This window comes from Marmota flaviventris, chromosome 17, assembly GCF_047511675.1.
Source record: "Marmota flaviventris isolate mMarFla1 chromosome 17, mMarFla1.hap1, whole genome shotgun sequence".
In the NCBI taxonomy this organism is placed as follows: Eukaryota; Metazoa; Chordata; class Mammalia; order Rodentia; family Sciuridae; genus Marmota; species Marmota flaviventris.
Genome location: NC_092514.1, coordinates 53,444,515 through 53,588,693, shown reverse-complemented (window position 1 = coordinate 53,588,693; position 144,179 = coordinate 53,444,515). Strand labels below are relative to the sequence as shown.

General features: G+C 42.7%; 3 protein-coding genes and 1 non-coding gene across 5 annotated transcripts; 2 read left to right on the top strand and 2 right to left on the bottom strand.

Annotated features, from left to right (window-relative positions):
• Window positions 1-18,768: 18,768 nt before the first annotated feature.
• Window positions 18,769-20,530, bottom strand: Hoxb13 (homeobox B13). The gene is made up of 2 exons (XM_027924809.2): window positions 19,930-20,530; window positions 18,769-19,022 (listed from the first exon to the last, which is right to left on the bottom strand). Exons 1-2 carry the CDS (start codon window positions 20,528-20,530, stop codon window positions 18,769-18,771), a joined length of 855 nt encoding a protein of 284 aa, XP_027780610.1.
• Window positions 20,531-22,614: 2,084 nt separating this feature from the next.
• LOC114083495 (U6 spliceosomal RNA) lies at window positions 22,615-22,721 on the top strand. The gene has a single exon (XR_003581154.2). It is a non-coding gene; the product is annotated as a U6 spliceosomal RNA (small nuclear RNA).
• Window positions 22,722-52,999: 30,278 nt separating this feature from the next.
• Ttll6 (tubulin tyrosine ligase like 6) lies at window positions 53,000-83,242 on the bottom strand. Its single transcript, XM_027924800.2, has 12 exons — window positions 83,207-83,242; window positions 82,847-82,977; window positions 81,202-81,358; window positions 80,257-80,400; window positions 79,551-79,636; window positions 75,112-75,337; window positions 73,640-73,815; window positions 71,364-71,552; window positions 70,304-70,481; window positions 69,076-69,354; window positions 54,055-54,424; window positions 53,000-53,268 (listed from the first exon to the last, which is right to left on the bottom strand). The coding sequence occupies exons 1-12, from the start codon at window positions 83,225-83,227 to the stop codon at window positions 53,000-53,002; spliced, it is 2,226 nt and encodes a 741-aa protein (XP_027780601.2). The 5' UTR covers window positions 83,228-83,242.
• Window positions 83,243-101,491: 18,249 nt separating this feature from the next.
• Calcoco2 (calcium binding and coiled-coil domain 2) lies at window positions 101,492-132,068 on the top strand. Of its 2 annotated transcripts, none has more exons than XM_027924745.2 (13): window positions 101,492-101,576; window positions 109,836-110,025; window positions 114,846-114,948; window positions 115,092-115,225; window positions 117,297-117,422; window positions 119,638-119,726; window positions 119,953-120,022; window positions 121,204-121,326; window positions 121,606-121,692; window positions 125,215-125,310; window positions 127,413-127,548; window positions 129,442-129,470; window positions 130,389-132,068. In XM_027924745.2, exons 2-13 carry the CDS (start codon window positions 109,846-109,848, stop codon window positions 130,563-130,565), a joined length of 1,350 nt encoding a protein of 449 aa, XP_027780546.2. In that variant the 5' UTR covers window positions 101,492-101,576; window positions 109,836-109,845; the 3' UTR covers window positions 130,566-132,068. The 2 variants fall into 2 exon arrangements, with proteins under 2 accessions (XP_027780546.2, XP_027780547.2); XM_027924746.2 differs by lacking the exon at window positions 101,492-101,576 and adding an exon at window positions 101,583-101,706.
• Window positions 132,069-144,179: the final 12,111 nt, after the last annotated feature.

The window sequence follows — 144,179 nt, the reverse complement described above, 5'->3', positions numbered from 1 at the left end:
CCTCTGACGCTGCACATTTCAGGATACCAAGGACAGTTGTCATTGGGAATTTGTCTCCTGGAGGTCAGTGGGCATTTGGGCCTCAGAAAATCCAAAAAAGGCAGAGGACCACTCTCTTCTCTGAAGCTTCCTGTTATAGAGTTGGTACTGAGGAGGGGTGCCCACACTTGAAGGGCCAGCTAACACCAAATCATTATGATCTTTGTTCTAGGAATGAGGAGCTTCCTCATCTCAGTCTAGCAGGTCCCTGGTAGGATGGGCTTGTCCCATCTGGGATGTGAGCCTTTTGGGGAGAGGCCTGACTTTGAGTTTCCCTCTGAGGCTTTCCTAGGCATCTGCTTCTCCCTCTCATTCTGTTTCCTTTTTTGTCTTTTTCAGTCTGCTGTCCTTCTCTTTCCTCTCTTGTCTTCTCCATCTGTTTTCCTGTCTCTCTTCTCCTTGTTTCTCCCCATCTTTCATTTATTCTCTCACCCCTTTCTCCCTCCCCTCTCTGCTGCTGCCTGGCCCTCCATATATCAAGTGGAGTTTACAACCATCTTCAGAGGCAGCCCTGCCACCTGCCATAGGGCTGATGGGATGATGACAGTTCATGGATGTTGTCATTTCATAAATGGAGGGACAGCATCAGGGACAGTCCCTGATGACTAAACCACTTCTGTTACTTTTTTTTTTTTTTTTTAAGAAATACATTCTCGGGCTAGGATTGTGGCTCAGTGGGAGAGCACTCACCTAGCACGGGCGGGACCCGGGTTTGATTCTCAGCACCACAGAAAAATAAAGGCATTGTGTTGTGTCCACCTACAGAAAAAAAGATTAATTCTCTCTCTCTCTCTCTCTCTCTTAAAAAAAAAACCTGTAAAAATGCGGCTGAGAATGTATCTCAGTGGTACAGCACTTGCCTGGATGTGCAAGGCTCTGGGTTCAATCCCCAATACCACAAAGAAAGGAAAAAAGGACTGTAAAAATGTATAAAGTAAACAATCTCCTCCCAAACTGTCTTCATCTCTCCCATTTTCACTATTGTCCCATCCCCTTAAGGGGAAACCAGTGTGATTAGTTTCTTATATACCCTTCCAATGTGCCTTTATGTAAATGGAATTTATTGTGATAACATATTCTTATATTAAGATAGATGATCGTAATCCCACTATATATCTTTTTTTCCTCTTAATGAAATCATGATTTCATTTACAGGTGTTTATTGAGCAATTACCATGTGCCAGACACCAAGCTGGGCACTCTGGAACATATGCAAATGAATAAGAAATGATCCATGGATTAAGGATCTGACAATCCAGTGACAGAGCCTGACAAGCTCATCCACCACGAGTAATCACAGTACACAGGGCCAAATGCTTTAAAATTAGTAAAGTCATGGAACAATGAGATCACAGAAGAGGGAAGAGATCAGGACTCAAGGCAGAAGTGGTGTTTGAGCTAGACTTTGAAAAAATGGATGGGATTTTTTTTTTCTTTTTTTGCAGGGAAGGTACTAAGAATTGAACCAGGGGCACTCTACCACTGACTACATCCTCAGCCCTTTTTATTTTTATTTATTTATTTATTTTTATTTTGAGACAGAGTCTCACTAAGTTGCCCAGGCTGGCCTCAAACTTGTGATCTTCCTGCTTCAGCCTTCCAAGTCACTGGGATTACAGTCTTGTTCCACTTCACCTGGTAGGAACAAATGCAATTCCAAGCACACAGAGTTGGGGAAGTGGGGTTTCATATGGTCATAAACTTAGAGGTAAGAAAGGAGCTCTGGCACATGCAAGGAAGTGAAAGGGCTTAGGAGAGGAGATAACTGGAGAGGCAGTGTGTGTGCAGTAGGAAACAGAGAACTAGGGTTAGCATCTGGATTCAAGTCCTGGTTCTGCCTCCTATTGCTGGTAGGTTCCTTATCTGCACAATGGGGGTGAAAATTATCTCCCACATTATTAGAAGGATTAAATGAAACAACATTAGTAAAAACACTGTAAACAGACTTTGTAGTGTGGATTGTTAAAGCTAAAAATGTAGATAGGAACTTGAACACTGAAGAGTTTTGGATAAAAACAAAAGTGATTTCTATGACTAGGGCCAGAAGGAACAAGGCAGCACCATAGCATTTTACAAAGTGCCAAAAGGTATTACTAAAATCTTATCTCATGATTATCAAAAGTAACACAAATAAACTTTTACTTTATTATAAAAATGATTTATAGTCTTTGATGGTGTCTTTGAATCTATTAATTTATTTACTTCTGTTTATTCTTTTAGCCAACATTTATCCAGTACCTATGGAGTTAACTCACTTTTGTTGGACTTATGACCTTGAAGTGAAATTATTAAACTCCATAATACAAAGGTCCAGTGCATTCCATAACCTCTCTGTTGTACCCCAGTGCTTCTCTAGAACATTATGAGAAGCTGGGCACGGTGGTGCATGCCTGTAATCCTAGTGATCTGAGAGAATGAGATGGGAGGATTGCAAGTTCAAGGCCAGTCTCAACAACTTATTGAGGCATTAAGCAACTTAGTGAGACCCTGTCTCAAAATAAATAAATAAAATTAAAAGGGGCTGGGGAATGTGACAGTGGGGAAAAGTACCCCTGGTTCAATTCCCAGTACAGAAGGAGGAGGAAGAGGAGGAGATCATGACAACACATTCAGTAATCCTTCTCTCACTCCCAGCTCCCTGCAGTCAAAGGAGTCAACCCTGGCAGGGCCAAGGGTGATAGGAGAGTCAGATGGGGAGGTTAAAGTTATGATGTCAACAGCGTGGATTGTAACAGTAGCCAAAGACTGGGGGTGTAACTCAGTGGTAGAGCATGTGCTTTGCATGCAGAAGGCCCTGAGTTCAATCCCCAGGATCAGAGGAAGAAAGGAAGCAAGGGAGGGAGGGAAAAGAAGGAAAGAAGAGAGAAAAAAAAGATCAAGGCAGAAAACTCTCAGTTGGAACTGAGAACTGAAGATATGTCATTACTGCGTTTAGTTCTCCCTTTAAGACTGGCTGTCAACGCCTCATTCCCACTTACCTTTCTCCCTAGATTCTCCTGTAGCCTGATAGTTTCCTGCTCATAGAAAATAAGGGGTATGGATGGAGATATAGCATGAGCTGAGAGGCAAACCTCAACCTTGTTAGTGAACTGAGGCAGTGGAAAAGGCGCACAGCCCAGCCTCTGGAAGACTCCTGCCAAGTGGGAGGCAGACATCTCAGCCCAGAGTCACACTTTCACCCAACAGCTGTGCCCAAAATGATTCCAGGCCATGGAAACATTCAGAATAAAAATAGTATGTGGGGCATATTGAGATGCTTCCAAGAAAACCTTCTCAGGGACAAATAAAATATTTTTATGGGGAGAGGACTTGCATCCATCCTTCAAGTCAGCTCTAAAATGAAACAATGTCTCTGGTTACTCACACCTAGGATGAAGGATCTTCTTCTCTGGGGAAACCCTTGTTGCTTATGTATGAATGAGGAAACCTTTCTGTTGGAACCATGGCTTACTGTCCAGGGAAGAGGCATTGGGAAAGGCAATGCTAATTCAAAGGTCTGAGGCTCAGAAAGTCATTCTGTGAGAAAGCCAAGGGAGCCCTACCTTGGGCCAAGCTGGGAAGGAAAAAAACACTGGTTGGGGTTTTGTTTTTGTTTTCATTTGGGGTACGGGAGATTGAATGCAGGGGTGCTTTACCACTGAGCCACATTTCCAGCCCTTTTTTTTTTTTTTTTTTTTTTGTGAGACAGGGTCTGAACAAGTTGCTTACAGCCTCTCTAAATTGCTGAGGTTGGCCTTGAACTTCTGATTCTACTGCCTCAGCCTCCCAAGCCACTGGGATTATAGGCATGCACCACCATGCCTGGCTACAACACTGGCTTTAATTGTCACCTGTACATACATTCCACAAGGGCCCCTGACACAAAGTTTTTGGTTCCCCCAAGCCTTAGACCACATGGCACCGAACATTAAAATGGAATATTCAATTAGGGGCTGGAGGTGTAGCTTAGACATAAAGACCCTGGGTTGGATCCCTGGTGTCACTACACGCGTGCACACACACACACACACACACGCAAAAGTTTAAAGAGAAAAATTCAATTAGGCACATAGGCACTATACTTCTTGCAAACCACTGAGATAATTTAAACAATTGGCAATTTGGATGAGTTTGTACTGCTTATCCAAATATTTTATAAAAAGGAAAGAAGACAGAAGGAAATAACCTTGAATATTTAGGCAGAGTGTCAAGGTAAGAAAGGACAATAGCATGTGCCCCCCGAATCCCTAGAGGATCAAAATTTTCTTGGTCAGAGGCTAAGGGTGTGGTTCAGTACTACTTACCTGGTATGTGCAAGGCCCTGGGTTCAATCTCTAGCATTGAAAAAGAAAAGGAAAAAAAAAAACATTCTAGGGCAGTTTTATGTAAATGATACAAACTGTCAAAGTACATTAAGTCAGCCACACCATATTGCAAAATGTCTGACATTCCATGGTGACTATATAAAAGGTATGTTGTTCATTAAGATACAAACCAAAATCTGAAATTTATGGACATTTTGCTATGATACAGCTGTATATAACCTCTGACCTCACCTCTTAGGAAGATTCCCAACACTATCATCATCTAAGTAACAGCTTCTCTAATTCCCATGTGCCCACCTTCATTTTTATTATTTATTTATGTATGTATTTATTTATTTTTGTGTGTTTCAGATTAAACCCAGAGCCTAGGCAAGTGCTCTACTACTGAATCACACCTCCTGTCCCCACTCCAAGCATTTTAGATGAGCTATCTACCAACTAGCTGGACAGTACACACTGCAAAATATACCTGGTTTACTCATGTGTCTAATTCTTGACCTGGCCATTCAGATTACTTCCTTATATGTCTCTTTTACTTGACATGATACACCCAGACTTGTGTGACACAAAAAATTAATTGATAATTTGCATAATTCAGCCAGAAAGTTCTCCTTGGGAGACCTGAAGATGATGGAGAAGCTCTGTGGAGGCATCAAATCTGGCTCATCCCTAAAAGAGCTCCATAAACTGTCTCCCCCATTTCTCCTCCTCCTCTAACCCAGACTTCTCAGAACTACTCTCAAATCTTCACAGGAAAGAGCTGAAGACCAAAGTCAGTGAGTGGAGGCTTCTCTCACCTCCAAAAGGACAAGAAACTGCCTCCAAGGTATTACATAAAATGGGAAGATTCTTTTCCTCCTGTTGTACCTCGCCGTACCACATGATATAAAAGACACGAGTGTAGGCAGAGATGTTGAAAACACTTGGAAAATTAAGAAGCACTATACAAACATAAGAGTACCTCCAACATGAAGGAAATACAGAGCTCATTCTATTCTACCACAGTTACTAAGCAATGAGGCAACCTCTGTCTTGGGCCAGGACAGGGCTAGCCTAAGGGAAGAGCCAGTGAGCTGTGTTATCCTGTTGGATCCAGCAGGGAGTGTGACTGGAAAAAATGAAAGCAGATCCCGATGTTCCCTGGGCTCTGGGTGTAGCTGTAGAAACAGCCCTGCATTTCTTTTCTCCTAAATATTAAAATACCTCCTAATGCTCTCTATGTCCTAGATTACGATATGAAACTGGAAATTAGTATTCTGTTCCAATACACTGTAGCACTTTGCTTTGGGGGTTGAAATGATGGTTTTTAATAAGCTGGCTCCAAGCATCTGTCACCAGTAATGGAAATTCTGCCGGGGAAGATAGATCGATTCTTGTTAAAGGATCAGGAGGTAATAAATTTCACAAGACATAACTCAGCTTCCAAATCAGGACTCGGGAGAATCACTTCCATCTCAGGCACTAATCCTTGGGCATGTGGTCCCTGCTGACCCTGACCATTGCCTCAGTCAGTCAGTCCTATACCAGTGCACCTGCATTTAGGGGAGTTTGGGGAGATCCACACAGGCATAACTGGCAAATGTAAAGTGCCCAGGGGAGGGAAACTACAGGAAGGACCAGAACCATGAATCTTGATGCTCTGCCATCAGCAACCCCAAATCTCCACTGTCCCATGGACAATAAGGTTATCAAGTCTTCAAAATAAATTCATTATAGATATCCAAACTAATATAATCATATCCTTTGATGTATTGTGTTTTTTATTTTTCTTAAGTCTGATCATTTGCACCCATTGTTGTGTGGAGTGGAGACTGACACATAATTTGATGCTTAAAACACCATATTACTAATAAAGCTAAACATATGCCTACTCCATAATCTATAAATTATATAGTAAATGAGTCAATTTGTTCACCAAAACACATGTTCAAGAATAATCATAGTAGCTTTATTCATAATAGCCCCAAATGGAAACAACTCAAATGTTCACTAACAAGTAGAATGGATAAACTAATTGTTTAAAAGCAGTTAAAAGAATTAAAAACTGAGTTGGGCTAAGTGGCACATGCCTGTAATCCCATTGGCTCTGGAGACTGAGGCAGGAGGATCATAAGTTCAAAGCCAGCCTTAGCAATGGTGAGACACTAAGCAACTCAGTGAGACCCTGTCTCTAATAAAATATGAAATAGGGCTAGGGATATGGCTCAGTAGTTGAGTGCCCCTGAGTTCAATCCCTGGTACTCACCCACCCCCCCACCCCCCCCCCGCAAAAAAAAAAAATTTAAAATTGATGCACACAACAACATGGATGAACCTATGAATCTGACAGACTTTTTGTTGAATGGAAAAAAACAGACCCCAAAGAGTACACACTATATATATTTTTTCTTTCTTCTTTTCTTCCTGTTTCCCCAACCCCACCTTAGTACTGGTGATTTGAAACCAGGTGTGTTCTACCACTGAACTGCATTCCCAGCTCCCTTTATTTCATATTTTAAAACAGGGTCTTACTAAGTTGACAAGGCTGGCCTCAAACTTATGATCCTTCTTCCTCAGCCTCCTGAGTCACTGGGATTACAGGCTTGTGCCATTGCACCTGGCTTGCGCTATATAATTCTATTAAGCAGGCCAAACAAATCAATATTAATGAAAATCAGAATCACCAAAAATCTAATTTCAAAAATCTGAAAATCTGGAATATTATGCTGAAATGTATAGGGAGTGTGAAGGAATATTCTATTTCTTATTCTGAATTATGGTTACATGGGTAAATATTCATCAAGTTGCACTCTTAAGATTAATGCACAGGGGGCTGTGGCTGTAGCTCAGTGGTAGAGCACTTGCCTAGCATGTGTGAGGCACTGGGTTCGATCCTTAGCACCACATAAAATAAATAAATAAAATAAAGGTATTGTGTTCATCTACAACTAAAATAAAAAGAAAAGATTAATGCATAGTGCTGAATATATGTTACACTTTAGAAAAAGGGGTAACGCTTTTTTATAAAATACCTATTACATAGTTTTCAACATGGAAAGATGGCTCTGATGTCTTTCTTCATAAGATATCACAAATCTCCTGGGTATGGCAGTGCATGCCTGAAATCCTAGTGACTTAGGAAGCTGAGGCAGGATGATTGCAAGTTTGAAGCCAGCCTTAGCAACTTAGCAAGTCCCTAAGTAACTTAGTAAGACCCTGGTTCAAAAATAAATACAAAAAGGACTGGAGATATAACTCAGTGGTAGAGCACCCTGGGGTTCAATCCCCAATACAAAAAAAAAAAAAAATTTAAAAATCCAACTTTGTCTTGATTCTAAACCAAAAGAAAGAAAGAAAGAAAGAAATCATCCAGGAGAGGTGGGACACACTTGCAATTCCAGTTACTTGGGAGGCTGAAGCAGGCAGATCTGTTGAAAGTTCCAGGTCAGCCTTTAGAAAAAACCCTGCCTCAAAATAAAAAATTTAAAAAAGGTCTGGGGAGGAATGGGGATGTAGCTCAGTTGGTAGAGTGCTTGCCTTGCATGCACAGGGCCCTGGGTTCAATCCCTAGCACCACAAAAAAAAAAAAAAAAAAAAAAGGTTTGAGATGTGGCTCAGTAGTAGATCACCCTGGGTTCAATCCTCAGTACCAAAAGAGAGAGGAAAAAGGAGAGAAGAAGAGAAATAACCCCTAAATATGAATGGGTAAAATCTCCTATCCAAAGCACAATCAGGGTGTGAAATCACTAGAAGTGTTTTTTCCTCTCTATATATCCCAGGATTAAGTATGTGTCAGCAAGCAGCCTCAAAAGCCAGTGCCAACACAAGTAGGCTCAGATGCCAGGGCCAGGCTCTGCTCCACTCCTTCTAAGCCCTTGTTTTAATTCTGGAGAACAATTGATCCTTCAGTTTCCAACTTGTGCCTGATATATTTTTAAAGGAAAGTAAATTACAAAATAAATCTACAAGGGTTTTATTTTGTGTGTGTGTGTGTATGTGTGTGTGTTTTTTGTTTTGTTTGTTGCAGTGCTGGGGATCAAACACAGGGCCTCAGGCATCCTAAGCAAGCACTCTACCATTGAGCTAATTCCCCAGCCCAAACCTACAGCATATCTGAATTAAAAAATACACACACACACACACAGTTCTCTTTAGCCTGACAATATTACACTAGTCAACTACTTGTCTGTTAATTTTAATTCTCTTTTTTAAAAATATTTATTCTTAGTTGTAGGTGGACACAATGCCTTTTTTATGTGGTGCTGGGGATCAAACTCAGTGCCTCACGAATGCTAGGCAAGTGCTTTTCCTCTGTGCTACAACCCCAGCCCCTTAATTCTCTTTTTAAAACTCTTCTACCCTATTTTTATTCCTCTTCAACTCACTTTGGAATTCAAAGCACAGGAGTGCAACTATAATAGGAAAACCTCTAACTAACAAGGGTTAGCACTGAAGTGGGGAAGAAAGGACAAGTGCTCCAGTTTGTGCTTGCTCTCTCCCCTCACCCCATCACAAACTGTCAAATGTTTGCTTTTGGTAAATATTTTGGTCTCTATGAACCAAAGATAATACCCTAGCAAGGGGCGAACTGATCCAGTTTGGGTTGGTCTCCACCCACTTCTTCACTTCCTCCACCTATTTCCTGCATGGCCCTCTTTCTGTGTAAACAAATACAGGCTTTGGAGGGAGAGGGAGCAGTGTTCAAAACTAAAAACTAAAGCACACACATTTTAAATGTTCAGGTAAATGAATTTTTACCATACGCACATAGGTAACCACCTCCTTAACCAAAACATGGAATATTTTAAGCACTCTAAAAGCCTCCCTTTTGTTCTCTCCCAACAAATATTGAATAGGGAAATTTTTAACTTAATAACTTTTCAGTGTTCTATGCCAGGGGTATTCAGCTCTCATCTTTCTACTAAACACACTTAGGGAGCATAACAATTTCTCTGGTATGAATTATTTAAAAAAGTAAACATGGAAACCGTCTAAATGACCAATAATTTAAAAAATGCTTTTGATGGTGCATCTGGTGGATTGAATATTATATAATCATTAGGCATGCTTTTTAAGAATACTTAATGACATTGGGAAATGTTCATAATTTGATATTGAAATAAAAAGCAAGATGCAAAAAAAAATGTTCATACAGAATCTTGCTTTTGAAATTACACACATTCAAGGAAAAAGAACTGATGAAAATATAACAAAAGATAAATTTTGGTAAATTTTGGTGGTAAGATATGGGGTGGTTTATTTTCTTCTTTATAGTTTTTAATATTTTAAAAAAATCTTAAAAATAAAAATGTGCTACATTTCCAATCAGGAAAAAAAATGTTTTATTTTTAAGTGTTGGGGCAACCTAAATAACCCACGCTAGGAAAATGCTTTTCTAAATGCCTGACAACTCCTTTCATTGTATAATATGCAATTTTAAAAAGGCATTTAGAAAACTATAATAACTTGAGGAATTGCTTATTACCTAATAATTATATACCATTTTGAAACAAGTTAGAATGTATATAACTATGAATTAGGACCCAGAAAGGGGAAAAAAGTAGACAGTGGTTGCTAATTGTAAAACATAGGCATTGAAAAACGAATAGAAATTTTTTTTCAAACAAGATTATTTTTAAAAGTTTTCATAGTATCTGTGTGTTTAAGCTCATTTTTTGATCTGTATTTTGCTTTTCTTTTTTATATTTTGAGCTTTTATTTTTTTTAAGAGGCAGGAATGCTAGGGGAATTTATTTCAATGCGTAGAATCTGAAACTTGGTGGGAAGCAGTGTAGATGTGGCCTCTTTTGCTCTCAATCAGATTCCGCAGAAACCTTTGTGTGTAATGCTGTAAATCCTTAACTTTGATTAACGCTGGTACTGAACTACCGCAAAATCACTCAAGTGCCCAAGACAGGACATTTCTGGGAATTTCATTACATGAGACCTTCGCATTTATTTTTCCAAATGAAGGCTTCGTTTCGCATGGAATTGTTTCTCTTCTCCAGAGCTGGGGACGGGGAGAAGCGAATGTGCGAATCGAATTGCAGATTAAAATTGAAAAGTGGCTTTCCTGTTTGCCCCACAATGTCACCATTGCTTAGGACTCTCCTAATCCGATGAGACTAGTGGCCTCCCTTGCCTTAAAAGATGCAGGACAGGTCTGTGAATTTGACCCTGGCGACGCCCAAGCCTCTCTTCCCCAAAGGTCAGACAAAGGGAGAAGGCTTGGCTGGATTTTTTCCAGGGCCGGGAAGGCCTAAGAATCCATGGCTGAGGAGGAGGAGGACAAAACAACAAATCCTCTTGGTCCAAAGAAGTCTGTGGCGGGTAAAAGCCAAATTGGGGGGGCGGGGGGGAGGACACGGTCAGCGTTAGTGGGATGACTCCCTCAGGTCTCTTACGACTTGCCTGTGAGGACCTGCCTCGTTGCATTTTCTCTAGCCCCAAAAGAGAAGGCTGGGAGCTTTTCGTAGGTTCCCCAGGCTTTGGGGTCTTAGCGGATCGCTGCGGCCCCGGGGGCTCTGGGAAGGCGCGGAGCCAGGCCGCGTAAGACACAGACGACCCCGCTTCTCCCCGACCTCCCAGAGCGCCAGCTCTTCCTCTGCTGAATAATACTGGGCCTGGAAAAGACTCCGGCATGGACCTTTGACTCTTCCTTTGCTGCAAGATCCCGAATTCTTAAAACAACAGAACAAAATAACTGATACCGTCTCCGCAGGCCGCTCTGAGGCCTCCGCACTCAGCCGATCGCTGGAAAGATCTGCAAGTTTCCCGGGTCCCGCGGTTGCCCCGGCTGGGGCTTCCTCGACCACGGATTCAGGGAGACCAAGTTAAAAGTTTCCAGATCCTGGGAAAGAGACCGAGAACTGCATTGGGGAGGGATGGGGGGCTCGGCAACCGCTCTGGTGGCAGCCTGGAACTCGCAGCGCCCGACGTTACAGCGCACCAGGAGGGGCTCTTTCAAACCGCGGCTGCTGCCTGCGGCTTCCTGCGAACGTTCTCTAATAATGCATCGGCCTTAGCTGTCATCCGATTATTATTACTTATGTATTTTTTTATCTTGATTGTTAAAAGAAATGAAGAGATTTAGTGCCTAATTTAAGGTAAGATAGCATGAATTACGGGTGAAGGAAAACGTTACAATGTTTTGATCCTACCATTGGTCTCAAGGCTATGTAGCCTCAATAATAGAGGGAGTTCTTTGTTTTGTTATTTCGGGTGTTTTTCTTTGTTCGGTTTTGGGTTTTTGTTGTTGTTGTTGTTTGTTTGTTTTTCTGGCGGTGCTGGGATGGAACCTTGTTCGTGCTAGACAAGCGCTTGCACACAAAGCTACATGCCCAGCCACAATAACCGGGTTTTTAAATGTAGCCCAGAGAGTCTTCCCGGGAGGCAAGGATCAGAAAGGCTTTGAAAAAGCAATACCGGCTTGAGTGGAAGAGGCCTGGTCTTTCGCATTCTGGCTCCTTCTATAGGCCCCTCTGCCTTCTTTCCCCCCACAGGCTTGGAGTCCCCGTCTGGCTCACAGAGAGGTGAAGGAATGTTTATAGCCAGACTCAAGTTCAATGACAAAACCTTGCCTGGAGGGGGAGGGGCACTGAACTTCAACCGTGGTCGGACAAAGGCTAGGCGCAGGTCTACCGCGGGGTTGACTGGCTCGGTCCACCTAGGGTCAGAGAGCTGGGAATCCAAGGGATGGGTGCGGACCCTGCTGTTAGAGAGCTGCCTCTCTCTGCCCCTTGCCTGGAGCTTGTGGAATGAGGCCCCTAGCGACCGCGCTCGCTGGCCTCGGTGGAGTTGGACGGTTCTGAGTATAAATTGTTAGATGGTGTCTGATTAGGGCCCAGACTTTTCCTTGGCATCCAGGACCGTGTGAGATGCTCCTAGTGTCTTCCTAACCAGCTCTCTCATCCGGAGCCAGAGCCAGAGCCGAGCCGGGATCCACACAGTTTTCCCATTGTGATCTGCCTTTCCCCTTTTTCTCCCCACCCCCACCCCGAGTTTTCCTCACATTTTTCCTGAGGGTTTGATATTCTGAGCATCTTTCGGAATCCTTCTATACTGATTGCATCTTCTTGGTAGCCTCCAGATGCCACGGGTGTGTGCATAAATCTTTCTTACTCCTTGTTCCCCATTTGTTCTGATTTGTAATCATTTACAAAGGTGTCTTCCCACCTCACAGTGACAGAGCTCATAGAATATAGTCCTCATGCTTCAGGGCTGCAGGCCTAAGATCTTCAAGACCTTAGGAAGAGAGATTCTATTTCCAAGGCATTTCCTGCTGCCTTCCACCCTCCATCGAAGATTTTGTGTACAGCAGGCATTCAGTACATTCAGTAAATGAGTAGCTGGTTGAACTAAATTTCTGCATGTGTTTAATCGCCTGTGTTTACACTTAGATAAAGATGTCTCCTCACAAGCTGGAGCTGGGTCTAGGGGTTTGAGTAAACTAGTATGGCCTCAGCTGGGCAGCCTCAGATGGGAACAGGTGTTTGTCAGTGTCTGTGTAGAGAGGTTTGTTGAAGTGGGAGAGAGGCTGGTCATCCCATTCTGTCAGTTGGTGGAGACCTGGAGCTTAGAGATTAAAAGGATTTTAAAATGCTTTGGGGCCCAGGTTTTGTGACATCCTTCAGGTAACTGACTCTCTTATTCTCAATTTATTTATTTTGTAAAGTATTCACTCAGTTCTAGAAGACAAGGATCAGATACTCTGATAAAGCAATACAAGCTTAGGTAGAAGAGGCCTGGTCTTCTGAGAGGGGCAGTGGCAGGGGAGGAGCACGATGGAGGGTGGGGAGTTAGGTGAGTCTTGGTTGTGTTTGTTGATTCATGTGTCCATTCTAAGACCAAGTTAGTAGTGGCAGTGGCTGGGGATGTGGGCATGTGGCCCATGTCTCTGTGCTAGTCTCAGTTCCCCTGCACCTGCAAGAACCTGGGATGAGTCCCTTCCAGTTGCTCCTCAGATCCCAGCACTCACCAAGCCAAGGAACTTCTGACGGGCACAGGTTTCGGGGAAGGAAAGCAGGGGCCCAGAGGTTAAAGTACACTTTTGTTTTTTAAAGGACTACAGCTTTTCCCTTAAGGGGGATTTAATAAATTGTTATCAAAGTTAAATTTTGTCCAGTTTTTGAAAGTTATTTTATAAAATACTATAGTTTTAAATTAAAATAATACTAATAATATTATCTTTTTTCTGTTCCAGGACTCCATCTCTTCAAACTTAGTTGAGGGCTTACTTGTTGTGCTGGCTCCCACCAGCAAGCCTCTCCCAAGCCAAGGCTGTGCACGTCTGGGTGCTTCGAGGAAGCATTTTCTTTGTCCCTTTTTGTCCCAAGTGATTGCTGGTCTTTCCAGAAACCAGCAGGAGGTGTCCCTGCCCTGATGTCTCTGTGAGAGTCTGCTCCAGGTCCTTCTCTTACTTACAAAGACTTCAAAATCCCCCAAATTCTTAGAAGACCCCCTTCCAGAGCCTCCTGAAGCAAATTCCAGACTGGAAAATCAGTAATGCCCTTGGCCCAGGCATTAGCTAGTTTACCTATTAGAGAGAAACCCTTGGAGATAATAAAAACCGGACCGGTCCTTGGTTTGAAAAAACGGGCGCTTAACATTTCTCCTCATTCTGCCAAGGACTAGACCAGAATCCAGCTTGCTTCTAGGCCAGAGCTCAGCAGGAATCGGCTTGAAGATTTCAGCCTCCCAGTGGTCTAAGGCTCCACCTTAGGGGTGCACCTAAGCTTAGGAGAGGAATTTCCAGAGAGCAGCCCTAACTGCCGGCTCCCTACAGAGTCTGGGGCGGGGCTCAACAAGACTGCCCACACCCGGTGGTTCCCCACTTATAGCTGCAAGTCTGGAGGCGAGGAGCCTGGAGCGAAGACTGGAATGCCGCCCCAGGCTCCTCGCCTCCTCTCCCAAAGCGGCATCTCCCAGCGGGTCTCCCGGTAGCTCTTGCCCTTCCCAGTCCCCCCGCCGTTTGGCTTCCCCGCTCCTTCGGGAAGCCAGAGAAGTCCCCTCTCCCCCTCACCTTCCTCTTTCTTGCCGTAGAGCGTTTAGGAGTGGGGGGGGGGGGCGGGGTGGAGACCACCAGCCTAGATCCTCAAGTTCAATGGCAAAGTCCCTCCCCCTTCCCCCCAGACTGGGTTCCAGCAGTTGCTGCTTTTTTCCCTTCTCATCATGCTAGGGGCGACTGAATTCTTTTGCTACCCCTCTGTCCCCCTCCTATTTCGGAGGCAATTTATACAAAGGGAGGGGGGCAACCATGGCATTCTTTCAAGTCTCCTTTTACCGCTCCAACCCCCCCCCCCCAAACACACACACTTCTACACACTGGAATCGGAGATAGAAAGAAAAGTTGGCATCGATTCTCCTTTGGATGTTTTAAATCTCTCCAGGCCCAGACCAGCGTCTGAAGAGAGGTACCCGGTGTCCTGCCCTTGGGCAGGAGGCCGAGGGTCGATCCAGTAATTTCTCCCCTCGTGAAAACAGAGAGCAACTGTTCAGGTGGGTGAAAATATCATATAAATTTCTTTCAAAAACGACGAAACCTCCTCCTTTCACCCCTTCCACAGCAGTCGCCTCCATGCTTTATGGCACGTTTACGGGAACGAGTTCATTTATTTAATTCGCGATTGTAGCTCTGGGGTTTCTGTTCGACAGGACGGAGGTGGGGCACAGAGCTTTCCCTGAAGGAACCCTAATTAAAGTGCAGCACTTAGGATCTTGAATAAAACTTTAATGAAAGGGAGGAGGGGAGCTGGGGACAGAAAGGGTTGCTCTGGATTGGGGGAGGGGAGCCGGCGTCGCTCCCCAGAACTAAGGGACTCAATTTTTTTTAAAATTTCTTGCTGCTAGGGCAGATTTCCAGCCCAGAACAACACCCAGTAGTGGTACCGGTGGAGGGGATTCAGGGCCGATTCCCGGCCCGCTGTGGCCCCGCTGGGTGGTGGACGGCGGGAAGCGTTTCTCTGCAGCGGAGAGAAAGGCCCTAACCATGGAGCCTCGGAATCGTTCTCCGCTTTGCCGTGGTCGAAATCTAGATTTAAAAAGAGCTCCCGGAGGTCGCGACCACACATTTCACCACCACCGCTATTTATCGTCCTCTGTGAGGGCTAATAAAATCTACCTGATTTGGAATTAGAAATGATTTTGGTCTCGGAGCCCAGGTAGACGCGGTGTTTCGTTCCTTGCTGAAAGTCTCTCCTGGAGGAGCACCGCTGACTCAGAAGGAGGGGAAGAGTGTGGAGCGGCGCTCAAAAGGAATTATGCCTTGTTGGTGAAAAGGCGAATTTTCCAGAGTTCAGGTGTGTGCCTCTGCGTCTACTTGTCCGTGAGAACGTCTGAAGTTACCTATTTTTGAATGCTGTGCTCACGCGTTTGTCTAAGTAATTTAAATAAAACCACGATTGTAGCTTAAATAGTACTTATTTAAAGGAAATAGCTGCAGGCGAGTGATTGAGTAGATTTTGTTGTGATTTATGTAGCTTTTGCGTTGTGTGTGTATGGGGCGGGGTGTTAAATTCAAGGCCTCGTTCATGCTAGGCAAGCAAGCGCTCTGCCACTGAGCCCTGATGTGATTTGGACACAATAAGAGTTTCACCAGTTGGTGGTGGGTGGATATAATTCACTTTGGGAATAAAGTGGGTGTTTGGAAAATGATTCCATAAAAAGGTTTAATAAAAAACGAAATTGATATATTTTTTTTTTGCACAGGTTCTATACAAATCAATCAGAAAAAAAAGGGGGGTCACCGTGAATTACTATGGGAGGAAGGTGAATATATTATTCCCCTGGAAGGAAGACATGGACCAAAGGCAGATGGCGCCGCCGCCTTATTCTGAGTTCTGACCACCCTGTTCTTTTATTCGAATTGCTCCGTGCTGGCTCTCCTTGTTCTCCTCCTGGGCCTCTCAGAGACTGACTTTATACATGAACCGACAGATCTGCGGATTGATTGACTAAATTGCAGGCAACTCCTGGTCCTGGAGCTCTTTACACGCAACCCAGGACCCTCCAACCCTGCAGGCTGGAAGCTACCGCGCGACTGTAAGCCTGTAAGACTGTAAGCTCAGCTGGGCGGCCGGTGGGTTCCCTTGAAATTTCGAACATCTGCCGGAAGGGGGCGCCCTTGTCTTCTTCATAGTCTAAACACACGGGTTAGCAGAATAAATCTCTTAAACCCTCAAATCTTTTGTTTGCTCTGAAATTACTGTGATAAAAAAAAATAGGGCCCCGAAAATTCAAGTCCCTGGCAGAAGAATGGAGGAGTTAGGGTCCTGGAAGTCTAGAAGCCCCTCATCGCCCACAGGCCTCTACCTGGGTCATCTCCATCAACTAAGGAAGCAGTCCATCTTGTGGCCTTTACCCCTCCCCATGTGAGGAGCATTCGCCATGATGTCCCCCTCATTGATCTTACACCCTTTCCTCGTGCCCATCGGCGCTGAAGTCTCGCCACTTCTGAAGTTAGCAAGGGAGAGATTTGCTAGCATTTGGTCTCTTTGGTCAGGTTTGGGTTTATAGTGACAGAAATAAGAACCTGTAACATGAAAAGCTGCCCACACGTTGCTTCACTTGAAGGAGAATGTGGAAGGCAAAAAGTGATCTCCTCTGACCAGGGTGTGTAACCAAGGAGCTTAGACTAGACCACAGAGCTTGGAAGGAATTTTTCAGTCAGGAAGAGGAGGTCTCATTCTCCTCCTATCCACCCCCCTGCACACAAAATCTGAGACCCAGGGAGGGAGGCTGACCTCCAGCCTTCTGCCTTTTCCCTCATTCCTGGCTTTTCTGGTAAATTAATGTAGAAGAATCAGTGCTACTTCCCTTCTCATTCTTTTCCCAGGAGACAAGCCAGGGCTGGGATCCTACCCAACCACGGCCAGACACTTTTGAATCCCTTGGCTGGGGCAGCCACCCTGGAGTTTCCTCAGGAACTGTGAGCCCGCTTGGAAAGAGAAAGCCCCTGAAATGGTGGCTTCTGCCAGCCACTGCTCACCATCCACCCACCCACCATTGGAAATTTAGGTCCAGAGGGCTCTCCCTACTTTAGGGTCTGTGCACTGTATCCAGGGACCCCCACCAAACCAGAACTCAGGAAGGCCCAGGTTGGCGGTCCCGTCAGCCACTGGGCTCATGTACAAGACATCAGGGAACCATTACAGAGGTGGAAACCAATGTCTCTCTCAAGGTGCTGGCTCTGCAAAAAAAGAAAAAAGTCTACTCCAAGTTTCCAGAATTTTGCACTATGTATCCCAACCTGGAAAACAAGGTTGAGATACATAGTGCAAACTTTGGTGCCACTCTGCCTTCCACCCACCCAGGATTCAAAGTATGTGGACTGAGCTAGTGAAAAGGAAAGGAAGTCTGAGGCCAGTGGGATATTGGCCACCTGGAGTTCCTCCACCCTGAGTCCTGGTCTTTACACCTCTACAGTCAGTAGTTCTTTCACCCACATCTTCCCAGCCTGAGGCTCCTAAGTTCCTCTGGGTGTCTCAGAAAGACAAAGGAGAAAATGGGTGGTTTCCGCTCCTGCTGAGCTATCCCAGCATGCTTGGGACTGGCCTATGGGTAGCATAGATTACTACTCTCTCTTCCATAACTACTGTGTCTGATAAGCGCGCTCTACAATGCCACAAATATCTACTTCATGTGGCTCCTAAATGCCCAATAAACTATGGCCAACTTGGGTCGGAACCACCAAGGACTTTGAGGGCAGACTTGGTGAATTTGGGGGAGGAAGTGAGAAGCTTTGAATTACCCAGGCACTTCCTCAAACTCTGTTTCTCTGGAAGAAGGACAGACTAGAGCAGCCTGTGGCTTCATTTTCATGCAACTGAAAAACTGAAGCGTTAGAAATGGAGCTTCCCGATGGGCACGACCTAGAGAGTAGGTAGGGACATCCTGCCCAGCTGTCATCTTAGGAAAATTCTGGATGAGCATCACTTCCACAGAGGAATCTGCCTTTTTCCCTCTCCCCTGCTTTCCTGATGTCACTGGAATATGGGGGAGGGGTGGAATGAAAATAGAAGTGGGTCTGAGAGGAAGCTGCCCTGCAAAAGGATCGCTTTCCAAGTTTATTCATAATCAGTTCAACTCATGAAAGCAGTTTCTAAAGTGCTCTACAGAGCTCTAGATAGAAAATATGAGACTAATTATCATGGCAACTAGTACTGGTTATCATGATTATCACCACTGTTAGAATGAATGATTATGACTGGGATGGATTCTTTAGGAACCCTGGCAGAGAGAACTGTAACTCTAAACCTCACTCTCCTGGCACATACATACAGGATGCCCAGGCTGCACCTGAGGAATAGTCCAGGAGCCAGTGGCCTGCAAAGAATGTCATCTCTGGGGGCCCCTCACGGAGTCCTTTGCCCAGTCAGGCTCTGGCAAGTCTTCTGGTCTCCTCAGGACACCCCACCTTCCCCTTCCCCCACTCAGCCAGGAAAATCCCTCACGGGGTAGCGCTGGTCTTGACCTTGGCGAGAACCTTCTTTTCCTTGACCCTGCGGTTCTGAAACCAGATGGTAATCTGGCGCTCGGATAGACTGGTGGCTGCTGAGATCTTGCGCCTCTTGTCCTTGGTGATGAACTTGTTAGCCGCATACTCGCGCTCCAGCTCTCGCAATTGCCCCTTGCTATAGGGGATGCGTTTCTTGCGGCCGCGGCGGAAGGCACAGCCTTCGGAAGGGTGCTGCGCGCTGGAGTCTGTGTGTCAGGAAAGGGAGGGAGGAAAAGCACTCTCAGACCCCCACCTAGCGCCAACCTAACCGCAGACCCTGGCCCCGAAAGCTCCGAGGCTACGTCATCTTGCAGGCGCATCCAGATCATCCCACTGGCGCATGTGCGCTCATACTCCCCCAAAGCACGCTGGGGCACTCCCTGGATTATGGCTGGGTCTCTGATCACTTCTCAGCCTCTCCTCCCGCAGGCCACCCTCACCCATCACTGCCCTCCCACCCAGGAGTCTACAAACACACCCACCACACACAATCAGGCCTTTTACCCACGATCACATCCATCCACCCCCACAAGAATTTTCACTCTCCGTCACTTAAAGATTCTACAAGCAAATTCTGTACAGGAGTAAACACGTTTCTACACACACACACACACACACACACACACCTTAGGTGGCAGGAAAAGTAAATTTTCTTTTGGAAATTGAAAACTTGCCCAAGAGAAAGTGAGGGTAATATTCTCTAAAGAATACTCAATGCCTCCTTTTCTCCCCTACAACCCTCACACTCACTGAATTGTTAGTCTTTGTGTAGAATTAGGCTGGGATTGTGTTGGGTAGGAAACCATGGCCCTAACTCACAGCAAAGGATTCCAAGGCTCTCTGACATTGAAGAGCTAGTTCCAGGGCTTCCTGGGGGAAGCGAGGGAGGCTGGCTGACCTCAGGCTTCAGATAACATCCAGCTCAGGTCCCTCACATTGACCCTCTGGAGCCTCCATCCAGGCCCTCCAACAGGACCCTCCTTTAGAATCCTAATAAGCAACGAAGCTCCTCCTCATCAGCCCCAAGTATCCCTCCTCTCCTTCCTCCTCCCAGGCAAGTGCCAGCGTAGCCCACTCTCAAGAGCCAAGGGGACACAGGGTAGTGAAAGTTACCTGCAAATGCCGCCTTCCAAAAGGGACCCGGTGGGTTCTGTTCACCCTGGCAACACATCTGGCTGTTCCAGCCACTGGCCAGGGCCCAAGGCTGATAACTGTCCACAGGCAGCAGGGAGTCATGTCGAGGTTCCCCAGGGGCACCGAGGGTCTGCACCACTGACACATCCAGGTAACTGGCCATAGGCTGGTAGGGTCCCGGATACCCCGGATAGAAGGCAAACTCGGTGGGGCGACTAGGGTACTCCTCTCCAGCTGCAGGAGTCTCCGTGGGGTAGGCAGCCAGAGTGGCCGCCTGGGCACAAGGTTTCAGCGAGCTCCGGGACACCCGGCAGGAGTAGTACCCGCCTCCAAAGTAGCCATAAGGCACTGGCGCTGGGGATGCCCCCTGGGGCACCCCAGGACACGGGTGGCATTGCTTTGGTGGCTCTGCAGAGCCTGGCAGATCCAGAGGGCCATAGTTGACAGCGGGCATTAGTGTAGGAGCCGCTGGATGGCTGGGCAGTGGGGAGTGGGCGACTAGATTCCGACCCCCTCCTGCTCCCAGCAAGCCTTCGATATCCTTGGCCCCGTCCAAGGTGGCATAATTGCCAGGCTCCATGGGGCCGAGGGTCCGCTCATGGGGCGCTGGGGGTGGGGGATGTAGAGGGTACTCAGCTCGCTCTCCCCACCCAGGCCCGGGGAATCCAAAGCGTTTTAAACCGCTCCCAGCTCGAACGGCGCCTGCATTCGCCCTGTCCGGCCGTCTTGACGCAGGAGACGCAGGGGCCCAGGCACGCGCGTTGATTGGCTGCGGCTTGGGGGAGAGAAGCTCATAAAATCTTCCCGGCAGAAATTGCTGAGAGAGAGGGGACGAGGAGCAGAGCCCCACCTCCGTCTACTCCTCTCTCTCCCTGGCTCCCTGTCTCCTGCGCTTTGGCAGGTTTAACGAGAGAACAAAAAGCTCTCCCAATAAAGTGTCCATCTCCTGGGGGGGGGCGGGAAGGGGAGTCGGGGGTGGGGCTGGGAGGCCGCTCCCGGCCTCAAAGGAGAACCCGGGAATGCGCCTAAGAGGAAGCTGGGAAATGAGGGTACTTCGGAAGCCCTTTGCTTTGGGGCCTGGGTACCATTCCAGTTCACTCCAGATGCCCCTCCCGACCTGGATGCTCTGAAATGAGCTCCTCTGATGCCCAGAGAAGTGCCTGGGACACCCCTTCCCCAGGGACCCTAACTCCTGCCCAGAAGGCTCTGGTGGCCCCAATCCCGGGTGAGGCGGAGCAAGGGGGCAGGAGACACGAACTCAACGTAGAAAACGTGCGGTCTGGAGCCCAAGACACGCAGCGTCCAGGCCTGAAGGGGAAATGGGGCCTCTACATGTTGCCTGTGAAAGGGGGTCTGGATTTCCGTTTAAGGGTGGAGAGAGACAGACTCACAAGATAATGACAGGAGGGAGGAAAGATGGGGGGAGAGGGAGGGAGGGAGAAGGAGAAAGAGTGAGAGAGAGAGAAAGAGACATTCAGGGATTGCAGCATGAAGGGTGCTATCTTATAAAATCCTGAAGTGCCAGTTGGAAAAGAGAATCTTTTCTCACCCTCCTTCCCCTTTGCTTCTGGGGAAGCAAAGCTTGGCTAACTGGTCATGAACCAAGTTTGGGGATCCTGGATCCCGAGAATTCAAGAGGCTGTCTTGACTGTGTGGAATTGCCAGCCCAGCCGCTCTGCCCCGCGGTCCTCTCCCTGTGATTCAGGAGGGCCAGCAAATTGTCCCTAGTGCCAGCACACTTCCACTTTAGCTGAGTGCCCAAAAAGTCCAGCACCACATCTGCTTTCTCTAGACTTTAAACTTCCTTAGAAGAAGAAGAGGAGCTCCAACCGCTGGCAGTATTGCTTGAGGCCCCTCTCTTGGGGCCTATTGAGCAGTTCATTCCAAAAGATTCAGTTTCATTTACAAATCTGTCTTTAGAGGTTTTATGTTTTCCTTCACTGTCCCTCCCAAATCAAATCCTCTTATCTGCTTTTTCTAGAGCCCCCTTCATCCCCCCAGTTTTTCTGAAGAAAAACAGGAACTTTTCTAGTCTACACTAGGGTCTTGGCAGTTACTACCCTGAGTTCTGATTGAGTTCAGCCACAACCTCTCACCAACCTGAACTTGAACTTGAGCTACCTGGTGGGAAAGGGCCCGTGCAAGATGGAGTTACTTGGGAGTTGTAGGGCTGCAGTGTAATGTAGTTTGCTTTCAATGAATATTACTAATAATTGAGGATTCCAAACATGGAATCCTAGCAAGATTTTACCACATTTGAATTCAACAGGAAAGGAGGGAAATGTCTCCTCAATGATTTTCAATTTCTCATCAAAGAATTTTACTTGTCTATAAAAGACAAAAAATACCAGGATTTTCTCCTAAAGACTGATAAATTTCTAATGATTTTTATTTGATAGTTTAGGGATACATAGGAGGATTCCACAATTTCAGCATCCAGTAAGTAAGCAAACATATATACATGTACATACGTGTACGTGGAGGATAAACATACGTGTACGTGGAGGATAAAGCTTCCGTGTGTAAATTTATTCATGGCTATACTACAGTACAGGCATAAATAGATTCCTAAATTTAAATCATATTTGCACTCTAAAACCCAAACTTCCTGGGCATAAATCCAACAAAAACCGAAAATTATTATCTATCAGAAGGCATGTTTTAGTGCCTGCTTCTGCAGCACATGTGCTAAAATTGGAATGATACAGAGAAAATTAGGATGGTCCCTGTGCAAGGATAACATGCAAATTTGTGAAATGTTTCATATTTAAAAAAGGAAAAGATGAAGGAGGAGGAGAAAGAGTAAGACAAAACAGCAGAGGTGGTGTATATTAGAAGGTACATGAAACTAGAAACAACCCAAATGTCCATCAACAGTAGGATAGGTAAAGAAATCAAGCTGGAATTAAACAATAGAGTATTATACAGGAATTTAAAAACAGAACAAACCACAGCCATACACAGCATGAATGCATTTCATAGATATGTGGGATAAAGAAGCCAGCCACACACAAAAAAATAATTTTTGTATGATTTCATTTTTACACAGTTCAAGAACAACCAGAAAGCCAACCTCAGTGACACATTCCCATAATCCCAGCTACTTTAGAGGCTGAGGCATGAGGATGGGAAAAGTTCAAGGTCATCCTGGGCAACTTAGTGAGTTCTTGTTAAAAACTAAAAAATGAAAAGGGCTGGAAATACAGCTTGGTGGTAAAGTGTGAGAGGCCCTGGATTCAATCCCCTATAGAAGTGGGAGTAAGGAGAGCATGTGAAGGACCAACAAAATTAGTGTGTGATACCAGAGGTCACAATAAAAATTATCCTAGGGGGATTGCTAACATAAAGGGGACACAAACAAGTCTGTGGGGTGCTGGAAATGTTCTCCATCTCAATCTGCATGTGCTAGAGTTACATGGGTATGTCCGTTTTGTGAAAATTGCACAATTTTTATAAAAATTGAAAATTGTATGCTCGGAATTTTAACACTTATGTATATCAGTTTTACCTCATTTTTAAAAGAAAAAATAATTAGAACAAAAAATTTAAAATTCATAGTAGCAGGGTTAGGGTGTAGTTCAGTGGTAAAGCACATGCCTAGTATGTATAAGACCCTGAGTTAGAGCACAAGCACTGAAAAAAAATTATAGAAGAATTGTCTGCAACTAAGCTATTTTGGAGATACGATGCATATACCCATGTCCATGGAAATAGCATTAAAGTGCATATAACTCTGAATTGTTGTGGGAGGAAGACAAACTTTGTCGCAGAGACACTCACCAGCTGTGCTAGAGACTCACACAAACAGATACATTTCAATACAAATAATACTATGGGTTTTGTCTTGGTTATAATTCATTTAGCATCTACTATAGATTTGGGGGAGCAGTTCTGGATCTCATATTTATTAGCACCTGGTTATGTGCTCCTATTTCCTGCGCTTGTCTATAGAGATATGTGCATCTATCCTATTGTATATGTCAGTTGGAGTCAGATAAGGTAGGATTATGCCTCCTTATCTGTAAAAATTGTGATAATAATTCCCACTTCACAGGAATGTTGTGACAATTTAATGAGATTTTTCACCTGAAAGCATTTCATACACTGAATAAACATGACTTCTGCTTGTATTCCTATATATTTTTCTAACGAAGCCACCTGCTTTTATTTAAAACGGACAGTTGTCCTAGAGAATACCAGTCACTTGTCACTTACTGCTATGTAAGCCTGAATTTTCACATAGAGAAGCTAAGGCTCAGCCCCTCCAAGCCCTCTCTGAGACTACATGAGTTCAGCACCCAAATCCCTGCACAAATCAGGCGTCCTGATCACCCAACCTGCCTGGGCAGAGCCTGCCCTTCCCCCATCCCCAGAGAGGCCTTTGTGTCCTGCTGGGAGCCTTAAGGCAGACCCTCCGGGAGGAACCCAGAACCTCTCAGCCACGTTTACTGACCCATCCAAATGCGCTGAAAGCCTCAGCATGCTCCTTTACATACCCGCCAGACACTTCCAGGAAGGTCAAGGCCAAGTTGAAAGTTAAGAGTCTGTTTACCTCCGGGAGCCCATTCAACGCAGCCGGGCAGACCGCCTGTGAACTTTACAGCCCGGCCTTTGAGCGTGGCCGCCGCGCCCCCAGGGGTTCCGGCCACGGGGACTTGGCACCTCCGTGTCAGCTCCCTCCCCCCGCCCGGGTTTGAGACCCGCCAAGGAGAGGGAGGGGTCGAGAGTCGCCCACCCTCTCCGCTTAGGGGCATTTGTTAAATTATGTTTTATGTTTTGTGAAGTGAGCGCCCGGTGCCTTCCTTCTAACTGGAGCAATGTATGTGGTGGCGACTATGGCGGCCCTCAGGTCGGTCACGATGAATAACGAGGGCTTATTTGCATCGGGGGCGCTTTCTCCTCTGGAAAGAGCCGGGCTCCACTGTCCCGCCAGCCTGAGCGGGCCTGGCCGAACAGCTTGGGGTCGCTTAGCTTCTCCCGCTTTTATGAAAATCATCTAACTGGGGTGCGCGCTTTCCTTTCTTTTCTCTTTGGTCCTTACCTTCCTTCTGTTTTTTAGTATCTTTATTTTCCTTTTGTAATTGTGTTTTTCAGCCTTCAGTATCAGAAATCTTATTTTTGCATGTTCTTTCATGATTTCTTTCTTTTTCTCTTTATCCCTTACTTTCTGGCGCCCCTGTCCCTTGCCTTATTTTTATTTTTTTTTCCTTTGTTTCCTTTCTGGCTGTTGTCACGTATACTCTTTTTCTCTATTTGCTTCTCTTTCTCCCGTTTTTTTTCCCCCTTTATTCGTTTTCTCTTTTTTCCCTTCGTGCCATTTGGATCTTCCTTTCTCATCTGTTTCTTTTTCTTTCTTTCTTTCTTTTTTCTTCTGTTGACTCTGTTTTACTTTACCCCAACACACATGTTTTTCCTTTTCTCGCCTTCTTGCATAATTTCCCATTGTTCTTCTCCAAATTCTGGAAAGGACCTGCTGGGCGATAACCCTCGGAGGCTGGGAGCCTGCACTACCCAGGGGGCAATCTGGTAGGGAAGACTGGAGCAGGGTCGCTGTCGCAGGCCTGCAGAGCTGAGTTAGGCTAGATTGTCAGCGCCTGGCTGGAGATGAGGAAAATCTTTTGGACAATTTGATGGAAGGGTTTGAGAGCCCGGAGAGCCCAGAAGGTGGAAACATGGCGGGTAAGGGAGGAAGCCACTGTAATCTGCACCATTCCCTCCCCAACCTGGGCATCCCTGAAATGTCCACGGTATTAGGACCCTCTCAGGACAGCCCATAAGTGCTTCTGAGGCCAGGGTTGAGGAACCCAGCTATGAAATTAAAGCCAATGATGGCCTCAAAACATGGAATAAGTGGATCTGAGGAGAAATCAACGCATGGGCTGCTGAGGGAAGAGGCTATGGTTGGAATCACACAGCAGCTGCTGCTGCTGAGCACTCTGATGGCGCCTGAAAACAGAGGAGCGCTTAGCCAAGCCTGGGAACGGTGAGTGGGGTTCCCAGCAGGTGGAGGGAGGAAGGGAGACACAAAACTGAGGTCCCCTGAAAAGAGACCAAGAGACTCCTGTTTTCCCGTCCTGTAGCTCCAACCTAACAATCAGCGTTCTTTGCCTGTCACACTGGCTCACTAGAATCCCCAGTCCCCTTCTTCAACCCTGAGCTTTATTGGGGGTCAGACCAGTCACCTATCCTTGATCCCCAAAATAGAGAAATCCAGCCTGGACCTGGATCAAACCATTAGAAATTCTGGGCCTAGGTGGTTTCACCACAGACTGAAAGTCTCATGCAGGGTTGGATTCTAACTAGTATGGACACTTGCATGAAGGATAGGAGGTCATTTCCCCTCCCTGTGCCTCAGTTTTCCTATCTGAACTCTGTAAAAAGAAATGGGCAGGACTCATTTCCCTTTGAGTTCCCAACAGGGTTTACTTTGGGCCCTACAGCAGACACAGGCAAGAGAGAAGGTGGCTTTTCTGGAGGGAGAGGACATCTATGTGGAGGAAAACTGCAGAGGGAGCCATTAAAAAGCCACTGATTTTTCCACGAGGGTTTAGGGAAGGACCCAGTTATTTGGGGCCTTAATGGAAGCCAGCTCTGTCATCTAGCCCTTGTGGAGCAACCATCTTGGGCTGACTCAGTTGGAACAATGAGTCCCAGGGTGTAAATTCTGCAATAGTTCATGAAATGTCACCAAATTGGCAGGGAAAATCTCCTCCATGCTTATCCTAATTCCCTGAAAAGTCCTCCAGCCCAGAGACAGATGGAAGTGGAGTAACAGGAAAATGAGCCACAAATGGGGTTCACGATCAGTGTCTTCAGGGTTTGCTAGAACTTTCAGGGGCCTGGGAGATTGGAATTCCTTTGTTTCAATTCCTGGGATTCCAGATGGAACTCAAGGATGAAGAATATTATCAAAAAACTTGCCTGTAGAACAAAACAAACAAACAAAAAAGCCTACCTGCAAATTCAAGAAAACAATTTGAGTTGCTTACAACCCACCACCCACCATTTTCACCTTGTTTTTCCCTTCAGGGAATGTGGGTATGAGTGATAATTTCTAGGAAAGCGCTGGCTATCTTTACTCCTTAAATCAAGAGGAATGGCCAAATCACAAGCCTTGGCCCTTGAAGTCCTAAGCCCACTCATGTAACCTGAGGTGGAGCTGTAGATTTGAGGTTTAAGAGAAAGTACAATTTGAAAGATTCTATTTGTTGCTCTGATTTGCATGTTTCCTTTGCAGAGAGTCCTGGTACCTTTGCAAATGCCCAGAATTTGACCATTTGTGGCTCACCTCCCTCCTCTTGGTCCCCATCCCATAGCAAAATCTTATCCCTTCTCTTCTCTTAGAATAGTTACCTGTTTAAAGAAACGAAGTTGGACTGGGGTTGTGGCTCAGTGGTAGAGTGCTCGCGGAGCATGCTTGAGGCACTGAGTTCGATCCTCAGCATCACATAAGTGTAAAAATAAAGATAATGTGTTCACTTAAAACTAAAAAATAAATATTTTTAAAAAAAGAAAGTTGAGAAAGGAGAAAGCTGGGCATTTTTTTCTCTCTCACACACACATACACAGTGGAAGAAAGAAAAATGACCCATAAGCCATCCCTATTAAGGTCTGTTCTGTACATGGTACTACTCATGGATCCCTGCCCTTGAGTTCTGAAAAGGACTAACTCCATGGGCTTCAATAAAGACTTGAAAATAAACACCTGCCTCCAATAGTCTGTGTGAATATGAAATACTCCCCACCCCCACTTGCATTTCTGAATTTCAGCCTTAGCTTGAGATGAACATTGGGTAGTTCCTGGTTACTGCCCTGCAGACTCTGACCTGGGAGAAAGTCCATCTTAAATAGGTCCCTAAGGTTCTGAGCCAACCATTTATCCTACACCCTGACCTTCTGAAACCGGAGACAGGCTGATTGTACCCTGTGTGCACTGACCGTACTAGTTCAAAGCTGATCTTAGGCCATACACATGGGATCCTTTCATCAAAATGGAATTTAGGGTTGGATCAGAACTCTTATTCTGCTTTGTCTCTGGATCACATGGGTTTAAACCAGTCCTTCTTCCCCTATACCTCCTGCAGGTGGTTTCAGGAGTTCCAAGAGGGCAGGTAAAATGCTTTTCACTTTAAATTGTAAAATCACATTTTTTTTCTATTTGGTCCTGAATGGTCTCTAGCTTTGTCCATGATTAGAGAGGATTATAGCCACTATGGACCCCTGACTCTAGGAATCTTTCTAAAGAAACCTGCAGATCTTTACTGTCTTTTTGAGTTGCTTATATGACCAATCTTGGGAGCTACTATGCAGAAACTAACACCAGAGGCTAAGGATATAGAAACATAGACGTTTCTTTTAGGAAATCATTATTTAGGGTTATCTCTGACAGTGGAGCTCCCCCTCTTTCCCTTCTTAAAGAAGAGAAAGTTCCAAATTCCTTAGATACCCCAAAGTAGTCAGTTAATATTTGGGGCTGGGAGAATCTTTATGGATTATTCAGTTCTATCCAGCTATTTGCTCCACTGGCTGGATAGCAAATACCTAGAGAAGGAAGCTGCTTTTCCCCATATCAGAGAGAACTGACCTCAGAAACTAGTGACCAACCCTGGTGCAGTGGTGCATGCCTGAGATCCCAGCTACTTGGGAGGCTGAACACAGGAGGCTCACAAGTTCAAGACCAATCTGGATCACTTATGAAGACCCTGTCTCAAAACAAAAATGACCAAGGGCAGGGCTGGGGATGTAACTCAGTGGTAGAGTGTCCCTGAGTTCAATTCCTAATACTGAAAAAAAGAAGAGAAAAAAAATAGTGGCCAGTTCTGTAGTTCCTGGAAGCTCTGAGCTGCCACACTAGGAATAAGAGAAAGAATGAGGAACACAACAGACAAAGGCAGACAGCTCTTGCAACTGGATTCAATTTTTGGAGCTTCCAGTGATGCCCTGGCTGTGTTCCAGGCCTGCCCTAGGGAAGTCCAAAGAGTCAGGAAAAATGGTAGGTGATTATGTAGAAACCCACATGTTTGGGATCACTTTCTGGTCCCAGCTCTATGTCCACCAGGTCCTAAGGAGCCAAAGGTTGGTCACAAGGAGACCTCTTCCCAGGTTGAGAACTGTTGTTCTGTACAGTTCAGCTGTATTAGGAAAAGTCAGGTCTCTTGGTTTCTTACTCTGACATCATCCTGGACACTTTCCAGAGAAACTGGCATAATCGTGAGGGGTGGGTATGGGCAAGAACAATGGGAAGCAGACCTCTATTTCTCCATCCTCAGCATCCACTCAATAACCCCTGGATGGTACAGGGCCAACCCGGATCTTTACCTGCTTGTGTGTGCATATGGGGAGAGCAAATGCAGTTAGACATTGGGGTGCTCTCTGTCCTTGAATTGGAATCCCCCACATCAGCCTACCTGAAGTTTCTGACTTCTTTGTCCTCCATCCTCAGGAATTGCCTGCTTCAGGAGTGCAGGCCAAGCCCTGGACCTGGGAAGACACAGATAAACTGTAGATCAGTCATCCTGGGTCCTGCTTTGTCCAATATCCATGAATGTCAGATGGGCAAGGTGGCTCATTTGCAGGTTGGAGAATTCATAGGAATCAAGGGGAACACTGCTACCTCTCCATCAATACTAGGGGTCAGCCTTAGGATTTGTTCCCCTTTTGAAAACAGATTTGCCTTCCCTCCATGTATGTAAAAACCTGGTCTTAGAGATTTATTTGTTTGTTTATTTATTTATTTATTGTGTGTGTGTGTGTGTGTGTGTGTGTGTGTGTGGTGCTGGGGATTGAACCCAGGGCTAGTGCATGTGAGGCAAGCACTCTACCAACTGAGCTATATCCCCAGCCCCTGGTCTTGGAGACTTTTTAGTAATGAAACTAAAGTCAAGGCATCAGCAGATTTACTCACCTGATCTTGGATGGCAAAGCAGCCTGTTGGCTGGTAAACTCTCTAAACTGAGAAAGCACAGCTGGGAGACAGGAGCCTTCACCCAGTTCCTTCCCTCTACCCACTGAGACATCTTCTCTATGTGGGCAGGTGCACCTGCTCTCTGTGGATCACTCATTCTGATGCCAGTGGTCTACCTTAAGACACTGCCGAGCAAAACCCGTTTAGAGCGTTGAAGCGCTGCACATTGCTGCCTGCCTGACCCAAGATTAAGACACTGCACTCCCTGACACTTTGACCAGCACTTCAAACCCACAGAACTTTACATCCCAAACCCACAGAATTTTATGTCCCTGTCCCACTGCCCTCCTTGGGACAGTCTCTTCAGAATCCTCATCATTGTCACATGCCCTTGTGTCAGTGGGGTGCCTTAAATGCCCGGTAAGTATCTTTCATTTAATCCTCATAACAATAGATGTGGGATGGGTGTTACTCCTGTTTTTCGTAAACAAGAAAACTGAGGTTTAGGAAATTAATTCATCCAATTTCTAGAGGATAAATACCGATGAAGACTGGAATCCAAACAGAGTTTTTATGGCACCAATTCCCGACTGGCAATTTCACTTCTCTCTATTCTTCTAATCATCTATCTATCTTTTCTTCCTTTCCTTTTCTTTCCCCACCCCTCTTTTTTCTTTTCTTTTTTTCTTTTTTTTAAGACAGAGTTCCTATGTTACCTGTATTCAAATTATCCTCCTACCCAGCTTCCCCAGGATCTGGGATTATAAATGCATATCACAGCACTTGGCTTCTTCCCTATTCAAATGCCAAGTCCTTGGCCATTTTAAAAAAGGAAAAAAAAACACCTCATTTGTATCTTGAAATGATACAAAAAATAGACCTAAGTTATATGGGGAAATTACTAAAGGAAAAGGGAAAAAGGGATTTGTAGAATACCAAAACATTGACTCCAAAATAAAGGAACCCCTTCGGTAATTTTTGCCCAGTGATCCTCAGGACTTCTAAAACCACAAAGGTAAGTGATAAATTCTGCTCTCTTATCCCAACCTATTTTCCTGCCATCCTTCAGAAGCTTTCACTTCAGAAACTCAGTCTACATGAGCAACTAATGAACTCTGCCTGGAAATTTTCACCTCTAGTTGAATTGTGGGATACCCAAATTCCAATGGCCCTGTTGCCCATGCCTGCAGTACCACAGAGAAGAAAAGCTTGGTTGGGTCAACCTGGTGCCAAAACAACTTTTAATTTTGTCCTTTCAATTGGGGCAAAAAGACATTTGGTAGGCACCAAGGATTTGAACTTGATTCCACAGATGCTCTCAAAGGTCCACCCCTTGAAACTGAGAAAGAAAGTTAGTATGCTTATGTGGTTTTCCGGGATATGGGTACACTGCTTTAGTGTTGTTTCCTAATGCCAAATTTCATATTTACAAAACAGTACACAGCAAAGTATAATGAAATCTCTTGTATCCAGTGTCCTGCTTCAACAATGATCAACTCATAACCAACTTGAATTTTTTTCCAAACGTGTTTTAAAGCAAATACTAAGATATCATTTCACTTTCAAAATACTTCATTTTGAATCTTTGACAGATAAGGAATTCTTTCTCCTCCTCCTCTTCCACCTTTCATTCTCTTGCTCTTTCTTTTTGCATAGCCTCCATGTAATTATCACACAAAACAAAACAAACAGTACTTCCTTAATAATATTCATGATAGAATTTCCTCAATTGCCCCCAAATGTCTTTTCATTGGTTTGTTCAATCAGAATCTAAACAAGTTCCACATATTACATTTGTTTGATCTCTCTCTCTCTCTCTCTCTCTCTCTCTCTCTGTGTGTGTGTGTGTGTGTGTGTATGTGTATGACAGAGAGAGAGAGAGATAGATAGATATGTGCTGGGGATCCAACCAGGGAAGCCTCCAAAGAACTTTTTCTTACAAGTTTCTGCCCTGCTTGTCCCTGAAAGTGGTGCTGGGCCAGGCAATGTCCTATCCAGCCCATGAAGCTGCTAGCTGACTCCCTCTTGATCTTGTTTTAGATTGGGGGGAACTTCTCTCTCTCCCAGCCAAAAATGGGATCCTTTGATAAGTCTTTGGGTTATGTAGGTTTCAAGGAGTGTTGAAAACTGGAATAACTTCTATGTCTGCTCTGGCTTGGTTGCCAGCTGTGTGTCCTTGAGCTGGTCATCTCTTGTCTCTGACACTCAGTCTTCTCATCTATAAAATGGAAGTGATCATCTCCATCTACCCTTTCTCACAGGGTTGTTTGGAGACAAACAAGATGAGGGAAGTGAAGACTGCAAAGCCTATAAAGGATTGTTTCTCTCATAGTTGATGTTGAGAAGAAAGTATAGATTTCTGCAAGAGGAACCAGCTTACAGAAAATCTTGTTCTAATCACATGTCTATGGAGAAGCCTCACCCCCACACTACCTCTGCTTAATAGTGCCCAGCCTGTGTGACCTGCTAGCTTGGAGAAGACTGCCAAGATGCCCACTCCTCTTTCTCAGGATCTGCTAAGCAGCCTACATCTCAAGGCTGAGAAATCCCCCACTGCCCTTTTCTTCTTTCCAGCTATCTCAGCTTTGGGACATAAGCCACCCTGAAACCCCAACTTCTGTTTCAAAAAACACTGGCTGGCACAATTACAGAGCCGAATGAAGTCCAACTCATTGCAGTAAATTTATTCTACCTTTTGAAGCCAAAATCTCTCCTTACCCCAACTTTGCTCTCCAGGAACTGGTGGGGAGGGTTCCCTGGAGTGCAGAATGCAAAGCAGACATAAGGAGGATCCTTACATTTTTCATTTCCAAACTACACCTCGCTCATAAAAAGCCAGTGAATATAATAAAGTCTCCCCTGCAGGACATGGTTTTAATTAATTATTGAGTTGTTCAAGGTGACTCATGTGTGAAACACAATTTGCAGTCGTAAACCGAATCTCACATAATCCATTCTGAGTAACCGGCTGTTTGCTATCCTCTCTGGAGACTTACACAAAATTTATATTCACCCTTTGAGGGTCTTGGGGTGAAATATAAATGAGATTTTAGCCTGAGGAAAGCTCACTCGGCCAGTTCAGGGTACTAAGAGATTGGGTCTTATTTTTTTAACTCCTGAATTAACAAATTTTCTTTCTTAGAAAATCTGGTTGTGTGTGCGCGCACACACACACACACACATATTCACTTTGTTTCCTAGTATCTGCAAAGGACATGTGGAACCATCTGATTGCAGAATAGAACTTTATGCTGAGTTTTGCTTTAGCTGGTCCAATAGTTGCAGCTCCTCTTACTGTTGAGGCCTCCGAAATTCAGTCTTTATCACCCAAGATCCACATTTACAGCACATCTGGAGGTCTCTACTGTGCAGTGTGCAATTGCTTTGTCTGATATTTTACTCCTTTCTGTCTAACTTTAAAAGTCCTTTACTCCAGGATCCCATCTACAAATCTGGTTGCTGCCAGAATGGGTGTGGAATTCCCTGTAGGGCCGTTAGCACTGTGGGGCCTTGTAGTCCCCAACATTCAGGAATCTACATTTTAATTTAAAAACTCTTGGGGATGGTAGGGTTGGAAAGTTGAAGCTGTTCACTTAAACAGAATCTGGAAATAAAGAGGTAGGTTGCCTATTCTGAGCAGTGCCATCTGTTTGCCAGCTCCACTGGACCAAACAATGCCAAGTGAGTGGGGGTGAGGTGGGGTGGGAGGGTTGGAAAAGGGAAAGGTCCAAGGAAAACTTTGAATTCTCCACCCAGAGTTCAACCAAAGGAGTGGGGGACTCCAGCATTGAACCTGGGGTCTGGCCCCAGAGAAGATGGTTGGTTGTTGGTGGGGGTGGGGGAAGAAAAAGAAGAAGAAATTAAAGGAAAAACAGCAGAATGACTTATTTTCTCTTAGCCTTTGTCTGATTCCTGAGCTGGGGCCCTGAACGGAGCCAATTCTGAGCTGAGGAAAGTTCCATCAACTTTTTCTTGATTTTCTTTTCCCTTTTGCCTCCTTTAATTTCTTTTCTTGACCAGGAGGCCAGATTTTTTTTTTTCTGATGTAAAAAATAGAGGCTGTACCCTGGGTTCTATCTGCAGCATCACAAAAAAAGGGGAGGGCTGAGTTCCAAACACCCCACCGTTCCCTCTAGACCCCAGAACTCTGACCTGGCTGATCTCAGAAGTTCCCGCAGGAATTTCCAAAGATTGGGTAAAGTCTGTGTCTAGCTGAAGTCTTGACTTGGAAATTTTTTCTCCCCACTCACAGCCAGGCCAAGGAGATTCCAAACTGAAACAAAATAAAATCCTCTTTCTCTCTCTAGATTATTTGAATTTTCAGCTTGAGGAAATAAATTTGATGTAGTTTCAAAGGGTGCAGCAATTTAGAAAATACAGTGCAGATGGTGGACTGTCTCCTTCCCCAGGAAGACAAATTTGTCTGTTCTGCAAGGCATCCCCAACAGTGGCAATAAGCACAGGCCTTTCAAAGGACAGACTGATGGAACACGGCACACCTGCTGTGTCCTCACCTGCAGAAGATCTGACCCAGGCTTTGAATAAGCCAATTAACCAGTAACAGTCAATCCCTTCACCAAACCTGGCAACCACAAAACCAGACCGAAGGTACTGAAGAAGTTCCCTAGGGAAATGGATGTTGTCTGTGACACACAGACAGTGAGAGGAACCAAAGGGAGCATGCAGAGAAGAGTGACAGAAAAACTGGAGTTAAAAAGATCAGGGAATTTGCCAAGTGTGGCGATGCACCACCCATAATTCCTGTTACTTGGGAGGCAGGCTGAAGCAGGAGGATGGAAATTCAAAGGGGAGGCCAACCTGGGCAACTTAAGGAGACCCTGCCTTAAAATAAAAAGGATTGGGGATACAGCACCTTAGTATTAAGCAAGCCAAATACTTGCGCAGCATTGCAAGGTCCTGCAAGTAATCCCCAGGACTAAGAGAGAAATACAGAGCATAGAGTGGAGGAAAAGTCTTGAGGAGCTGGACAGAAGGACAGTGGGGGAGTAAGACTGTCCAAAACTCATCTGAGGCAGATATAAACCCACGCAGCTCAGCACCCACTATGTTGGCCAAAAAACCAGTCAGCAGGCCAGTTCCTGAAGAAATCAGCCAAAACCTTTCTGGCTTTTCTTCAACTTGAAAATAGTTGCCTGGAATTTTTACCTTTCCTACGTTGTTAGCTCCAGTGGGAGCTGCTCAGGGGCCCATGCCCTTATCTAGGATAGATTCCCACCTAGCTCTTCTCTCTATCCAAGCAAAAACCTTCCTGTGAAGGTGGAGGGGGGCTGTTCTCTTTCATTTCAAATTGGGTTTTCAAGGGAAAGTGTTGTAACTTATTGCTATAAACAAAACAACCTAGAGTAATACCCAAGGTTTATCAACTCTGATCTTATCTCCTTTCCTTGAGAGAAACCCAGAAAAGGGGAAGGGTGAGTCCCATTGGGGATGAAACTCTGGGCTTCACATATACTAGGCAAGTGTTCTACCCCTCGCCCACAATTTTAAAGTCCTAAAAAGCTAAAAAGTTCTTATTTTTATTATTAGTCTTATTCTTAGTCTTCTCTATCTTGAACAGAGCCCTAGGTTCACTTACGACAAAACTGGAGGATTTGGGCAAATACTTAGATTCCAAGCCCCCTCCTTCACCTTCATTTAGCCACATCAGTCAAATGGGGCCACGGAGTAGGGTGAAGAGAGAAACAGATTCCGAGAGTCCTGACCGGAGCTGACTCTGATTTTCCTTCATTTAGCAGTTTCTTTGGAGGGGACTGACAACAACGGGGAGCAGAATCCACAGAAAGGGAGTGGAGGAGGTAGAGAAGTGCTATTGGAGGAAAGGAGAAAGAAGCAAAGAGTGGAAGCTGCTGGTTTGGGAGAGAATTCGAATGGCCAATCTATAATTCCTGAACTGTTGGATCATTTTAGTTTCAGTGGGGCTGCTTCTTAAGGAGACATCAGGAACCTGGGAGGTTGGCTGGCTGGTTCTCAAGTCACAGTCCCTATTCCCAGGGCTCCTCCTGGCTCTGGGAGGGCGGGATCCCACGTCCAACATGCAGATGCCCTCCTGGCCCTGATGCCCACTCTTCCTAATCGGTATATCATTACCTGTCTGTTTCCCTTCCCAGAATTCATCTTTCAGGATTGCAGAGGATCCTGGTGACCACAAAAGCATCCCCAATGTGCCTTTCTTAATGGATTTCAGCATATCTTTTGAATCTTGCTATGCTTCAGTTTCCCTTTATTTTTAGTGGGGGGGGGGGTGTCAGGAGGCAGCAGAAACAATTGCCTAGGTAGGAAAGGGGAGGATTTGGGCAAAAGTGGGGAGAAGATTAGATCCCACACCCACGTTTCTCCTGCACGGGATGGAATGGTTTCTGGTGGCTCCTGGGAGAACAAGCTCTAAGAGTCGCCTTCCCCAAGCTGGACCCACAGATGCTCCAGCCCTCCCTACTCTCATGCAACATTTTCCCCGGACTCCCAGCTAGGGCAAGGAGCTTGAGAATCTCCCGCTGGCCGCCTGGCTTCCTCACCAAATTCTCCGATAGCAGCCCTTTGTGCCGCCTGCGGTCTTTTGAATAATGAATAGGAGCCAGTCCAACTGGGTGAAATGACCCGAAGCTGGGCCCCCCCGGATCCAGGCGGGTGGAGAGAGCAGGGGCTCCGGGTTTCCTCTCTCTGGCTGCTTGGTTCCGGGAATCGCAGAGAGGAGCTGAGGGAGGCATTGCTCTCAAGGAGTGTTTCTTCCCATCAGGGGTATGCATATAGGATGAGCTCCATATCCGCCCATTCTCCGGCAGCCCCAGATTCCCTGGGTTGACTCCCACACCAAGTTGCCTTCTACTCAAAATAGTATCTCCTTGAGTGGGCTCCAGGGTTCCTGGGTGAAAAACTGAATATCTACACAGCCAAGATGACCTGGAGTACTGGGGAAGCCCAGAAATAACAAACAGATTTAAGCTTGAAAACAAACTGTTAGAATCTGCCTTTTTTTTTTTTTTTTTAATCTTAATGGTACAAATATTTCTTCCCTTCTTTAGTTAGAGGTCTGAGCTGTACAGACCTGGCCTGGGAGGTAAAAAGGAATTAGTATCTACTCCCCTGCACCCAAATAAAATTATTTTACCCAAACTACCAGTTTAAGCATTCTTCTTATTGAAGCAAAGTTGTCTCAGAAAAAAGTTTTGCTTTTATTTTTTTAAAACGAATTATCAAGTAAACGGCCTGATTTTTGTTAGTTCTAATTCTATGACAAAAGTCTACGTTTTCATTGTTATAAGGATTGTGTAGATCAGAACTTTATAAACAGAAATGTAATTAATTATAATTTTTCTATATTTTATAAGTTGTCCATAATATTTTCTATTATGGACATAAACATTAAAAATAAATACTACTAATATAGTAATTTCTTGATTTTAGTTTATCTTTTAAAAATGGGCAATGAATGTATGCTAAAGAAAAAAATTCAAAAGTTACAATGGTTCATACATTTAAAAGGAAAGTAAGCTAGGCAAGGCGGCACTCACCCGTAATCCCAGCAACTCAAGAGGCTAAGGTCGGAGCAGAAGTTCCAGATCAGCCTCAGCAATTTATTAAGACCCTGTTTCCAAAAAAAAAAAAAAAGAAAGAAAGAAAGAAAATAAAAGAAAAAAAAAAGAAACGCTGGGGACATAGTAATAGAGCAGCACTGGGTTCAATCCCCAGTACTGGGTGGGGGCAGGGAATATATCTTCCTCCCATCTCGCCTGTCAGTTCCCCTTCCAAATCATCACCACAGAGGTGTGTGTAAATGTAGCGTTTTAACATGAATGGCAGCATATCATATTTAAAGCTTTATGTTTTTACTTTTACTCCCACCACCACCACCACAATCCTGAGGATTGAACCCAGGGCTGCATCCCTAGCCATTCTTTTTTTTTTTTTTAAGATGTTGATGGACTTTTATTTTATTCATTTTATTTGTATGTGGTGCTGAGAGTCAAACCCAGTGCTTCTCACAAGCTAGGCAAGCACTCCACCACTGAGCCACAACTCCAGCTGCTAACCATTCTTATTCTTATTTATTTTGAGACAAGATCTCTGTTTCCCAAATTGGCCTCCTGCTCCAATTTGTAATCTTCCTGCCCCAGCCTCCTGAGTTTCTGGGATTACCGGGGTGCGGGACCACAACCGGCTTGACTTTTATTATTATTACTGGAGACTGAACCCAGAGGCACTTTGCCACTAAGTTGCTAACCTTGAATTTGCAATCCTCCTGCCTCAGAACTTTTATTTTAAAACTTCACGTGCTTAAAACTTAATTCCTCTTTTTTAATGGCTCCAGTTTATTGTATAGATGTGCCGTTATTTAATTAGATGAGAGATATTTAATTATTGAGAGATGTTTAAATTATTTCCAATTTTCCTTTCCTCTTTTTTTTCTGCTGATGCACACCAAATACATTATTCTGTGTATATGTACACCTCTCTATGATGTATTCTTATTAAATGAGCAAATTTAAAAATTGTGTTTTTGTTTGTTTGTTTGTTGGCAGTACTGGGGATTGAGCCCAGGGCCTCCTGCAGATTAGCCAAGTGCTCTAGCACTGTACCACTGAGCTACCTCCCCAGTCCTTTGTAAAAGAATAATCAAAAACTGTCCAGGCTGACCTCAAACTTTCAGTCCTTCTGCCTCGGCTTCCTGGTAGGTAGGGTTATAGGCATGTCCACTGATCCCAGCTAAGGTTGTACATTTCTAATTTTCATAAAAGTTGAACACATAGTATTTTCATAGTGTTAAAATAAATTTGTGGGCTGGGGATGTAGATCAGTGGTTAGAATGCTTGCCTTGCTGTGTGAGGTCCCGGATTCAAAACCCATTGTGTGTGGGGGGGGAGGTTGTATGTCCTTTTTTGGAGAGCTATTTATGTTCTCCTATTTAAAAAAAAAAAAAATTTTACATTCAAATTGTTACTAATTTGTTTTATGATATTTTGCTAAAATGTGAAATTGTGGTTTGGTTACTAAAGATCCTACTTGCTGTAGATGTAAAATTTTCTCCATGTTACATGTATTGGAGTTTTCCCGACAATTGCTCCAGAGAGGTTAAGGACAGAATGAAAGGAATAGACGACTGCCCGCTTGGATTCTCTTCCTTAGGAGAGGTTTGTTTTTCGTTAACAGTTCTCCTCTTCTCTCTCTTTAAATGAAAAGACACAGAAAAGTCCCACATTGAACTGTGAATGAAAAAGACTTTGTACAGAATCCAGTCTTTAGCTCCCTCACCCACCCCCAGCACCTGTGCTCTAAACCTCCTCATCCCAGGGCAAACTCCCCCCGGCAGGTCTCTAAATTCTCGCCCAGTAGCCTCAGGTTAACCCGCTGGAAGGAAATGAGGATAAGGTCTAAGATATGGCCCCTCAGGAACCAGGCAGAGGGGCTTTTCCAGATTCCACTTCCAGCAGGGGAAGGGGGACGTCTATTGCCTTGGCCTCTAGGTACCAGTGAACTGAAAGCAGCCTGCCTCCCCTCGCCGAACCAGGACCTAGAGATCATCACCAGCCTATTTACATTCTCCAAGGACAGCAAGGACTGGGTCTGGGGGATCTGCGGGGCTGGAGATGCCTGTGAGGTAGGAAATTGAAAGGTCGGAGGGATGCCATCCCAGGGATCCCAGAGGCTCTGCCAGCTTCTGGGACCCGGTGTTCAGCGAACTGTCCCCAGAATTCCAGGAGAGAGATCCGTGTTCCCAGGGTCCACCGCAAAGTCAGGCTTTTTCAAAGGCACCGGATTTTCCACTAACAAGGAGTTGTTCCAGAACTTTTCGGGGGTTTATGCCTCAATCCCGCATTCCCACCACTTTCAGAAATTCTTTGGAAGACAAAATGCTTTGTGTCGTTTATTCTACCCACCTGGCCAACATGAGAAACAGGGCAAACACACACGAAGGCAAGTTTTTAGAAGGCAGGTCAAGGGAGAATTGCAGCCTTACAGTGTTCCGTGGTTCAAAGAGGGTTTCTCCAGGTGAGGAGAGGAGAGGAAGTTGCTTACATTTTCTGAGCAGGTAGAGCAACTTGCTAACACTTTACATCAAATATCTCCTCAACAGTGCTTGAAGTTTGAAACACATTTATACTTTCCCCCAAGATTTTGTTAAATTTTACCCCTTAGAATTGTTGGAAGTGAAATGTGGATCTATTTTTTAATACCTTTATTTTATTTATTTATTTTATGTTGTGCTGAGAATCGAACCCAGTGCCTCAGATGTGCTAGGCAAGCACTTTACCACTGAGCCACAACCTGGAAATGTGGATTTAGTAAATTAAATTCTAAAGTTTTTGTTTAAAAATTATTCAGATGATAATCATCATCGTTATTATTGCCAGAAGACATCTACCAGAAATGGCCTGAAGGGCTAATTTCTGAAAAATGACATTTAATTTTTTTGGTCCTGTTATCAAGTCACTGCAAGTGAGAAAATGTTCCAACCTATCTAAACAATTGTTTGAATTCATATAAACTGCATGGTCTAAAGGCATCTGCTCTTGTCTAGAAAGGGAAGTGGAAGGAGAAGGTCTGCAGGCCCACTCTGGGGACCATTTTTCTCTTCCCTGTGGGTGCCACTGTCCTTGGGTATGCCGTGGATGCCCCTTCCCCATGCGCCTGCCCTGACCCTGGGCAGAGTCTGTCTTCCAGAGAGTCTCTCCAGGACCCTTCCCTTAACCCATCCCTGAAGTATGGGGCCAACGGAGGGTAAGTGGAAAAAGAATCTGCCTGAGAGTAGAACCAGTGAGTGTTACAGGGGTGACAGAGTGGGGACCCCTGAAGCGAGCAGCTGTAGTGAAAGACCAGATTTCTAATGACAGTTCCCTCCACGCTGGACAGATAATCTTAGAACCTGGGACCTTGACCTACACAGGCACTGTCTACATTTCATGATGCCAGGGAAAAACCATGATTATCTTGCTGTTGCCTAGCAACAGTTGCTTCAAGTGTAGACTCTCTCTCTCATCAGTCAGATCCTCATTTGATTGTGAACAAAACCTGAAGAAGCAAAGAAAAATGATTTGAGAACATCATTTGGCTCTTCAGTCTCAATGGGCAGTTCAATCCCCCCCCCCACACACACACACACACATAGTCAGGGTTGGATTGAGAGGGATTTTAAGCTTCAGTTTCTGAAACCTTTGTTGACATTCTCTGACATCAATTTCCCCTTTCTGTCTCTTAGTTTTTACTGTTTCCTCGGGAGACAGTGTCCACATGGGCAAGGTGAGTTATGGTGGAGTAGATGGTGAGGGGGCCCTATTTTAGCACAATTAGGTGACACAGAAATTTGGTTCCCGGGGCAGAAACTGAAGGGGGGGTAAAGTGGAGAGCAGGGGGCCAAAGGCAGAACGTTGTATTGGCGAATGAGAGCACTATAGTATACTGGAGTCCAGCGGCCTAGGAAAGTACAGAGACACCCCAGGCGACCCTCGGCCTAGGGGTCGGGGAAGGGACAAGCAGAGAAGTCTAGAAAGGCAAAGAAGTTAACGATGTTTGGTCGTCTGGGGGCTTATCAGTGCGCCCGGGGTCAGACTGGGGCCGAGCTGACGCGATGCAACAGGCGTAGGCCAGGGTTGGGGTGGTGCGGGCAGGGAGGGGCTGCCCAATCCGCTCAACTGACTCCACCTGGGACCTCAGAGCATCTGGGCTCCGAGTCTCAGGTGGAAGAAAAGGGAAGCGGGTAGCTGTTGAATTATTAATCCTTTCGTGGTTCTGAGGGTGGGGGGGGGACCCTCGCTACAAAATACGGATGGAAAGAGGGGGAAACTGAACTTCCCTTTCTTCCATGCTCACTTCCAAGCCCCTTGAACCCCAACTCCTGGCTGGTGGGACACAGCTTGTACCTTGGTTTTCTCTGTCTCCTGCTTCTTCCTCCTCAAGAGTGGGGTAAAGGGGGCCTGCGGGGGCAGGGAATGCTCCAGAACGGGCTCCTACAAGCCTTATTATGCAAACCACCTTCCCCTCCCCAGCCCTGAAACTCGATCCCGGACAGATGGTGGCGGGGTTGGGTGCCGGAACACCCAGTGTCCCCTCGGAGGAGTTCTACTTGGAGGGGAGCCTTTGGGAGAGAGAGCGCGGTCGCAGTAGGGATGCCTGGGAGGCGGGGGCATTTCTTGGCAGGGCAGGGTAGGGTTTCTGAGCCTCGGTCTCCACCCTCCGCAGAGCTTGGGCCGCTGGGAGCCGGGCTCGGGTGTCTCCCGGTAGTGAATCAGGCTTCTGACCTCAGCGCCATCCCGGCCTCTCTCCGCAGGGTAAACATCCTCCGCACTTTGGAAACTGGTGGGACGGGAAAGTCCAGGGGGTGGCAAAGAGAGGGAGGGAGTAAAGGCGGGATTCTGGAAGGAGGGGAAGTCCCGAAATCCAATCCCTCCACCCCATCCCCCTGGAAACCAGCAGTGGCCTTCCATTAGGCTGCCTTGCTGCCCACTTGAGGCGGAAAAAGGAACATCCCACGGGATGTTGTTTGTGGAAGTCTTACAATGGAAATGGTGAGTAAGTATGAAAGGAGGAGGGGAGCGAAAAGGGCAGGTTCCCATTTTTTAAAGAATCATGTAAAAAAACATTTATCTGAAGGGAGACCAGGCATATTTGGAGGGTTAAGGGTAGGAGCAGTGAGTTTCCCCCAGGACAAGAGTGGAAATCTGCACTCTTTAAGAAGGGGCCTAAACACATGCCTATAATCCCAGAGGCTCACTCAGGAGGCTGAAGCAGGAGGATGGGAAGTTCAAAGTCAGCCTTAGTAATTTAGCAAAACCCAGTCTCAAAATAATAAAAAGGGCTGGGGATGTGGCTTAGTGGTAAAATGTCCCTGGATTCAATCCCCAGTAAATCCACCCCCCACAAATAAGAAACTTAGTTACTAAATTTTAAGAGAATGGCTGCTGCCCCTATCCTCTTGATGTGAAGACATCGTGAGGAACCTGTTTTGACTCCCATTTCCAAACTGTTTTTTGGGTCACTGGCCAGCAGAGCAGACAGAAGGAGCTATGAGGTTGGGTAAACTGAATATAGACCCCTCTGATCCCACATCCTGCCAGTTTCAGGCTCCAGCAAGTGTCTTTATCTCCCTGAGAATAGTATCCCCATGAATATAATAACAACTACGGAGTTGATGCCAGATTCCAATCAATGCAGTGGCATGCCTACCACAACACAGCCTAGCACTTAGTGGAAAAAAAAGTTCTGCCTGCCTCAGCTTCTTCTTAGATCTTGCTAAGACTAAACTGTCTGTTACCCAGAAAAACCATGGTCATTTGACTCGTGCCCAGTCCTAGCCAAGGGACTAGAGTCTGAGAAGTTCATTAAAGGAAAGAATCACACCCAACCAGCTCTTCTCCACAAACCCCTGAGGGGGAAGAATGGGGGTAGGTAGGAGGAAGCAAGGGAGGGAGGGAAGGCGGGAGAAACGGAGAGAGCTCAGTGCCCTTTTCCAGCAAATAGCTCTCCACACGAGGAGATTGAACAGCTCTGAGTAGAGGTAGATCGGAGTGAAGCCTCCTTGTGTGGGCCGCCATGCTCCTAACAACAGCCCATTTCAACATTGCATTTCCTCTGCAGATGGAATTTCAGAGGAAGAGCAGCCTGGCAGAAAACTCAGATGTCCCTGGATTTGCGACTCAGAAGTTGCAAATCTTTGGAGCTGTCTTCTGTATTAGCTATGAGCTGGATTTCACTGAGCCACAGTTTCCTATACTGAAAAGTGATCACTGGAAGTCCTAATGGGAGCAGCGACAGAATGGGGATGACCACGCTGGAATGTGCAGCTCTGCTCCCCTGCATGGCTACACTGATCTACATATTAGAAATGAATTCTGTGTCTTCAGGTTAACTTCAAACAACTGTGGTCAGGGAAGGGCGGGTGGCGAAATCTTAAGAGTCACTGCCGTGTTCCCTCCCGCTTCAAACACATTCTGGCTTACACCATCTCTTGGGGGCAGTTTTTTTCATCTGTAAATGGGGCTGGTGTATCCCTTATAAGGTGTTTGGAGGATAACAAGACTCCCTGAAGCGCTTTGCTCCAGTGCTTAGCACATAATACGCGCCACGTAAGCAGCAGGGGCGCGGGTTCCTAAGCCCATTTTATGCCCTTTGCGGCTTTGGGCATTCCAGTGCGATAATTCTTGGGGACGAGTGGTCAGAGGGAAGCTTCGCTTGCTAACCCATTGTCTGACCCTTCCCTGAGCATTTCTACTGGGACTACTGTCCTACTTCTTCCAGTCTGGCCGACCCGGCTGGGGCAAAAGCGGAGCTCCCTGGGGACTCCCTTTGGCCCCGCGCGATGCCTGCAGCCACCTTACGGTGCCAGACAGTAGGTTTTGGCTGGAAAACTCCAGTAGACGGCCGCCGGGACCCTGCCTGAACGGGACCCTCTGCCAGCAAGGCACAGCGTCCTGTACGTTCTCAGAAAGTAGCTGCCCACGCGGAGTCTTTCTGTAACAGGAGCGCGGAGGCACAGCATCCCGGGTCAGCCGTATTCCTTCAAGTAGCTTGGAACAGCAATGTGGACGCGGGGAGATGTACCCCACTAACCCCTCCATGAAGCCTTTTTTTCCTCTGTGCGTCCTGATCTCCAATTCCGAAAAAATAGTCAGGCTGAGTTTTTCGGAAGCATGCCTTCTCTAACAGAACCTCTGAGGCAACCCCACATAGACCTCTGAGCTGTTTTTTGGGAAGCTCCGACCCACAAATCACCTAAGTCCGCCCCATCTACATTTTCCCACTACTAAGGAATGGCATTTTCCCTAGAAGCAGAGCAAATGAAAACCCTGGGGACGGGGAGGGACTAATTAATTGACACTGAATCCAGTGAATGATTTTTCTTTCCTGTTCTTCAATCTGAATCTCAAATAATCATCTTCGCTTAGCAGGAGCCCAGGCCTTCCACTAGATGTGAATATAGCTACTGTGCATCTCCTCATTAAAGTTCCTAACCAGGTGGCAAGGAGACTTTTCATAGGCTCATTGCACCCTAGAGACAGCGAGGGGCTGCAGGTCATAAAGCGGGCCTGTTCAAGCTATGTCAAAACAGTCAAGTTATGACATGAAAACTGGAGGTATTGATTCAGATCTTTCATGTTTAAATAAACAGGGAGACATACTATTGAAATATCCAAAGAATTTTTTTTAATTGTAAACATTCTTCTCTCTGGGGCTCTATTTGTATTGGAGGTGTGGTAGACAAAATTAGGGATCTCAACTAGCTGTTTCCTGGTTTAAAAACAAAAATAACTGCCCCTCCTTAAGTTTCTGCTTCTCAGCTATGAAATAGAAAAAAAGAACTCAAGTCCCACTCAGACTGGAGGACCTCTGCCTGTGAAGGGACTGTGGGAATTGACAGAGTTTGGGGTGGAGAGGTGAAAGGGTGGAGGGTTGAGAAACGGAGCAGACACTGAGTTAGAGGCCCAAGATCAAGGTCTGCCTCTGTATCCTTATGTTCCCAAGCCTCAGTTTCTGCTTCTGTAAAATGGGATAATATTGATCTCATAGAGCTGCTTGGAAGAATAAATAAAATAACATGTGGAAATGGTTTATCATTATTAGCTTTTCTTTCGCATGGGCCAAACTGAAAGGAGACCTCAGCAAGGAGGGCAGGGGTCCAGCTTGGGCTCCAGCCCTACAATGGGTATGAGAATCCCCATGGCCACTGGATTTCTTGACGTGTGAGTTTAGCTGGCTCATTCTAACTCTTGGCAACATCCAAGGGGAAGTGAGAGTCCACCGCAGCAGGGCTGTCTCAGTCCCTGTTAGCTTTGGCCACATTGTGATGGCCTTGCTGGTCTTGCTGGCTTTGCAAACAGGATTTTGGTGTTTGCTCTCCCGCTTGGCATGACTGCTGAGGCAGCTGGCATTCTGCTCCTGATTACCAGGATTCTGGTCCTGATTACTAGAACCAGAACACCAGGCTGGCTCCAAGCTGGTGTTGCTCCAGGCAAGAAGAACATCTCAGTGCTGCCTGCTTCCTCCAACATCCTGCTACTTCTGCCCCTTTCTCAGATGAACAGGTCCCATTTCATTATCGTAATGACTCCTAGGCTTGTGTAAGTAGGGCAGAGGAGGGGTACCTCAGTCTTTCCTTGTTTTTTTTTTTTTTTTTTTGTTTGTTTGTTTGTTTTCTGCAGTATTAGAAATTGAACCCAGGGCCTCATGCATGCCAGGCAAATATTCTACCACTGAGCTACATCCCCAACTCCAGCCTTTCCCCCTTAAAAATGGCTGCCCAAGGAGTACAGAACCAAGCACTAAGAGGAATCAGGAAGTAAGCCAAGAAAAGAAATGAAATAGAGAATCCAGGCACTGATCCGTGATCTTAAAAGGATTTGCTTTGCTTTCCCACATTTCTTTTCTCATGTTTTCTAGGGTCAATGATAGATATGGGAGCAAAGGGGAAGGGAGGTTCTTACTGAAGTTCACCTCAGACCAGTCAGAATTCTCATGGGGAAGAGCTGTGGTGGGAGCATGATTGGCAGGAAGAACATGTGCTGAGATCATCCCCTCCCACCCTGAGGCAACTCCTGGAGCCACTAGTCCCTCCCCAGCACACAGTGTGCATCCAAGAGACGTGAAATACCCTCCACATGACACATTGCCTGTTTGGCTTTCCCAGGCTGCTAGTTAATAACTTAGAATCATGGCTGGAGAGAGCGAAATAATTGAAAGTAATGCTTAGTCAATTGCAGTTTCAAGGTCTTCATTGCCTTCCTAACAATTTGCAAAACCCATTTTATTGCATTTTTAGATTCCTCAAGTTGAAATACCACTGTGTGCTGTAATTAAGCTAAGTGACATGCCAGCTGTAAAGACAAGGGCTGTGAATGATTACATTTAGCTCATGTAATCATCCAGTATGGGTGGGGGAGGACATTTGGAACAGCTGCCAATCTGCCAGACTTATACTCCCTGCCAGGGTAGAAGGAAAACTGGAATCTGCAATCACCCTTTTAAGGCTAACAGAAGTTACCCGGCCTGTTTGAAGTGGGTTGGGGTTATCCAGTGTGGGGTGAGCCATGCATCAGTATCCCCTAGGGAAGATTTATTTATATTTATTTAGGTGTTGTGGATTGAACCAAAGGACCCACTCAAGCTAAGCACCTCTCTATACTCCCAGTCCAAGTAACTTCCTCTCCTCCAAATTGGTTCATCTGATCTAGGGAGAACCACATGTCTTGAGAGTTGCCCAGCTAGTTCTGAGTCTAGAGATCAGGAAAATCTGTCCAGTCCAAAATAGATAGTTTTAACAACCTGGTCTTCAGGAACATCACTTTTATTCTTGGAAACTTTTCCATCAGTGGTGCTCTTTTAAATCCATCTGGGGATTGGAACTCGTTCAACTGCTTTATGAAACAAATAACCCTGATCTCTATTCCTCAAAAGTTCCTTCTCCCAAAGTTCTTGTTTTCTTTCAGGGGGCTCCATTCTTTTGGAGCCCTTCCTTTCCCTCCACCCTTCCACTCAGCTGCCATGTCCCAGCTCTCTGATGTTTTTGTCATCTGCTTCTTTGTCATTTTCTTTTTATTCTTCTGATTTATTGGGCTGAGGATATAGCTCAGTTGGTAGAGTGCTTGCCTCACATGCACAAGGCCCTGGGTTCAATCCCCAGCACCACCAAAAAAAAAAAAAAGTTGATTTATTGAAACACTTCTGCCTTCTTTCCTTTCTAGTCAGTCATCCTGTTTGGTGCTGCAAGCGCTCAAAGGCAGGATCACCTTATGAACCTCCCAACAGCTCTCTGACCCTGGATCTCTTCCCCTTGCCAATCAGCCATTCCTCCATCTATACAGACTCATCTTCTTAACACAAAATAAAGTCTCTCCATTCAAAATCATTCAGTGGTTTCCTATTTCCTACTGAATTAGGCAGTCACTTCCCAGGGTAACATTTTAGATCTCCACAATATTAACTCATGCAGCAACCATTTACTGAATAATGTCCTAGTTACTGGGTTAAGAGGAATAAAACATATAAAAACATGATGCATTCTAGTAGAGAGAGACACACACACAAACAAGTAATTATCATATGGAGCAGTAATGGTGATTGAAAGAGAGGGTCCCTGGGTCTCTTAAACCATCTTTCCATCTTCATCTCCCAATTTTCCTTTCTAATTTGGCTAAGTTGGACTAGATCTTAGGTCTTTATCACATTGATGGCAGTTTTTATTTTATTTTAGGTCCATATACCAGTCCACACTTCATATCCACTTTTTAAAATCCCCTGCTACCTTGAAGATCACCTCCTCAATGAAGTGAACTTCAGTCATCAGCTGCGTAGGACAGTGTTTCCTTCTCCTGTACTGACACTCTGTTAGTGCCACTTAGCTTAAGCTAGTTATATAAGGACCTGTACATTCCACAGAAGCAAGAACTGCTGCAAGCAGCCTTTGTCTTCCATCAGGAAAAACAGACAGTTGCTCTACATAGCCCTTTGGGTCAGCAGACAGCAGGTAGGTAGGGCTAGGAAGGTAGCCAGACATTTTGCCTTCTCATTGGGTAATCAGAGCTGTTAAGAATCTCCAGGTAGGACCTGCTACATAACTTGGCAGGCCCAGGGAAAAATGAAAGTGCAGAACTTCTTGTTCATAAATTATTCAGAATTTCAAGAATTAAATAGAACATTAAACCAAGTACAAGACTCTTTTATGTGTGAGCCCCTAAGTGACTGCACAGATTGCCTGTCCATGAAACTGGCCCTGTCTCTAGGAGCAAAGATACTGGCACCAAAATGTCCCTTAGAAAACCAAAAAAAATTGTGATTTTACCTTATTAAGTGAGTTCCTTTTCATCAGTTCAGGATGCCTGGCTGGCTAAAACTAGTGATGAGGGAAGAAAGGGGAGAGATGTAGTACTTCCTGCAAGTCTTATATCATTTGTTTAGGCTAAGCTGTGCTCTATGACAACTTTATAGTATCAAATACCTTGGATAATTAAGGTCTTTTGCTTGAGGGGTTCAGTGGAGTTCAAGTATCCCAGACTTTCCCAACATCCTTGATACCAGACATTCATTTCATTGGGAATCCATAGGCAAACCTGGATCACCACTGTGAAGCAAGTGCTGGTCTTCAGATCTCACTTCTACTCTCCCCATATTCCCCCTGCAAAGCTGTCATGTGGGATCAACTCAGAAAGAGCAATGAGGCAAAAATCTTGAATCATACTCCTGGAGAGTCAGAAAGTTAACTGTCAGGTAAGGTGAGATATTATACCTATGCCCTTCTGATGATTAATCTGGATTGTCAACTTTAGTGGGTTTAGAGATGCCTAGGAAACACCTAAGATTAAGAGACTTCCACCTGTATCTGTGAGGGTGTTTCCAAAGATGACTGACATGAGGAACAGCAAATTGAAAGGGCAGACCCACCCTGAATGTAGGAAGCATTGTCAAATAGGCTGGGTACCCGGATGGAACAACAACAACAACAAAACTAGAAAGAAGAATCTGCAGCAGATGCAAGCTTAATTCTTCTTGAGAAGCCCAATTGTTCTTGGGTGGGTGTCTATTGCTGCTACCATCACCTGTAGACATCAGACTATATCTCCTTCAGTCTTCCAACATAGATTCTCACCAGCAACTCTCCAGGGAACTTCCAGGTCTTCATCCTCAAAATAGGGCTCCATTGTTGGTCCCTTTTGCTCTGAGGCTTCTAGCTTCTTGGGCCGAACAGCTACTGGTTTCTCTGGCTCTCCAGCCTGCAGATGGGCCACTGTGGGACTGTCCAGCTTCTGAATGTGTAAGTCAAGCTAATAAATACCATATTATAACTATATATATATATATATATATACACACACACACACACACACACACACACACACACACACACATCTTGTTGGTTCTGTCCCTCTAGTGAATCCTAACTAATATATCTGGACAGAGATGGAGGTGCCATTGTACTCCAAAGTAGGCTGTCTTGGGCTCTGAGCTCCCAGTCCAAGAATTTCTCAGACTCCTGACATATTTTCAATAGATTTGGAGCTTCCTTAGTAAGGAGTGATCAGAAGAACTATCTTCCCACTTCCCATTCCCATCCTCTCTCTGGATCAGGCTCTTTGTGCTGGCATTGAACACAACAATTTATTTTATTAATGTATACATGAGGGGAAGGCATATAATTTCTGCAAGTCAGTGGAAGAAACATCTACGGGCACTTTCACCTCACCTCTGTCTTTGCCAGCAAGATTGAACTGGGTTGGAATGGGAAGTAGCAAGATGATGTCTGGGCACTGAGGTGGTGGGGATTTGGGCTGGCTGGAGTGAGAGGAGGTCTGATCTTTCACTGGTAGCAGCTGCTCCAGTTCTGCCACATGTTCAGTCCTATTCCTGATTTTTATCTTTAGAGATGAAGACCAACTGGCACAGGCCTGTTGGAGGACTGAGGGCTTTGGACTCCTGGAAATCATGAGCCCTCTAAAACACTCCTCCCCCAAGTTGCTCTGCTTGGGGGAAGTGTTCTGGATGAGAATGCAGAGGAGTGCCACTGCTGAGGCAATTGGGATGTGAACTGGGGCAGCACCAATGACATCTAGAAGTCATGGTCCTGTATTTTGGGAGGACACAAAATACAAGGCTATTGGCCTTGGTGGTGCTAATGGGAGGTATTTATCAGACCAGGATTTCTATATGAGGAAATGAAACTTTGGGTTAGTTTTGTGACATTATATACATTGTGGGAAGGACAAATAATTTCCTGGTAGTAAGAGGTGGGAAAGGAAAAAAATGGTAGAGAGATCCAATCTGATTCTGGAAGGAAAAAAAGAAGATGTCTCTTAGATTTTCTTTTATAATGGCCTCCATAATGTTAAAATTAATTAACTCATCATCACCATTCCTACCTAGTGGGTCAGGAGGTGCTTAGATGATTCACATCCACAATCACCAGACATTCCTTTTACCTGTATAACATTCGTCTTCCTTCAGCCTTACCAACCCATATATTTGATATGGATCATTTAAGAGCAGCCAAGATGGCTGGCTGGAGACAGTATGGGATAGTGGTTAAAAAGCTGTGTGCAGTAGGGCACAGGAGTGTAGGCCTGGAATCCCAGCAGCTTGGGAGGCTGAGGTGGGAGGGTTGCAAGTTCAAAGCCAGCCTCAGCAACTGAGCGAAGACCCTAAATAACTTAGCAAGACCCTGTCTCAAAATAAAATAAAAAATAAAAATAAAAAGGGCTGGGGATGTGGCTCCGTGGTTAAGCACCCCTGGGTTCAATTAAAAAAAAAAAGAAAAAAGAAAAAGAAGCTATGTGTGTGCCCTTGGCTAAATTACTTAACCTCTCTAAGTTTTGCTTTCCCTTATTTGAAAAAAAGGGAATAAAAATGCCTTGAGGACTGAAATAATTGTGCAAAGCTTTTAGGACACCAAAAGTAAGTGTGTCTTGGTTCAATCCATGCAAGGCTCAGCAGCAGCAGCAACACAATATCATCATCATCATCATTGTCACCACTACCATCATTAAAGCTACCCTCTCTACCAAGACTTAGTTATCCTCAAAATCTTACAAAATTGGTTATTTAAGCCCTAGAGTTCAACTCTTGTACAGATCTGCATCCTGAGCTCAGTGACCAACCCATTGTAAAAGTGCATCCAAAGGAAGGATAATGAGATTATAGTGACTTCAGCAGAACAATGGAAGAATTTTTCAGGACTCTATTCCTTACATGAGTCAGGACAGACTTTAAGTTTGTGGGAGGGTGATAAAGAGGAGGAAACACTGGGCGATTTGTTCAGAGTCTGTCACACACATGAGGTTGGGCAAATCATGTAATATTCTCAAACTTGAATTTCTTTTTTTTTAATCTTTATTTATTTTTATGTGATGCTGAGGATCAAACCCAGTATCTCTCACTTGCGAGGCAAGTGCTCTGCCACTGAGCCACAACCCCAGCCCAACCTTGATTTTCTTCATCTGCAAATTGGGGATCAGGTAACAACTTCTGCTTTGTCAACCTCATATCACTGAACAGAGGATTCCTGAGCTGTGGTATGTAAACTTGTTACGTGGAAGGCGTTTTTACTACACTCAAGAAAACCCCTAATCCACCACATGGACTCTCTACCGCCCTTTCCTTCTTTCATTCAACCATCATTTATTATGCAATAGCCCCTTTCTCAAGCTTCATCCTGATCCATTTATAAATCAATGCAAACCCAAGATACCTGTTCAAAGGACAAATTCCTAAGGTCATGTTCCAGACCTCTGGTCAGAATTTTCAGGGGTCTGGCTTGGAAACTCTAGGTATAACAAAGTTCCCCACATGATTCTGGTCCTGTGGGATGTTTGGAAAAGAACAGACCCAGTTCTTTTGGCATGGTAAAAGGATTATCAGAGGAGCTTCATTCAAATACAGATTCCTGGGCCTGTTACTTAGGACCTACATATTCAGAATTTCGAGGTAGGCCCAGTGTTATGCAATTTTACAAATACTGAAGGTGATGCCTGTGGGCTACTATTTACTCACAGGCTCCCCCTGCAGTGTGAGCTACTGGTCACCAGGGGGCCAAGTCGGTGTTTGGTGACATGGTGCTTTAGGCTACAGAGGGAGGTGACTCAAATGCATGGCCTTCTTCCATAGACAGCCAAAAGCAGCGCATCCCTCTTCTCCAGGCAACACTATTTAATAGAGTTCTCCTGTGTATGTAGGACCTGCCTTCAGAATCCCTAAAGTTCTGACAAGGAGCCTCTTACTACCTCCTCAGTCTTTTTACACAATGGTATCAAGCCGGTTCCATGGGCCTGTTTTTCTGTCTCCTGCCATTACAAGGTTAGCTTTTCGAGCAAGTGATTTAGGCTGGAGCCAGACTGGCACAGTCTCGAAGGATGTGAAAATCAAGTCCTCAAAGTCAGTCTGATTCTTTCTCTTTCTGGGACCTGAGTTTATGACTTTCTCAATGTTAGCCATAAGTGAAAGGCAAAACAAAGTGCACTTTGTAGTGAGGCAGTTCAGTCTTAACAGAAATACATGACACAAGGGGCTCACATTTTGATAGAGGCAAGTCTTGATGGTTTATTTGCCTGTATGTCTGTATCAATCCATCTACCCTCCTATATACTCAACATTTCAGAAAGAGTGAGAATATACCTGCTAAGATACCAACATATTCTGGGAATATGAATAGCCTACCTAGTTCCTTTCACATCCTTTTTGGCCAGAGATCAGGCAGTGGCTGTATGCTTCTTGCTCCTGTATATGGGGGTTCCTCATAGCACCTGTATGGCTCCTGCAAGGCCTTGGATCCAGTCGGGCTGGAGTGGCAACCACCAGAAGGTCCTTCAGAGAATAGTCAGAGCTGTGAGGGTTCTGCAAGAGGAGGAGGGAGGGCACATCCATCTGCGTCTTCTCACCAGGGCTGTGGCTAAAGGAGAAGCCCTTCCTTGGCAGGAAGGATTTTTCTGGAAAGGCAAAGTCATTGGCATCATCAGTCTGTGCTGCTGGATTTGGCACTAATTCCTGGCAAAATGCACCTCCAACTAGGGTCTTGTGGCCCCAAACTGACTGAACCAGAATCACTTGTTGCTCCTCTCCTCCAAATTGTTCCTCTTCCCTATAATTGGTACAAACTCATCTGAACAAGAATCAGGAAGTGTCAGAGAGGGTCCTCAGATTCAACATTCTATTCGATCCTTTGTCTTCTTAAGCGAGAGATTCCCTAAGAGTACCAACGGATGGATTTCCCTGAGGGCAGAGTCTAAGAACCCTTCTCATGGCTGGGGATCCCCAAAAGTTAGACTTGGTTTCGTTTGTTTCTCTCTCCCCTGAGGCTACAGTTTGGATATTGAGCGTCCCCCAAAGGCCCATGTGTTAAAGTCTTGGTCCCCAGGGTGCTGCTATTGGGAGGTGGTAGAGTCTTTAGGAAGTAGGGCCTAGTGGAAGAGCCTTAGGTCACTGAGAGTATGCCCTTGAAGGGAACTGTACAACTTTAGCCCCTTCTTCTTCCTCTTTTTGCATTCTAGCCACAAGGTGGCCAGTTTTGCTCCACCACATGCCCCCCACCATTGTCATCCAATGCCCATACCCAGAGGTCTAAAAGCAATGTGTCCCCCGATCATGGACTGGAACCTTTAAAAATAAAACTTTTCTCTTTATAAGTCAGTGATTTCAGGTATTTTGTTATAGTAAAGGAAAGCTGATTAACACGCCTAAGCTCCTGACACACCCCTGCATACATTGGCACTCACGTGACATGTCACTCAGCACCTGCTTCGGGCTGCAGTAAGCTGGGAACAAGGAGAGCCTCCCTCTTAACCGAAGCTTTGCCAATAGCTCTGACACCAGATGCTTCTCCTTCGTGTCATTCTTTAGCAAAGCCCAGCTTGGGTTCAAATTGTGCGAGAAGCTCCAGGATTTTGTAGGCACAGAAGGTTTTGATATGTTCTCCTGGATGAGCTTCTGGGGAATCTGCTGCTGCTTATATTTAAAGGATACTATCCTGACAATTTCTGGGCTGCTGCATTCAGAGCTGGTGGTCAGTGTCAGGCTTGGTAGCAACTCTGGAGAGGTTGAGTCCCAGGTGGTAGATTCAGGGGTAGTTTCTACTGAAGTTAAGGGCTGAAAGAGAAAACAGTCTAAATTGAAATTGTAGAAAGCAAAGGCCTCCTTCTTCTGCTATTCTTGAATGAAACAAACAGTAATGATTAAAATAGTAAATTAAGAGTGGGATTCAGCCTCAACAAGAAAGATTTAGGTTAGAAGAGTTTCCTAGCCACAATTGGTTAAACACTAGGGCAAAAGATAAGACGATGGGGAAAATATACAGCTTCCTGTAGAGGTCTTTAAACATGAGAAATTGTAAATACTAGAGATTGCAGATCAGAAAAAATAGGTGTTGTTTTACAGCTATCAGACTTGCAAAAATTAGAAAGCCAAATAATACCACTATTGGTGGGTATGGTGAATGCACAGGAACCCTCTGCTGCTAAGAATATAGACTGATAAGGTCATTTCATACCATTTAGAAATAATTGACATAGTGAGATACAAATATCCTGTTACCTAGCAATTTTGCTGCTAGGCTTATACACTAAATAAGTTATTAGATAACTCTTTAAAAATTATGTACACAATGGGGCTGAGGCTATAGCTCAGTGGTAAAGTGTTTGCCTTGTATGTGTGAGGCACTGGATTCAATCCTCAGCACCACATAAAAATAAATAAAGATATTGTATATTCATCTACAACTAAATAAACATTTTTAAAAATATGTGCACCAATATTCCCAACAGCATTTTCCACCAAAAGGTGGAAACAGTTCAAATGTCTACCAACAAGTGAGCACGTAAATAAAACATATACATAGAATAAAATCTTATTCAGTCTTAAAGAGAATTCTGATGTATGCCACAATCTCAATGAACCTTGAAAAGATCATGGAAAGTGAAATAATTTAGACATAAAAGTACAGATATCATATGATTCCACTTATGTAAGGTAGCTAGAGTAGTCATATTCGTGGAGACAGAAAATAAAGTAGAGGTTATCAGGAGCTGGGGGGAAGGAAAGAATGGAGAGTTATATTTACTGGGGACAGAATTTCTGTTTAGGGTGATGAAAAAGTTCTAGAAATGGACAGTAGTGACAGTTGCACAAATTAATGACTAACCTTAATGTCTTGGAACTATACATTTATAGTGCTTAAAATGGTAATTTGGTTTTGTTTTGTTTAGGGGATGCTAGGGATTGAACCCAGGGGAACTTTATCACTGAGGTATAACACCAGCTCTTATTATGTTTTATTTTAAGACAGGGTCTCACTAAGTTGCTAAGACTGGCCTCAAACTTTTGATCCTCCTGCTTCTGTCTCCCAAGGAGCTGAATTATAAGCATACACCACTGTACCTGGCTTAAAGTAGTAAATTTTATGTTATATATATTTTATCAGAATTTTAAAAACAGAAGGATATTCACTTTAGTATTATTTGTAGTGGGACAGAACTGAAGGCAACCTCCATGTCCTTACTTTGGAAAATTGATATGATGAAATGGATGGTTGGAAATTATTCTTGGGGGGAACAAAGGAACTGCACTTATTTGCAGCTTTGCAGCCTTTTATCCAGGGACACCCTTAATCCACATGGCTTGGGCAACAGAAAGCCACAGCCTTACAATATAGAGAAGCTAGAGAAATGGGGTAAATTGTGAAAAGGGGAAATATTTCATGTGCAATATGACTGTCTAATAAACTACACATACCGAAAGCAGGGGGGCGGGTGATGAAGAGGAAAGGCCTCCAGGGGACTCAACAAATGAGCAGCACCGGAGACTGAACTAATTAAAGAGATTTCAGTTGCTGCTGATCACAGTAGATTCAGAATTGGGATTAATGTACTATCCAAATAAAAATCACTCTTTAGAGGAACAAATAGAATCCAGAGACTCTACAATGAGTCACAGCATCACATATAATTTATAATGTCCAGCATCCAAATGAAACTGCTAGAAATGCAGAGAAACAGAAAAATATAATCCACACTCAACAGAAAAAGTAGTTAATAGAAATTGACTGTGAAATGACCTAAATTCGGTGGTTCATTAATATATAAAGACTTGAAAGGAGGCATTATAAATATTGTCAAGGAGTTAAAGGAACATATGCATGATATTTTTTTTTTAAAAATTGTGAATCTAAGCATAGAAACCAAAACTATAAAAATTATTTGCATTATGTATAATTATAATGTACCAATTAAAAAAATAATTTAGAGTGGTGGTGGACATTTGTAATCTCAGTTACTTGGGAGACTGGGGCAGGATAATCACAAGTTCAAGACCAGCTTGGACAATTTAGGGAGACCCTATCTAAAATTAAAAAGGACTGGGTGTATAGCTCTATGTATCCCTGGGTTTAAATCCTCAGTACTGAGGGGGAAATATATATATATATATATATATATATATATATATATAATCTCCAATCTGAAGAAATAAATAGAAGCAAGACTGAAGAAAAAATAAATAGAACCTAAGAAGTCTATGAGAGAATATTATATGATTTAATATACATGTTCTTTTTTAAAATATACATGTTCTTTTTTAAAATATACATGTTCCTAAAGGAGAAAAGAAACAAAATAAGGTAGAAAAAATGTTTGAATAATAACCATAAACTTTTCAAATTTGGTAAAATACCTGAACTTACAAAACCAACAAGCTCAAGAATCCCAAATAGAATAGCTACAAATAAAAAACATGCCTAGACACATCAAAGACAAATTGTTAAAATTCACAGATAATGACATATTATATACAAAGCATTGCTATGAATACAGTTGATTTCTCATTTCATTTTATGTTTATTTTAATGTTTTTGCTACTGAGGACTGAACCCAGGTATATTTTACCACTGAGCTACATCCCCACCCCACTTTTTAAAAAATATATATTTTATTAGTTGTTGTTGGACCTTTATTTATTTTTATGTGGTGCTGAGAATCAAACCCAGTGCCTCACACATGCTAGGCAAGCGCTCTACCACTGAGCCACAACCCCAGGCTCATCCCCAACCCTTTTCATTTTTAATTTTGAGACAGGGGTCTTGCCCAGGCTGATCTTGAACTTGCCACCAGGTCCAGCTGAGTTCTCATGTTTAAATAAACCAGAAGATAATGAAACAACATCTTTCGAGTGCTGAAAGGAAAAAAAAATGAATCTAGAATTCAATTCTAGGTCCCCCCACCCCACAAATCCTTCAAAATGAAGTCCAAATAAAGACATTTTCAGATAAACAGAAATAGAAAACTTTACCAGCAGGTAAATGTGCACCATAATAAATAATAAAGAGAGATTTTGCAGGCTAAAAAATAACTTTAAAATATACATCCTTTTTAATATTACAACCTTTTAAAGCAAGAATTTTAACACTGTATTGTGTGATTTATAATGTATGATAACAAAATATAGTTTTCTATATTTAAAATTAAGTACAACATTAGATACACATTTTTTTATAATTTCTTTTAAAGAGAGAGAGAATTTTAATATTTATTTTTTAGTTTTCGGCCGACACAACATCTTTGTTTGTATGTGGTGCTGAGGATCGAACCTGGGCCGCAGGCATGCCAGGCGAGTGTGCTACCGCTTGAGCCACATCCCTAGCCCCATTAGATACACATTTTGATAAGCCAAAGATGCTTATTGAAATCCCTAGAACAACCACTGAAAAAAGGCAAAAAGTTATAGCTAAAAGGGCAATCTAGAGTTGAGATTTACAAATATCTAATTTCAATTTAACCCAAAAGAAGACATGAAAGAAAGGATGCAGGGGAAAAACAACAACAAAAAAAAATTAATAAAAAAAAAAAACCCAATAACAAAATTTCAGCCCTAACCATAATCATATTAATGATATTAAATGAAAATGGAATTAAAATTCTAATTAAAAGGCAGAGGGCTGGGGATGTGGCTCAAGTGGTAGCGCGCTCGCCTGGCATGCGTGCGGCCCGGGTTCGATCCTCAGCACCACATACAAACAAAGATGTTGTGTCCGCCGATAACTAAAAAATAAATATTAAAATTTCTCTCTCTCTCTCTCTCTCTCCCTCTCCCTTCCCCCCTCTCATTCTCTCATTCTCTCTTTAAAAAAAAAAAAAAAAGGCAGAGCATGGGATTGGAGTTGTGGCTCAGCGGTAGAGCATTCACCCAGCATGAGCAAAGCCCTGGGTTTGATCCCCAGCACCACATAAGAAAAATAAATAAATAAAATAAAGGTATAAGAATAAAAGACAGAGCTTGTTACACAGAAAGCAAGACTTACTTACACCTGTCTAAAGAGAGAGCCTTTAAATACTCAGTAACTGCAGAATACACTTTTTTTTTTTTTTAGTGCACATAAAACATTCACTAAAACAAATTGGTGGACCATAAATCAAGGCTTTTGTGTGTGTGTGTGTGTGTGTGTGTGTGTGTGTGTATGAAATGCTAGGGATAAAACTCAGGCCTCACATATGCTAAGCGAGTGCTCTACTACTGAGCTACACTCTTAGCCCTATATTTTTCTTTCCAAAATCTGGGCTTGGGATGTAGTTCAGTGGTACTGTGCTTGCCTACCATGTCTGAGGCCCTGGGTTCAATCCAGCACCACATTAAAAACAAAAAACAAAACAAAAACACCACCGGAGGGGTTCCAAGATGGCCAGCAAGAGGGAGGCTGCATTCTGTGTCACTCTGTGACCTGGGATTCGAGTAGTGGGAATATTGTTTCTCTGTGAGTTATTAGAGAAACCCCAACAGCTGCTCCCATGCAGGAATCACGGCTGCCATGCCTGCACAGGAACTCCGGCCACTGCTCTCATGTGGACTCCCATCTACCAAAGTGGAGCTTCCCTCAGTTGCCTCCATCTTGGGACACTACAACCACCACCATAGTCCTCTACACACTGTAGCCTGCACCTGGGGACAACACACAGGGTCTGGAGACAACCACCAGCCACAACATTGCATGCCACAGAGCTACATCTCTGAACATGCCGCCCACTGCCACCACCTAGCCCCACCCAACCCAACACCCCAAAGCTAAAAGCAGCTGCCTCCATTCTGGGACACCTTAGTCACCATCTTTAGTTGGGGCAACCCCCAGCTTGGAACACCAGCTGGGGCTTAGAAGCAATATCAAGGAGAGATAATAGAACCCTGCAGGGACACTACAATAGAGGGTAAAAACTATAATGCCCCGAATCCACAGTGCTAGAAGGGAAGACATATGAACAACATGAAAAAAACAAGGGAAAAACGTGCCCCAAACAAACCAAGATACAATGTTATTAGAATCCATGGCCAGCACAACAGAAGAAATGGCAAAGAAGAAGCTCAGGATGTACATCATTAAAATTCTCTGTGAATTAAAGGATGATATAAGAGAGTAAATACAGGCAGCAAAATATCATTTTGATAAAGAGCTACATACAAATACAGCAAGAAAAAGATTACTTCAATAAGGAGATAGAGGTTCTGAAAAACACAAACAGAAATCCTTTAAATGAAAGAAACAATAAACCAAATTAAAAACTCACTGAAAATCATCACTAACAGATTAGATCACTTGGAAGACAGGACCTCAGACAATGAAGACAAAAATATAAAATCTTGAAAAGAATGTTAACCACACAGTAAAGATGGTAAGAAACCATGAGCAGAACATTCAAGAATTATGAAATAACATAAAAAGACCAAATTTAAGAATTATTGGAATAGAGGAAAGCATATAGTTCCAAACCTATCAGAAAATTTCCAAACATGAAGAATGAATTGGAAAATCAAATACAAGAGGCTTATAGGACACCAAATGTTCAAAATCACAACAGATCCACACCAAGGCATATTATAATGAAAATATCTAGCATACAGAATAAGGAGAGAATTTTAAAAGCCACAGGAGAAACGAATCAGATTACATATAGGGTGATACCAATTAGGATATCTGCAGATTTTTTCAACCCATATCCTGAAAGCTAGAAGATCCTGGTACAACATATGCCAAGCTCTGAAAGAAAATGGATGCCAACGAAGAATCTCATATCCAGCAAAATTAAGCTTTAGATTTGATGACAAAATTAAAACCTTCTATGATAAACAAAAGTTGAAAGAATTTTCAACTAGGAAGCCTGCACTACAGAACATCCTCAGCAAAATATTCCATGAGGAGGAAATGAAAAACAACAATGAAAATCAGCAAAGGGAGGTATTACACCAAAGGGAAAAACAATCAAAGGAGAAATCAAATAAGTTAAATACCAAAAATAAACAAAAATGACTGGGAAAACAAATCATGTCTCAATTATAACCCTGAATGTTAATGGCCTAAATGTGCCAATCAAAAGACAGACTGGTAGATTGGATTAAAACAAAGACCTGCCAGGCAGAGTAGCTCTCACACCTGTAAGCCCAGTGGCTTGGGAGGCTGAGACAGAAGGATCACGAGTTCAAAGCTAGCCTCCACAAAAGTGAGGTGCTAAGTAAAAGCAAGGTGCTAAGTAGCTCCGTGAGACCCTGTATTTAAATAAAATATGTAAAAAATGGCTGGGGCTGGGGCTCAGGGGTCCAGTGTCTCTGAGTTCAGTCCCTGGTGCCAAAACAAAAACAAAAAAACCAAAACAAAACAAAAAAGCCAACAATATGCTGCCTTCAAGAGACTCATCTCATAGGAAAAGACATCCACAGACTGAAGGTAAACGGTTGGGAAAAAACATACTACTCACATGGACTGTGGAAACAAGCAGGGGTTTCCATTCTCATATCAAATAAAGTAGAATTTAAGCCAAAGTTAATCAAAAGGGATAAAGAAGAACATTTTGTACTGCTTAAGTAAACCATACATCAACAAGACATAACATTTATAAATATATATGCCCCAAACAATGGAGCATTACGTTCATCAAACAAACTCTTCTCAAGTTCAAGAATCAAATAGACCACAACACAATAATCCTGGGTGACTTTAACACACCTCTTTCACCACTGGATAGATCTTCTAAACAAAAGCTAAGCAAAGAAACCATAAAACTCAATAATACAATCAATAACTTAGACTTAACAGACATATATAGAATATTTCATCCATCAATGAGTGAATACACTTTCTTCTCAGCAGCACATGGATCCTTCTCTAAAACAGACCATATATTGTACCACAAAATAACTCTTAGCAAATACAAAAAAGTAGAGATACTGCCCTGCATTCTATCAGATCATAATGGAATGAAATTAGAAATCAATGATAAAATAAAAAATAGAAGCTATTCTAACAACTAGAGACTAAATAATATGCTATTAAATGAACAATGAGTTACAAAAGACATCAAAAAGGATATTTAAAAATTCTTAGAGGTAAATGTGAACACTGATACAACATATCAAAATCTCTGAGACACTATGAAGGCAGTACTAAGCCAAAAGTTTATTGCATGGAATTCATTCCTTCAAAGAAGAAAAAGTGAACAAATAAATGACCAAACATTATATCTCAAAGCCCTAGAAAAAGAAGATCAAATCAATACGAAAAGCAGTAGAAAACAGGAAATAATTAAAATCAGAGCTGAAATCAATGAAATTGAAACAAAAGAAACAATTGAAAAAGTTGACAAAACAAAAGGTTGGTTCTTTGAAAAAAATACATAAAATTGATAAACCCATTAGCCATGCTAACGAAGAGAGGGAGAGAGAAAACTCAAATTACTAACATCATAATGAAAAAAGAAATATTATGATGGACACTACAGAAATGCATAAGATAATTAGAAATTATTATGAAAATTTGTACTTCAATAAAATAGAAAATATTGAAGGCATCAACAAATTTCTAGAGTCATATGATTTGCCCAAACTGAATCAGGATGATATACATAAGTTAAACAGATCAATTTCAAGCAATAGAAAGATGCCATCAGTAGCCTACCAACCAAGAAAAGCCCAGGATCAGATGGATACACAGCTGAGTTCTACAAGACCTTCAAAGAAGAACTAATACCAATATTCCTCAAATTATTTCATGAAATAGACAAATAGAAAACTTCCAAACTCATTCTATGAGGCTCATATCACCCTGATTCCAAAACCAGAAAAATACACATCAAAGAAAGAAAACTTCAGACCAATATCTCTAATGAACATAGATACAAAAAATCTCAATAAAATTCTGGCAAACTGAATACAAAAATATATCAAAAAGATAGTGTACCATGACCAAGTGGGGTTCATCCCAGGGATGCAAGGTTGGTTCAACATATGAAAATCAATAAATGTAATTCATCATATCATAGACTTAAAAATCATATGATCATCTCAATAGATGCAGAAAAAGCATTTGACAAAATACAGCACCACTTCATGTTCAAAATACTAGAAAAACTAGGGATAACAGGAACATATCTCAACATTGTAAAAGTTATCTATGTTGAGCCCCAGGCCAACATCATTCTAAATGGAGAAAAATTGAAAGCATTCTGCCTAAAAACTAGAACAAGACAGGGATGCCCTCTTTCATCACTTTTATTTAATATAGTTCTTGAAACTCTAACAACAGCAATTAGACAAAAGAAATTAAAGGGATAAGAATAGGAAAAGAAGAACTCAAAGTATCACTATTTGCCAACAACAATATGATTCTATACCTAGAAAATCCAAAAAAATTCCACCAGAAAAACTTCTAAAACTAATAAATGAATTCAGAAAAGTAGCAGGATATAAAATCAACACCCATAAATCAAAGGTATTTCTGTACTTCAGTGACAAATCCTCTGAAAGAGAAACTAGGAAAACTACCCCAATTACAATAGCCTCAAAAAAATAAAATACTTTCTCAAGATCTCTACAGTGAAAACTACAACACACTAAAGAAAGAAATTAAAGACCTTAGAAGATGGAAAGATCTCCCTTGTTCTTGGATAGGCAGAATTAATATTGTCAAAATGACCATACTACCAAAAGCACTATACAGATTTAATGAAATTCCAATCAAAATCCCAATGACATTCCTCATAGAAATAGAAAAAGCCGTCATGAAATTCATCTGGAAAAATAAGAGACCCAGAATAGCTTAAGCAATCCTTAGCAAGAAGAGTGAAGCAGGTGGCATCATTATACAAGACCTTAAACTATACTACAGAGCAATAGTAACAAAACCAACATGGTATTGGCACCAAAACAGACTTGTAAACCAATGGTACAGAATAGAGGACACAAAGACAAACCCACATAAATACAGTTATCTCATATCAGACAAAAGTGCCAAAAATATATATTGGAGAAAAGATAGCCTCTGCAACAAATTGTGCTGGGAAAACTGGAAATCCATATGCAGCAAAATAAAATTAAGCCCCTATCTCTCAACATACACAAAACTCAACACAAAGTGAATCAAGGACCTAGGAATTAAACCAAAGACCCTGTGTCTAATAGAAGAAAAAGTAGGCCCAAATCTTCGTCATGTCAGATTAGGCCCTGACTTCCTTAATAAGACTCCTGTACCACAAGAAATAAAATCAAGAATCAATAAATGGATGGACTCAAACTAAAAAGCTTCTTCTCAGCAAAATAAACAACCTGGGCTGGAGATATAGCTCAGTTGATAGAGTGATTGCTTTGCATGCACAAGGCCCTGGGTTCAATCACCAGCACCACCAAAAACTAAAATAAGATAAACAACCAGTGAGGTGAATAGAGAGCCTACAGAATGGGAGCAAATTTTTACCACACGCACAGAGCACTAATCTCTAGGATATATAAAGAACTCAAAAATCTTAACACCAAAAACACAAATAATCCAATAAATAAATGGGCCAAGGAACTGAACAGACACTTCTCAGAAGATGATATACAATCAATCAACAAGCATATGAAAAAATGCTCAACATCTCTAGCAATTAGAGAAATACAAATCAAAACTACTCTAAGGGACTGGCTCAGCAGTAGAGCGCTCGCCTCGCACATGCAAGGCCCTGGGAGCACCACATAAACATAAATAAATAAATAAATGGATAAATAAATAAATAAACAAAATAAAGGTATCGTGTCCAACTACAATTACAAAAAAATAAATATTAAAAAAAACTACTCTAAAATTTCATCTCACTCCAAGTCAGAATGGCAGCTATCAAGAATACAAATGACAATAAGTGTTGGCGAGGATGTGGGGGAAAGACACACATTACTGGTGGGACTGCAAATTGGTGCAGCCAATCTAAAAATGGAGATTCCTTGGAAAACTTGGAATGGAACCACCATTTGACCCAGCTATCTCACTCCTCGGTCTATACCCAAAGGACTTAAAATCAGCATACTACAGTGACGCAGCCACAGCAATGTTTATAGCAGCAAAATTCACAATAGCTAAATTGTGGAGCCAACCTAGATGCCCTTTGGTAGATGAATGGATAAAGAAAATGTGGAATACTACTCCGCATTAAAAGAGAATAAAATCATGGCATTTGCAGGTAAATGGATGGAGTTGGAGAATATGCTTAGTGAAGTAAGCCAATCCCAAAAAAACAAATGCCAAATGTTTTCTCTGATATGCAGATGCTGATCCATAATGGGGATGGTGGAGCAAGCATGGAAGAAACAGAGGAAATTTGGATAGGGCAAAGGGGAGTGAGGGAAAGAGAGAGAGCATGGGGGGAAGAGAGGGGGCATGGGGGTGAGAAAGATGGTGGAATGAGATGGACATCATTATCCTAAGTACATGTATGAAGACATGAATGGTATGACTTTACTTTGTGTACAACCAGAGACGTGAAAAATTGTGCTCTATATGTGTACTACGAATTGAAATGTATTCTGCTGTCACATATAACAAATTAGAATGAATAATTTTTTTAAAACACCACCAAAGAACTAGACTCCTCTTTTTTATTTTATAGTGACCAGCTTAACAAACATATATGAAGTGATAAAGAGATATTTTGTGGGTTTGATATGCATTTCCCTGATGATTAGCGATGTTGAATATGTTTTCATATGTTTATTGGCCATCTTCTTTACAGAAATGTTCATTCAAGCCCTTTGCTTTTTTTAGGGGTGGGGGTTCTGGGGATAGAACCCAGAGCCTAGCACATGCTCGTCAAGCGCTCTACCACTGACTTGCACACCTAGCTCATGTCCATTTTTCAATTCAGCTGTTTTTTGTTGTTGAGTTTTATCATCTGACTGTATGCATATCCCCAAATTCATATCAGAGCCTTCATGAGCCTTATAAATAAGGCCAAGAGAATTAGCTAGCTCTTTCAACCACAGAAGGACACAATGGAAACATGCCTTCTGTTAAAAAGGGGGGGGGGGGCATTGAAAGACATCAAATCTGCCTGCACCTTGAGTTTTGGGTTTCTCAGTTTCCAGAACTCTGAGAAATAAATTTCTTTGTTTATAAGCTACTCAGTCTGATGCGTTTTGTTCCAGCAGCCCAAACAGACTAAGACAAACTCCTTATCAGATATGTGGTTTGCAAATATTTTCTCCCATTTAATAGGCTACCTTTTCTTTCTGTTGATTGTTGCCTTTGCTGTGCAGAAGGTTTAAGTTTGATGTAGTCTTGTCTAATTTTGCTTTTGTTTCTTTGGGCTTTTGTTGTTGTTCCCAAGAAATCATTGCCAAATTCAGTGTTGTAATGCTCCAAAGCATATTCTCTTAAACATGCTTTTCAAACTATGGGTTATAAACCAATTTGTAGATCATGAAATTAATTTAGTGAATTACAATTGGTATGTTTTAAAAGAATAGAATACAACAGAATAGAAAATATCTAATGTGTTACACCATATGTAGTATGGCTAAACATTGTTTTGGAAAGTTTTTTTTCCCCCAGTGTGTGTATATGTGATGGGTTGTAAAATAAAATAGATTTCTTACTGTGGGTTATGGTTTAAAATTTTGAAAAATATTGAACTACTTTCTACAGCACTTGGACCAAACAAAGTCCCAACACTGCTATCTGTCTATATTCTAATAGTTACAGTCAAGCCATTACATGGCCCTCAGTGGGCCTCAGTGTAATAAATACAAAGGGACCTGTACTAGAGTGGCAGGGACCACATCATGTGGCAACTTTGTTTCTGCAAAACTAGAAAAGCAACTGCTACATTAAATTAATATTTTTTAAAGCGAGCGAGCGAGAGAGAGAGAGAGAGGAGAGAGAGAATTTTTTTTAATATTTATTTTTCAGTTTTCGGTGGACACAACATCTTTATTTTATTTTATGTGGTGCTGAGGATTGAACCCAGCGCCCCGCGCATGCCAGGGGAGTGTGTTACCGCTTGAGCCATATCCCCAGCCCTTAAATTAATATTTTTATTTGAATTATACTGATGCTATTATTTCAGCTTCCTTCTGTTATTGCAGAAGATCTGTAAGTGCACTCATCCTTTCTAATCCTAGAAGAATTGGTTCTAGGACCCCCTATGGATACCAAAATCCACGTATGCTTAAGTCTCTTACATAAAATGAAATAGTTGGGCACAGTAGCACATGCCTGTAGCCCCAGCTACTCAGAAGGCTGAGGAAGGAGGATTGCAAGTTTGAGACGAGCCTGGAAAACTTAGTGAGAACTTGTCTCAAAATAAAATAAAAAAGGGCTGGGGATGTAGCCCAATGGTAAAGTGCCCTTGAGTTTAATCCCCAGTACTGCAAATAAATACATAAATAGAGTCAGGATGTAGCTCAGTAGTAGAGTGCCCCTGGGTTCAGTCCCAGAATAGCAATAAATAAATAGAAGTTGAATTTGTATATAACTTACATGCATCCTCCCATATACTTTAAATCATCTCGAGATTACTTATAATACCTAATACAATGAAAATGCTACATAAATAGTTATTACACTGTACTGTTTAAGAAATAATGACAAGGGGCTAGGGTTGTGGTTCAGCCCCTGGGTTCGAGCCTCAGCACCACACAAAAATAAATAAATAAAATAAAGGTATCGTGTCCAACAACAAATAAAAAATAAATATTAAAAAAAGAAATAATGACAAGAAAAAATATGCATGTTGAGTACAGATGCAATTAAATTTTTTTCTTTTGATTTGCAGTTGGTTCAATCTATGGAAGCAAAACATGTGAATACAGAAAGATGATTGTATAAAAATTTTATTCATAGTTTTTTGCTTGCCTATGTTTATAGAAATAACTTTTTTTGGATGGATCAAGCTGATCCTGAACTCCTGGGCCCAAGCAATCCTCTTGCCTTAACCTCCTGAGTAGCTAGGACTATAGGTGCATGCCATGCCTCATGTGTAAAAATAATTTAAGACTACAATGGGGTATAAGAGTATTTATTTTTTTCAAAAGGTCCATGTAGCCAGGTATGGTGGTGAATATCCGTAATCCCAGTGACTTGGAAGTTTGAGGCAAGAGGATTGCAAGTTTGAGGCCAGCTTGAGCAATTCAGTGAGACCCTGTCCTAAAAAATAAAAGGACTAGAGATGTAGCTCATCAGCACCACACACACACACAAGTGTCCATACATTGATGGAATTTGAGAAACACTGTTTAGGTGGTATACTAAATTGAAAAGTGTCCACCAAACTTCATTTCACCTAGAGCCTCAGAATGTGATCTTATTTGAAAACAGAATCGTTATAGATATAGTTAAGTTAAAATGAGGTCATACTGGATTAGGGGAGCCCTAAATCCAGTGACTGGTGTCCTTAAAGAAAATCAAGTACAGCCAGGTATGGTGACGCATCCCTGTAATCCCAGAGACTAAGGAGGCTGAGGCAGGAGAATTCCAAGTTTGAGGCCAGCCTCAGCAACTTGGCGAGACCCTGTTTCTAAAAACTAGAAAGGGCTGGGGATGTAGTTCAGTTGTAAAGCATGCCTGGGTTCAATTCCCAGTACAAACGAAAAAAAAAAATAAAGAGGGCCATGTTTAGATATATAGGAAAAAGACATGTGACAACAGCATAGAGTTATGCTACCACAAACCAACAATTTCCAGCAAGTAGCTAGGACTATAGGTGCATGCCACACCTCACGTGTAAAAATAATTTAAGCCTACAATGGGAGTATAAGAGTATTTATTTTTTTCAAAAGGTCCATGTATGATGGTGAATGCCCATAATCCCAATGACTTGGAAGTTTGAGGCAACTTAGTATACCAACAGAATCTAACAAAGAAGCAACCTCTCTCTTGAGCCTTCAGATGGAACCTATCCTTCAGACACCTTGGTTTCTGCAGGAATAGAGAGAGGTTATTCTGGGCTGGGGATGTGGCTCAAGCGGTAGCGTGCTCGCTTGGCATGCGTGCGGCCCGGGTTCGATCCTCAGCACCACATACAAACAATGATGTTGTGTCCGCAAAAACTGAAAAATAAATATTAAAATTCTCTCTCTCTCTCAAAAAAAAAAAAAAAAAAAGACTCTCAGAGTCATTTCCTTACTTTAAAAAAAAAAGAGAGAGAGGTTATTCTTCTATGAGAAGAAATCATGCAGTTTTAAGCCACCAGGTTTGTAGCAATTTGCCACAGCACCCAAGAAAACTAGTACAGGTGGTAACCTGCTAAGAACAGGAGTACACAGAGTGACCCTCCTTAAAAGCCATCCCAGGCCCATCCTCCCAGCAAGTGTGCCATGCCACAATATGGTCTTCACAAGTTGGGAAAACTGAGGCCCAGAGAGAGCTAATGGCTTACTCAAAGGGCCATAACATGTCAGGGGAAAGAAAGGACCAGAAAGCAAAACTTTAAGAGTTTCCTCCTAGAACTTGGCCCTCTACTTACCATGGTACTAGAAAATATGTTCACTTCATTGACTGACTTGGCCATCTTGATTCTGGAATTGGTTTCACAGCACTGTAACCCAGAGGAATTGAGTCTTAACCGCCTCATGTCAGGTACAGATCTGCAGTGTCTTGCAGAGATAGGCTTGCAGGGAGCAGAATCAGTCTTCTTCTTTGCGGCCTCCTGGTCAAGGCTACTGCCTGTTTCATTCTTCTTTACATCTTTGACACTTAAGAGCAACTCAGGTGTGCAGGACACTAATGCCAATGGCCGGAAGTACTGGGAAGGAGGAAACCAAACACACAGCCAGTGGGAACTCAGCTCTGGCCACTTCCAGATTTGTCTGCACCCAAGGGTAGGTGCAAAGGAGATAAGGAGAAGGAAAAGCGGTTGGTATCAAAGTCTCTCTAATATGAGGATCTTAGACCTGGGGTTCTGGGACTCCTTAGAGGGCCCATGGATGACTTTAGGGTATCTTTGAGCCACTTGAAACCAGTTTTAAAATAGTGCATTGTATATTTTACCACAAGAGATTCCAGAGCTTTTATCAGATTCTCAACAGGTCTGGAACCTTAAAGTTTAAAAAAAAAAAAAAAAAAACTGCTCTAATTCTGTCCTTCCAAGTAAGTCTTTAAGATGAAGCAGATGGGCTGACAGTCAACTGAGGTGGACTGAAAAGTCATCTATCCAGTGAGCTAGAAGAAAGCACTAGGCAGAGAAACCAGAAGCCAGAAACTTAGATCACAGGACAAGAGGGCAGCTACCAACAAGCCTGGAGGTTGGGCCAACCCATGCAGACAGCAGGAAGGACCCCACCATGACCAGTCATCCCTGTTAATGTTCTGAGGATTCTGCCTTCCAGAAGCTCTCCCAGTGGCCCACTGAATTAGGGCATTCCCACCCCAGCTGGAGTTGAGGATGTGGGTCCTGGAAATTGCTCTCTATATGATATCATGCCCAGTCTCCCAGCACAGCCTGCCTGCTCTTATTTCTAAGAAGATAAAAAGGACAGATGAGTGAGAATCCTCTGCTGCCTGAATGAAGTGATGCTCTGATGGACACTCAGCTCTGTGTGGCTGCCACAGTTCCCTTCCTGTGGCCCAGCCCTCCAAGTAGCCTGTCAGTATGTCTGGGCTCGGAGTAGTAGTCTCCGTGGCAACCCCTGAGAGACTGGCCCCAGCCTGGGAAGGGTGCCAGGTATGCACATTCCCCTCCCATCTGGGTTTACTTGTTTGGGGCTGTGGGCGGTGGTCTTGTGTTTCTGTTGTTTTTTCTGCTGGTTCTTGGTGCTCTTGCCCCTTGCTTTCTCGCCGGCTATCTCTGACTCTCCCTGCATCTCCACCTTCTTCTCTTTCATTTGGAAGGATTGCTTCTCCTGTTTCAGTCTCAGCTCCTGGATCAGTTGCCTGCCCAATGAGGAACAAGTGATTGTCATGGAGGTTAGGGACAGGTGGTGAAGGTGGGCATCCTCCTTGGGCGATAGACAAGTTAAAATGGAGAGGCAGAGTGCCCCCACTTCCCTCCCCCAGTGTGTCCAGTCTGCACAAGTGATTGAAGGTCAGAAATCAAGGTGGTAAGAAAGAAGTCATCCCTTTAATCATCCAGGGAATGGCATCATTTCAAATAGAAATGTGCAGTAAAAAGAGCTATGTTCTATTCCATCGCAACCCCATCTCCTCCCTACTTCCCAGTAGACCATCTGCATCCATGGCAGGTGCTGGAAGAGGATCTGGGTGGGAGACTACAGCCAGGGGCTCCCAGTGGGACCATTTCATATGATGAGCTCTTTGGCCAATAGATCAGGAGAGTGCTCTTAAGGTGACACAATATAGTGGAAATAATATGGTCTCGTGAGTCAGGTGACTGGGAGTTCTAATCCCTCTCCTGATATTATCTTGTTATATAATATCCTCTCTGATCCAATTTCCCCTTCCGTAAAATGAGATAGTTGGTGGGGACTAGATTTAATGGGACAATTCCCTTACAGCCCTTAGATTTTATACCTGCGTGAATCTGAGGAGGTGTGCATCCTGGAATGAGGTGAGGGCGTCTGTCTCTATGGTCAGTTTCTCTATGGTCAGTCACCTATCTACTTATCTACTTAATATCCCACACTAGGAAATCTTCCAATTTATGGCCCTTGTGAGACCACAGCAAATGTTCCCCAAGCAACTTCAAGGTTGGGAATTGAAGCTCAGGGACTTTCCCTGCCACCCCAGGACAGCTACCCAGCAGGTCAAGCACAATCCCCAGAACACACCGCCACCTCACCCTGGGAGCCTTCCTACCGGGCATACAACTCCCGAGCCCTGGAAGCAGCAGTATTCTGGAAGAGGGAGCAATTGTGCTGGAAAAACTTGTCATACTTCTCCAAATTCAGAGTGGGATAAATCAGCCGGAACCCGCCACAATTTTCCTTCTCATATTTCTCTGTTTTCTGTAACTGCACTGCTTGGAAACCCTTGGCTTCCTCAATCCTGTTGGGATTCAGAACACAGGGATACAGTTTTTTTGGAAGGGACATGCCCAAGCTGGATGTCATCTAGGGCCAGAGGGAGGCCTTTCACATAATAGTGGTTAAACAGTATTTGTTAAATAAAAGCAAAAATGTTTCCTGGAAAGGAGATTCTAGCCCTCCTGGGACAACCAGTGTCACAATTCACTAAGAGCTGGTTGGAAGAGCCTTTCTGACAGCTCACCAAATTCTCTCCCCTTACGAGTAAAACCCATTTCCCCCTTGGCTTAGTCTGACCAGGCAGACTGTCGCCACCTTCCCATTCATTACCCTTATTACTCTTCTCTGGAGAATGGCAGCTTGTGTTCTGCTAAATTTGAGGGCTTCTTGGATGAGCTTAATGAGCTTTATGAGCTGTAATGATCTCATTCTTCCTCATAGCCCCTTGGGGAAATGGAGGTCAGGTAGGGAGGCATGATAAGCCCCCTCTACAGAAGGGGAACCAAGAGACACTGAGAGATCCAGGACAAAGTAATGAAGGGAGACATATGCAGAGGAGACCCTCGGTGTGATGGGTGTGATGGGGTGATGTGGTCTCCTCCTCAAAGAGTTGAGACAGCAGTACAGTGGAAAGGTATCCTCGCACCCAAGCTGGCACACCCACTGGGCTCTGGGTCCAGAGCTGTCACCAGTAAGGTGATCTCATGAAAGTCAGTTCCCCTTCTGGAGTCTTGGTTTCCTCTGCTTCAAGAACAGCACCACACCACACTGCATTCTACCTTCCTCCCTGCAGGGGAGACAGTACACATGAAAGTGCCAGAGAAACACAGTGCCATCTGGACACTAGTACAACACATTGCCCCTGTTCCAGAAGCTTGGTCCCAAAGGATTTGATTGGCTCTGTTTCTGGAAAGGAAAATAGGCAGAGGTGGGGGAGGGTCCTTAGTGGGATCTGAAAAGCAACCAGGGCACCTCCTTGACCAGGCCCAGAGTCTTAAGATACTAGAACCACTATGCAGAATGAAGGCCCCAGTGACAATGCAAATGACGCCCTTCAGACATTAGCTCCTGCCAACATAGTAACATGGGAAAGGACTGACGAACTTTTCATTTTAGTAAAAATAAAATATTGATTTTATTTTTTTATATTGGTAATTCTTAAATCTTCACATATTAATCAATTCATATCCGTTATATATATAGTTACATGTGTATAACTTAATCTCCTATTTCTAAGAACAAAAATTATCCATAATCCAACTGTTTGAATTACTATATTCTGCAACTAAAAACTCACATTCCAGCCAGGCATGGTGGTGCACACCTGTAATTCCAACAGCACAGGAGGCTGAGGCAGGAAGATCACAAGTTCAAAGCCAGCCTCAGCATTTTAGCAAGGCTCTAAGTAACTTAGTGAGATTCTGTCTCAAAAAAAAAAAAATGTGAAAAAGTGCTGGGGATGTGACTCAGTGGTTAAGCACCCCTGGGTTCAAACCCTGGTACCAAAAAAAAAAAAAAAAAAAACCCACAAAAAACTATCACTTTCTAAATAGGATCATAGTTTGCTAGAAATAACCCACCCCCCAAATCCAGGCAAGATTCTTCTATTTTTAAATTTTTCTTTTCTGTCTTTTTTCTTTTTTACTTGCAACCATTGATCCTCACTCCACCTCACAGGCAAAATTTTTGATAGCCTCTAAAAAGTTATGGTGCTGGGCAATATACTAAGACTCTATATGAATGATCTTATTTAATTCTCCTAACAGGCTGAGTGTGGTGGTGCCCACCTGTAATCCCAGTTAGTGAGGAAGCTGAGGCAGGAGGATTGCAAGTTTGAGGCCAACCTGAGAAAGTGAGACTCTGTCTCAAAATAAAAAGGGCTGGGGATGTGGCTCAATGGTACCCCTGGGTTAAATTCCTAGTACTGGAAAAAAGTAATTATGTGTCACTAGCTCCATTTCACAGAAAGATCACTGAGGCTCACAGAAGTGATGAAAGGCCACATAACTAGCAGGATGTTGAGTTGTAACTTTGACCAAGACAGCTAGTCTCCCTGGGAGCAGGGAAGTGAGAGAATGAGGGCCCTGGGGCCAGAAGGTGCTGCTGTACCTGACCTCCCGGGAGGGACACTGCTGCAGGAACTGCCCCCGCTTTCTCTCCTCCTCCAAGACTTTCTTTTTGTCACAACTTTCCAGATTGATCAGTACCAGGGTGTCATACAGCAGACTGTCTTTCACATCTTTATCCAACCGGGAGTCAGTAGAGAAGCTTGGAGAGTGGTTGACCTGTGAGGGCAAGATGACAGCTGGGGACAGGGCCGTCCAGGGTAAAAGTGAGGGGTAAAGCAGATGCTACCTCCAGATGCTGCCAACATCCACCTCAGGGCCCTGGCTGCCCAGACCACCCAGAGGTGACAAACAGTCTGTCCCTGAGACACAGTAAAGAAAGCAGAAAGCAGAACTCCCTCTGGGTTAGCCTGTTTCATCTTGGTCCTCTCTCCTCTGGAAGCGTGAGGTGTGCCCCCTCTTTGGTTTCCCCCCATCTGATGTGTGTTCTCTTACATGCACCATGTGTGTTACACAGAGCAGAACAGAGGAGGGGTCTGAAGGATTGGCTTGGAGGTAGGAAAAAGAAAGGAGGAACACTTTCTGGAGCCTCATCAGGCTGAGGGGGAGAACAGGTGGGAGGAGAAGGAGAACTTATTCCTGCCCACAGCAAAGTCCATCCTGTTCAGAAGCACTGGGTGACATTTGTAAATTTCCAGCAGTTTTTGAAGGCTTGCTCATGCTGGCTCATTCTGTTCATGGGGTAAGAGCTCTAAGTGGCCGTCTCTCTATTTCCCTCACACCTGAGAACAAGGGTGAAGGAAGGCAAATCCCAGGAATCCAATCTGCAGTTCTGAATTCTCCACGCTAAAGTATGACTCTGGCATCAGTACCTGGCACTAGCACCTCGGATGTCACCTAATGTACACACTTTGCTCCTCATCATTCATGCTGAATGGACACTTGAGAAGGTTCCTGAGCATCACTCCAACCAGGAAAAGAGACAGCAACTTGGAAAGATTCTCTTTCTCCTTCTACCCACCCCCATGGAGGCAGGAAACTCACTGAGTGTCTCTGCCACCCATTCCTAGGGCAGCAGACACCAGTTTGCTCTGCTGGTGCTTAGATCTGAGTCATGCAGATCTGCCAGAAGCCAAGGGAGTCAGCTCCCATCTGATACTTAGCATCACCTACCCAGCTTTGATGAAGAACACTGCCTTTCTGGAAGAGAACTCTGTTACAAAAGGTAGAATTATCTTTAGAATCACTCTGTGTCTGAGATTAGCAGCAAGTCTGTTTGCGAGTCTGGCTGGACCTCAAGAAGACACAAGGAATTCTCTAATTCCCAGCCGTCTACCCCCCTCTGGTGGCCACTTCTCAGCTAAGAGTCAAGCCCCACAGGCAGCAAGCACCATGAGAGGAAGTGGCAGGGGAAGTTGATTAGAACAATCCAGGTGAGCCAGGAGGCAGGGTCCCTGAAACTGGCTGACTCTAGTAACAGGGCACAGTTCTCACCCCTCGCCTGAACTTCCCTACCTCCAGCAGCCAGGGTTTGAGTTTGTGGTCCAATAAGATGTCGAAGCCCAGGATTTCAAAGCAGGCACTGTTAAGTGTGTGGCCAGGGAAGCAGGTGTGGTAGTTATGTTTGATGACTGGGTAAGCCGAGATGATTGTCTTGATGATGACATCCTCGATAGCCCTCCATATCTGTCCCACGTTGAAGCTGTGGTTCTCCATGTACGTGTTGAAGGTAGAGAGCTTCCTGGAAGGGAACCACAGGCCATCAGGCAGGGCAGCTGGCCTCTGGCCATTCAAGGCCACGGCATGCTGAAAACCAGAAACTTCTAGAGAAGATAAAGCTCTAGAGCTGGTGTGGATGAACACCCAGGACCTAGCATGACCACAGGGCTGGGTCAGCTTAGGAGGGAGCCTGTAGGAGTCATAGGCCACACCCCTCAGGTGTCCAGAGCCCTGGGGTAGGTACAAGTATATAGTCAAGTAAGACATGACCTGAGCACTTTCACTGTGGCCTAGAAGACACCTGTGAGCTGGGGAAAGGATGGGATATCTGGGTGGAAAAATTAATGGATGGGAACCAGGTGAGGTGGCACATGCCTATAATCCAGCACCTCCAGAGGTGCTGAGGCCAGTGTGAGGCCAGCCTCAGCAACTTAGCAAGGCTCTAAGCCACCTAATGAGACCCTATCTCAAAATAAAAAGTTAAAACGGCTAGCGATGTGGATCAGTGGTTAATCGCCCCTGGGTTCAATCCCCAGTATGGGAGGAAAAATGGTTAATGGATGAGAAAAAAAGAAAAAGAAAAAACACCCTACATCATAGTTGTGCTTGCGTAGCAATGGTTTCTCTACCTCTGGTGTTATCTACTTGGGGAGTCTTTTAAGAATACTGGTACCTTGGTTCTACCTCAATCATCTGAGGGGAAAATGAAAACACAGAACTCTTGTTTCAGGGTTGCCCACAGGAAAAAGACAATCCCACAACATTTCCACAGACAAGGTTACCAATAGCAGGCAAACTGAACTGTTCCTATTTTTGAACAGAGAGCCCCACGTTCCAGGAAACCTCAGTCAGAGGCAGATCAGTATGGCTGTTGATCCAATTGCTGAGGAAATCAAGAGCCTCTCTACCAGAGACATCCATGAGGAAATATCTGAGTGGACAGATGCTCCATTAACTCTAAGCTGGGCAGCACAGAGAAAGGATGAATCTAAGAGACCGTAGAGGCAGTGGTGGGGGTGGACACTCAACCTCTCACACATATGTACCAAATGTCCCCCAGAGAGTCAAAGTGGAAGTGGAAATACAGGAGAAGATGCAAGAGAATGGAGACCTGAGAAGAGAACAACGAAGACAAGAGACAAGGCTCCCAGGCAGTTCTAAAAGCTCGCTGGAGCCCAAGTGAAGTGGTCAGAAAAGGAGGAAGCAGGTCTACCAGCCAATGAGCATCTGATAAGGGCCTGCTGTGCATGCAAAGCTTGGTGAAATGAGGAGACACAGAGGAACCACCACCTCTGCCATGGGAGGCCTGGGCACCATTTGGGAAATCAACACACATACAAAACAACTAAGGATGCATTTATATAAAGACAGAAAAGGAAAGGTCATTCAATACAGAGACCACCTCCTCTACCTGCCATTGTCAGAGTGCATGTAAGTGGATTTTCTAGATCATTTGAAGTCAATCCTTTCAAGTGGAAAAAAAAAAGTGTATTTAATTTGCCTAACTGGGATGTAAATTTTCCTGAAATAGATCATGTACTTCCCTGACTTCTTATAACAGACGTTACAGAACATAACAAAACCTTCTTTTGATGACTCAGGCTCTATCACAATATACAATATTGTACAATTTCTTGAGGGCCAGCAATTAGTGAACTCACTTTAACAACAGCTGTATGCCAAGCACACAGAAGAGGAAGAGAACTGGTGTCTGCCCCAGAGTGCTGCCAGGTTTGAAGTTCTGTCTTCTCTTTCACTCTGAGGAGCACTTTCCTGGTTGAGTTTGCACCTCAGTTTGGGGGACTAACCAAAGGGTTTAACAGTTGGCCTTAGCTGCCAACTTTGGGGCAGGGGAAACAGCATAAGGAATAGGTTTTCCCAGAAGATGGGGAGGAACTGGGTGCGGTGGTGCACGCCTGTAATTCCAGCAATGTGGGAGGCTGAGGCAAGAGGATTGCAAATTTGAAGCCTGTCTCAAAATACAAATAAAAAGAGCTGGGATGTGGTCAGTGGTAGAGACCCTTGGGTTCCCAGAAAGAAAGAAAGAAAGGAGGGAGGGAGGGACAGATAGAGAAGGAGGAAAGGAAAGGAAGGGAAGGAAGAAGGGAGGCAGGAAGGGAGGGAGGGAGGAAGAGAGAGAAAGACAGGATGAAAGAAGGAAAGAAAGAAATGGAAAAAAAGGAAGGAAGGAAGATAGAAGGATGGAAGATAGGAAGGAGGAACAGGAAGAAAAAAAGCAAAAAAAATAGGGGAGAATGAAAGAACTCTCTACCTGGCCAAATGGAAAGCACACCAAAGACCAGGACATGCTGTGGTTTGTGTCCCCCAAAAGTTCATGTGCATAAACTTGCCCCCCGTACAGCAGTTTGAGAAGCGAGGCCTTGAGAGGTGATTGGGTCATGAGGGTTCTGTCCTCGAGAATGGATCAATCCATCAATTATTACGGGAGTGGCTCTGTTATGAAACAAGCTCTCTCTGGCACACTTGTTGAGGAGATGGGCTGAGCCAAGAGAGGGCACAGCCCCCAGGCCATGGGGGCAGAAGACTGCTCCACAGAGAGGGCACACAGAGAACAGGGGTGCGAGAGAGAGGTGAAGAGAAGGAAAAGGAAGTGGGGGAAGCTAGGGCAGCAGAAGAATATTTGAGGGTTGCGGGTATAGCTTAGTGGGTAGAGCGCTTGCTGAGTATGCATGAGGTCCTGGGTTCCATCCCAGCACCAATAAATAAATGGAAGAAAGCAAAAAAGAGAATAATACTGGAAATCTTCACACCCTTGCTTTAGTTTTGTGCCCAACAACACCACCTCCATCATGGCCTGAGGGGCCTGAGGCCTGTTATTGGGATATCAAGTCTCATAAAAGGGAAATGAGGGCCTTGAGACCAAAGAAAAACAACAGTAACCAGAGCACTGTACTGCCAACAAGTCATCTGAGTCTCACAGAGGCCCCACGAGGTGGGCAGGAGAGGGCAGGTTTTCTCATGGCCCTCATCTTACAGACCCAGAAACGGAGGCTCAGAGAGATGAAGTACCTTGTCCAAGCTTTCTCAGCTGGCAAGCAGCAGAGCAGGGATGAGAAGCCAGGCCTCCCTGAGTGTTGACGTTCCACATGCACCACTGGCGCCCAAAGTTTGGGTGGGGACACAGGCAATACAGAGGGGCTGACGTCCTCTGAAAAGGGGCAGACTACCTCCTCCCAGCCTGACACATCCCCTCCAGCAGGCGTAGCCTAGAGATTTTCTGTGTGCTGAAATGCCACACATTTCTCTGCTGCTCTGACACCAAATGGATTGACTTTTCCTCAGTCCCTTGAGACCTGGTTCAGTAGGAAGAGGGTGAGCCTCAGAGTATGACAGGCCCAGCTTCTTGTCCCATGCTAGCATTCAGAGCTGGATGACCTTGGGCAACTTAGCCCTGCAGAGACTCAGTTTCCTCATCTATAAAATGGAGATGGCACCTAACTCATGGCTCTCCACCTACAAAGAGCAGGTGATAATGGCTTTGCCATTGTATTGTGGTGAAAATTCAAGAACGAAAACTGCACACAGGTGCCAGGCACAGCACCTCTGAGGCCACCAGAAGTACCAGAACACTGTACTGCCAATGAGTCATTTGAGTCTCACAGGGGCCCTATGAGACTGCCTGGCCCTCTGCCTGGCCAAACTAGGTTCCTCAGCCTTCCTCTTTCTTAAAACTCAAGTGAGAGCTATTCAGGCTCAAACTCAAACACAAATGGAAAAGCTGCTCATGATGAGACTCATAAATTCCTTTCGTGTCCCCCCTTCTGGGGAATCTTAAGGGCCAGCTAGCCACACGTCATGTGGCACCAGGGCATCCTCATGACACATAGCTTGAGAATCTCTAATGGAGCAACACCCCAGGGAACCACAGACCAAGAAACCACAGCCTGGCAAGTCCTTCTCAAATGGCAGACTTGTGATCAATAAATGTCTGTTGATTTGGAAATGTCAGAAGGGCAACTGTAACAAGGCTATGTTTTAGTGTGTGTATGTATTCTGCTGGGGAAACGGTTCAAGTTTATCTCTCCTCCTCCCAGCCTCCTAGGGTTTACGATGTGGCCTCCTTTTAATGATTAACAGTCCAGAGAGCTGAGATGAGTTCTGGATTGAGAGGCAAAGTCTCTTCTGAGACCACGTGACCCAAGATGGAAACACTGACGGAGACTGACAGGGTTTGGGTAGAATCCTGGAAAGAAGAGTAAAAACTGTTCCTTTACCTCTTGCTGCCACAGTAAGCATCTTGATTGAAGTTGGAACTGTGCTTATTAATGGAATAATTAGTCAGGTGCATGCAAATATCATCCTGGGAAAAGAGAACATAAGATGTGGGGTCAGGCTGACATGAAGGCCTCTTGCATTCTCTCTGTGCCCTCCCATGGCCCCTGGGGATTAACTGCATGGAAAAGAAAGGGAAGTTTTAAGATGTACTTAAACTGGCAAAATTAAGGCAGTAAAAAGGGGAATCTTAGAGCCTGGGCAACTTAACCCTGTATAAGCTGGAGTATAAGAAACTCTAGCTCCTCCTGAGAGTGAGCGCTGCCTTGCCTGAGGGAAACTTCAGGAGTCCTAGGGGACTTAGAGTGGGGGGATGGCAGGATAGCTCACTCCTGAGCACTGTGGACCTGGTGTTGGAGTCGGGCAGACTTGGCCACAAGTCCCAGACTCACCTCTTGCTAGCTGTGTGACCTTGGACAAGTCCCTTCCACTCTCTGGGTTTTAATCTCCCTCTCTGTAAAAAGGAATAATAACTCCTATGTCTGAGAGTTCCTGGGAGGGCTCAGACTAAAGAATATATGCAACCTGGCATATAGGTAGTGCTCAGCAAATGACAGCCAGATCCATGATGTCTCAAGGAAGGGTATTTAAGCAGGACTTTTTATCATGCTAAGGAGGAGGGGGAGGCATCATGTCCCCTCAGCTCACCAGGTTGTCTGTGCAGGGGTAAGAGTAAGAAGTGGTAGCAAAGCGGACCAGTCCTTCTTTGTACACAAAAATCCTGAGAGGGTCACATGATGTCACCAGCACATAAATCCGTAGGTCAAACTTGAACCCATCAATAATAAAGGGCTGGGAGGAGAAGAGAGAAGTCAAACAAGCAGCAGAGGAGAAGCTCATACAAAAATCGCCAGCCCCCATCTTGTTTTCATGGATGGAATCAGTCCAACACTGTCTAGTGTTGCCAAGTGAAGGCTTGGCCAGGCCTGGGGAGCAGGATAAGGAGAACTTGGGTTTTGTGGCTTGACTTGTGACCTTGAAGAGGTCACCAAACCACACTGTGCCTTGATTTCCTGATTTCTTCATTGGCACAAACAACTACCACCAAGAGATATCTTGGCAACTAAATAAAGTAACAGTAAAAGTCCTTTGATGAAAGGACACATGGTTCTCATCCAGGGCTGTGTTATACTTGTGGTCCTGTAAGAGATTTCCTGCAACCAGTAATCCTGGTCATTTTGCCTTGGGTGGGAGGTGCAGTGTTTCTCCCTCTTCTCACACTTCTAGAAGGTTCCCTCCCTGCAGCAGGTTATACTGTGACCTGTGGCACTCAGGGAGGGAATCTGTTTACCATGAATCCCTCCAGGATGATTCCCTTCTCCCAAATAAGGTAGGGTATCCACAAACTAAGGTGTTCTCCCAGCTCTCATCTATTTGAGCAAAGGGGCTAGCCTGATGAGGTCAGACCAACAGACAAGTGTACATGGCAGCACCTCTGCTTAGGAAATTCGGTCTGACAAAGGCCAAGATAGAAGACAGTCTCAGCTTCATCCACACTTCCACCCCCCATTGACTCATTTCACATTGTATCCAGTGCAGCTAGATCCCGAGGCTGCTATGGGCAATAAATAAATAATCACAATAAGGAAGTACCTTTGAAATATAGAGCTGACAGATCATATCCTCCTCTGGTTTGATTTCTTTCACAGTGCGGGTGATGAATATACCTCTCCCTTGGCAACCTGAGTCCGGCTTACAAATGTATGTCTTATTTTTTCTTGACCTGCTATAGGTCTGCAAATCTCCCCAGCTACCAGACAGGGAAGGAACAAGATACACCATTAGCTGGAGAATAATGAAAAGGAAGACCAGTTCCATATGAAAAAACAAACCAACAAAAAAAACAGAAGAGTAAAGGTATCTGAAGTACAAAGTCCTGGCATTGATAGACAGAGGCCCAGAGGCCAGCAACGAGAGAGATAATAGAACTGATGAAGTGGAGTGTGTGTGTGGGCTTCAGAGGGAATTCAGGTCTGGATTCAAGCCCAGGCAACACCACCCACCAGCTGTGTACCCGCAAGGACATGACCTCTCGGAGTCTACATTTCATCATCTAGGAAATGTGGATAATGAAACCCATCTCATGCAGTGGTTAGTTAAGATGACATAATGCAGCAAAGTGATGATCTGTGCTATCCACCCCACGAAGGTGGCCATGACCCAGGCAGTTTGGCATTCTGGATTTACAGATAGGAGATTTGGAGTTCTTAGTCTGGCTCAAGCCCTGACAAGTGATGTGACATTGAATCAATAGGTCTCTTACCCTCTCTGGGCTTCAGTGTTTCATCTGTGATGTCGCCACCCCCAGCCAGAGGATGGGAGGGCAAATAAAACCTTTAAATGTGCTTTTAAGACAGTATATTCAAAAGAAAGAAACTAAATTAATGGATTATGTATATCAGTCTTGCTATATTTCTTGTTTTTCATCTTAACTCAAAAGAACCTTGTGATTCTTGGGAAAATCACTTAGCCACAATGTTCCTCAGTGGCCATGAAATCTGGAGGCTCCTGTTAACTGGACAGTGCACACATTTCCTCGTAAGTTGCTGCTAAACCTTGGAAGTTGTTCCAGACTAAGGAAAGGCTGGGAGCTCCTGGTTTAAGGAAGTCTTGGGAGGAGAGGGGAGAGTGGGATTCCTTTTCTTTGTGAGTGTAAAAACAGATGGTGGCATGTCACACTACCCCTGCCTTGTCTCAACCACCAGATTATACCCCTGCTTGTGCTCATGCCATCTCAGATTTCTCCAGAGCATTTTGCCTATCAGGAATGGAGGTCCAGCTTTGAATTGGATAAAATGAGAGCAAAAAGGGACAGGGCTGCCCGTCCAGCCCGGCACTACATGGGACAGACGCAGGCAGTCCTCCCTGCTCCTACCCTGGGTGCTAATCAACCCCAACCCCACTATCTCCAGAGGAGCTCCTGGTCCTAAAAAATTCAGAAACAGAACAGTTAAATGGTTGGAAGGAGTTCAAGATCAACATCCTTCAGGGTCAGAACAAACTCTCATCCAACTACAGGTACAGGCTCCAAGGCACCCGGCCCTTAATTGTCATCTCATTTTATAGGCAGAGCCCTGTGTGTTCTCAACCTTGGACACACCCTTTATCCTTTCTCTTCCTGGACAGTATAGAGAGAGATGGGAGATCTTATGGGAAGGGAAAGTAGCAACCAGGGAATCAGGGCAGGAGGGAAATGTAAATAGGGGTGGGGAAGAGAAGGAAATCTGGGCTCACTCACTCAGCAGGAAGACACCAGGTCCTAGGGAAAAAGTGGAAATCTTTAGGGAACATCTTTAACATGCGGCTCATATTCCTAGCCAGCAAGTCCTTGCGGCAGATTTCACTCATCCCAGGGAAGTGATTGATCTTCTACAAGGGAAGCAGTAATTCATGAACAATGGGAGGACATGGGAGCACTCTGAGATTCCCCTCAAGCGTCAGTGATTAAAAATGGGGGCCCTGGATGGGGATATAGTTCAGTTGGTAGAGTGCCTGCTTCTCGCATGCACAAGGCCCTGGGTTCAATCCCCAGCACCACAAAAAGGGAGTTGGGGGGGGGGGGACTGGGCAGATGTCACACTTAAATTGAGGAAAATACCTGGTAGCTCTTCATGTCCATCACCCTCTCCAGTGATACCGAGTAGTCCGTCCAGTACAGAGTCCAGTCATCGTTGTCACCTCCCTCTCGAAGGCCATACTGTTGGGCCACCCTACGCACTGCAATGGAATTGAAGAAAGAAATGTCCTGTTCGCCCAGGAAGCAAAGGAGGAGCAAAGGATGGGGAGGTTCCTTTTCTAGGTAGTTCCAGACCCAAGTACTGGAACAAGAGACCCAGCTCCTTAGGACTGTAAGCCATCTTTCCCTGTCTGGATGTACCACTACCAAGAAAGGAACATGGAGAGTTGGAAGCTGTTGAAGAACACAGCCAGTATGCAGTGATTGCCACAGAAAGTTATCTGGGGTAAATGTTTGACCCGCCTTGGCTTCCCCTTGCCAGGAAGCAAGCCTCTGGCTTTCTCCTAAACACCAAGCCCTGAGTGTTCAGAAAATACAAACTGATCCTTAACACCAAGCAGAGCTAATCTTAACTAGTGAGGTAAATTGGCAGGAAAAAAAAATTTAGACAATGTATTTCAAAACCATATATACCACTATCACATCTTTCTTTCCTGCCCCCTATTAGTATTAATAGCTAAAAAACTGATTTCAACACAGGCCAGATGCCTTCCTTCCTAGGCATAAGAAGGAAGGAGGACCTGCAGTAACCAGGAGAGGACAAGAGCAGGCCAGGACATTAGAATTTGAACTCAAACACAAAGGCAACAACACTGTGCTCTGTAATACAAAGCAAGTCTGTAGACCAGGGTTAGCCTCAGACTGCTGGATTGTGACATATGTTCTAAAACAGGGCCATTGACTGCAGCAACAGCTGCCTCTTCTACAATGAGATCCTCAGTCACTATATATATACATATATATATTTGCACCAGGGATTGAATTCAGGGGCTCAGGGGCACTTGACCACTGAGCCACATCTCCAGCCCTATTTTGTAGACAGGGTCTCATTGAGTTGATTAGTGCCTTGATTTTGCTGAGGCTGGCTTTGAACTTGTGATCCTCCCACCTCAGCCTCCTGAGCCAATGGGCATACAGGCATGCACCACAGCACCCAGCCCCAGTCACTGTAAGCATTACAGATATATGAAAAATATGCCACGGGGATCAAAACCCATGATTCTTGGAATGAGATTCCCAACTCTCTCAAATAGTCTGTGGAGCCAGAGGAACCAAGGAAAGGGGTTTGAAGACACCCTTTTTTCTCAAGAATACCCTCAACATCAAGAGTGACCCTTCCCAACGTCACAGGGGGAAATGGTAGGTCCTTGTCCCCGATCCTTCGCATTGAAATGCTCACCACTCTCATACCGGCAGCTGGATAGATTAATCACCAATCATCTGGAAAAGAGAAAAAGGAAAGCACAAGACAGAGACAGACTGCACCCAGAAACATCCTGTCCCAGGTGGAGCTGCATGAAGCCTAAGCTATCACATTAAGCCTGATTCAACTATTCCCATCACTGAGGACATGAATGGGTACAGAGTGGCAGAAAGCATGGAATCAGTACTGTTACCCTGTCCATGGGATATAGAGTCTATATTGCAATTATAGCTAATTTAGCATGCAGCTTCATATTAACATCATTTTCTTAGTCCTTTTACTCCAGTAGTCCATCGGGAACAGGAATTTAAAATATTTTTGGCCAAAATACTTGCTTCTCTCTTCTTCTGCACAGTAGGGAAGCTGTCAGTGAGAAAGCAGACAATCTTTCAGACACTAATCAGTCTGAATGGAGCAAGACCTGGCAAAATATTAAACAAGAACTGGAATCCGCAAGCTACAGTCAGATCCTAATACAATAGCATGGTTCTATTATATTTAAAGTGTATTAAATTCTCAGAACAAATAAGCACTTTTAAAAAATACCTTTTTTAATTTTTATTTTATGTGGGGCTGAGGATCAAAGCTCACATGGGCAAGGCAAGCACTCTACCACTGAGCCACAACCCCAGCCCTAAATAAGCCCTTTCTTATACTTATGCAAGGAAATTCTCTCTCTTTACTCATTTTTTGAAAGGCATTCTAAACATAAATAGAATGAAAATTAGGACAAGGTGCAGTTTTACACATGATTATTTGATTCTATAAAACAAACCATCAAAAGAGCCTTCTTTTTATGTGAACTGAAAAGCAGAGTGGGTTTGACAGCTTCACAATTTTCCTTTACTCTATCAAGCCTCCTTCCCTCCAGGTCCTTCCTGTTCTTACCAACATGGAGTCCCATTCCCAATTTCCAATCCTAACCTCTTTTTCTTCCTCTTCTTCTTGCTTTGCTGACGGGCCTCCTGAAACCCCTTTTGTGTGTTCTCTCTCACAAAAGCCAGGGTGATGATTTCTTTTAGATCTTCTATGGAACAGTTCTCCCTCTCTTTGGAGTCTGCTCTTTTTTTACCTTCAGAAGTCAGGCACTGTGGCATCTTCCTGACTTGGAAGGAGGCTCTGGGGAAATACCAGCTACCCCTGGAGAAAGAGCAGAAGGAATGGTACTTACACAGACCCACCTGCAGGGGGACCCCCTCCCCTGCGCATGTGGGTAGTGAACTGGAATTCCAAGACAAGGCAACAGGTTGTATAAAATGCCAACCCACCTCCCCAGTTAGTGCAAGCTCTGGGAAGGAGCCCATTTCACCTTTTGCCATTGACTACGTCCTTTGGGGACTTAACCCAGCCAACCCTAGCCTTGGTTTTTGCCTCCTGGGGTTTTCCAGAGCAGGCTGAGATGCTGTGCATGACACTACTTGGTAAACAATCTTATTAAAGTAAGTGTCTGGAGACAGCTTCAGAACCAAGCCTGAAGCCTTCCTAGCTGAGGGAGCTTGTCCCCGAGGGTGCAGTGGAGGTGCATTTAAGCTGTTAACTCTTTCAGTATTACATCCAACTCCCCACATAGTAATCTTCAGGCCTGAAAATAAATGCAATGCTCATTCATGGAGTACAGTGCTGATTTGTAGCTGACTGTAAGATTCAAGTCCAGGGTCAAATGCAGACCTTCAAGTATGCCCACCACAGAAAAGTCTATAACATCTCCCTTACCATCCACTCCAAATTAAAAATAACACCAAATCAAAAAACACATACAAGGAAGTACAGCAAAGTTCTCATCCTCCTGATCCCCAAGAGACATCTTCGATGATTGCTTGAATTTTCAAATATCAAATTTTTAAAAGTGAACTTTAATGTTCCTCCTTCAATACTCTTTAGGAATGTGCTTAGTTCACTTTGGGTAACCCAGATATGCTAGGCCCAATTAATGCGAATTCTCTTACATCCAAGGCTCCTGTGGCCATAAGGCTCCTTTTCTAGTGCTCTCCCTTCCTCTCTTTACCTCCTAAAATCCTACCAAGCTCCTCACCATTTTAGCTCCTCTCTTTTGATACTCATAGTTATTTTGCTATTTACTATCTTTTCCTCCCACACACTCTTATTATTATTGAAAATACATTACAGGATTCTTTAAAAATAGGGAACGGTAGGCTGGGATATAGTTCAGTAGTAGAGGGCTTGCTTAGCATGCTGAAGGCCCTGGGTTCACTGCAAACAAACTCCTTAGAAGTGGGGCAGAGCAACTTTGACTCATCTGTGCCTTCTTTTATTCTTAATTTTCAAGCACAATTATTGTAGTCAATTTTGTATCTGCTTTTTGCCCACATAATATCATAAACTGTAAACATCCTTTAAGTGGTGGCAAAGTTTGCAGGTTCCTAGTTTTTAATGGCTGTGCAATATTCCATAGAAGGAATGCGTCCATATTTAACTAACCATTGTCTTGTTGTTGGAAATGTTAAGTTGCTTCCAATTTTTAATCTTATGTAAATAACTCTAAAATATATATTTTCCAAATGGGCTTGGTGGTACGAATCTGTAGCCCCAACTACTGGGGACGCTAAGGGAGGAGGATTGCTTGAGCTCAGGAGTTTTAAGACCAGCCTGGGCAAAATAGTAAGATGCCAGAGGAAAAATAATACCAACAACCCCCCCATACTTTTAGAGAGGGTCTTTTACTTTTGGGGGATTATTTTCTTAAATTAATAACTGAAGATTATAGTCCTAATTATAGGAAAATTGTGTAGCTTCTAGTATACATATTTTTTTTCTTTTTTACCTTGTTGTTTCCCAGAGGGGTTTCAACAATTTTTACTAACTACTACTAGCAACATGCAATTATAGCAGGCTCACCAGAGGTACACAATATCTCGGGAATCACCTCCCCTCTGCATTTAAACTTGCTAATTCTAGCCAACTCTTATACCCTACAGCCATGTCTTTAACGTTATACCCTTCTACCTCTCTCTGCCCTTTTCCCAAAGCTAATTTGGTGTCAGGGTGGGAGCTCTCACTAGGAAGGCTATCCATGAATAATTTAACAATAAACCCTAATGTGGGATAGTTCTTTGGGCTTTGCAAACAATTTTCATATGCATACTCTCATTGAATGCTTATAATCACCCCTGGGAGAAAGACAGGCAGAATTATTACATGGACCAAGGATTGCCACTTATTTTCTGTCTCTCATTATCATTTGTACCCAAGTCCCTTTTTGGTGACAGCGGAGCAGGGGGAAAAAGAGTTGTACTCCATGCAACTGACAGATAAAACCTGAGCTTTGTAATGTAAAGTTTTTCTCATTGACAGGGCATATACTTGGCAAAGTTCAAGAGAACTAAGGAACATGAATCTTGACCTTGGGCTGCTCCCTTCCTTGCAGGTAAACGGCCAGCTCCACTCCCCTAGCCCTCCACAACGGCTCCTGTTTACCAAGCTCTCAAGGAGGAGTGGCTCGTTTACCTAAAGGTTAATGTTAACTTGGGGAGAAACTGACTCTGAATTTGACCTCTGGAGTCAGAAGTTATCTTTGCCCTTTTTCAAATCCTTACCCAAGTGGTCAGAACTAACAATGGCTGCTTATATTTGTCTGCCTCAAAGAGACTAACCAACCAGACAAACAAAAAGGTCAAATGGCTTGTCCTTTCATGAGAAGGGCTCAGACCCATAGTGCAAGGAGCTAAGCCCATGAACTTTAGGAGGGATGGGTTCACCATGGCATTCTTGCCTACATTCCCCTGTATTCTAGGCTGCCTATGACACAAGTACCTGGGTGGCACCGGAGACAGGTGGGAGATGGCAGACAATAGTCTTTGCCACACGTGATTATTTTTTGCTTTGTCTTTCTCTCTCCCAACCTCCCTATTTAATTTATAAGGCAGAAACCTGCTGGCTTCTCTCCAAAGTCTCCTAAAAGAGAATATCTCATTCAAAGGTTGCCTGCTGGAGACTTACATCCTGAACACAACCTGTAGAAGCATTCACTTGGCCCAGTAATGTGTTGTTATTGCTATAGTTGATAGATGTAGTTGCCAAGCTGTGCCTGCTGGTGAACACCTGTAATCCTAGTGACGCTGGAAGCTGAAGCAGAGGATCACAAGTTTGAGGCCAGCCTAAGCAACTCAAAAAAAAAAAAAAAAAAAAGAAAGAAATGCTGGGGCTGTATAGCTCAGGGGACCTGAGTGTCCCTGGGTTGAATCGCCAATACCACAAAATAAAAATTAAAAATGAAATAAATTCTAGCTCTATCACTTCCCAAATACCTAACTTTTAGGTGGTTTACTTAACCTCCTTCTGCAGTTACTTAACCTCATCTGTAAAATGGCTTACCCCAACTATGGGAAATAAACAAGTTAACTCATTTGACTTAATACAATATAAAGTTCCTAGAACAGTGCCTGGCTCATAGTTGGTACTCACGAAGTGCTGTCTATCACTATCAGCTGTATGACCCTGGACTTCTGATGGCAGACTGAGGCACAGAGAGGAAAGTAAGGGGCACATCTGGGACTTAGAACACATGTCTGTCTGACCCCACAGCCTCTCTCTCCTCTACACTCTGCTGTTTTTTCTTCTCAGCCGATCACCCATAAATGGTGTGATTATAAAGTAATTGATTTCCTAGTTGCAGAAAGGAAATCAGAAACTGCACCCAGATGCAGCCTTGATGACGTTAGTTCCTTAAAATTAATTATTTCAGTCCGGTGGTAGAGCTTTGCAGTAGAACACTTATCTAATGTGCCTGAGTTCAATCCCCAGCATTACCATAAATAAATAAATAAATAAAGTGTCCCCACATCCCTTAAAGCCAACTGCTCCTAAATTTCCAACAAAGTTCACATCTCTCTGGATTCTTCATAACCTGGGAATAGCTCTGTTGTTTCTGCTTTGTATTCGTTTTCACTCTTTCCCTTCTTTTCACCAATATGCACATTATACCAGGGCTCTTATTAGGGGTGTAATTAGAATAATTTTAAGGGCTGGGGATGTGGCTCAAGAGGTAGCGTGCTCACCTGGCGTGCTTGCGGCCCGGGTTCGATCCTCAGCACCACATACAAACAAAGATGTTGTGTCCGCCGAGAACTAAAAAATAAAAATTAAAAAATTCTCTCTCTCTCTCCCACTCTCTCTTAAAAAAAAAAAAAAGAGAGAGAGAGAGGAGATAAAAAAAAGAATAATTTTAAGATATTATGGAATTCCTGAATATTAGCTCTTGGAGGGACTTTGAAGAATGTCTATTTACTTTTTAGAGGAGGTTTTGAAATTTCTCCCCCACCCCCCGTACTGCCACTGGTCTGGACTCTAGGAAAGGGGATGTGCACAGAGCTGGAGGGCAAGTCATTGGAGCCAGGACCAAAACCTCTGCTTCATACCCTGCATAATTCTCTTTGCATTGTTCAAGGACGCTTCTGGGTATGATGGCACATGCCTGTAATTCCAGTGGTTCAGGAGGCTGAGGCAGGAGGACTGTGAATGCAAAGCCAGCCTTAGCAACTTAGTGAGATCCTAAGCAATTCAGCCAGAACCTGTCTCAAAAAAATAAGGAGGGCCAGGGGCTGGAGATGTGGCTCAGTGATTAAGCAACCCTGGGTTTAATCTCTGGTTAAAAAAAAAAAAAAAAATTGCGCAAGAACAGCAGGCAAAGTGGACTAAGTAGTTTGGAGAGTTTGAAAAAGAAGACTAAGAGCTTTGCTACCAATGCAACAAACAAAACACAGTAAATAGCATGTTCAGTTGTTCTCTTTTGTTTTACTTTCTTTCCCCCCTGTATCCCTTTGGTACTAGGAATTGAACCCTAGGGGTGCTCTACCCCTAGGCTACATCAACCATCTCATTTTTTATTTTGTGGCAGGGTCTGCTAAGTTTCCCAGGCTGGCCCAATTTTTCTTAATGATGCAAGAGACGTTCAGTTCACTTTTCCAAATAGGATAGTTAGGATGGTGAAAAAACACTGTTGTTTCCTTCCATTTAAGTATGGGTTTGATCTTGAGATCTTCCAAACCAGAGGCTGTCAACTTCATTCTTAGTTAGGGAGCATGAAAATACTCTTTATTGGCCACCAGGGGGAGTAATTGAGCACTGGGATGGCTGGAGGCAAACTCCCTACAGGTTATTTGGAAAAAACTTGGAGTCCATGTCTGGTTTCCACTTCTGAAGGACTACACATTTGACTACTCTTCTTTTCACTGGGAAATGTTTAATGCTTTCTTTTGCCAAGATTGAATGAATACAAATGTCCATTAGTGGGAGGAAAGAATAATTTTGTGGGTGATTAAAATAAGAATGATAGGAAGCATGGCAGTAGTGCATGCCTGTAATCCCAGTGTCTTGGGATGCTAAGACAGGTCACAAGTTCAAGGCCAGTCTCAGCAGTTTAGAGAGACCTTAAGCAACTTAGTAAGACCTTGTCTCAAAATAAAAATTAAAAAGAGCTGGAGATGTAGCTCAGTGGTAGGGTGTCCCTGGGTTCAATCCCCAGCCCTGGGAGAGAGACAGGGTGGGATGGGGGTAGGAAAGGATGATATAGGAACATGTTTAAAAGGTTAGCCAAATTCTTTCATTCCTTCCATTTATAATCTGGACTTTTCTTCCAGTCTGAAGGACTCTCCTCTTTTGTCTGCCTGAAACTTCCTCCTCTTTTCCCAAATAATAGGTTTTCCTTCACACACCCTCTTTCATGTTTTGGCTCTTGTTTCCCTACTAGAAGGGTCCCTCTGAAGCCTCCAGTGACCAGCTCTTGGAAAATGATGAATGGAGTGGGGACAAAAGAATGTAGAGGAGATACCTCTGGATCTAGCTTTCAGCTTAGCCCTTCTGACTCAATATGGCATGGGAGCCACTTTATTATTTCCTTTCTTCATTCCTTATCTTCTTTATGCTTATAGGACCCACAAGAGATTAAAAACTTCTCATTCAGAGTATTTGAGCTTTGATCCAGACAGGATGAAAGAAGATGCCTTTTGCAGCCTCTTTGCTTTTCCTTTTAGCCACCTTTGGAATTTTAGCAAAATATAAACTAACAACAAAGGGATGGGGAATCAAATTGCTCAACGGCTCTGCCAATGAGAAGTCCTGAAAACAACAGGCCACTTTCACTGGGAAAGATAAGAATCTTGCAAACTCAGGTGCCATCTTTTATTCTGCTAGAAATTTAGGAATTCTGCAAGATTGGAAGATGTAATTTTCAGGTTAGGTTCATGTCTAGTCATTTTCTTCATAATATTCAAGACAATATTAGCAAAAACAGATTCCAGCTCTGTACCTCAGTTTTCTCATAAAAAAAATGAGGATAATAACAGACAAATCATGAGACCATTCTAAAGACTGTGTTAACATTTCTAATGCTCTTAAAGCAGAGCTTCGTTCAAAATATGTGCCATATCATAAAAATTTTTTAAAAAGTAATGGCAGGATTGGTGTAAATATTAAATAACTTTCTGGAGCACCCGGCGCATATCAGTGCTTAATAAACGTTAGCCCCCTTCCCATTTCAACCCCAAATGTAAGTAATATTTTTTTTCCTAGAATTTAAATCCCAGAAATAAATTTCCTCAAACCTGGAAGAATATTCCCTCAGAAGGGGTGAGAAATAACAAGTGGAAGGGAAAGAGGGAGGAAAGGAGGCAGGAAAAATGCGAAGGCCAAGGAAGAAAACTGACGAAAAGAAGAACCCACGATGGTGAAGAAGGAGGTGAAGGGCTGTTGGGAGTCCCAGGGATCGCTTGTAACTAAGGGACATTTCACAGGTGGCACCGAGTTTAGGAAATCGGGGGAAGCTGGAAGCGAGCGTTAACAGGAGGGGGTGAGAAGAGACGAGCTGCGGAGCTGAGGGGCTGTGAGGGTGAGTAGCTGGCAGAGGGCAGCCTGGATCTCAGATGGGGTAAGGGGACGTGTCGAGTCAGGTTTGCCGTGGTGGGGAGGCATTAAGAGCCCGCGGTTTGGGGCCAGCACCGGACTTCGGGGGCGCTCTTACCCGCGAATCCTTCTACGCGGTCTCGCCCGAGCTCTACGGCCCGCACCGCTCACAGCCACACCTGCAGGCTCCCCGGGAGGAGTAAAGAGAGACGCTCCCATTGGCTGCCAGACAACCCCAAATCCAGCCCGCTCTCCTCCTAACTCCGCGTCCGCCAGTCTCTCATATTTACATACAGGACGTCTCGGGACTTCGATTGGCCCCTGCATTAGCGGGCCATGGCCCCTCCCTCCGAATCTAATCAACCGTCCCAGAGCTGGTAGAGGGAAACGCTGAGGTTGTCCCGGGAGACGCTGGGGACGCACCGGCTCCCTACAGCTAAGGGGCGCGACTACCCCTCGCCCTCCGCGGGGCTCCTCCCCAGCCCTCACCCAGCGATCGGAGTTCCCGCGGAGGTTCACCCTGGCCGGCGCCTACCGAGCGCAGCGCACCGACGCTGTCCGAAAGACTAGCTCCCGAGCTCCGGCTGCACCCGCCGCGGGGAGGGAAGGACTTGAACTTAAGCCCTCCAACGACGGTCAATTGCCGAAACCAGAAGCTGGAGAGCAGTGGATGGAGACTCAAGTCAGGATCGCAGTCGCAGGCCTGTTTTGCCTGAGTGACCTTGGGCAGTCCACATTACCTATCTGAGGCTTAGCTTCTTTCACAGTAAAATGGGTGTTGCCAATCAGCCATGTACCGCTCAGACTTTCTGAATCAGGACATCGACCTGATTAATAAGAGTGCCACCCAAACCGACTGAAAAGTCAATGAGGCTTAAGGGGTCAGGGGTCTCGGTTTCTCACCACAACCATTTGACTGTCCTCAGAGTGGGAAACCGTGGTAGTGACTGGATTCAAATATTTGTACTTTTCTCGCCATTCCTCATACCTCGCCCAGACTGCAGCCTGCAAAGGACTGGTAGGCAGAGAGGAGGTCTTTCTGCCTGGATTAATTCAGGATTTGGTGAAAGATCAAAGGGTCGATTTTAAGTGCATAAACTATAGTGTTTTATCTTATGTATTGGGGGACGGCTACGAGGGGTTGAACTCGGGGGCACTCGACCACTGAGCCACATTCCCAGGCCTATTTTGTATTTTATTTCGAGATAGGGTCTCACTGAGTTGCTTACTGCCTTGGCATTGTTGAGACTGGCTTTGAACTCGCGGTCCTCCTGCCACACCGCGCCTGGCAACTATAGTGTTTTTAGACAATGCTTTCTTGTTGTCAATGTCCTTACTTCTTCAGTCATGAGAAACTTTCAGGGGTTTGATGCAATGCCACTGAAATGTGGTCACTTCTATGGGAAAGGTTTAGTCTCTAGGATCATCCTCTCTGCTGAGAATAGAGCCTTTGCTGGTCACTTAATGAGCAACAAAAGGAGGAAGAAAAACTGTACCTTCTCAGGAAAGCTACAGTCCAAAATTCTAAGAGAAGGGGCAGAAGCCACATTTCTGATGGGGACCCTTTGGGGATTAATCCAGGAAAGCTTCCTGGAGGATTTGAGCGAACTCATTGGGAGCATTGTGCCCATGGGTGTGCCCAGCACTTCATGCTGTGCTGTGATAGAATATGGAGGAAATGGCAGTGAAGGGACTTCAAAAATCAAAAACAAAAAACTTGCATAGCATGGAAATGCATGTCTGCAATCCCAGCTACTTGTGCGGCTGAGGCAGGAGAATCAAAAACTTGAACCAACCTGGGAAATGGAAAAAAAAAAAAAGGACTGGGATGCTGGGGTGTAGCTCCAGGGTTAGAACACCCTTAGGTTCAATCTCCAGTACTGCAAAATTAAACTAGTAAAATTAAATTAAAGGTTGTCTAAATATTATTTGAAAGTGAAAACCCATTTGATCTGCAGCACATGCAGAAAGAAATCCTATGTTAATTTCCCTTATCTAAATAAAGCACCTGTCATAAACCCTCTATGGAGGGAGGGTCTCTCTCAAGGAGTTTTTCTCCTTGTACATTCTTAAAAAATTCTGTCAACAGCCTCATAAGAACCTCCCATCCTTTGAAGCCCTAAAACACCCCCTTCCCTATAAAGCTGGTATGTAAGCCTTTATCCCCAGCTGTTTGGGGAGTTACTTACTACTATCTATATGCATATGATGTTGTCAGCATTTGAACCTAGGTTGGTAACCTAAGCTCCTCCGATCCAAAGAAACTGCCCCTTTACCTGCTTATTTGCAAGAGCAGGAGGCTATAGGTAAAGGTGTAGCTTAGCCCCATGGATACCAGAAGTCTGTGACAAGAAGCTTACATGGAGTGTAAATGAACAGAAAAGTGAACAGAGAAGTGGAGTGAACAGAGAAGCCCAAGGTGGAATCAGCAGCCCATCTGCTGCTCCCAGAAACCTCTCTGCCACATAGTCCTCTTCCCTCTACCCTGCAGGTGGCCCAAGCTGTACTGCCCCTCCCCCTCTCCAGAGCCCTAAGGGCCCAGGTGACCACCACCAACTGGTCCCCCAGCAGATGCTTCCCTAAGACAAACAGTCCTAACTCTGTTCCCCTCCCCCACCCCACCTTTTTCTCTCCCCAGTGTCCTACCAATCTGCTCCACCAGGCTCATGCTTCGGTTTCTTGTCCCTCAGGAGTGATATTGTGATGGAAATGAGGGAGAGGATGCAGAAGGGAGCAGCAAAGATTTACAGCTTCCAGAGGGTTTCCATTAAAATCCCTGACAACTGGTTATTTATGAGAGACGGTTGGCTGCAGCGGGAGCTAATAGGCCAGATCCTGGCACCGCTGTCCTTTCAGGGGTAATGACAGGAGCCAACAGGGTAAACGGTAGAGCGGCCCCAATATGTAGGCCAAAGCAGGCTTCCACGGTCAGGCACACTCTCCAGGGCCAGAATGAAGCCAGGAAATCAAAGAACATCAGTGATTTGTACCAGGCAGACCCAAATCAGAAAACCCCACGTGGCAAACACTGAGGGACTTTCTGGACTGGGCATGAAAGGTGGAAGCAGAGTGTTGGAGGGTCTTCCCAGATGTCAAAGAGTGTTGACTGCAGGGTTGTGGCTCCGTGGTACAGCACTTACCTCGCAGGTTTGAGGCACTGGGCTTGAGCCTCAGCACCACATAAAAAATAAATTAATAAACAAAGATATTGTGTGTCCATCTACAACTAAAAAAAAATTTTTTAAACAAAAGTGTTGACTGCATCCCCTTCTCTGAATTCCAACTCAGAGAAAAGCAAGGTGGGGTTGGGAGGTGGGGGGAGTAAAAACAAGCCTGAGATGTTATTTTCATTGTTTTGTCCCTAAAGCACCCAAGTGACTTGATAAATAAAGGGTAAAACAATAATGAAACCCTCAGAAGATTGTTTGCTCTATAGTTGACACACAGAATTTTCTCAGCATGGGATTCTTCTTTCATGAAATTAATTACAGAGAGATCCTGCCTCCGCTTCCCGAACCCAGGTCCCTCCTGAAAAGCCTTTTCTTCCAGTGCCAGTCCTGCGGAAGGAAAGTCTAGATATATGTTCCAGGGATGGGTTAAGGATAGGGAGTGGGAATGAGGCAAGGACGGTAAGGTGAACTTTTGCATACCCCAGATTTTTTTTTTTTCTTCAAGTCTACAGTGCATGAGGGAATGGGTAGAAATATGTACACAACACTTACAGACCCCTCCTCCCCTCCAGCATTTCTCTTTCTTTCGGATAAAGAAACCAAGGCCTAGAGAAGTGAGTTGGCCTGTCCAAGGCCTTGTAGTGGGTTCATAGAGCCCACTGTTCCCTTCTCTACACTCTTACTAGTGATATTACTGAAATAAAAATAGAAATTACAAGCTAGTCACAGTATAGCACATCTGTAATCCCAGCTACTCCAGAGACAAAGGCAGAAGAGTTGCAAGTTCAAGGCCAGCTTGGGCAATTTAGTGAGATCTTGTTTCAAAAGAAAAAATAAAAAGGGGACTAGGGATGTAGGTCAGTATTAGAGTGCCACTATATTCAATTCCCAGTGTATGTGTGTGTGTGTGTGTGTGTGTGTGTGTATACACACACACAGCCAGTGGAGCAGGCTTGTAATCCCAGGAATTTGGGAAGCTAAGGCAGGAAGATTACAAATTTGAGGCCAGCCTTGGCAATTTAGCAAGATCCTATCTCAAAAAAAAAAAAAGCTGTGATGTAGCTCAGTGGTAGTGCACCCCTGGGGTTAATCCCCAGTACCAAAAGAAGAAAAAGAAAAAAATAAGAGAAATAGAAATTGCTGCCCAACACTGTTTTTGAGCTCTCCACACTTTGATGCATAGCTGTATCTGATGGTAAATAGGGCTAGAAATAGGACTGTCTCTGGAAATAGGGCTGTTCAGCCATATGCATGGAAATTTCAGATTTCTGTCTTTCTCTTGCCTGTCTTCTTCTTCTTCCTCCTTCACCTTCTAGGGAAACAGCTTTTCCTAAGAGTAGGTAGCTGTTTATTGCTATTTTAATGCATCCTTTTCTTGGTATGGGGGCACCTAGGAACAAATGCCAGAGAAGTGCCTCCACTGCAAGGGGAATAACAAGCACATTCCTTAAGACTGTCCTATGTGCTAAAGGAGACACAAACTCAGTACTAACACACTACATGGAAGAAAAGGAAGTGGTGCAGTGGCACACACCTGTAATACCAGGGACTCAGGAGGCTGAGGCAAGAGGATCAAAAGTTTAAAGTTAACCTTGGCAAATTAGTGAGACCAGGTCTCAAAAAATAAAAAAGGACTGGGGATGTAGCTCAGCATACAATTCTCCTGGGTTCAATTCTCAGTACCACAAAAATAATAAATAATTTAAAAATATATTTTATTAGTTGTTGGTGGACCTTTATTTTTATGTGGTGCTTAGAATTGAACCCATGCTAGGCAAATGCTCTACCACTGAGCCACAACCCCCAAATAAACAATTTTTAAAAATAAGCAAAACAATGGCTCAAGTGGTAATGCATTTGCCTGGCATGTGCGGGGTGCTGGGTTTGATCCTCAGCACCACATAGAAATGGAATAAAGATGTTGTGTCCACGAAAAATGAAAAATAAATATTAAAAAATTCTCTCTTCTCTCTCTCTTTTAAAAAAAAATAAACAGGGGCTGGGATGTGGCTCAAGCGGTAGCGCGCTCGCCTGGCATGCGTGCGGCCCGGGTTCGATCCTCAGCACCACATACAAACAAAGATGTTGTGTAAGCCAAATACTAAAAAATAAATATTCAAAAAATTCTCTCTCTCTACCTCTATCTCTCACTCTCTCTTTAAAAAAAAAAAATAAATAAATAAACAAAACAAAAGGGCCCTCTGCAAAACCGTCCTTTCATTTTTCTTCAGAGGGCTTGGGACATCCATTTCCCAGTAACACTTATTTTTGGTAGCCACACAATGCACATGCATGTCATGGATATGTAATATGTAGCATGATACACTAATAACATTTCATCTGATAATACCAGTAATATGTAGTCAAATCCAGACTTACAAAGCAGTTAAGTACCTTCAGAATCTTTACTGTTCAATGATCCTGGGTTCAATCACCAGCATCATCAATAATAGCTATTATTATTATTATTTTATTGTTGTTTAATGAGCAATTTAATATGTAATGGTTAGAGAATGGTGAAGTAAATCATGGTAGAGTCACTTGTAACAAAATAGAAACCAGTAAAAATGAGGTTTTATGTGAAAAAGTTTTTTAGCTAATAATGTGAAAAAAGGTTACGATTATGTCAAACACAGACTTATATGCAAAAAAAAAGAAGAAATGCTAAGAGAGAATTTTCCAAAAAGGGGGGTGGATGGGGAGAGAGAGAAAGAGAGAACCACAATTCTCTCATACAGATTTTTAAAAATGAATGTGTGTTAGGGCTGGGGATATGGCTCAAGCGGTAGCGCGCTCACCTGGCATGCGTGCGGCCTGGGTTCCATCCTCAGCACCACATACAAACAAAGATGTGACCGCTGAAAACTGAAAAATAAATATTAAAAATTCTCTCTTAAAAAAATTTAAAAAAATGAATGTGTGTTAGATATTTTATTTGACACATTCAAATGAGGAAAGCATTCAGATGGTTAGATGGTTCCAAAAAGAAGTCAAGAAGCACAAAATTTGAGAAAAAGAATATTGAAAGGAATTGCAAATGGAGGCAAAATTTTTTGTTTTTTTTTTTCCCAGAAGGGAAAGAAGACAATTAAGTTTCTATCAGACCAGACAGAATTTACTTCTCTATTAATTATCTCCAATTTACAGAGTTATAAAATAACCCTCATAGAATCAACTGGAATCAACTAATTCAAGGAAGGCCGTCATATAGACTAATTTTCTCAGTTTTAGCAGGAATCTTGACTAATAAAGTCAAGGGACTTAAAATATTGGTGAGATTATGGAGTTTTTTTATACCAGTTTATTATTTGGTATAATTTTTGAAAAAACAAAACAATGCCAATTTGTAAAAGGGACCATTGCAAAGTGCCTTTAAATGTTAGCACTTTGGGCTGGGAAAAATCAGTCAATATTAGCAATTTCTGAAATGTTTAATAGGTGATTTGGGTTGCCCACATATTTTAGAGACAAGTGGTTAATGTGAGGTACACCTGGACCCTGTTTTTCCTGAAGTTTATAAAACACTATACTTGACCTGCATATAGTAAAAGTTCTGTCATATCTCAGCCTAGTAGTCCTCTTCTTTCTCAAATTTAGGCACTGAAACAATCTGCACTTTGGAAGGATTAGGTGGTTACAGAGACAACAAGATTCAAGGAGGAAATCCCTTTCACCCTCTTTTTACATGCAATTGAAAGTTCAAATGCCAATGTCATTGCCCCTCCACAGGGCTGGGCAGGGCTCATGCTGCAAGTAAAGATGCAAGTAGAAGTTGCTGCTTGGGCACTTTCTTCTCCACTTGCTTCCTGCTCTTTCTCCTTCCCAGGATCCATGCCTGTGTCACCAGATACTGCAGAGGACACTAGTCCACAGCTATTTCAATTTGTTCTAAGAAAATTCAGTTCCTCAGTCTCATTAGCCACATTTCAAATGCTCAATAGCCACATATGAATAGTGGCTACTGGATCTGGTAGTGCAGATATCAAACATTTCCATTGCAGCAGAGAATTCTCCCAGACAGCACTGCTGTGCATAACCACTCATTCCCTTTGTCTTTACTTTAATTTTCTCTCATCCATCCCTTTTTCTGCTTGCCAAGCTTCTTCTTCAAGTAAATCCATTGTCAAATCTTCTAACAAAGACTCTCTCTTCCATCAAGTTTTAGCTAGGCTCCTCTAAGCCCTCTTCGCAATTTGGCCTTGACTGTTTTCCTTGTCTGTTTTTTTTTTTTTTTTTTAAATATTTTTTAGGTCTAGATGGACACAACACAATGTCTTTATTTTTATGTGGTGCTGAGGATCGAACCCGGTCCCGCCCATGCTAGGCGAGTGCTCTACCTCTGAGCCACAATCCCAGCCCCTCCTCCTTGTCTGTTCTTGGGAGTTCAGTTTTAGCAGGAATCTTAAGGTAGTTAAAGAGAACCCCTTACACTTGATATCTGATTATTCTCAATATCTGATGAAATTCTTCCTCTTCTACTCTCAATATCATTCTCTGGCCTGGCCTCCCTTCAGCAAGAATCCTATTGTTAGTTTAGTAAGAATTTCCCTATTCTTTCTGTTTGTTTGTTATATTGGGGGTTGAACCCAGGGGTGCTTTACCACCAAGCTACATCCCCAGCCCTTTTCATTTTTTTATTTTGAGACAAGGTTTGGCTAAATTGCTAAAGCTGGCCTTGAACTTGCAATCCTCTTGCTTCAGCTTCTCAAATTGCTGGGATTACAGAGTGCACACCACAGCTTCCCTACTCTTGATGTCTCCCCTTGGTAATTTTGTGAGTGTGTGTGTGCTGGGATGGAACCCAGGGCCTCACATATTCTAGGCTAGTGTTGGTCACTGATCTACACTCCCAACCTCTTTAGTACTTTTCTGTACACTGACTCCTATCATCACTTTGTTCCTATTGTAATACTCCTAAATAAAGTTTTCCTTTTTTTTTTTCCAAACTGGGGATTGAATACAATAAGGATAAGTGGGAATTTATAGTCAACAAGCAGAGTGAGGGGGCAATGGGTGCAAAATTTCTAAGAGGCAACATCATGGTAGGGAGATTCTTGCTAAACCCAAGTTAACAAGATTCCAGTTGAAGAAAGGCCAGGGAGATCACATTTCAAGGATGATATTCATGCTCACATAAGGAGCTTATTGCTGAGTTTATTTATTATGATACTGGGGAACTGCACACAGGGCCTCATGCATACTAAGCAAGGGGGCTACCACTGAGCTACATCCTCAGTCCTGCTAAGTTTGTTCTTTTTTTTTTTTTAAAGTTACAGAAGGACATAGTATCTTTATTTATTTTTATGTGGTGCTGAGGATCGAACCCAGTGCCTCACATGTGCAAGGTGAGCGCTTTGCCACCGAGCCACAACCCCAGCCCCTAAGTTTGTTCTTAATTAAAGAAAGAGCACTACCTTAAAGAATTATCTCTAAAGAATAATTTGTTCATAGAAAGGAATGATAAAACACAAAGAGGGGCTGGGCTTGTAACTCAGTTGGTAGAGTACTTGCTTTGCATGCACAAGGCCCTGGGTTCCATCCCCAGCACCACATAATTAAAAAAAAAAAACAAACACAAAGAGACTCGGGAATATTGCATGATAAACGCCAGAGTCTCATCTATAGGACTCTTACTATTCTGTGGCAAGAGGAAAAAGGAAAATGAAAAAGACCTCTCAATGAACCTCCAAAGGCATGGAGATTTCTCAGTCAAAATTGAAAAAAAAAAGTTAAAAAAATACATATATAAAAAACATATATGTAAAATAGTTCGTTGGAGGGGATAAAATAGATCTCTTGTCACTACTCCTGACCAGGAAAACCTGAGGGGCATTCCTAACAACTACAACTCCCAGCCAGCCCTGCGGCGGGGCGGGGCTTGCTGACCGTTATGACACCACGGGCGGGGCCGGGCTGGATCGGCGATCCCTGGGGCTTTTAGTCCCGCCCCTGCCCCTTTTCCTGCCTTGTTGCTGTTGCGCGGCTGCCGGCTGCTACCCTGGTGAGTCCCTGAAGTGAAAGGGGGCCGCTGGGCCCTCGGGTTCCCCAGACTCAGACTTCCAGCACCGAGAAAGGACTTGGACGGTAGAGGTGCGGCCGATTTCAGCTTTCACCTCACGCCACCTCCTAAGGTGATCTTCAGTGGGAGTTAGACCCCGGAGGCCCTGGCGCTCCTTCCGAGGCCTTGGAGGGTTCAGGGACAGTTTTCTCCTGAGGAGGGCAGGGGCGCAGTGCTTTTGGTCGCTGACCGGGGAGAGGGTCGTGACGCAGCAGCCTCCCTACGTGTCCTTGGCGTCATGCCCCCTCCCACCGCCACCTGGGGGTTCGTAATCCGCCTCGCCTGGACGTCGCGCGGACTGCTGCCCCGCGCGGGCGGGGCCGCGTCACTCCGGAGAAGTTACTTTTCCTTAGGCCTCAGTTTCCGGCTCTGCGAGTAGGCTTCATACCTGAAGCCCCCTCCCATTTTATTCAGGGCAGCCTAGAAGAAAAAGGCGTAGTGCCGACCTACTTCACCGTTGCTTTTCCCTTGCCCCTCCCCACTGGCATTAGCCCGATTTAGTTTGGGGGCTAAAGTTCCCATTCACATTTGATTTCAGCCCCACCCGGACAGGTTAACTTTTTTCCTGTCGCTTGGATTCTTTGCTGCAGATGCCGGCCAACAAGTGGCCATGGTTGGAGTCGAGTAGAATAATATGGAAGATACATTATAACTCATCTCTTAGGGTTTGCCCAATCCATATGAAACAATGGAACGTGATGCAGTAGGTCTTTGTCGCTTGTGTCGAACACATGATTTATGAATAACTGGATGGCTCATTTGCCCAGATAATTTCAGGGGGCTTTGAAACTCTACCCTTTGGCAGACTTGACAGCTGTGGAGTGGAAAGAACCTTTAAAAGGGTAGTCAGTAATCCTGAGTTAATTGGAACTAACAAGTTGTATGGTTCAAATCACATTGTACATTTAGGCTCTTTGAAAAATGTGCCTGTACTTGCTGACACAGTGTCATGCTCCTGATTTTCTTAGAAAAGAAAGATAAAATGAACACTTTCACTTTCTTTTTCTTTCACTTGGGATTATCATTGTAGCCGTAAATGTCCTTAGAGATTTTCTAACATGATCCATGCATTTTACTGATGAGGTAACAGAAACCTAAATGTAGATAGTGTGACTTGGCCAAGATCTCAGGCTAGTTTGTATAAGAACTAAGACAGAAACCCATGTCCCTTGACTGGTGCCTACTCCCCTTTCCAATACTCTTCAAACACTGCATCTGCGCATATCACTATGACATGACATAGGAAAGTCATCCATTTCAAGAAAAAAGTGTGGGTAGACCAAGATTTTCACAGACTTTCTGGTTGCTTGTGTCCCAGAACTGTTTTCCTATGCTTTCCCTAGTACTGCTGGCACTATGGTTGATGTGATATGTGGAATAAGGGCTTGCTTAGAATAAGCTGAGCAGCCAGTTCAAATAGTTGTCAATGAGTAGTCTTAAAGCCTTTGGGATTATAAAAGTCTTCTAAGGCACTCTAAAACATTTTAGTTAAGGAACTTGAATGAACTTGGGAAATTTGGATAGAGCAAGTGGCTCAGTAATCTGAGCAGCCATTATTTCTGGTTTTGATTTTCCTACCTGTCTCAGGGACACATACTACCAGTGTTCAGTAAGGTTAGTTATATGTATGCATCTACCAGGGTCAGGGAGAAATGGGATTCAAATCAGTTCATTCATTTTGCTAATTGCTATTAGCTTTAGAAAATAAGCATAAGTATGAAGCAATTAGATTTAATGTAGATTTGACTTTTACTAATGTTTGTTTTTACTATTCCCAAATGAAGAATAGATTTGCGTGTGTTGGCTATATAAATGTTGATATCCTTTTGTGAATTAATCCAGAGAAGCTACCTGTGTAGCTATGTCTCTTGAAACATGCCCCCACTCATATAAAAGAATAATTAATGTTGGGCTGGGCACCATGGTGCACGCCTGTAATCCCAGTGACTCAGGAGGCTGAGGCAGGAGGATGGCAAGTTTGAAGCCACCCTTGGCAATTTAGTGAAATCCTGTCTCAAAAAATATAAAGGGCTGGAGATATGGTGCCCTTGGGTTCAATCTCAGTAACACACACACACACAAAAGTGTTGGGCATTTAAAATTATTTTTTCTGGGCTGTGGATGTGGCTCAAGCGGTAGCGCGCTCGCCTGGCATGCGTGCGGCCCGGGTTCGATCCTTAGCACCACATACAAACAAGGATGTTGTGTCTGTCAATAACTAAAAAATAAATAAATATTAAAATATTCTCTCTCTCTCTCTCTTAAAAAAATAAAATAAAATTATTTTTTCTGCTAAAAAGCATATCAATGTAGTTTGCAGATTCACTCAAAACAGAAGTAGAACTGGCTATTGTTGCCTTTTAGGATAAAAGGATCTGTGCCCTTCATGGAACAGTCCTGGGAGTAGTATATTAAGCTTAAAAAGCTCATTAGGTGAAAATATGTCATGTTTTCTTAGGAGTCAGTTCAGGGGACTTGTTTTAAAATACACTCCTATTATTGCCAGCTCCCCTGAGGGCCCTAATCCTTTTGGAAACCAAGCTGGAGAGGAGGGGTGGGGAAGGAAGGTCAAGTAAAGTGCCTATGGTAGTTTGTGGCATCTCTGTATTATGCTTGATGGTTTTGTTTTTTTTAAATCCTTATTTATTTTTCTTGGTCATTTCTTATGAGGCCAGCCTAATTTGGGGGTAGAAATTAAGGAATTAGGTAGAATACCATTCCACAATTTCTAGGGGACCTAAAATATCTACTGCTTTTTCATGTTTAGGTAACTCTCAGGGCTTCTAAATTTAACTGTTTTGCTCTTCATATGTTTCTTCTCCTTTGCCTCTATGATTTATTGCCAGAATTACAAGTGGATGGTAGAAAGGTCCTACAGTGAGAAGAATGGTTAAAGGAGGGGAAGTTAATGTGTAAATCATTCAAATTTTCCTTCCATATCCTTTCTTTAGTACCTTCTCCACAAACAGTCATCTCTAAACTGCTTTGTCAGAAAGGTAATTTCCCAAGCCATTGTTGGAGCCCATTTGTCCCAAGGGATTTTATCACAGGGAGGAAGGAAAGATTTTATACGGATCACTGATCTTAAAAATCAGCAGATGCCTTCCTTCCAGGAAAAGTAGGAGTCCTTCCTCACTGACATAATTCAGATTGGTATAGTTATGCTTGAGGTTTGCTTGGTGCTGTCCTAAACTTTGGTAAAGGAGAGAAGAAAAGCCAGTCTTCGGAGAGGAGAGTTTTAATCTTTATTAGAAGAATGGTTGAAATCTAAACTGGGTACGGTGGTTTGTGCCTGTAATCTCAGCTACTGGGCAGGTGGAGAGCATTACAAGTTAAAGACCAACCTGAGCAACTTAGCAAGACCCTTTCTCAAAATAAAAATTAAAAACGTTAAAAGAATCATTGACTTCTGAATACCCTGAGTCCTGCTGAGAATATTATGAGATCCTGAAATGAGAAACTTCATGGAGTCTTACATTTTTAAAAAATATATTTTTTAGTTATAGTTGAATACAATACCTTTATTTAATTTATTTTTTATGTGGTGCTGAGGATAGAACCCAGGGCCTTGCACATGCTAGGTGAGTACTCTACTGCTGAGCCACAACCCCATTTTTGATAAGCACAGAACCAAAGCTGTAGACTTTTCCAGACAGATTGATTAGGTTTTAAAATGAACGAGACAGTTTTTCCTCCAAATGAGCACTCAAACCTCAAAACATGAGCTCTATAAGGTATTTTGTGTGTATACCTGTGTGCATGCCCTGTCCTTTCTTCAGAGTTCTGCTCATGAGCTACTTTTTTTGGGGGGGAGGGGGGATGTCCCAGGGATTGAACCCAGGGGTGCATAACCACTGAGCTACATCGCCAGCCCTTTTTATTTTGAGATAGGGTCTTGCTGTGTTGCTTAAGGCCTCAATAAGTTACTGAGGCTGACTTTGAATTTGTGATCCTCCTGCTCAGCCTCCTAAGCCACTGGGATTACAGACATGCACCACCATGCCTGGCTCATGAGTTACTTTGGTGGTTTTTTTGGTAAGAAGACAGGCTGTAAAAAGCCACCCCAACCTGGTTTTACTTTTTAGAGTAGCATCCATTTGTATAACACCTTGCAAGAATTTGAGTGTGTGGAAGGTGGGTAATGGAGTGTGAATTGGATGGGTTCTTTTCTTTTTAAATATTTTTTAGTTGTAGATGGACACAATACCTTTAATTATTTTATTTATTTATTTTTATGTAATGCCAGGGATCAAACTCAGTGCCTCATGCATGCTAGGCAAGCACTTTATTATTAAGCCACAACCCCAGCCTCTTGAATGGGTTCTTAAGGAAATCATATTAGTGCCTTTTTTGGCACCATGCTGCTTGAACCAGCCATGCCAGCTGAACCAGCCACAGCAAGAATTGACATTGCATCTGGATATTATATCCTCACCCGATTATAGACAGAAGAAAGCTGAAAAATATCAACTTCCCCACGGGTATTCCATAAATTAAGAGTAGAGTTTAAAAAAAAAAAAAAAAAGACTTAGCCCCACCATCACCTCCATATCATCATCATCATCATCATTATTATTAATTACTTATTATATTTTTTGCAATGCTAGGGATGGAACCCATGACCTTGCAAATGCTTTCTACTAGAGTTATGTCTATCCCCAGTCTACCCTTAACATTATTTACCTGCAGAATTCCTTCTCTTTTTACTGTTTGATATGCATATCAATATGCATATCTTGTTCATTCATTTGTTCAACAAATACCCAATTATTGATTATTTTGCATTAGGCATTGTGTTGCTAGTCATAGGAAAAGAACTAGAAGTGAGATACTTAGGTTAATTGAGGGGCAGTCTCTGGAAATCACTCTTACCTGAATGTTCTTCATGATCCATAGGCAAAGGACAAATTAAATCATTTTATATTCTTAGATAAATTGGTGCTTCTGGCTTAGGACAGAGAGAAGGAAATTTGCTGACCTCAGAATGATTGGAGACTCCTAGGGAGAAAGAGTCTGCAAGCTGATAAACCTCCCTGCCTATCTTCCCATACCATCCAAAAGAAACTCTCATCACAGACAATAGTTTATTATGGGGGAAATAATAGACCAGAATGGGACCCCACCCCCTCCACTTTGAAAAAATGTTCTAAGGTTTGAGGTTGAGGATGTGGCTAGACTATGTCAAAAACCAGAAAGCCAGTGATTTCTTAGTTCTTTAGCTTAATCTCAAGAATAGTTCAGTGCCCCCACAGTCCCCTTGCCTTCTCTCTGAAAAAAAAAAAAGACAAGGGGACTTTGTTTTCATAAGGAATTGCATCCCTTCTTTTGAATACCAGAGTATTTTGCACTTCTTTTTCATTCATTTGGCAGTTACTTATATACTCATTTAGCCTCTCTATGGGACTAGGACCCTTTTGAGGGCAAGGTCAATGCCAGGAAAAAATAAAAATCCCTCCACAAACATACTAGTAATCACTAGCATCTGTTAAACCCTTTCTTTTTGCAGACTGTTAAATTCTACCAACAACTATCTGAAAGCAGAGAACTAGAGTACTAGGGATATAGCTCAGTTGGCAGAGTGCTTGCCTTATATGCACAAAGCCCTGGATTCAATCCCCAGCACTGCCAAAGGAAAAAAAAAACAGATTTCTGGGAATTTGGAAGAAGAGGTCTGGTTGCATATATTTCAAAATAAAACCAGGAAATAGGTAAGGTGGGGCAGAGTTGAAAGAGCAATAGTGTTTTGTTTTGTTTTAATATATTTTTAGTTGTGGTTGGGCATAATATCTTTATTTTGTTTATTTATTTTTATATGTTGCTGAGGATCGAACCCAGCATGTGCTAGGTGAGCACACTACCATTGAGCCCTAGCCCCAGCCCCAGCCCCAGCCCCTGCCCCCAATAGTGACTTTTTGTTTTGTTTTTGTTTTCTTGGTACTGGGGATGGAACTGAGAACCCTGTGCATAGTGTGCCTGTATGTGTGTATTATCTTCCAACATGTCCCAACAGCTGTGCTTGTAAGGTATCATTTAGTATTTGCATATAACAGCTGCAATATTTTTTTCCATTTCCTAGTAAAACAGTAGGTTGAGAATCATAGACTCACTAATGTTAGAATCATTTAAAAGACAGTGCATATGACTTGTTTGAGGAACAGGAAGTATGAGGTCAACAATTCAGAGTACTGGCTTCTTTTAATCACATTTTATCTGTATACTGTCATCTAAAATGGTGAAAATCCATTTTATAAAAAGGGGTTCAAAGTCCCTTGCTTCTTCTAGACCTGGACTGCATTTTCCTGCTTCTTTGCTGTTACAAAGATTTCTTTGCTGTTTCCTTCCCTTGGAATGCCATTCATGACACACCCACTTGACAAATCCAAATCTTCCTTGAGGGGTTATGTAAGATTCTAGTAACTTCCGGAAACTTTTCTTTGTTTTCATAAGGAATTGCATCCCTTCTTTTGAATACCAGAGTATTTTGCACTTCTTTTTCATTCATTTGGCAGTTACTTATATACTCATTTAGCCTCTCTATGGGACTAGGACCCTTTTGAGGGCAAGGTTAATGCCAGGAAAAAATAAAAATCCCTCCACAAACATACTAGTAATCACTAGCATCTGTTAAACCCTTTCTTTTTGCAGACTGTTAAATTCTTTATTCTGTCAGTCAGCATGAGTCTACCTTGAAGTGTCTTGCTTAGTGGCAGGCTGATTTAATGGCTGGACACTTTTTATTATTACACTTAAGCCTCACAAAACAACAGCAGTTGGGGTAGATGTTGTTATAGGCCCCTTTTTACAGATGAAGAAATAATCACAGAGCCTAACTGATTTAAGTAAATTGCCCAAATGTTATCCCTTTATAAGAAGGGGAAAGTGTGATTTGAATATTACTATTCTGACTTCAAAACCCATGTTTCCCACCACCTCATGTCACATAGTCTCTTATTTCTATCTTTGTTCTAATCTCAGCCTAGTTTAGGGTCTTTTGTGTATGTGGTACTGCAAATTGAACTCAGGGGCCTTATACAACTGAGCTACATCCCAACCCTTTTTTAATTTTTTTATTTTGTGACAAATTCTCACAAAGTTGCCCAGTCTGACCTCAAACTTGTGATCCTCCTGCTTTAACTTCCCAAAACATACTGTCTTTTATATGGAAGGGCCCAATAATTATAAATGGAATTTAATGAAGACACTGAACGCTAGAGAGATTAACTTAGGAAAGTCATAGGGCTTATTAGGATGAAAAATCTAAAATCTAGGTCTTCCATATTCCCTAGGCTGTTTTCTCTAGGTTGTCTTGTTTATTAAAGGGAAATAGAATCAGCAGGATACTGTGGCACAACCCTGTAATCCTAGTGACTCAGGAGGCTGAAGCAGGAGGATCATAAATTCCAATTCAGCCTCAGTAATTTAGTGAGGTCCTAAGCAACTTAGCGAGACCCTGTCTCAGAATAAAAAAATGAAAGGAGAGAGGGATGTAGCTCAGTGGTAGAGTACCCCTGAGTTGAATCCCCAGTACCAAAAAAGAAAAAAAAAAAAGGAAACAACTACCACCAACTACCTGTAAGCAGAGAACTAGAATACACCTGTAATCTCAGTGACTTGGAAGGCTGAGACAAGAGGATCCCATGTTCGAGGCCAGCCTCAGCAGTTTAGTGAGGGCCTAAGCAACTTTATGAGACCCTTTTTCAAAATTTAAAAGGGGCTAGAGATGTACCTCATTGGTAAAATGCCCCTGGAAACCCATTCCCCACAAAAAAAAGTATACGAGGGTTTGGGTTGTGTATACCTGAAATCTCAGCTACTCTAGAAGCTGAGGCAGGAAGATCAGAAGTTGAAGGCCACTTTAAGCAAGACCCTGCATCAAAACATAAAAAGGGCTGGAGGTGTAGCTCAGTTGTAAAGTGTGTCTCTGGGATCTATCCCAGACATCAAAAGAGAGAATGTGAGTGTGGTGATGCTTATGGTAAAGAGGTCAAAGATATATTCTCTGAAAATTCTTAAAAGTATGGGAAGTTATGGATGAGAAATGGTACAAAGTGAAACAGAAAGCGAATTGTGTGGTCTCACTACTTGTCAGAATTTTGCTTTTTCTGATTGCCTTGAACAGAATGTTCTTGGGTGAGAGCCCAGAAATCTCTGGCATTTCAGAAAACCTTTCCGAGCCTTACTCTATTCCGTATCTCATAACAGGACACCCATCATGGAAAAAACAATAGAAGATCCCCCCACATCAGCTGTCTTGCTCGATCGTTGTCATTTCTCTCAGGTCATCTTTAATAGTGTGGAGAAGTTCTATGTCCCTGGAGGGGACATCACATGCTATTATACCTTTGCCGAGCATTTCATCCCTCGTCGAAAGGACTGGATTGGCATCTTTAGAGTAAGTGTTTAATTTAGTACCAAGTAATTGGGAACTAGAGGTGAATCTTTGTTACCTGAGGGTGTGACTCTTGTATGTATCATGTCTGGCTAATTTTAAAATCCTAAATTAAATTCCTTATCATTTCCCTTATCACATACCAATGTGTGCTGTGGAACTCAAACTTTAATTTTAATTTCAAATTAAAATAACATAGGAGCTGGGCTGGGGTTGTAGCTCAACAATAGCATGCTTGCCTAGCACACATGGGGCACTGGGTTCGATCCTCAGTACCACATAAAAATTAAATAAAGATTGTGTGTCCACCTATAACTAAAAAATAAATATAAATAAAATAAAAATAACATGGGAGCCAGGCGTGATGGTGCATGCCTGTAATCCCAGCAACTCAGGAGGCTGAGACAAGAGGATTGCAAGTTCAAAGCCATCCTCAGCGACTTAGTGAGGCTCTAAGCCACTCAGTGAGACCTGTCTTAAAATAAAAAATAAAAAGACCTGGGGATGTGGCTCAGTGATTAAACACCCCTGGGTTCAATCCCTGGTACCAAAAAAATAAAAATAACAGGAAACCCGACAATCCTTAAGTTTTATTATGCTTTCAAAGACCAAATATAAATGCTTTTTAGATGATCCAATTTTGAAATATTCATCTATGATTTGATTGATTTGGGTGACCCCCTATATAATTTTTGTGACTTTAAATATTACTTTATCCATCCCTTATTTGGTACAGTGTTTAATTTGTTTTAATATGAATATTAAAAATCTGAAAAGGTTGAGAAATTACCTGATTTGAAATCCTGCATCCAAAAAGTTTGTTCCTGGGGCTGGGGATGTGGCTCAAGTGGTAACACGCTCGCCTAGCATGCATAAGGCACTGGGTTCGATTCTCAGCACCACGTAAAAATAAAAAAAGATATTGTGTCCACCTAAAACTAAAAATGAATATTTAAAAAAAAATTTGTTTCTGAATTAATGTGTCTTATTTCTTCCAAGGACAAAAATTTATGAGCTCCTTCAGTGACCTCTTCCAGTGTCTAATCATCCTGTCAGTTCAAGTATAGAAATTTTAAAGATTTTAATAAACTTAGTCTTTATATATCACCTTCCCCTGCTTTCTTTATCTCTTATGTCTGTATGTGTGTGTCTCTCATACACACGTACACATACATATATATGTATATTCCCCATAATAATAAATCTTCCAATTTCCAGAGATAGGAGATAAAAGTCAAATTTAAGTAATTTACATTACTAACTCCCAACATCAGTGACTTTTGATTTGACATTTTACTATGTGCCTGTTTGCCGATGCTGTTCATCTTGAAATCAAACACCATTTTTTACTGTAGTGTGAAGGAACTATGGCTTATTTACATCCCTCAGTGAATTCCTTTTTCTTAATTGTTTGAAAGACCAAGACAAGACTGATGTTTGGAGATAGAGATAGTAAACAACCAACAGGACATTGTCATCAGACTAAGAGGTATTCCAACACAGAAAATGGACACTCTATAGTGTTTTTTGTCTTGGAAAGAAGGTAGTAGCTACTTGTTTTTCTTTTCCATATATAACAAAGCATACAGAGCAGTGTTATCTAATAGAACTTTCTGCAGTATCTTTGTTATTCATTACAGTAGCTGCTAGCCACATGTGGCTATTAAGCATTTAAAATGTGGCTAGTGTGACTAATTGGATTTTAACTTTAAATTTTAATTAATGTAAATTAATTAAATTTAAACATCCTTTTGTCATTAGTAGTTGTTATAGGATGGTGCAGATATAGATAGTTTTAAAAAAATAATGATTTAATTATTAGCCTTGTTAATGTAACATACAATTTCTTTTTTGTTGTTGTTGTTGCAACATGGTTATATTTCTTAGGCTGATTTCATTCCCCAAGCATTCAGCAACTGCCAATGAGGACTTTATAATAAACCAAATGAAAATCTTACACTGTTTATTTATTTATTTATTTTCAGTGTTGGGGATTGAACCCAGGGGCACACTACCACTGAGCCATATCCCTAGCCCTTTTTATTTTATTTTGAAGCAGGATCTCTCTAAGTTACTTAGAGCCTTGCTAAGTTGCTGAGGCTGGCTTTGAACTTGCAGTCCTTCTGCCTCAGCCTCAATGGGAATACAGGTGTGCACCATGCCCAGCTCTCTGGTTCTCCTTAAGGCAGGCCAGGTCTAAATAATTCACAGGTTATGGGGGTTTTTGGGTTTTTTTATTGTTGTTGTTGTTGTTCTTTTTCCTGGTGCTTTGAATTGAACCCAGGGCCTTGTGCATGCTAGGAAAGTACTTTTATCATTGAGCCACCTCCCCAGCCCTTCTAATGCTTTTTAAAACCAGATGTTTAAAAGCATTTTTAAAAAACACATCTATATTTGGGATGTTTTGTGCACTTCATATGTGTTACCCTACCTCAATAAAGAAGTAATGGTTGCCAGGCAAGGTTGTGTAGGTTTGTAATCCCAGCTAGGAGGCTGAGGTAGAAGGATCACAATTTCAAGGCCAACCTGGGCCACTTATTAAGACCCTGTCTCAAAATAAATAAAAAGGACTAGGGACTTAGTACAGTGGTAAAGTGCCTCTGGATTCAGTCCCTAGTACCAAAAGAAAAACAGTAATAATGGTTAATCCAAAGAAGGGATTCTAATATTTATTGTCCATAAAGCTATTGACTTGAGCACCATCCTGAGGACGCACTTATGAACTAGACCTTTGTGTATGCTTTAATTTGATCCTTACAACACAGGAGCCTTCTTGAGGTGAGTGGTCTTTAATGCACAGATGAGTAAAATGAATATCCTTGAGAGATGGTGACTTTCTCCAGGTCTCAAAGTAACAAAGTGGTAAAGCAAGTTATTTTGACTCCCAAGCCTCTGCTTTTTCTCCTCTATTCTGCTAAATTCCTTTGAATAACAGGCGATGAATTAAAGAATCAAAGAGTTTCTTGTAAATTTTTGACCCTGATATCTCACTTCTAAAGCTCTCCTAGTGTTCCTTCACTGTAGCTTTAATCAGACTGTCACCCCTAATATTGGTAGTTCATGGCACCAAGTAAGCACGCAATAAATTTTTTTTGATGCATGCAGTGTGTTACTTCTTCTAATTATAGTCACAGCTACCACCAGTGATAGAGCCTGAAGGAGGTAGGAGTTAGCTCTCCTTCCTTTAAGAAACAATGGCAGAGGGGATATAATCATCCTGTGCAAGTAGAAGAGCCAAAGATAGGAATTGTAGGTAGATAGAAATTGTTTCCTTGTTCCAAGGCAGCCATAATTCTTAGGCCTGCCTGATGATATTTCGGTCACAGTGCATTAAGAAACTCCAGGATGTGAATGAGGATTCTATAAAATTCCTGTACCACCACAGGCTGCAGTGGCTCTGAGATGTTTACAGCAACGGGGTATATTAGCAAGACTCTAAAATATGCCCTAGTATTTTCTGGTGAGCTTTGGGTATAGCCTTTTCAACCTTGTTCCAGTTCCTTGATATATAAAAATGGAGTTTATTTTTAGTTATTTCTTTTCCCACTGGGCACAGGCAGGGTCAAAATATGACAATAAAAGTGATTTTGCTTCTCATTTGTTGAGTGTTCTCCCTTTAAAAATACAATTGCTCTTTCTATTCTCGAGTGTCCTTTTATCTTCCAGATAAGTTTTGAGCCATCTTTTACACCTTTTCACATTTAGTAAGAGTATTTTATATTTAGCCAGCTTTCTGCTCTAAGGCATCTTTTGCTATATCTTTTTTTTTTTTTTAATCATCATTTTCAAGTCACAAGTTGTTTATTTCAAACTCTAGAGAGGAAGAGAAAGAACTGGACTTTTTTCGGCGGACACAACATCTTTGTTTGTATGTGGTGCTGAGGATCGAACCCGGGCCGCACGCATGCCAGGCGAGCGCACTACCGCTTGAGCCACATCTCCAGCCCATCTTTTGCTATATCTTTATGTCATACAATTTATTGTATTCAACACCTAGTAGAAGCCATTATTACTACCAGATTTTTATTATCTTTATCACCAAAAAGCTTTCACTGAGCATGCATTAAGAAAAACACTGAAGACAAAGCTTTATAGATCTAGACTGTCTCATCTGGTGTCTCATAATCTAAGAACATTCTTACTCTTGCCCCTCTACCCCCAACACACATATTTTTTTAGCATGCATTTAAAAATAACAGGTTGGTATGTGAAGAGGCTGAATTGAACACAGTAGAGGACAAACAAATGGAGAGGGCAAGTTAGCAAGTTAGAAATGCTTTCTGATTTAGAAGTGTTTTCTTTGTTGTTGTTGCTTGTTTGTTTGTTTGTTTTGTGTGTGTTTGTTTATGTGGTGCTGGGGATTGAACCCAGGTTCTTGTGCATGTTAGGCAAGCACTCTACCAACTGAGCTATATCCCCAGCCCCTGATTTAGAAGTTCTAAGAGCACCTTTGCAAGAAGATAGTGGGATCTAGGTTCATAGACCCAGAACCATTTTACCCCATCATTCTCAGCTTTGTGTCTGACTTAGAGATAGAATTTGGAGCTCATGTCCTGGGTGTTCATTGACGAGCCAGTTTTTATCCTTCTAAACTGGTATTTTGAACTCTGGGTATGCATCTCAATTTTTAGTTTTATTAAACATTATTCCATATAAAGTTGTCATAGTCAAAAAAACGTGAATCTTGTCATAACAAACTTATTCTATTTTATTTTTAACATATACAAGTAAAATATAAGTGCATTTTAAGATGACATAGCCCAGGTAAGACTTTTTCTCCAAGCCCTGTCAGGTGTCAAATGAGACTCTCTTTGTCATTGCAGGTGGGATGGAAGACAACCCGTGAATATTATACCTTCATGTGGGTTGCTTTGCCTAGTGACATAAACAACAAATCAGCCAAACAGCAGGAAGTCCAATTTAAAGGTGAGAAAAATACTAGATCAAAGTGTTGAAAACAGGAGCCAAGACTAATTAATTCCCTTGAATTGAGCTTGCCAGGGCAAATAAAATTACTTCTAGATTTAAACATTTGGAATAGACCTTATTTTGGATTGCTGTGTTTTCAGCTTATTACCTGCCTAAGGATGATGAGTATTACCAGTTCTGCTATGTGGATCAGGATGGTGTGGTCCGGGGAGCAAGTATCCCTTTCCAGTTCCGTCCAGAAAGTGAGGAGGACATCCTGGTTGTTACTACTAAGGTCTGTAATCATCTCAAACCCTTTCTGATATAGAGTAATAGTTGAAATAGGGTAGAATTTGAGTCAGGAAGGCCTTATCTTTTTTTTATCCAGACCAGGGATTGAACCCAAGGGTGCTTAACCACTGAGCCACATCCCTAGCCGCCTTCTTTTTTTTCTTTTTAGTTGTAGATGGACACAATACCTTTATTTTATTTCTTTATATTTATGTGGTGCTGAGGATCAAACCCAGTGCCTCACATGTGCGAGGCAAGCCCTCTACAATTGAGCCACAACCCCAGCCCCACCACCCAGCCCTTTTTTATTTTGAGAAAGGAGCTTTCTAAGTTGCTTAGAGCTCCGCTAAGTTACTGAGGCTGCCTTTGAACTTGCGATCCCCCGGCCTTAGCCTCCTGAGCCACTGGGAGTATGCCACTACACCCGGCAAATCAATAGGCTTTATAGAATTATGGAGGGCGGGTATGGGGCATTGAACCCAGGGAAGCTTAACCACTAAGCCACATACCCAGCCTTTTTTTATTTTTTTTTTTATATTTTGTAGTTGTGGATGAGCATAATGCCTTTATTTTATTTGTTAATTTTTATGTGGTGCTGAGGATCAAACCCATTGCCTCATGCGTGCTAGGCAAGCGCTTTGCCACAGAGCTACGGCCTCAGCCCATCAGCCCTTTTTTAATATTTTGTTCAGAGACAGGGTCTCACTGTGTTGCTAGGCTGGCTTTGAATTTGTGATCCTCCTGCCTCAGCCTCCCAACACTGGTGGGATTATAGGCATGCACCACTGCACCCCGAAAGGCTTTATAGAATATTTAACAGATACTGTTGGGAAAAACCTATATAGTACCCACTTTAACCCACCAAGGAATATTAAAAAGAATCATAATAATAAGTGAATTCTCCCATCTCTAGAAGTTTTTGTAACTTAGTTGGCATTCAGTTATTCCCTTAACTTTTCTAGGTACTTAATTTTTGTCATCTGAGCGTACTAAGACAACTGTAAATGTACAGGCTCCACTGAGGAGAGAAGCACCAAGTAGTCTTCTTTGTATCTCTCAATTCTGACCCAGTGCCTATCATACATGATTATTAGATTCATTAACTTACTCACCTGTCAGGACACTTATTTTTCATCTAGCACTATGGTAGACAGTAGGGAGGCTATGAAAAACCAGTTAAAATACTAACTGTGCTGGGTGCTGCGGAGCACACCTGTAATCCCAGTGGCTCGGGAGGCTGAAACTGGAGGATCTCAAGTTCAAAACTAGACTCAGCAATTTAACAAAGCCAAAAGCAACTTAATGAGATTCTATATCAAAATAAAATATAAAAAAGTGCTGGGGATGTGGCTCAGTGGTTAAGTGTCCATGAGTTCAATACCTAGTACCGAAGGACAAAAAAAAAGACTAGCTGGGTCGGGCGTGGTGGCACACGTCTGTAATCCCAGCAGCTTGGGAGGCTAAGACAGGAAGATCGCTAGTTCGGCCAGCCTCAGCAATGGTGAGGCCCTAAACAACTCAGTGAGACCCTGTCTTTAAATAAAATACAAAACATAGGGCTGGGCATGTGGCTCAGTGGTCAAGTGCCCCTGAATTCAATATCTGGTACTCCCCGCCTCCCCCCCCAAAAAAAAAACTATACCAGCTGGGCATTGTGACTCACATATGTAATCCCAGTGGTTAAGAAGACTGAGGCAGGAGGACGGCAGGTTTGAAGCCAGCTTCAGCTCAAGGTCCTAAGCAACCTAGTGAGACTTTGTCTCAAAATAAAAAATAGAAAGGGGTGGGAAAGGATGTGGCTCAGTGGTTAAGCACCCTTTGAGTTCAATCCCTGGCACTAAATAAATAAATAAATAAATACTCACTGTACCTGGCCTCAAGTCCTTTAAGAAAGACAAATAATACTATGTATCTACAAGAAGAATCTGCATATACCTTTGCTTGCATACACACTGAGGAGCTGCTGCCATTGGGGTACATAAATGTCATTCCAGTGAGTGGAAATCATACCTTCACCATCCCAACATATGGGGATTTTTTTACTAGAATATAGTTTGTGGAATGTTCTTTTGTAGGGAAAGGTAGAAGAGATTGAACAGCACAACGAGGAACTTTGCAAAGAAAACCAGGAACTGAAGGACAGCTGTGCCAGCCTCCAGAAGCAGAACTCAAGCATGCAGGCTGAGCTCCAAAGGAAGCAGGTGTGGCTGCTAGTTAAAGGTGAACTTGGAACATGGAGATCAGAATTGGATAGTATCTCTTGCCTAGCACTGTTTTCTGTCTTGCTTGTGAATCCCTTATTCCAATATCTTTGAATAGGCACTGTTAAAAGTTTTATATGGATTATTTTGTTTATAATAAAAATGAAAATTAACTTTCCTCAACCTGAGGATTACTCATTATGGAATTGTGGCACTATTATCCCAATTTTATAGATGCGTAATCTGAGATTTAGGAGGGGTAAATAATCAGCGATGGAACCCAGATTCAAACTCAGTCTTTTTCTGCCTTTTGCATATTTATAATTTGAAATGTTTTCTTTGATTGACTACAATGTAAAAATCAAGAGGGAGAAGAGTTAGTATACAGGTGAGGTTATAGATTGTTTAAACTCTTTGCTATTTCTCCTCCTCTGAATCATCCTCCAAATCAGCAGGCAAGGGATGACAGTTGATAATGCTAGAAGCTAAGCAAAAGAAAATTTTCTCTAAAGGCTATAAGCAATAACTTTGGAGCTAAAAGTAGGAAGTTAATGTTGATGTATGGGATTGACTTCAGTGCAAAAGGAAACTAGGAAAGAAAAAACAAATGTCTAGGACCAGTATGGTGGTAGCTAGCCACATTTGACTGTTAAACACTTGAAATTCAGCTGCATTGAGAAGTGTTGTGATCATAAAATATACACCAAATTGCAAAGATTTTGTATGAAAAAATAGAAAATATCTCCTTTTTATTGTTAACAAAATTTTATTATGTTGGGCTTAATATATTATTAAAATTAGTTTCATCTATTTCTTTTTAATTTTTTTAATTGTTGATGTACCTTTATTTTATTTGCTTATTTATATGTGGTGCTGGGAATCGAACACAGTGCCTCAGACGTATAAGGCAAGCGCTGTACCGCTGAGCTACAACTCCAGCCCTCTTTTTAATTTTTTTAGTGACCATTAAAATTTATTAATTATATATGTGGCTCTCATTAATTTATAGGATAGCACCATTTTAGAAGAAAAGCAACTTTATCTATTTTGCCCACTGCAGAACAGTTTATAGTGTGTAACTGACACTTAATAAATATTTGTCTAATGAATTAATGGATAAATATAAGCTCCTGTGGATGTAAAATTAAGGTTTTTTGTTTTGTTTTGTTTTGTTTGTTTTTTAGTTGTAGTTGGGACACAATACCTTTATTTTATTTATTTATTTTTATGTGGTTCTGAGGATCAAACCCAAGGCCTCACACATGCTAGATGAGCACTCTACCACTGAGCTACAACCCCAGCCCTTAAGGTGGTTTTTGTTTTGTTTTGTTTTAGTACCTAGATTAAACCCAGGACACTTTATCACTGAGCTGTACCCACAACCCTTTTTATTTTTTAGAGCAAGTTCTGGCTAAGTTGCCCAAGCAGGCCTAGAATTTATAATCCTCCTGCCTCAGCCTCCTCAGTAGCTGGGATTACAGGCATGTGCCATCACATCCAGCTAGATGCATTTTTAAGCTGGAAAGAACAGAACTGAGGATGTAGCTCAGTGGTAGATCACTTGCTTAACATGTGTGAGGCCCTGAGTTTGATCTTCAGCACCACACACACACAAAAATTAAAATGTACAAATCTACATATACACACACATACATAATTATAGGGAGAGAGAGAGATAGAAAAAACATAACTAAAAATATTTTCATCATGGGTGAAGTAGCACACTCCTATAATCCCAGCAGCTTGGGAGGCTGAGATAGGAAGTTCATGAATTCAAGAGCAACTCGACAAAAGCCTGTCTCTAAAAAAATAAATAAATAAAAAATAAAAGCTGGGGAGGTGACTCAGTGGCTAAGCGTCCCTGGGTTCAATCCCAGTACCAAAAAAAAAATTTTTTTTTTCATATGGAAATGTCTTTTTTTTAAAAAAAAATTTATTTATATATCTTTAGTTTTTTTAGGTGGACACATTTTTTTTTTTTTTTTAATGTGGTGCTGAGGATTGAACCCAGTGCCTCATGCATGCCAGGCGAACACTCTATCACTGAGCCAAATCCCAACCCCACATATGGAAATGTCTTTACTTGGATATTTCTTTACTGCTGTATCATGCTATGCTTAATGTAAGTAAGTTCTCAATAAATATTTGTTGGCTGCCTAAGATAATGAAGTGTCTTAGAAATTATCTGTTCCTTTGATGATGTTTCAATTTATAGGAGGAGCTGGAGACTCTACAGAGTATCAATAAGAAATTGGAACAGAAAGTGAAAGAGCAGAAAACCTGTTGGGAAACTGAGCTGCTTCAGTGAGTGTGTCTTACAATTCTTAGATAGGAGGAACTGCTGTGTTAATAGGCACCCTTATGCAGAGTCAGATCAGATTTCTAGAATTTATTATAGAACATGTCTGTTGACAATGATAGATGTGATCAACTGCAGGCTTAGAGCCAAGCTAGGTTTAAATCATTTAAACCCAGAAGGAGCCAACCTAGAAACAGTGAATATTTTAATTTGTTATCTTCATCTCCACAGACTGAAAGAACATAACCAGAAAGTGTCCTCAGACAATGAGAAGATGGGAATCAGAGTGGATCAGCTTCAGGTAGGTAATGTCACAATTTTGCCAAAGGATGTTTCCTTAGCTTTGCCACCACCCTAATCTGGTGGCCTGGGAAGATGCATTTCATCATAGTAAGTGCCAAATGGCATACCTTTCAAAGCATCAGACTAAAGTTTCAGGTTATGTATTTTCCATTCTTTTTTTTTTTTTTTTAATATACTAGTTTTGACCATTTTTCATCTCTTCATATCTTTTTTTTTTTTTAAGAGAGAGAGAGAGAATTTTTTAATATTTATTTTTCAGTTTTTGGCAGACATAACAACATCTTTGTATGTGGTGCTGAGGATCGAACCCGGGCCGCACTCATGGCAGGCGAGCGCACTCCCGTTTGAGCCACATCCCCAGCCCCTGTATTTTCCATTCTTGAACCAGGTGTCTCACACACACACACACACACACACACACACACATATTTTTAAAATAGTTATAGCCCACAAGTAATTGAGTAGCTCATTCAATTTTTTTGTATCATAAACTCTTAAGATGGATGATGGTCATCTATACCATGGTTTTCAAACCCTTTTATTTTAGCTATAAAATCTTTTTTCTTTTTCTTTCTTTTTAAAAATTTATTTCTTACATACATGACAATAGTGGAGTGCATTACATTCATAATTATCCATTCACAGCACAATTTTTGTAACTCTGTATATAAAGTATGTTCACACCAAATTATGCCATTATACATGAGCTCTCTTATTATTTTTTTGCATACAATTCTTAATACACTTTTATACCACCATTTATCATATCTCTGTTTGTATATAAGGTATGTTGACACCAAATTCACATTTTCATACATGTATATTATATAATGAATGGGGGTCTCTTTCCACCATCCATGCCATAAAATCTTTTCAGGCAAAATCTTACTCAAAAGCTTGTAATGTAAAGCAGATAGCAGAACTGCTGTCATTTTTAGGAATCTGTGCCTTAAAGAAGGGCTTTAATGTAAAGAGTGGTTCATTTTATTTCACTTAGGTGAGTCTTAGATTCTTAGGAATTAAGGTAGAGCTGAAAAGTAAGAGTTCTAAGGGATTTTTTGGCAGTTGAGAGTTACTAGGGAAACACATTCCTTTGTTTTTACATATTAAAGTTTTGGCATTGTTCCTGGTTAGTTTTCCTTTTATATCTTGATGTTGTATTCACTGTTTTTGCTTTAGGCCCAGCTGTCAACTCAAGAGAAGGAAATGGAAAAGCTTGTTCAGGGAGATCAAGATAAAGCAGAACAGTTGGAACATCTGAAAAAGGAAAATGACCAACTCTTTTTCAGTTTGACTGAACAGGTAGAATCATGGAAGAAAATAGCATTTTTAGGCATTTATAAGAAAATATTCATTGTTCTTTCTTTATCACATACATAAATATCTCTGATTATGAGAAATGTCTCAGAAGAAGCCATCTTATGCAAGCTTATCTCATGACTTTATAGACAACTAAGAGATAGCTTTCCCTCTGTATTCTGCTTGTTCATGAGTTTAGCAGGCACGTCCCCAGTATGTGGGGGTGTATGTGTGTGTATTTTTTTTCTTGTCAGTAATATCAAAATCTGTTTTTTTGTGCAGAGGGAGCAACAGAAGAAGCTCCAGCAGATAGTGGAGGATATGAAGCAGAAAGAAACTACTGCAGCGAAGAAACAACAGGAGTTAATGGCATGTCTGTCTTTGCATGACTATGTGGGAGGGAGTCTGAAGAAAGAAGAATGAGGGTCTATTTTCAGATATTGAAGAGGATAAATAAGACAGATTAGAATGGCATTCACTTTTGGTTACTTGCTACCAAAAGGATAGAGAATCTGACATTTACAAAATGTTTAGGAGAGGTGGGCATGTATAACATGTGATGAATGATAAAGGATATTGAGAATTAGACATCCTGACAAGTTACTACTATAGATAGATCCTGGGGCTAGGAATCATACAAAATAACTCCTATTTCCTCCTGTAGGGTTATTGTGGGGCAGACAAATTAATGGTTATAAATAGCTCTATAACAGGTAACTCCAACAATTAAAAGTGAATTTTGTTATAATTAATATATAGCAGTTATTATAATTATAAGTCATTCTGGGTTATAGCAATATAATAGTGAAAATCTGACTGATTAATAATTTCTTATAACTAACTAATAATTTCCTGTAATATATTGTTGGAAAAGAAGCCTCATGATGCCGACAGGTACCTGGAAGCTGTATTTTATGAATTGCTATAAGGTAGTGAGAAGTCGTACTTGAGGGACAACTATTGCAATGTAACCCACATCATATATACATCATTTATAAGTCAAGTATATTTAGTCAGTTTTTGAGTACCTACCATACATAAGATACAGTAGGCTGAGGAGGGAGGATCACTTGAGCCCAGAAGTTCAAGACCAGCCTGAGCAACAAAGCAAGATCCTATCTTAAAAAACAGATAAAGTAAAAAGAAAGGAAAATGCTTTATTTGGCTTAGGTGGTACCTTTTTAGAAATTGAATTAGTTACCAGAATTTGAAGATAATCTGAGAATTTTTCTCATAAAAAAATTACATTTTACCAGGTGAATGTCTATAATTCCAGCAACTTGGAAGGCTGAGGCAGGAGGATTGCAAGTCAAAGCTAGCCTCAGCAATTTAGTAAGGCCCTAAACAACTTTAAAAAAATTTTTTTTTTAAATAAAAAGGACTGGCAAGGGGCTGGGGTTGTGGCTCAGAGGTAGAGTGCTTGCCTGGCATGCGAGAGACACTGGGTTTGATCCTTAGCACCACATAAAATAAAGTAAAGGTATTGTGTCCACCTATAACTAAAAAATAAATATATTTTTAAAAAAGGGCTGGGGATATGGCTCAGTGGTTAAACTCCTGAGTTCAATCCCCAGTACCCCCTCGCAAAAAAAAAAAAATTGTTTCTAGCTTCTTTTGAAAAATTTAGAGTATCAAAACTGAGTCCATGTTCCTTTACAGCAGTGCTGTAACATCTGGTGCTGAGGAGCTACACTCACTTTAGATAGGTTGTGTGTACTCCATTTGACTATAGTCTTCACTGGGTTTTGTTGTTGTTGTTGTTGTTGTTTTTTTTACAGTACTGGAAATTGAACCCATGGCCTGGCACATGCTAAGCAAGTGTTCCACCACTGGGCTACATCCTCAGCCCTTTTTAAATTTTGAGACAGGGACTCAGTAAGTTGGAGTGGCTGGCCTCAAACTTGTGATTGTCCTGCTTCATCCATCCTAGTAGCTGGAATAACACACCCAGCTTCACTATTTTTTTATTTGTTTGCTTGTTTGGTGCTGGATATTGAACCCAGTATCTTGTGTATGCTAAACATGTGTTCTACCACTGAGATACACCCCAGCTCAGTCTTCACTGATAGGTTGCATTCAGTTATTTAATTCATTCCCCCACTTGCCTGGTCCCTTAAGCACATTTGAGTTAGTGATGTCTGATTTGGCAAAGAAGTTATTATTATTTTTTTTTGATGTTGTTAGCACTTATTAATTGTACAAATTAATGAGTATCACTGTGTTGTTTCTACACATGCATATATTATGTTTATCTTACCTTCTACCCTCTGATTCTCCCTCTCTCTTACTTCCTCCAGACCCCCTTCCCCAGTTCCTAATAGTCTCTAAAGAAATTAGTTTTAATCAATAGTCATTCAAAAGTTGGAAGCTCCCTATGACAGGTCTGGGTTTCTTTGTGGTGTTTGTTTGTTTGTTTAATATTTTTTGGTTGTCACTGGACCTTTATTTTATTTATTTATATGCAGTGCTGAGAATCGAACCCAGTGCCTCACACATGCTAAGCAAGCGCTGTACCCCAGCCACAACCCCAAACCCCTTCCTTGATTTTTATGGAATATTTTTCAAGACCCAAGTATTCTCCACCTGTTCATTTGCAATTCTTTATTTCTCATGCATCCAGAAAGGCCTCTAACTGTGAGGACTATGTGTCTTATACTTCAGGAGCCTAGGAACAAGAAAACAACAGTGGAGGAGCAGTTAGTACAAGAGGTGGAACGCCTAAAGGCAAAGGTAGAGGCCGGGAAAGCCTGTTTCTTAGAGAAGTACAAAGAGTGCCAACGACTCCACAAACAGATCAGGCAACTCAGGGCTGCTGCACTGGTAGGTGACAGAGATAAGGGGCCCAGGAAAGCAAGGGGTCTGAAGGTTTGTGATTCTTAGACCAAGTCCCCAAAATGTACACCCTTGATAAGGAGAAAATTTTCCTACTAGAAAGGGAGGGATGGAGTGTGAGACCAGAAGCCAGTCTGGGGTATCCCTGGAAATATAGGCCTTAGCTTAGCCATGGGTTTCAGGGAAATTTTTTAACCATTGAGCCGGTTTTGTGCAGACTCAGTCCTTTCTTATTTCTGCCTTTTGAGGAAGTGAAGCAGGACCAGAAGAGCCAGCAGGAGCCAGTGGGGATGGGGAGCAAGGAGCCTGCAGTCAGCACTGTCATCGGGTAGCCCCCTCTCGCATTACTACCTCAGGGTCGGCTAGAAGCGCACAGCAGTTTGGGCACCAGCATTCAAATAAAAAATCTTGGAACAAAAACCACAACTAGTAGGATTAGCTTAAGTGTGTTTGTGAGGTACGCGCATGTGTGTATATACAAGTAGGAGATGGAAAATACTGAAGTATGAACCTAGTTAGGTCAACCAATCATTCTGGGAAGCTCAAGACCCCAGTCTGGGTTCCTTGCAACCTGGGACAAGTGCCTTCCAGTATTCCTCCTTCTCAGTGGAACTTGAGCCCAGATACCTTTCCTCACCCTGGGAGGGGAATCACAGCAACCTAAACCTGAGTGCTACAGGTTTCATGGAGTGAGATACTTATTCAAAATAAACAGGATTGTTTCATGGTTGGGTGGGATTAAACAAGCTCCATTTTAACCCTAATTCTGATATATCAATCTTAAGGTTTTTCCCCAAGCTTACTTTTTCTCTTTAGTTGCTTACTTACAGCTATACCAAATAAACCCTGGCAATCCTAATGCCAGTTTAGGCCTTCCAGCATTTGGTTAAGTGACTTCTGTAAGTCAATACCCTGTCCATAGTACCACACCTTTCTCTGCAGTCCCTTCTTCTCCACCTCAGTCCCATGCCCTTTGGAAGGTCAGATCCTCTACAGTCTCCCACCAGGGACCCAAGTTGCAATATGTGATCCTAACTCTAATTTTTAAATTATTGGCAGGATGAGAATTTTGACCTGTCAAGAAGACTGAGTGAGAACAAGATTATATGTGATGTTCTGCAGAGAGAGAAAGAGAGAATGGAAAGAGAAAATGATGTAAGTATTTGGAAAAAGGTAGGAAAATCCAGAGTTTTAAGGGGAAAGAGAACAGTGGCTGAAAGATGCAGAAAGTTGAATAAACAGTGGGTGAAACTGTCCCAGATCTAGTTTTCTTATCTACCAGAAAACATCTCTTTGTTCTAAAGGTGAAATTTTTTTGGCATGGCAATAGTCATCTTGAAAGAAGCAGCCATGTTGAAGACCTAACTTACTGCTTTTAACTTCATCATTGTTATAAGTATTGTCTTTGGTGGGGAGGGTGTGATATCCTACATCAAATTTATATTAGTGAGGGGACCCTTTTCCTTAAGCATGACTTTTTCCTTTTTCTCTGTTACCAAACCAGGAGAAGTGGTTGTCTGTGCCAGTGCAGGACCCATGGTAGGCCCCTACAGATGCTGTGCATTTATTTACTTATCAGTTCATAAACTGATCCAACCAATATTGATTATCTTCTGTGTGTTAAACACTGTTGTTAATATTATTGATTGATTTGATTCACTGATTGCAGTGACAGCAAATACAGTGATGATACTTGAAATCATTCCCATGCCCAGTATCAAAGACCTGTGTATTCTCACTGTTATTATTAGATCCACAGTTCCAGCAGTCCTATATCTTTTTTGAGGGGAGGAGATTGAAGCAAGAAGCCCTGTGCCACTGAGCCACACCCCCAGGTTTATTTTGAGATAGGGTCTTACTAGATTGCTGAGGCTAACCTTGAACTTCCTATCCTCTGAGTCCCTGGGAATACAGGCATGTGCCCCAAGTCTACCTCCTACATCTCTGTACTTTTGTAACCCTTTCGAGCTATGCCTCAAAGTGACTACTTTTACTTTTTTTTCTTTTCTTTTTAAAATTGTGGCTAAAAAACTATATAACATAAAATGTACTGTTGTAATAATTTCAGTGTGCTATTTTAAGTATGTTCATACTGTATCACAGATCTCTAGAACTTTTCATCTTGTAACACTGAAACTCCATAAACACTAATTCCTCCTTCATAATTTCAAGTTTTGATTATATTACTTATGCCAATGTGTTTAATGATAGTAGATGAGCTTTGGGGTCTATTTCTGGTCTTGTCATTTTCATTCTCTTGATTTAGATAATTATTCTTTGAATTTGAAATCCTGTTTTTGTGGTTTGTTTGATGGTTAGGGGTCAGATTATATACTGACCAATCCAGAAGAAGAGGAAGATCTGGTATTTGGAAGCTTTGTACAGAACCGTAGTAAAACCCTCTTAAGATTTTAAGGGAGGGGAGGGGGGATAGTAGAGGATAGGAAAGGCAGCAGAATACAACAGACACTAGTATGGCAATATGTAAATCAATGGATGTGTAACTGATGTGATTCTGCAATTTGTATACGGGGTAAAAATGGGAGTTCATAACCCACTTGAATCAAAGTGTGAAATATGATATATCAAGAACTATGTAATGTTTTGAACAACCAATAATAAAAAAATTTTAAAAAAAAGATTTTAAGGGAAATTTATTAATTTTCTTTTTTCTAAAAACTACATGCTGTCTGTGTGTGCCACTTGTATCTTGTTCTCTCCTGTCTCATTCTTGGCCTTTCTCATTACCTTTCTCCCACCTTCCCTTCTTTCCTTTCATTCTCTCTGGTGGTCCATCCATATGATGGGATAAAATATGAAAAAGGGAAAATTATATCAGATGAATTTTACATTTTGTAAATAAATTGTTCTAAAAAGGAAATTGAAAGAAACATTCTGCTCCCAATAAAATATAACAGTTTCAATCTTAATATATAGCTCTTGCTACTCTCATATGTCCAAAGACTTTTTTTGCACCTTCTCTTTTAGTTTTGGGATACATTAGAGATTTAAAATTCTTTTGGTATTAATATAAATGAAATTTAGTAAATATATTTAAATTCATATATAAAGAGTTTAGATCTTTGGACTGTTGAGGCTATTTGTTCCCTTTCTGAAAAATTTTGGATTATTAGTTATTTGGCTTCATAATTCCACATTATTAATTGAGAACTACTTTAATGGATGTATCCTGGCTGGTTCCTGCTAACCATTCTTTGTTGTTGTCTTTCAATATGTTTTAAATCCTCTATCATTAGCTCTTAAAGAAAGAGAACAGCAGATTGCTGAGTTACATGGGTCTGGATTTTGACTCTTTGCCATGTCAAGTGCCTACTTCAGATCAAGGAGGTGCTGGACAAAATCCAGGTCTTGTCTATGGAAACCCATATTCTGGTAAGACAGTTTTGCCATTCTAACTGGAAAATCCTTGCCTGCATCCCCATCACTAATTTTTTTTTTTTTTTTTCGCCTGAGATGCTAATTAAGACCAATCTCATTGTTAAGACTTGCTGGGCAGAAACTGAGGACCCAATAGAAAGATTGCCAGAAAAGAAGTGTTAATTGAGAAATAAATCTGAATTGAGAAGACGCAAATCAGATCATTCGCCTAGAGGCAGCAGACACAAATTGAGTCCCGCGGCTATATTCCAAATGTATAAATCAGAGAAATGTCTTTGTGTAGAAGATATACACGTACAAAGTAGAGGATGCTAATTAAGGTTTGGAAAAGCAGGTTATGCTGCCCAGAAACTGGCAGTTATGACAGCTCATTGATGTTCCAACCAAGGGAAGCAGGAGTATGCTCCACTGAGACTCCTGAATAGTAGGACAGGAAATAGGGGTGAAAACCAGTAGTTATTCAAGAACTTAGGGTAATATACTGCTGCCAAACAGGGAGCTTTTCTCCTTTGTTTCCAAAAGCAATGCAAGACTTTGTTGTACAGTTTAAAGCAGTAATGTTATCTTAAGAGTCACAACCAAATCTTTGCAATAGACAGAGAACAGGTTTATTTTTTGTTTAAAGATATTTTTAAGCATCTTTGCATTATCTCTCCTTCCCCCAATATGGCAACCTCAGCAAAAAAGAATAAAAAAGAAATGAAAGACTATTTCCCTAATAGACTTTCTGGCTGGGGATGAGGGGACTAGTAAAGGAAGCACCTGTATCTCCAAACCAGTCAGCTGGGCTAATGAGACAGATGGCTTGGCAAGAGATGTTTCCACTGGTTGGCATAGTAATGATGATGATGTGTATAAGGCCCCTTAAGTTGAGTGCTCTATCCTTCCCAATGTTCCATTGGCTGCTTGGGAATCCAATATCTACTAGAGCTGTCTTCCTAAATCAGCACCTAACACTATGATGTGATAGAAGATTCCATCAAGGAATCTTTTTGTTTTTTCAGTGCTGGGGATTGAACCCTCAAGGGTTGTATACCACTGAGCTATATCCCCAACCCTTTTTATTTTTAATTCTGAGACAGGGTTTCATTAAGTTGCAGAGACTGGCCTGGAATTTGAGTTCCTCCCACCTTAGCCTGCTGAGTTGCTCGGATTATAGGTGTGCACTACTATGTCCAGCCCCTTAAAGGAATCTTTAGAGGATTAAATATCCATGCAGTTTGTTTACTCCGTGAACCCAGCAATCCAGAGAGGTTAAAGGTTTTGGTTATGTTGGATTTGAGGCCCTGGATTCTCTGCTCAGTGCCTTGAATCTCAATGAAAAGTCTCTAGGTAAAGCAGGAGAATTCAAGTGGGGTGTTGCTGTCAAGCACAGAATAAAGATAGGGCATCATTCTATTGGCTGAGGTAGAAATCAGGATTCTGACAAAACAGAGATTGATGGTTCCATCTTGCCACAAGAAGTTTTTAATGAATACTTGCCTACAAGAGGTGATAATAGCCTATGAAATTAGTTTCTTGTGTGCTCTATAGATGATCACATTAGCAAATAAAGAAGGGTGAATCCCTAATACCAAAAAAAAAAGAGATGTCATTTTTCTCACTCTGAAAATAGGTTTATTGTTTTTTCTGATTATATAACATAAGTTATATAACATAGTTATGAACATATTATTAAAAACAGTTATTGAAAATGCCATTATTTTATTATTTTTTCCTCATATAAATCCCCTCTTTCAGAAGTAAATGGTATATATGAGAAAGAAAGAATCAGAGGCAGTGAGGAGAAAAGAAACAGGGTTTTTACAGAAAATGACTAGTAGGACACAGCTGAGAATCAAGGGATGATTTTTATTTTATTGAAGGAAATTTTTTTATTCTCCTCAGGTATTCAAGAAAGTTCTGCCCCTAGCCTGGTAAGTATTTGAGATGTCCATGTCCATACATGAAATGTCCATATCAAATCCTTAAGAAAATGTCCCTTCCTGGGCTGGGGATGTGGCTCAAGCGGTGGCGCGCTCGCCTGGCATGCGTGCAGCCCGTGTTCGATTCTCAGGCACCACATACAAACAAAAGATGTTGTGTCCGCCGAAAACTAAAAAAAGCTAAATATTTTTAAAAAATTTCTCTCTCTCTCTCTCTCAAAAAAAAAAAAAAAAAAAAAAAGAAGGAAAAGAAAATGTCCCTTCCTGCTCCAATTCATGGAAGAACCATTGGGAGAGTGGGTGGTTCATTTTGATAATTCCAGAGGTCAAACTCCAAAGGTCAGTAGGATCAGTATGTTCTAAGGCAGCCTGTGGAGGCAGGGAAAAGAAAGCACATTTCATCCATCAGTATTCTGTTCATGATCTCTTCCTGTGAGTTAAGTTTGATAGTGTGACTAGGAAGATGTGAACTAAGCAGCTAGCCAAATAAGGCACATATAGTGCACCTTCTTGTCTAGAGCTATGTTGATTGCTTTAGCAGTATTAGGTCCTTCCTTCCTTCCTCCCTCCCTCTTTCTTTCTGTTGTAGATGAACACAATACCTTTATTTTACTTTATCTTTTTATGTGGTGCTAAAGATTGAACCCCCAGAGCCTCACACATGCTAGGCAAGCGCTCTACCACTGAGCCCCAGCCCCAGCTCTGTATTAGGTCTTTTAAATTCTAGGATTAGAGAAAGCCCCAGGGAGTAACTCCAAATTTGAATCTGTTCACGCATTCACTATTTCTTGAACCCCTATCTTTACTAATCATTATGCAAGGCACTGAGGATACATGGAAAACAAGATGGAACTGTCTCTGCCACACAGAACCCAACATTTTTGCTAACCTCTTTGTACTTCCTCCCAGCTCTCCATCAAGAAATGCTTCACCTGCAAATCAAACTTTGCTGATGAAATCTGTGATCACACCTTGGAGCAGCAGCAAATGCAGACCCTTTGTTTGAATTGTCCAATTTGTGACAAAACCTTCCCAGCAAGAGAGAAGCAGATCTTTGAAGACCATGTGTTCTGCCACTCTCTTTAAGCATCCAAGCCTTTTGGATCTATGCTGTACATAGTTTAGTAGAACATACAGCTTCTACTATGAGTTAAATGAGTCAAGATCCTTCCTAACCTGAAATCATTAGGGATTTACTTAGCTCTGCTGCCTGTAAAGGTGGAGCCATGTCCATTATCTACAAGATGATGTTAAGAGCTTCTGCCTCCATTCTTGTGAGTGACTACCTAAGTCACATAGCTCTAGCTGTATCAGCCTCTCACTTATGTGCCCATTCTTCCTTGGGACCTCAGTACAAGGGCGCCAGGATAGAGTTGACCTGCCAGAGTTGTTACTAAGTCATTGTCTTCCAAGTTTTCCCATTGCTATTCAAGGTTAGGCCTCAAGTATATTTGTACTCAGTCTTTAGTTCTAACTCTGAGGGCCTCCTCCTCAGGCCTCTTTCTCCAACTGATTGCATTAAACTAACCCAAAATTCAGATGTCCAATTGAATGCTAGAGGTTTTTTAACTCCCAAAAGAAACATTTTGTTCCTGAAACATGGACAGGAAATACTACTTCAGTCTCAGAAAGACTTCTATCTATATAACTGATTCACATTCCTGCTCTTTAATCTTCCTGTGCACATAACTTTTATTGTTGCCCTTTTTTCTCTTTCTTTTAGGTACTGGAATTGAATGCAGGGGTGCTCTACCACTGAGCTAAGCCCCCAGCCCTTTTTATTTTGAAACAGTTTCTTGCTGAGTTGCCCAGGCTGGCCTTGAACTTGAATTCTTCTGCCTCGTTCTCCTGAGTCACTGGGATTACAGGCATGCGCCACCATACCTGCTTTATTATTGTCTTTCTTTAGTTAGGAGTTGTTAGAAACTGTAGGTTTACAACTTTCTGAACAGTTGAGTTTGGAATATGAATGTCAAAATAATGAGACTACTATTGTTAATCTCCTCAATACTAAGGGATTTAGGTAATTTAAAATAAACCTTTAGTTTACAGTCTTATTTTTAAGTTTTTGAGTTAAACAAAAGGATAATGGAAAACCCCACAAATGATTTCTCTTCACCTGTTTTAACTGTTCAGTGAGAGTGTCCTGGCAGCTATGTTGCGGTGGGGAGGGATGTGATAAGCATCAGTTTGAGAAATCCGGGGCTCTGCCTTTTTGCTGTAATTTTCCATGTGTTTTTGAAAAGCATTGTGGATTTTGGCACCCTTTGTGGACTAAGCTCAATGCCCTCCATCCAGATTTGCCTAATTGAACTATAAGAAAGCAATTCCATTTTCTCTCCCCTCGGGAACTGAACAAATGGAAATGACTCCCAGGCAGTCAACCAGCTGGTCACCATAGAGACTTTTACAAAAACTTTTGAATGATGTGAAACATGATGTAATGCATAAGGTTGAGCCAACTCTACCTCTGCATTCCTACTGGGGTTTTCCTGATATGATTGGAGTTGTGCCCTAGACAAACTATTGTCCTAATCACAGCTACTTGCTTTTATTTCTCCTTGATAAAATGAAAGTGAAGCTATGCCACTTCCCTTGTATCATCATTTCAGCAAGAAGTCTATTGCACTCATAAGCCTTTTGTCTCCTTAAGAATCAGATGTGATGTGAACCCAGCCCCAGCTCCACAATAAAAATATAATGGGGAGATGGAAATTAAGGAGTTTTACTGGAGCATACCCTTCCTCCCTGCAAAATTTCTGATGCTCCCCAGATAGTTCCTGTGAAGAATTGCAGTTTCATTTATTTTGTACTAGTCAGCTCTTAATTAAGCACATGAATGGAGAGGAGCAGTGGTGCACATAATCCAAATCAGTGAATTATCATTTTCTGGTGAATTACCCACCCTTTGCCCCTGCTACCCCGAGGGTTACCATGATTATCAATAGCAGCAGGAGCCCTTCCACAGGCTTGGTGAAAAAAAACAAAAAAACGGTTGAGGTGATAATGATCCTTTTTGCTGGGTGTAAAACAAAGCATCTTTAACCACTGCTCATTATCCCCAGCTGCTCTTACCAAGGCTGTGAAGGGAAATTATGCTTCAGGCAACTACTAGTGGTAAAGGAAACAATCATTCTTACATAATCCACTGCCCATCCCAGCCTTCCTGCTTTCCTCTGCTGTCCTCCCTCCCCCCCACGTTTTATAGTTGTGGAATACCTGCAAAAACAGCAAGAGGGTATGAGAGCAAATAGTATTTATACCTAAACTTGATTTAAAAAAAAAAAATCTTTCTAGTTATTATGGCAACAGGTTTTCCTTCCAAATTCATTGTTCCCCAGTCTATTATAATATTTTTGCATTCCCTCATCATACTTACTTGATGAACAGTGGAAAGTCACCTTGACACATGTGAGTGTGAAAGAGTGGTAAAAGAAAGCTAGCCTACATCAGAAAGAGTTGGCAACATATTTAGTAAACCTAGGCCTAAAGAACACCTACAGCTTTTAACCCCTTTTCTCTGGTCTTGCTAAAAACTGGGATGAAATGTGACTGCCACAATGTCACATTTCAAATATGATTTGATTTTCTGCCATGGCAGTGAGTTACACTAAGCTAAGCATTATCTAACCTGGTCTCCTAGCAACAAGTATAGATGAAATAGGTCAGGGTAAAGAGGTGCAGCTCATTTCCTAGGAAAATAGCAAAGTGGACCCTATTGGAGATGAAACCCAAAGAGATACTCACCTAGTTGCCCTAAGTAAACCAATAATATCCCATAAACTCAGGAAAGTTATACTGACCCCCATGCCCTCCTCAGCTGATTTTATAACTATTCACGTCTTTACATTCATATAATTTATAGTTGACAATGTATTTCATATATTCCCTGTGTACCTCTCATAATCTTCCTAGCCATGCAGCTATTATTTTTCATTTTTATTGATTAATAAATTGAAATATGGAGAAATAATTTGCCAGAATTGGAAACAAGCCAGGCGTGGTGGTGCATACCTACAGTCCCAATGACAGCGTAGGCTGAGGCAAGAGGATAACAAGTTGAAGGTGAACCTAGCAAGGCCCTCAGCAGTTTGGTAAGACCCTATCTCAGAAAGGCCTGGGGATGTACTTCAGTGGTAGAGCACCCCTAGGTTTAGTTCCCAGTATCAAAAGACAAACTCAAATATCCATTGGCTGATAAAATGATGAATAGAATATGGTGTATTTAAACAATGGAATATTCTTTAGCAATAAAAAGAAATGAAATACAGATATACACTACAACATGAATGAACCTTGAAAACAAGCTAAGCAAAAAATGCCAGTCATGTAAGATTTCATATTGTATAATTTATATGAAATGTCCAGAATAGGCAAATCTATAGAAACAAAATAGATTAATGGTATCTTGGGGCTAGGGGGAAATGGGGAGTGATTACTACTAATGGGTATGGAGTTTTCTTTGGGAATAAAGAAAATGTAAAATTGACAACTCTGAGTATACCAAAAAACATTGAATTGTGCATTTTAAATAGATGTATTTTATGTTATGTGGATTATATCTCAAGTTGGTGTGTGTGTGTGTGTGTGTGTAGTGGTGGGGGTCAAACCCAGAGCCTCATGCATGCCAGGCAAGTACTCCTCTGGCAACATCTCCAGCCCATCAAGTTGTTATATTTCTAAATTTTAAAAAATAACTTACTGGGCTGGGGATATGGCTCTGTGGTAGAGTGTCTGCCTGGCATGCATGAAGCCCTGGGTTCGATCCCTAGCACTGCAAATACAGATACACAACAATGCTTCCTGCTTAAGTGGCTGGGGCTGGGCTCAGTGGTAGCGCATTTGCCTGGCGTGTGTGAGGCACTGGGTTCAATTCTTGGCACCATGTATAAATAAGGTCTATCAACAACTAAAAAATTTTTTAAAAATAAATAATAACTTACTAAGAGCTGGCATGCGCCTGTAATCCCAGCAGCTCAGAAGCCTGAGGCAAGAGGATTGTGAGTTCAAAGCCAGCCTCATCAAAATCTAGGCACTAAACAATTCAGTGAGACCCTATCTCTAAATAAAATACAAAATAGGGCTGGGGAATGTGACTCAGTGGTTGAGTGCTCTGAGTTCAATCCCTGGTACCCACCTGAAAAAAAAAAAAAAAAACCTAAGGTTATACATGCACAGCAACACGTTGAACTTGGGCTTATTACTCTTAGTTCAGGATAACCACTGCCACAACCATCTTGGGTTCTCCCCTATTTTGGGCTGGCAGCAGGCTTCAGTTTCAGTTGCAGAGGAATCAAGATTAACAGGACCAGGGCAATCAGTGATAGCCTACCATTTGGCCAGCAGCATTAGTGGTTTCTGTTTAGGAATATCTATTCTGTGGAGATGGATGTACCCAATAAAGTTAGGGGAAGGAATCATCAGCCCACAAATCCCAGGTAATCACATTAAGAGATCCAGCCTGCTCTGCCTAATGTTATTACTTTCTCCCTGTGGAAAGAAAGAATATGACAATACATGGGGCTAAGTTTATTGTTTACTCAGTCAATCAACATTTATTGAGCACCCACAGTGTGCAGAGCTAGTATCAGACCAGGATTTAAAAAAAAAAAAAAAAAAAGTTCTTCCCTTGAGAGATCTATAAGATCAATGAAGACGTTCTCTCTGCCCTTAGGGAACTCTGAAACTGCTGAGGGAATCTGAGGTTTCAGGGGTCTCCTAATCTAATGGGAAAAGGAGATAACCACCATTGAAGTAATTTAAGAATCTAAAAATAAGGGAAGTCATTCTCCAACTGAGGACACAAGGGCTGTGGGACCTCAATTTTATATAGGTTTACCCTAAGTTAATAATACCTTCTTACAGAAGTATGCTTTGGAAGAAGTGCAGGGACAGAGGTGGCAGACAGGGTAAGAATACTCTGATGGTCTCTGCAAAGGGAGAGGGAAAAAAGGAAGCAGACCCAGAATACAAAGGACTTTTAAGGGCTAGAATATTTTAAATACTCCATTTCTGTCCTAAATGAGACTCTTTGTCTAAGTGAGTCATATCTAAGAAGCTCAGGTGAACAAGGGACAGATTGGGGGAGGATGGTGGTGGTGATATAAAGGAGTGAACAGAATCCCAGCTTGCAAGATTCCCAGCTTTAGAGGGCTGGAGCACTAGGTAACACACCCTTTCATCTCTCATCCTGCCTCTCGGCCTTTTGATTCCTTTTGTTTTACAGTAGGCCAACTTTCTCTTTCTCCTGGACCACATAAAGTAAATGATTGCTGCCAGTTTCTGGATTTTTAAGTTAACCCTATCTGTTGTCCAAAGTGCCAGATTTTGAAAGAATGATAATCTCTCAATCCAATTCCAGATTCCCTGAGGAAGGGACTCATTGGCCCAACTAGAGTGGACCAGTGCTCAGTGATTCAGTCAGCTGTGGCCAGGAGGTATACACTGGCCCCCTCTTAGGTCAAGAAAATTGAAGAGAACAGTGTAAAAAGGTACAGGATGGAATACTACTCAGCAATAAAAAGAAACTATTGAGCCAGGCATGGTGGTGCACACCTGTAATTCCAGTGACTTGGGAGGCTGAAGCAGGAGAATCAGGAGCTCAAAGCCAGACTCAGCAACTTAGTGAGGCACTAAGCAATTTAGGGAGACCCTGTATCAAAATAAAAGGAGGCCGGGGATGTAGCTTTGTGGTTAAGTGCCCTGGATTCAATCCCTAGTACCAGTAAAAAAAAAAAAAAAAAAAGGAACTATTGATACATGCTAGAGCTTGGTTGAAATTTCCAGAGAATTATGCTTTAACAAGCATTAAGAATTGCATACCACATATTCCATTTATGTAATACTTTTGAAATTTCAGGACTCTAGAAATAAAGCATTTACTTTTTATTTCCAACAGTAAGTATGAGCCAAGAAGAGAGGTTATAGGAGGCCTGTGCAAGGGATCCTTGTGGAAATGGCGCTGTTCTGTATCTGCATTACACAAACCTATGTGTGTGATTAAATTGCACAGAACTGAACACATGAATAAGAACAAGTAAAACTGGAGAAATCTGAGTAAGAGTTATGAATTGTATCCATGTTGACCTCTTGGTTTTGATATCATAGGCAAGTTTTTGAAGATGTTACCATTGGGGAAAACTGTAAAGGGTACATGAGATCTGTATACCATTTTTTACAATTTCATGTGAATCTACTATTATCTCAAAATTGAAATTTTAAAAATTTTATTTAAAAATATGCTATTCAGGGACTGGGGTTATAGCTCAGCGGTAGAGCACTTACCTCACATGTGAGACATTGGGTGCGATCCTTAGCACCACATATAAATAAGTAAAATAAAGATGTTATGTCCATCTTTAAAAAAAAAAAAAGCATGCTCTTCAAACTGCTTCAAAGAGCATGTTGAGATGAGGGAGTTGTGACTGTGAGATCAGAGTATGGTATTCCTAGTGGGGGACAGTGAAAGAAAGGCTTCCTATTCAGGACAACATGTTCTTTTGGTAGCTTTGGTATTCCCTAATTTGTGACATCATACAAAATTTACTTCTGTGGTCAGAATGTTACCACCTCCTCTTGGTGTGTGCTTCCTTCTTTTTGTGTGTCTCTCTTTAAAAAAATTGTTTTGTGGTGTTTTTTTTTTAATACCTTTATTTTTATATGGTGCTGAGGATCAAACCCAGTGCCTCACACATGGCAGGCAAGCACTCTGCCACTGAGCTACAACCAAAGACACCTACTTGGGTCTCTCTTAAAAGGACACTTGTCACTGACTGTAATAATCATGTGGGTAATCCAGGATTAGTGCTTTTCTTCAAGATCCTGAGTGTGGTGGTGCATGCCTGTAAGCCCAGCTACTTGGAAACCTGAGGAAGAAGGATGGCAAGTTTGAGACCAGCTTTAGCAAGAACCAGTTTCAAACTAAAAAATAAAAAGGGCTGGGGATATAGCTCAGTGGTAGAGTGCCCCTTGGGCTCAATTCCAGTATGGGGATGGCAGATGTATGGGGATGTATACTCTTCCCTGTCACCCCCAGTAGTGGGGATTGAACCCAGAAGCACTCTACCACTGAGCTATATCCCCAGCCCTTTTTATTTTTTATTTTGAGACGGAGTCACTAGGTTGCCCAGGATGTCTTCTAATTTATGATCCTCCTGTCTCAGCCTTTCCAATTGCTGAGATTACAGGCTTGCACCACCATGCCTGGCTTGACATGTACTCTTAGATAATACTCTTTAGCCACATAAGGTAATGATTACAGGTTCTGAAGATTAAGACTGGGATATCACTTTTTGGGGACCACCATTCAGCCCACTACAGAGAGGTAGGGAAGAATAGATGATTACTAACTGGGCATGGTGGCATGCACCTGTAATCACAGCTCTCAGGAAGCTTATACAAGAGGATCAGTTGGGCCCAAGAGTTTGAGACTACCTGGTCAACTCAGCAAGAATCCCACTCAAAAAGAAAAAAAAGATAAGACTAGGATTCTGACTAAGGCAACCAAGGTAGACACAATGGGAAGAGATTTTAGAAGTTTGCAGCATGTCGAATTTGAGGGAATTGCAGGGATGGGATAGTAGGCAACTGGATAAATGTTTCGGCAAAGGGCTGGTCTGGAGCTGCAAGTTTCATTGACAAAGTGGAATAGCTGAAGCCATGGGGCAGGGGAAAACAAAGCAAAACAAAAAAATGGGCTGGGGTTATAGCTCAATGGTAGAGCGCTTGCCTCACATGCATGAGGCACACATAAAAATTTTTAAAAAATGGCATTCAGAAAGCCAAGCAAGAAAATAACTTCAGGGGCTGGGGATGTGGCTCAAGCGGTAGCGCGCTCGCCTGGCATGCGTGCGGCCCGGGTTCGATCTTCAGCACCACATACAGACAAAGATGTTGTGTCTGCCAAATACTAAAAAATAAATATTAAAGAGAAAAAAAAGAAAATAACTTCAGAAAATGAGGTTAGTAGTGTCAAAACTAGCAGGGTAGGGCTACAAAGGAAAAATATCTGGTTTTAGGAAGTTATTGTAGAAAAATTAGTTTATTTTTAAAAACTAATTTATACTCAATAATGAACATTTGAATTACATAAAGTAGAAAAAATTTAGTTATATCAAGGGGGAAAATGACAAAAGAAAAAAAAAATAGGTGAGCTTAAAAAAAAAAAGAATATACAAATCCCCAGCACCCTCAGAGAAAAAACAGAGAGTGAGTGTGAGTGTGTGTGTATGTGTGCGTGTGCGTGCAGGCACACGCCTGCCTTGATTTCCAACACAAACTTTCTTCCCTAAAACCTCCCTGAGGCTCTGTTACCAGTTAGGGAGACTGAGCTGTGGAGAGCAAGCATGTGTGGAGGGCGACCTCTAGACCTAGGGCATGTCCTACGGCACCTCCCTCGGAAGCTGCTGCACCCATTTGGCCTGTGCAAACACCAGGCTCTTTTCACTGGGTCAATATTTCACATCCGTTGTCAGGGTCTGATCCATCTTCCACATCTGCTCCCTGAGATGTGTTCTTTGCCTAAAAAAAAAAAAAGCTCTGCAGGTTCCCGGCGCTTTTTCTGCCTTGACCCTTCTTGGTGCTTTTCCATTTCTCCTTTTTAAATCCTTTAACCTTTACTTGAGCCAATAAATAATCTCAAGTTACAAGTGAAAGCCCCTTTCCGTTGGAATCCTTCTTCCCTGGCTCCTGAACATACAAGAGCCTGGTAAACCTGGCTGTCTTGCCCTAAATTCAGTGCCCCTGGCCTGGTCTTCAGCCACCACAGTCCTGTCCCTGCCATTCCCTTCTGTGCTTTCATAATGAATGGCCAGTTACTCAGGATCTGCCAGTGGGGTCAGAATGTCCTGCTACCACCCTGTGTTACCCAACTCCTGCTTCCTGCTGTCAGCCTGTGGATCCCTGGGGACACACATTTATTTGCATATCATCTCAACAGACCAGGAAGAGAAAACCAATACAAAAGGATGACAAAATATACCACAAAGGGTAACTGAACATTGTTCCCAAGATTGGTGTTTTTACTCATCACCACTGACTGATCAAGGCAACTAACTGCTTATTTTTTACTTATTTTTTTGGTACTGAGAGTTGAACCCAGGAGCACTTTACCACTGAGTTACATCCCCAGTCCTTTATTTTTTATTATTTTTGAGACAGAGTCTTGCTAAGCTGCTCCAGGCTGGCCTCCAACTTTCAATTCTCCTGCCTCAGCCTCCCAAATCACTAGAATTACAGGCATGAGCCACCACACCCAGCAGTATTTTATTTCTTTTTATAATGTTTGCCCGTCTTGCTCCTTTAACCATCTCCCAAAAAATAGGAACAGACTTTGTTCTCTGTTTCATCCCCTCAATATAAATCTCTGGCCCTGGAATTATCAATGATTATTTAAACCCAATATAAATAGCTTACTATAAGTAAGTGCTTCTTATAGTATTACCCCCTTTTATAGATGCGGGAGCCACAGCTGAGCAAGCTAAGGACTCAGTGGAGGTTGCACAGCTACTAGAGGCCAGGCAGGGACCAGCATGCAGTGGGTAGCACTGTACCATTTGGGGAAAGGGCAATCCCAGCTGTGGAAGAATGGAAAGGATGGGTGTGGAGCCTGAGGCTAGCTTCCACCCACTCAGCCATTCTGTCCTGAATGCAGTAAAGTTCATAGTCCAGGAAATTCCCTGCAAGCAACAATGACTCTTACACTTCCCTGAAGATAAGAATTGCTTAGCTAGAGCCTCCCTCATCACTTGCCATCTCTTCCACTGATGTTTAGTAACTCTTTCTTTACCAGTGTCCTGGCCTTCCTACACTCAGGCCAGGGCATATTAAAGAGGACCCAAGACCAACCCTCACCACCCAGTCAAGTCATACATACTGCCACACTCAGCCCCTCCTCTCTTCTTCCTCTTCTTCCTTCTGTCCTTCCAGGGCTTTCTGCAGTTCAGCTCCTGCTCAGCTACAGAAGCAACTGTTTGTGTTAAGCAGTGGGGAGAGTTGAGTCAGGTCCAAGAGATAACTTTTAAAACAAATGTACTCAAGTCTAGGAAACAACTATAAGTGGAGATATTAGAAAGGCAGGCGCTTTTACCTGGCGGTGTTCATCAACTCTCATGATTACAAGAAGGCAGACAGACCACCCTGTGGCCAGGGTGTCTCACCCAGGACTCTCCTCCAGAAATGACCCCCTACCCCAGATGAAAGCCTCTCTTGGGAAGAGAGTGAGACGCTTTCACAGTTTGCTCAAGTTTCCATACCCTTTGTGGTTGGGAAATTCTCCCGTAGCCAATTCAGTCTCTTAATTCATCCTGAACAACAGGATTATTTTTGTGGTTATTCCCCAACTACTGCATAAAATCGCCTTCTATTGTATTATTATTTTTCTGAGTTAACTTTTTTTTTATTGTGATAAGAACATTTAACAAGATCTACTGTCTTAAAATTATAAGCTTAACATATTCTTTAATTTGGATAAAATAATAGACATTAAGTGCTTGGGTAGCTAAGTACTTTGGTCATTTTGGTCCTTGTAACAAACATTAATCACTGAATTGTGAGTAACCATTAAAGGCATCATTAATATTTCCATTATATAGATGGAACACCAAGATTTAGAAGTTCAGTAAATTACTCAATGTCATATAGTTACAGAGTTGTAATTCAATTTCACGCAGTTCAGTTTCAAAGTTCATGTGCTTAGATATAAATGTGTCCCCTTACAGGTTTCCTTTCTCCAAAAGGGCTAATTCTACTTCCACAATCCTGTCCTAGGCTGGTCTGAAAGACCCTAAATTCTTTTAGGAACCAGAGCCATAGAAGGTGACCTTTTCATCACTTAATCTAAATTCTGACCAAGTCTACACTGGACCTCAACCTTGTCTTGCTCATATATTTCTCAAAGTGGTTACAATCCTAACTGGAGGACTGAACAGTCTAGCAGACCAGTGGTGCTGGTCACAGAAAAAAAGGAGGTACTATTATTTGCAAAAACACTTTGACAAAATATCTTTTAAGTTGGCTAGAGTGTCATTCAGTGGTGGAACACTTGCCTAGCATGCGGGAAGCCCTGGGTTCAATCCCTGACACAGACCAAAAAAAAAAAAAAATTTTTTTAAGTGTTCTATTATGCTTTCAGTAATATTGGTAGGGATAAAATTGAATTTCAGTAATATTGAATTTCTACTAAGGAAACATCAGAGGAAATACTATGAACCTCGGTTAGGTTTTCTTCCATGTTCCATCTTGTCTTTTCCATAGAGTAGACAGGCTAGTAATAAGTTATCCTGGTCAAGATCCCAAAGCCTAGAACTAGCCTATCTGATGTTAACCATAGATAAGCTTCTCTTGACCTTGGCTTCCCTCTTTATAAAATCGCAGTGATCATTATAGTCCCCACTTCAGCCAGATGAGTTAAAATATATAAAGCATTTAGAACAATGCCTAACCCTTGGCCACTTAACAACGCTGTGAAATTGGGCAGGCCATTTTCAAAGAGGGTATGATGTTGTAATTAGGAGCACTGAGTTCAAAGTCAGACAGCCTTGCCCTTGAATCCTGACTCTCATTCAATAACTTGCCTAACCTCTCTGAAGCTCAGTCTCCTTGTCTGTAAAATGAGCCTAATAACATTGACTGCTGATTAAGGTTACTAAGAGGATGAAATGAGACAATACACATAAAGGGCTTAGCACAATGTCTGGCCCCATGTGGGCACTCAGTTAGTGGCCCTTGATGTTATTATGATCAACTCTCTGAACGTAAACAGGAGACAGTAATACCCCAGGAATTCTGTAAGGCTGGAAGCACATGCCACCTACTTTCTTTTTCCTTTTTTCCTACTCTTTTAGGATGCGCCACCTATTCTGCCCCCTATGCCACACCAACTCAGTTTACAAGGCTCCCTCAAAATGCTGACTCTTCCCAGGAGTCTCCCTGGGTGTCAGGGACTCTAATGTGTCCCTGACTGGTTGTGATTGAATTCAGACTTCACTGAGTCTGCTGTCATCTCCTCTCCATCCCATCCCCTGAACCAGGAGTTCTAGAAGACATTCAGTGTCTCTCCAGCATAGGAGCTTTAATGAATGAAATACCTCTCCCCTCCCATCTTACCTTGAGATCAAGGAAGACAGCAGCAAGGGTAGCCTCCTGAACTCAGCTCCTGGCCCCCGTCAGGAAGAGAGGGATGACAGCCCTAGACTCACGTGCTTGAGCTAATCCAGAGCGGTGCCTTGAGCCCTCTGGTGGGGAATCTGCGGTTCAACTTAATACTCCATTCTTTTCACTCCCTCTCGAGCCTTTTCAAGGCTTTAGGGGTACCCTCATCATGTCGAAAAATATTAAAATGCACTCACATCCCACATGAAATGTAATTTATACTTAAGCTATATACAAGTTGAGTTGTAGTTGACTGGATGATATTTTGTTCTGTGGTTATTTATTTTAATATTTATATAATTCCATATTGCAATTTTCTTTTTTTTGAAACAAATAACATTTCTACAGGTTTTCACCATTATCCCTAGGTCCTGAAGCTCTGTGTCTAAGAGTTGGGCCAGCAGTGTGCCTCTAACGCTTAAGGCATCTTTGGTAGATGCCACAGTTCCAGAGCTTGCCAACTCCAGAGCCCAACGGGACTGTGCCCACTGTCTGTCCATGCTACTGTCTGTCCATCCATCCAACTTTCCATCCTTCCATCCTTTCATCCATCCAACTAACCGTCCTCCATCCATCCATCCAACCAACCAAACTGCTTGGGTAGAAAAAAAGCAAGTTGGGTGGAGGCTAGAGGAGCCAAGCATGGGGTGAGACTGCCCTCTAGAGATTGCTCTGTGAACATGCAGGCAGGAGGAGGCCCTCTCTCAGGCTAAGATCAACGTCCTACTACTCACCCACATTTCCTTTTTTTTTTTTTTCTTTTGTTCTTTCTTTTTTTGTACCAGAGACTGAACAACACACTGCTGGCCCAGCTCTTAGACACAGAGCTTCAGGACCTAGGGATTATGGTGAAAACCAGGAGTGCTTAACCACTGAACCAAATCCCCAGTCCTTTTTATATTTTGAGACAGGGTCTCACTAAATTGCTTAGAGCCTCGCTAAATTGCTGAAGCTGGCTTTGAACTTGTGATCCTCCTGCCTCAGCCTCCCAAGCCATTAGGATTACAGGTGTGTGCCACTGCACCCAGCTCATTCACATTTCTTGAACATCTACCTATTCTCAGAACCACAAACATGCTCTGGGAACAACAGGTAAATACCTCTAGGAGGTCATCATTTGAGAGAAGCAACAGTGACACTTAAGTACTTGATTACAGCTCAGTTCAATGACCTCTGAAATAGATGTGTGCACCAAGACCTACAGGATCACTGGGGAAAAGAGATTGAATTTGGGAGAATAGGGGAAGCCTCACGGGAAAGTGACATTCAAGCTGGGCTGTGAAGGATGTGTATGCGTTTTCCAGGCAGTGTTGGAGAGGAAAGGCATTCTGAGAGGGGGGGCAGCACTGTAGAAGGGCAGGCTTGTGGAGAGGAGTGGGCAATAAGAGGTATGGTAAATCTGGAGAAGTCATAGTACCCCACAATCAAGACTCATCTAGGGGGCTGGTGGGTCCAGCTGGTGAAAAAAACTTCCAAGTCAAAGCTTCCCCGTGCCCAAGAATAAAGTTAGAGTATTGATCAGAAAGCTGTAAGATCTTAGCTGGTGGAATG

What these genes read in the sequence shown, in the direction of transcription:
- Ttll6 (XM_027924800.2), bottom strand. Translation starts at nt 83,227, where the DNA reads ATGGACATGAAGAGCTACCAG. An exon ending in ACCTGGTGTCTTCCTGCTGA is followed by an intron (nt 81,359 to 82,846) that starts GTGAGTGAGCCC and finishes CCTGTCTGGTAG; the next exon opens with CTGGGGAGATTTGCAGACCT. An exon ending in TGTCCCTCCCGGGAGGTCAG is followed by an intron (nt 71,553 to 73,639) that starts GTACAGCAGCAC and finishes GAATCCCAACAG; the next exon opens with GATTGAGGAAGCCAAGGGTT.
- Hoxb13 (XM_027924809.2), bottom strand. Translation starts at nt 20,530, where the DNA reads ATGGAGCCTGGCAATTATGCCACCTTGGACGGGGCCAAGGATATCGAA. An exon ending in TTGGAAGGCGGCATTTGCAG is followed by an intron (nt 19,023 to 19,929) that starts GTAACTTTCACT and finishes CCTGACACACAG; the next exon opens with ACTCCAGCGCGCAGCACCCT.
- Calcoco2 (XM_027924745.2), top strand. Translation starts at nt 109,846, where the DNA reads ATGGAAAAAACAATAGAAGATCCCCCCACATCAGCTGTCTTGCTCGAT. An exon ending in ACTGGATTGGCATCTTTAGA is followed by an intron (nt 110,026 to 114,845) that starts GTAAGTGTTTAA and finishes TTGTCATTGCAG; the next exon opens with GTGGGATGGAAGACAACCCG. An exon ending in GCAGGAAGTCCAATTTAAAG is followed by an intron (nt 114,949 to 115,091) that starts GTGAGAAAAATA and finishes CTGTGTTTTCAG; the next exon opens with CTTATTACCTGCCTAAGGAT.